Source organism: Sinohyriopsis cumingii, chromosome 19 (assembly GCF_028554795.1).
Source record: "Sinohyriopsis cumingii isolate HCF-2022 chromosome 19, ASM2855479v2, whole genome shotgun sequence".
Lineage (NCBI taxonomy): Eukaryota > Metazoa > Mollusca > Bivalvia > Unionida > Unionidae > Sinohyriopsis > Sinohyriopsis cumingii.
In genome coordinates this window covers 43,228,221-43,372,399 of record NC_142979.1, presented here as the reverse complement: position 1 = coordinate 43,372,399, position 144,179 = coordinate 43,228,221, and the positions used below count along the sequence as shown (strand labels likewise).

The 144,179-nt window shown below is 37.3% G+C and overlaps 2 protein-coding genes across 2 annotated transcripts; one reads left to right on the top strand and one right to left on the bottom strand.

Annotated features, from left to right (window-relative positions):
• Positions 1–31,544: 31,544 nt before the first annotated feature.
• On the top strand, positions 31,545–84,151 carry LOC149775584 (uncharacterized). The gene is made up of 7 exons (XM_089943027.1): positions 31,545–31,589; positions 43,481–43,562; positions 54,937–55,005; positions 60,518–60,649; positions 63,878–64,085; positions 71,084–71,237; positions 81,689–84,151. The coding sequence occupies exons 1-7, from the start codon at positions 31,564–31,566 to the stop codon at positions 82,365–82,367; spliced, it is 1,350 nt and encodes a 449-aa protein (XP_089799153.1). The 5' UTR covers positions 31,545–31,563; the 3' UTR covers positions 82,368–84,151.
• Positions 84,152–126,095: 41,944 nt separating this feature from the next.
• Positions 126,096–143,705, bottom strand: LOC149775583 (uncharacterized). Its single transcript, XM_089943266.1, has 4 exons — positions 143,521–143,705; positions 142,684–142,827; positions 130,285–130,507; positions 126,096–129,061 (listed from the first exon to the last, which is right to left on the bottom strand). The coding sequence occupies exons 2-4, from the start codon at positions 142,805–142,807 to the stop codon at positions 128,983–128,985; spliced, it is 426 nt and encodes a 141-aa protein (XP_089799392.1). The 5' UTR covers positions 142,808–142,827; positions 143,521–143,705; the 3' UTR covers positions 126,096–128,982.
• Between the last annotated feature and the right edge of the window lie 474 nt (positions 143,706–144,179).

The window sequence follows — 144,179 nt, the reverse complement described above, 5'->3', positions numbered from 1 at the left end:
TCGCTTGAGACTTTCCATACAACACGACGGTTTGAAATCCCCTGTTTGGATCGAGTTTAGCACCCCTGCAGAATTGACTGCTTCCAAAGTCATGGACAAGATTCAACACGTACAACAATCTAATGACCAGTTTGACATCACCGATGGAAAAGCCACACTAGACATGGGACAGGACGCAAAAAGATGTTATTGGTGAACGACCTTCGCAGCACCAAAAAGAGTCTCGTCCAAATTAACAACCCTCATGACCAGATGTGCTTAGCCCGAGCCATCGTGGTGGGACTAACCTATGCCAACAAGAACGACACGGCAGAATGGACAAGAGCCTGGAAAACTATTCGACAATCGGACCGAGCCAAACAACGAAACGAAGCAGAACTCCTGTTGCAACAAGCTGGCCTGTCCAAAGACACACCCTGTGGCATTCCTGAAATGCAAAAATTGCAAGATGCCCTAGCTCCACGCTACACCTTGAAAGTGCACCCTCAAGAAGTGCGCGGACCTCTGTTGTTTCGAGGCCAAGACTTTAAGGACGGAAAATACATTCATGTCTATTATCACGATGAACATTTCGATACCATTACCAGTATCACTGGATTCCTGGGATACAGTTATTACTATGAGAAATGTGACCATGGTTATAACAATCGAGAGCAACACAAGCATTGTGGATCGAAATGCACAGGATGTTTGGCCTCTTCACCCTGTCTGAGCGAAGAACCAGTGCCTTGTTCAACTTGTCTGCGCACGTTTGTCAGCCCTACCTGTTACCAACAACATCTGAAAACGCAAGGTTCACAGAAGAAATGCGCTTGTCAACTGCTGAGATTGTGCTCTACGTGTGAACAAGTCATACGTACCAATAATGCCAAGGCACACGTATGTTCAGGAAAGAAAAAATGTCACATTTGTCACCACATCGTGGACTTGGAACACCAATGTTACGTGCAAAAATACCAACCCCCACCAGAGAAAGAGGACGGTCACAAGAAGAAAGGCAATTTCATCTTTTTCGATTTCGAATGCATGCAAGAAACCGGCATTCACATTCCTAATTTCTGCGTGGCTCATCGAGCGTGCGAGAAGTGCATTCAAGAACCTATCTTCAGTCATTGCCCTCACTGCAGCAAGATTCCCGGAGGGCGTGAAAAAATCTTTCGGGGACCCAACACGTTAGCCGATTTTGCCCAATGGGTCTTAGACCCCGTCGACAAGACGTGGAGCCAAGAGGACATCGAACGTTACGGAGATTGTCATCGTCATGCCACGGTGATGGCTCACAATTTCTCCGGATACGATGGACAGTTTCTTCTCAGATACTATACGGAACAAGGCACCGAGCGTCCTAAAGTGACTTTGAACGGAGCCAAAATCATTTTCATGCAAGTGGGACAAGTACAGTTTAAAGATTCGATGAGCTATTTGGCCATGCCTTTGAGTCGAATGCCTAAAACGTTTGGAATGACAGAAATGGCTAAAGGGTACTTTCCACACTTTTTCAATACGGAAGCCAATCAACATGCCGTTCTACCCCATTTACCTGAGGCTCACTATTACGACCCCGACAACATGCGTACCGAACAACGAGAAGCTTTCTACGCTTGGTACCAGATTCACGCCTCGGACCCTTTCGACTTTCAGGAAGAAATGTTAAAGTATTGTCGTTCCGACGTGGACATTTTACGACGTTGCTGTGGAAAATTTCGAGAACTGTTCATGGAACACGGAGGGGTCGATCCTTTGAAAGAAGCTTGCACCATTGCCAAAGCGTGTTCCTTAGTGTATCGACAACGATTCATGCCTGAAAACACCGTGGCTGTCATCAGCCCTCAAACGACCCACTATGTCAAACGTCAATACTCGGTCAAAGCCCTACGTTGGTTACATTACTTGTGCGACAAGGAAGACAAGTGGATTCAGCATGCCCGCAACGGAGGGGGCGAAAAGACCATCGGAACGTATTCGGTCGATGGCTGGGACTTAAAAAACCCCAAGATCGTGTACGAGTTTAACGGTTGCTTATTTCACGGATGTCCCGTCTGTTACCCTGACCGTGGCACTAAAAATCAGTTTTTGCAACGAACCATGGAAGACTTGTACCAGGACACTTGTCAGCGACGCCTAAAGTTAGAACAGCAAGGATACCAAGTGGTGGAAATGTGGGAACACGAGTACGATCACCGTATGAAAACCGATCCCGAGTTTAAACGCCTCGTGGAAAGTTACCAGTTCATGGACCCGCTGAACCCGAGGGATAGTTTGTACGGAGGAAGGACCAATGCCACCTGTTTGCTGTACCAAGCCGACGAAGAGAAAGGAGAAGAAATCAAATACTTGGACGTGTGTTCGCTGTATCCCTACGTGTGCAAATATTGTCGCTTTCCCGTAGGGCACCCGCAATTGCTGACGGAACACATCGACCTGAAAAACATTCGACAATACGAAGGCTTGATCAAGTGTAAAGTTTTGCCTCCCACGAACCTATACCATCCCGTCTTACCTCACCATTGTCAAGGCAAACTGATGTTTCCCTTGTGCCGTACTTCTGCCGAAACGTGCAACCAAGACCAACCTTGCCATCACAGCCAGGAAGAACGGGCCTTGACGGGAACCTGGGTCAGCGTAGAATTGTTCAAAGCTCTGGACATGGGATACCAACTGTTAGAAGTGTACGAAATTTGCCACTTTCCCAAGACACAACAATACCACAAGGGTGACCCCACGCAGAAAGGCATTTTCGCCGACTACGTGGATGCCTTTTTGAAACTGAAGCAAGAAGCCAGCGGCTATCCTTCCTGGTGTCACACTCCCGAAGACCAAATAAAATTCAAAGAGAAATACTACGAACAAGAAGGCATCACTTTAGACCACATCGAGAAAAACGAAGGCAGGCGATCGTTTGCCAAAGTGATGTTAAATTGCTTGTGGGGTAAAATGGCACAACGACCGTGTTTACCCAAGACGGAATATTTGACAGAACCTTCCCGCTACTTCCAGATGATTCACGACAAAACCAAATACATGAAACACGTGGACGTCGTTCGAGAGAATTTGATCTTGGTCAATTACGAAGAAGATCTGGACTTTGTACAAGACGACCCTTTTGGAAATGTCATCATTGCGGCTTACGTGACAGCTCATGCTCGCTTAAAATTGTACGAAGCTTTAGAACTGTTAGGGGAACGCGTCCTGTACTTTGACACGGACAGTTGCATTTACATCCATCACCCGATTCAACATCACCCTAACATCGAAGGAGACCGTTTAGGAGCCTGGACAGACGAGCATCCCGACGACAAGATTCTAAGTTTCGTCAGTGGCGGTCCCACAAATTACGGCTACGAATACCGTGACAAACAAGGAGAAGTGCACACGACGTGCAAAGTGAAAGGACTGACTCTGAATTATCGTACCAGTCGTGTGGTCAACTTTGGGGTATTGAAAGAAGCCTTGCAATCGGGAGAGGATGGAAACTTTAAAGTGACCACCTATCAACCGAACAAGATTGTACGTTTACCCACTCACCACATCGTCAGTCGACCTTTGGAAAAAGTCTATCAAATTGTATACCAGAAGCGAGTGCGACTTCCCAATCATTTCACCTTACCGTACGGTCACGTCGGTATTGGTCTGTATATAAAAAAGGAACCCTAGGCAAGATCGATAGTTCATTGTGACTACCAAGACCGAGCGAACAAGATGAATACTTTGAAAGAGGCATCGTTCCAGTTTGGGGATTGTAAAAAAGTTGCATCTTCCTCTAGTGTGACTAATATTGGATGGATAAGACCCATGCATTGCGACGGAAAATGTCCGGAAGGAAACTGCGATTGTCCATGTGGTTACCATTGTAATTGCGTAACGGAGTTTGCAGACGAGTGCGATTGTGAGCCTTGCGATGGATACGATGCTGTACCTTGTGACCTGAGCGATGCCGTAAAGCATCATGGGAACTTTGTTCTCACTGCCCCTATCATGGAAAGGGATGCTGTGCGTGTCAAACCTGAGGGATGCGAAAGCGATGCCGCTCGTCCTCTTGGACATTTTACTGGGTTTCGTTTTAAAGGGGAATGTTCACCTTCACGTCTACCCCCCTACGGATGTCATCCAACCCTGAGCAAACTCCTACCCATGTCACTCAACCCTCATCGAAACGAACCTGTGAAAGACGAATATTCGTTTCCTGTGCGTTTGTCGGAATACTGCGACTTTGAAAATCGTCTTCAATCGTTCAAAGGAAAATGGCCTAAGTATCTGGGAGGACCGACCCCCGAAGAATTAGCCAGAGCCGGATTTTTCTACTTGGGCGAAGGAGATAAAGTCAAGTGCTTCAGTTGCGGTGTGTCACTTCACCACTGGGAATCGCAAGATTCGGCCTACGTAGAACATGCTCGATGGTCACCGAATTGTCATTACTTACCCTTAGTGGGACCGAGACATTGAAGTAACTTACCATGTCGTTGACGAAGAAGAAACCAGATTGGCTAGGAGTCAAATGTTGGACATCACCGAGACCAGTATTTAAACTTCATTTCAAAAACGATATTGAATCATTACCTAAAGAACTACAAGAGAAGATTTACAAGGAAGTTTGGCAGGGGTTTGCCAGAGTGAAATCTCAATGGGTCACTGTAGAACTTTTGTGTCGAGAAATTCATAAGAGGAAAGTGAAAAAAGTCAACCAGTGTGTTAGATTTCTTTGGGTCAAGGGTGCATTCCTCCTATTGTATCGCTTTAGACCGTTTACATCAAAAGAGTTCAGTGACATTCTTGGACGTTACCCTGAATGGCAGTGGTCAGAAATTACTCACTATGTGGATTACTTTTGTGAATTGTACGGACTGACCTATTCATGAATACTTTACAAGAGAACATTCGTGCTTTGCCTGTGGAGTTGAGAGAAAGGATTTACCGAGAGCTGGTCAAAATACAAGTGAAACGTAAAGAACAATTGCATCCGATACGTCACCAGATCTTTAACCACTGGTACCTGAATGGTATAAGAGAACTGATTCGTCAGAAATTCTTTCAATGGTCAGACATTGTTCAAAACTTTGAGGTCGCTAATGATCGACATGTTCATGATTATGGTTACTTCGAGATTCACCTAGTGCAACGCATTGAGGAAGACAAGTTAAAGGATTACCAACATTTGTTACGTGGAATCTACTTAGCGGAAGAGGAAACTTCTAAACGAACTCTGACGTTTCGGTTACAGTATGCAAGATTTAGATTCCCTACTGGAGAACGAAGATCTCTGGCTAGAAAGTACGTGTATTGCATCCGAAAAAAAGAGAATATAAAAACAGGCTGCCATGCCACGGTTTATGTCACATGTCATCAAACAGATTCCGTGGAAGGAACTCAATGACCATATTCAAACCGTGGATCATTACCATCAATTATTACAAGAACTGTATCCATTCAATTTGGGACGACAAGTGGTGTGTGTCTTAGTGACTTGTTTTCTGGGATTTCGTTTACCAGCCTATTCTTTGTGGACTCTTTACGATCAGTACTTACCACCTCCATGGCCTTAAATGGTCACGAAAAACTCCTTTTGCTCAAAGCCTTGCGGTTTCATCTGGATACTTCTCGACCTCAACAGGAAAAAAAGATTCGTCAACTTTTAGCTACCCAAGACGTGTATGACGATGTGTGTGTAGCTTGTGACTTACATCCCCATTGGACAGATGTCCGTGCCTGGAAAGAATGGGGTTTTGAGGCTTGGACCCAAGAAGTGGCCCAGTAGGCACGAGAGTTGTTCAAGGAAAAAAGTTACTTTTCAACCCGTGTTAGTGACGGTGTCAGAAGAACCCGTCACCCAGGACAGGACTGTCGTGGACAGGCCTGAAAGACCCTTTCGGGAGGACACTTGTGTGACCTTACCCCCTACTATAGAACTGGTTAGAACATTACCCAAAACATGTTGTACAGACACTTGTGTTTATTCCACGTTCATCGTTATCATGTGCCTTTTATCCCTGTACTTAAGCCTTTGGCTTTTATGTATTTTTGTCTTTCGTATTCATGTTTGAAAAAAACATTCAATAAACGTGTTCTGAAAAAGTATATAAACTCTTGTCTTGTTTGTTTTCGTGTCACAAGTGACATTTCTCACACCATGGCTACCTCTGCTGTCTCTGCTCCCTCTTCCTCTACTGTCAAAGTCATCGACGAACACTTAGATCGTGCCAGTTGGGAGGCTTTGTATCTTCGCCATCCCTTTAACATGCTCATTGCTGGACCTAGCGGTTCTGGCAAAACCGAATTCGTCAAACGTTTGATCGAACATAAACATCATTTGATCGATCGGCCCCCTCAACGGATCGTGTGGTGTTACAAAGAGTGGCAATCGGCGTACAACCTCTTGCGAGAAAGTCAAGGCGATTCCATCGTGTTTGTGGAAGGCATTCCTAAAGAAGATGACGGCATCGTCTCTGACTCCCGTCAAACCCATTTGGTCATTTTCGACGACATGTTAGGAGAAGACGAAGAAGAAATTAAATTGTGGTTTACGCGCAAAGGGCATCACCGTAATGCCAGTGTCGTTTACATCACCCAAAATTTGTTTCAACAAAGTAAAGCCCATCGCACCATCAGTCTCAATGCGCATTACGTGGTCTTGTTTAAAAGCCCTCGAGATAAATCGCAAGTGCAAGTCTTAGCCAAACAGTTAGGAACGCCTTGGCTGACTCAGGCGTACGACGATGCCACTCAAACTCCACACGCCTATTTACTCGTCGATTTGAAACCTACGACCCCCGAGGATTTGCGATTTCGTACCCACTTGTTTCACCACTGGTGCCAAGACGGAGGGCCTGTCCTGTACACGTCTCCGTCCTCGACTTCATTTCACTCCCAATGAAAAAATCTATAAAAACCTCAGACCCTTTTTCGTCTGTCTCACACAGTGTGAACATGGCGTCCCTTCAGTCGCATCTTCCCGTCAAATTGATTCGTGCCTTGTATGGCAGCAGTCGAGAAAAAGATCCACAAACACGAGCTCGTGTCTTAGAAGCTAGTCTCAAAGAAGTCTTACGATGGTTCACGGTGACGGCACGTCAATTACTCCAAGGAATCATTCAGATTCCTCATCAAACCAAACGCTTTTTCGATCGAAACAAAGTCGCTTTGGTCCAACTGGCCGATCCCCGCATCGACACTCAAACCAAAATCAAATCATTTTGAAACCTGGAGGGAGCGGTACTTTAGGAGGGGTCATCATTCGCTCACTCTTAAGATGGGATCCTAATGCCCCCAAAGTTATCCCCAAGACAAAAGTCCAACGAAGCCCCAAGAAGAAAAAGAAAAAGACCAGGTCCCCAAGAAGAATAACTTCTCCAGTGGCAGGACCCTCCTCTTACCAGACACCACCACCCCGGAAAAAGAAAAGAAGCCCCCAGAAAAAGAAACAGAGAAAAAGTCCTCAGAAAAAGAAAAGTCCACAGAAGAAAACTAGTCGCAAGAGAGGCACTTCGGCCAGGACGCAACCTTACACTCGCAAACCACGACCTGCCACAGCGGTGACTGTGTCTCCGGCAGCCTCACGTTTATCCACTTCTCCGTTGATGTCACCAGGAACTGAAGAGTACTTGGAGACGTTGATCACACCAAGAACTTCTCCGTTGATGACCCCCAAAAGAACTTCCCCAGTGGCAGGACCCTCCAATTTAGTGGCAGTGGCTGCTGCTCACAAAGTACCTTCTCCCAAAATCAAAGTCCATGAAAGATCGGGCATGTTACAAAGTTTACTGGATTTGTCCAAGCAAGAACTGGCTCGATTTAGTCCGTTACGTACCCCTGCACGACGTGTCATGCCTGTCCTCAAACTGATACGCCGTAAAGACAATCAGTGGCGACGCGTTCCAGTATAAAAAAGGCCTGTGACCGAGTAGGGTATCAGTGTTTTTTAGGTGCTCCTAAAGACTCAAAGATGTCACCCTCCAGAAAACCCCAAGGAAAGAAAAGGAAAGGACTGCCACCACGGTTAGCCAGACACGGGGACCTGTTATCTGTCCTGTCCAAAGCTTCTCCACCCCTACGAAAAAAACTCATTCAAACGGCCTCCAAAGAGGTCATCGATACCGTGTGCGAATGTTGTTTGAACGTTTTGAAAGGCACGATCCCTTTGTCCAAACACCAGAAACAATGCTTAAGCAAACATCGTCACGTTCTTCGCCAAATGGTTCGAAAGAAAATTCCCATTCGTCAAAAAAAGAAGATGTTAGTGCAACGTGGAGGCATTTTGCCTCTCTTGCTAGGCCCCATACTGAAAGGAGTCTTGGGAACCATGTTGGGAGGACTGGTGGGAGCAAGATAAAAAGGCATTCGAAAGTCCCAAGATCTCAGAATCGACCCCTGACAACCCCATGGAAGGACGAAAACTAGCTTTAGTGCCTTACAAACGATGGATGGAATACCATCGGTGGCAAGAACAACGCACCCCGCATTTACCTCCCAATCCCCATTTGAGCGAGATGTCCCAGTTACAACACGAATTGCAGTCCTTGATGGATCGCCAAGATTTGTCCGAAACAGAAAAATCGCAAAAGTACGGTCAACTCTTGCAACGACTGCAACTCTTTCACCAGAAAGCTTTAGACGAAACAGCTCTACCCACTCTGAAAGATTTTAAGACCTTGATGAAAAGTCCAGCACCATCACCAGTACCAGTACCAGTACCAGTACCACCAGTACCCGTGACCAAGACAGAAAAAGGAGAAGAAGAGGAAGGGTTTCAAACTCCACCAGAAAAAGTACGCAAGTTAACAACACCACCTACCTCCAGAATTGGATGGATTAAAAAGATGATGGCCACCCCTTCTTCCTCACAAGAGAAAAAGAAAGTGAAGACAGAAGTGAAGACAGAAGTGAAACAAGAACCGATATCCCCCGCTCAGACATCCTTCTCCTCTTCGACACCTATTGCTGGCCGCACACGCAAAGCCTTGCAATCCAAGAAAATACCCCAAGAGAAAAAGAGTAGCCTCTTCCAAGAGTGGGTGCCTTATTAACACATCAACCAACACAAAAAAATAAAAAATGGAAAAAGTCTTAGCCAGCATTTACTACGATCCCTCCCATCCTGCAGGTTACGCAGGAGTTCAAAAATTGTATCGTGCTGCCAAAACTCGACTGAAAAGTCTACGTTTACCTCAAGTGCAACGATGGTTACAAGAACAAGCTACCTACACTTTACACAAACCCATTCGACGCAAGTTTGCCAGTAGTCGCACCCGAATGGAAGGCATCGATCATCAATGGCAAGCCGATTTAGCCGATGTCTCTCATTTGGCCAGCTACAATCGTGGCTACAAATATTTGTTTTGTGTCATCGACGTCTTTTCCAAATTTGCCTGGGTCGTGCCCTTGACTTCCAAATCGATCAGCGAGTTAGTGCGAGCCCTGCAACGGGTGTTGAAACAAAGCGGTCGTCACCCTCTTCGATGGCAAACGGACAAAGGCACCGAATTTCTGAACCAAGCTTTCCGAAAAGAATTAAAGAAACGTGACATTCATTTTTTTACCACCGAGAATCCCGAAACCAAAGCCAGCATCGTGGAACGTTTTCAACGCACTTTGAAAGAACGCATGTGGAAATATTTTACGCATCACCACACTCTGAAGTACATCGACATCTTACCGCACCTGGTGCAAGCGTACAACCAATCTTACCATCGAAGCATCGGACGTGCCCCGCAAGACGTGACTCCCGACAACGAAGTGCTGGTGTTTGAGCGCCTGTTCGGTACGTCCCCGACGAGGGCTGTCCCCAAGAAAAGTGGAGTGTTGGCCGTAGGAGATTGGGTGCGCATTGGCAAAACCAAACGCACTTTCGACAAAGGTTACTTACCTAACTGGACGACCGAATTGTTTCGCGTCACTGGACGAGTGCATGTCCGTCATCCTGCCGTCTATAAATTGGAAGACATGAACGGAGAAGTGCTCAAAGGAACGTTTTATTTGCCCGAGTTACAACGTGTCACCAAAAAAGAAGACGACGTGTACGACATCGAAAGCATTCTCGAACGCAGAACCCGTAAAGTGGGCAAACGACGTGTCAAAGAAGTCAAAGTACGTTGGAAAGGATATCCACCCAGTTTCGATTATTGGATCGACGCTTCGCAAGTCATCGACTATAAAAAGAAGTGACCATCATGCCCTTTCACACAGCAGACGCAGTTACGTCGACCACTCCTTCATCCAGTTCTTCTCTGCAAGATTTACAAAAACAACCTTTGTGGGTGTGGTGCGGAGAACGTGTGCCTAAAACGCAAATCGTCTTTTTCTGCCAAATCTTCGTGGTGTATTGTGTCATCGGGGCAGCCATCGCCAATTTGAGTTTGCAACAAGGAGACAAACAATTGTGGACCATTTTATTGAGCAGTTGCATCGGTTACCTGCTTCCCAATCCCTCCCTGAAATTCTCCTCGAACGGGAACGTTGTGTCAAGTGCCAGTGCCAGTCACCACTCCAACCACAATCAGAACCCCATTTTGGGCGGAGACACGCCTCTGACGTACATTAATAACCCCTCGGACAGCCACAGAACTCTGGAATTATGAGTCACCAAAACCAATTTTACTTAACCTTACCCAGTGACAGTTCCATGGAGGTGTTTCCCCACAATACGTTGTGCTGTTACACGGCCAAATTACCTCAGACCATCCCCTTAGATCACGAAGCCCATTGGGAAGTGGCTTTAGTAGAAATGATTCACCCGACCCAAGTCCTCAATGTCCTTCCCAATCAAAATGTTTTTGATGTGGAAGTTCATGACGAACAATTGCAACAGTACTTGGATACCTATGGCAAATATGACAAGAAAACCCCTGGCACAAAAAATCAAAAGTACACCACCTATCACTTGTTCATTCCCCCAGGGTATTATTTTAGTGGTCAACATTTGGTGAGCACCATTACCTCCAGGTTTAATGTCGTGTTTCTGAAAGCTTTGGAAAGTGTCAAAAAAAGTGTCACCATGGAATACCACAAAGCAGCTCGTCGCTTCTTGATGAAATTTTACGGGAGTAAAATCCTGTCCATTTTATTTTGTCCTGAATTGTTTGACATGTTGGGCGGAGACATGGACATGAGAATGGCCATGATGAAGAAAAACGAATTACCCATCGTTTACGACAACGAGTCTTTTAGCAAGTTATTTCGTGCCCCGGTAGAACTGAACCAAGGACTGAATTTGATGTTTGTGTACTCCGATGTGGTGGAGTATAACGTGGCGGGACACACCTCCGTACCGTTACTGCGTGTCATTCCTTTCAAAGTAGATTCTGCCACGGGCGCTGACGAGGAAGGTGGAAACACTTACCACGTCCACCGCGAATTTGTCCATCCTCACTATTTGCCGGTCAGCAAGTCGTATTTGGACACGGTCAACATTACTATAAAAGGAGATCTGGGACAAAATATTCCATTCACCAAAGGAAAAGTCACGGTGAAACTCCATTTTCGAAAACGGTTCTCTCACGACTCGTAAGTAAGTCATGTATCCAGTGTACCGAGGGGTTGCACGACAGCGAGGACACGGTTTAGGAGATATGTTAAAATCGGCCTTTCGTTCGGTGGCCCCGGTGTTGAAACCGATGGTGACACGCGGATTGCACGCCTTGAAAGATGCGGCACTGAAGCAAGGCAAAGAATTTCTCCAAAATGTCATCATCGACAAACAAAACCCTAAAGAAGCCTTCATGAGGGCAGGCAAAAATGTCTTGCTGCAAACGGGCAAAGACATTTTGGGCCGACGAGACACACCTATAAATGCCCTGCACGCTACCGAATCAGGCATTCAGCAAGGACAAGGCAGAAAGAGACGAAGAAGAAAACACCCTTTCACCAGACTTCAAGCGAGAAAGGCCAAGAAAAGAAGAACCGTTCGAGACTTAGACGTTTTCGATTATTGAGAAAGAGAAAAAAAATGATGCACCCAGAGTCTTGCGCTTGTTCCAAGACGGAACTGGACCTGTTTGCCATGCCCCCCACCATGATGACCATGCAAGAATCCCAGTGGGTGGAATTTCATCCCGTCTCCTCTTTGACGGAATCAGCTCCCATCGAGTTTGAAATCAAAGGACAACCCGAAGATTACATCGATCTGAATAGCAGTTACCTGTATTTGAAAGTGAAAGTGATCAAAACGAACAACACCAATCCAGGAGGCGATGCTAGAGTAGCTCCTGTCAACAATTTCATGCATTCCTTATTTAGCGAAGTGGACTTGTACTTGAATAACAAACTGGTCAGCAGCAGCATGGATACTTACCCATATCGTGCCTACTTGGAAAATCTCTTGACGTACGGAAAAGAAGCCAAGAATACTCATCTGGATGCTTGCGTGGTATGGAAACCTGACACAGCAGGTGTAGGCACGTTTAGCGACACAGTCCTGACAGAAGATGACAATCCTCACAATGTGGGGTTTAACGACCGTCGTAAGAAAATTCTGCAAGGGCGAAGTTAGAACTGATGGATCGTTTGCATTTGGACATGTGGTTACAAGAAAAGTATTTGCTCAACGGGGTGGATATCCGTCTGAGACTGAATCGTAGCAGTGCCACTTTCCATTTGATGGCCCATGCCAACGAATACAAAACTATCATTCAAGAAGCCCGACTTTACGTGCGTCGTGTGGAAGTGTTACCTAAAGTGGGAAACGACGTCAGTCAGACGTTGAGCAGAACGACTGCCAAGTATCCGATACGACGCGTAGAAGTGAAAACGTTCACCATTCCTGCTGGACAGCGATCTATGATCGAAGATCATCTGTTCCAAGGACAGTTACCCAAACGTTTGATTGTTGGTATCGTCAGGAATTCAGCCTTCAACGGAACCAACGATCAAAATCCTTTTGAGTTTCAACATTACAATGTGTCCAAGATCGAAGTCAGTCGCGACGGCAAGACCTTGTGTACCCGACCCTTTGAGCCCAACTTTGGTGTCGCAAAGAATTATTTGAGATCGTACTTGTCCCTGTACGAAGCCACGGGACAGTTAGGAACCAACACCAGTCACGGTATTTCGTACGACGATTATGCAGGAGGCTATGCTTTGTGGGGTTTTGATTTCACTCCAGACCAAGGCAGCGACGAGGGACATTTCCACCCTATAAAATCAGGCCAGATTCGTGTGGAACTTCAGTTTGCAAATCCACCTCCAGATCACACAGTGAACGTCATCCTGTATGCAGAATTTGACAATACCATAGAAATCAACAGTTTGAGAGAAGTCATTCTAGATTACTAGAAGTCATGGAAGACTGTTATCCCTCTTTACCTAGTGGAGAAACTTTGGACATGAAATGTGAGGAGACTGTGGAAGAAGAAGAAGTGATCATAATGAAGTCGAGATGGCCAGAACAAGAAGCCCATTTAGTCTCCTGTTTTGCCAAACACTTGGTCGATAAAATGACGGAATTGATCAAGAAAAATTGCTATGGATGTCAAAACGATCATCCCAGTCAAATTCAACACGATAAATGCCTAATGTTAAGTCAAGAAGAAAAATTGGACGAGTATCTGGACGAAGCTTGGAGTCTCATCTCGAACAAAGACGTGTTGCACCAGTGGTATAAAGACTTGCGTGAACATTCTTGTCCACCATTAACCACTCAAGAGATCCATCGTATCGAAGCTCTCCTGAATCAGAGTGAGGAAACAGAACGAATAACCGTTTATTCGTCAGACATTTTCAAGCAAAAAGTCAGGATCGAATTGACGACTTATTATTACCTGTGAAGAAGAAAACAAAACAAATGGATACCTGGGAACTGTATTACCTTTTGAACCACAGTTCGTATACGGCTTCTTGGAATCCTGTCGTCTGTGCTAAAGATGAACTCCCTCATCGCAAACCTAAAGACCATCAAGCTTACGTGATCAACACGGACGACAGTCATCTCCCAGGAACCCACTGGGTAGCCGTCTACTTTCCTCAAGAAGGATGTGTGGAATATTTCGATTCGTACGGATTGCCCCCTTTGGAAGACGATATCATTGACTTTATGAGAAGAAATGCTCAAACCACCCGATTCAATAACGTGAAATTACAAGGCACAGATTCTTTGATGTGTGGACAGTACTGTGTGTATTTTCTGCATCATCGCAGCCTGGGCTATTCCTTAGAACATTTAGTGACTCATTTCGATCCTCGTTCTTCTGCTAGAAATGATGTGAAAGTAGATCGATGGTTTTGTGACCATTATGCTTATCTTTTGTCTCAAGCTAGGAAACGTAGTGTCCATCAATGGCCTAATGATTTCCAACAGTGGAAATCACAATTTCATTCACAACGTTGTCAGCCCTGTTTAAAGTAGATTGTCCATTGAGAAAAAATGTTTGTGATTTGAAAAAAAATTGTTTGATGTTATAGTGTTGGATTATTGTTAAAAATGTTAGAGTTGTTGTTTAGTGTTAAGTGATTTTTGAATAAAAAATGTTGTGTTTTGAAAAAAATGCCTTTGTGGTTTGTTTAGCTATAAGAATGTTGGATTGATGCTCTTTCATTTCTTACTATCCCTCTCATGACACTCACTAAACGTTGCGACTCGAAAACCGTGTGGGGGATGTTTTCCTTCACGTCCGCGCTTTGACTTTAAGAACCGGGGTTGTTTCCAGTCTAACCATCCATTGTCGACTCATCCTCCTACGAAGATGTGCTCCAAACTAGCTAAGCTCAACGAAGCCTACGTGAATTTGCATAGAGTCAGACACAGTCTGATACCGAAGCCAGAAGAAATAAAGAATGTGAGAATGTTAAAAATCACTGAAGACCTGATAGAAGAGCTCTTCAGAGAAGAAATGAACAGGGAAAAAGAAGAATGGACAGAGAAGTACAGACTTCAGAGACAGCAGCAACAGCAGCAACAACAGCAACAACAGCAGCAGCAACCTGAACCTGACAGAGGCTTTGTCGATTGCCGTATCGACACCAAAGAGTTCTTCTTCTCTTTCCGAAGAAGCAGACCTATCGCCAGAAAGTCTATCCTCAGAGGACATCGAATTCTTAGAAACTAAAAAAAGAATGCCATAGCAAAACAAAAAAAAACAGCCCTTTTCAGGGCTACCCAATACTCTAGAAAAGAAATAACGATCGATTTGCCAATGTGTGTAGGTAGAGTAGTGTGAAAATAAACACTAACTCTTTCTTAAAAAATGTGAGGGTATGTGTTTGTGTGTTTGTGTGTTTGTGTTTGTAAGTGATAAAGTAGGTTGGTGTGGATAGTAGATTAAAATGATGTTTGTTTTTTTTTGGCTGTTTGAGGTGTATATTTGGGGTTAGATTGGATTGCTTTGCGTATGTGGATAGTCTATTGAAGTGATTTATAAAAAATTTTACAATAGTGATGGGTAGCATAAAAAAGTGAGTGAGTGAGTGTTTCTTTTAGGTCCGCGCGTTGTTGTTTTTTTTTTGGTCATGATCTAGGTAAGATCAATTTTATGTTATTAGGGGGATGTTTTCCATCACGTCCGCGCTTTCACTATAAATTGAAACTCGCTGGGCAGTCTAGCTACCCTTGTTGATTGATCAACACAGCCAGAAGAATGAATAGCAGAATAGTGAAACTGTTAGAACTCCAGATGCACCTGGAATATGCCAGGCGCATAGTAAACGAACTATCAGCGGAGGCTATAGTAGAAGAAGCAAGAGTAAAGAAGGAAGAGGAGGAGCGAAGAGAGAGGGAAGAAGAGGAAAAGAAAAGAGAAGAGAGGATGTCGTTCAATATTCCCGAGACAGAGGATTGGGGTGTTGAAGCGAATCATCCTCCCTCTGCGCTCCCCAGAAGAAAGGTGAAAGAAGACTGGGGAAGAAGATGCGTGTGTGGCGCCAGGCCAGGAAGGTGCAACCATTAGATAGGTGCATCAGGAGTTCAAAAAACAGCCCTTTTCAGGGCTACCCAATACTCTAGAAAAGAAATAACGATCAATTTGCCAATGTGTGTAGGTAGAGTAGTGTGAAAATAAACACTAACTCTTTATTAAAAAATGTGAGGGTATGTGTTTGTGTTTGTAAGAGCTCAGGTATGTTTGTGTGAATAGTAGATTATGGGTTTCTTAGCGTATGTGAAGAGTATAGTTAGGGTTTTATTATATGAAATGAGAAAGTATGGGGATGTTTTCCTTCACGTACGCGCGTTGTTGTTTTTTTTTTTTTTTTTTTTGGTCATGATCTAGGTAAGATCAATTTTATGTTTTTTAGGGGATGTTTTCCTTCACGTTCGCGCTTTCACTATAAGAACCCACAGTGTTAGTTGTTCAAACCATTCTGCAAAGAATAAAAAGAAGATGGCGTCAAACCAAATGGACAAAATACAAACCTTACAAGACGTTTTAGACAACTTAGGAATAATGGAACAGATGCTAATAAGACTCGTTGAAGACCATTATTCCTATAGTCCCCATCGTGTAAAGATGGAAATTAACAACTTAAGAAAAGCAAAGGACAAGATTAGTGGTGTGATGAAGGAAATGAAGGATGAGAAGGAGGATGAAGAGGAAAAGATAAGAATAAGAACATGGAACGAAAAAATTGAAAAGAAGAAGAAAATGAGAAGAGGAAGAAAGAAGAAGAGGAGGAAGAGAAGAAAGAAGAAGAGGAGGAGATAAAAAAGAAAGAAAAGAAGAGAAAGAGTGTTGGAGATAAAATAAGAAGTTGGTGGAGGAAAAGAAGAAATTAGAAGCAGAAGAAGAAGAAAACCCAAAGGCCCTTTTCAGGGCCCCCATATTTCTCGAAAAGAGATAGCCTACCCCTTTTTAAAAAAAATTTAAAAAAAAAAAAATCCCATGTTCAATTCCCCTTGTACATATATTAACCCACAATTTATTCCCATGTTAAATTTCCATTGAGGCTAATCTGACCCACGATTTTTCTCCATGTTAATTTCCCTTGAGGCTAATCTGACCCACGATTTTTCTCCATGTTAATTTCCCTTGAGGCTAATCTGACCCACGATTTTTCTCCATGTTAAATTTCCATTGAGGCTAATCTGACGCAAGGGTGTTTTTAATGCTAATTCCCATTGAGGCTAAAGTGCCCCCCTTCACTACTAACGCTCGAGACTCTGGTGATTAGTAATATATAGCAATCCGGTGAAAAAGGACCCTCAGGCGACATTGGGAATTAACATTACGGCGACCGCCGTGAGAATCAATAGGTTTTAACATCGGATGACGGTCTGCCCACATGGGGAAACGTAATGTGAAAAACAGCAATAGGTTGAAGATGGTGAGCCAATTAGGGGAAAAGGGTGAATTTAACATTGTGGGTTACTCTGGGTACAAGTATTCACACCTAATCACCTAATCCCTAATACCCACACCAGCTGACCAGTAACCACTTTAACCGACCAGCAACTCTCTTACTGACCAGCACCCATCTGAACTGAACAGCATCCATTTTTGATGACCAGCACCCACACCAGCTAATCAGCACTCACACATACTAACCAACACCCATTCTGACTGAACAAAACCAACACATACTGATCAAAACGCCATCTTTTTGACCAGGACCAACATCTACTGAACAACACACTTCCACAGTAGAAATTTCCCATTAAGATGACAAAGTATTTTCAGAAGATGGTAATTGCCACCTAGGTCAAGTAGAGAGGTATGTAATCTCGTTTACCTAAGAATTATTAATTCTTGCCTTCAATGAGAAATCAGTCTGATTGTTGCGGTCAGTTTTAATTTGGGTGGCTTTACTTATTCATGGAATTACATATTGTTCAATAATTTTCGTGAACTAAACATTAATTTGGAAATATATAAAATTCAGATAAGGACATTTGGGATTATGTTATTGTGATACATCAAAATACTGTTAACACATAGCCATATTGGCATATCAGCGTATTTGAGACTGCAGACACATCAACACATTCGATATCGGAATTTATTTGGAATACCACTGGAATTCAATGAAGACCTCTTAAATTTGGACTTGTGATCGAACTTTTAGGACTTGTTGGGATTTAATTCACAATACTATAAGTTAATTATGTAAATTTTAACTTTGTATTTTAAGAAATAATATATTTGTTTAATTTTTAAAAACTTGTTGGTTTTCGCTCTTTTCTGTTACTTGGGTTGAGACCATAGAGTCGTTACACATTCTGAAGTAGATTTCTTACGTCAACATTAGCTGTGTACGATGTATGTTTTGCTGTGCTTAACGCATATTCGCACCGAAAATATTAATAGTAACTGAATTATCGTTCCTATCTCAAGGCAAAAATGTATACAGGCAGAATTGTTTTGAAAACAAAGTACATCAGGGCTTGGAATTTATAGCTCCTGCGTGACAGGTTACAATTCTTACCAACAGAGCAAGTAATTGACAGGATGGTAAGTTACTTACTTTGTTCATAATGTTGTCTATACCTACTGTATGAGGTTAAACAATACTATTGATATTTCACTGCAGGGACTGATCAACATGATTTATTGTGGCAGATCTACTAATTAACGGACTAGCCTAAAATTAAAGCTTTTCGTGTACCTTAAGGGAGTTGCATTGTCCGCTTCTTTTTAAACTGCCAACAACATACAAAACGTTATTCTCCTTAACTTGTTTATAGAAAGACCAAAACAATTTATTTTCTCTTACAGATGTACCGGACTTTTTTATTTGTCAAGAAGAAAATTTAAAAACAAAGAAGCTGATTATGTCATTAAAACTAATCAACGTTGTGCAAGAAAGAGATAAAGAATTTCGAACGACAGCACACATTTATACGTTCACACTGTCAGATGTAAGAGACGTGAAGTCTAATGTTCCTGTAGACATTCACTGCATTGATTTAATTGAGTCCACGATTGTTCGAATTAAAACGACAGGATGCAACAAAAGCGATTGGCAACTTTTTTGGTATGTTTTCCGACAAAATATTTAATTAGCAAATACATTGCTAAAAACAACAGTCAACATATAATTCGCTTCAAAGACAAAAGTTAGAAATAACAGTATTTAAATCAATAATTTTTCAAGTGAATATAGTCACAATAAAAGAAAGAAATTGATAAATACATGTTAGTTGCAATATATGTGAACTGTTACATTTTTAATACTTACACTTAAGAAATCTAAACAGAAAATTAATTTGGAAGAGCTTGTCGATGCTTTTTGTTGTTGTTATTAATTTTTTACAGTTCATAAAAGTTTGTATTTATTAAACGTTATTATTGGGTTATATGAAGTTTCTCGCTCGTAATATCACAAATGTACAACCGTATCATCAAAAGATATTAAAAGTAGCTCAAATATTAGTTTCTTGAAATGATGCATCTATCCCTAAGCGTTTTAATCATCGAAATATGCCAAGTGGCGAGCTTCCTTATGATTTTTATTTACGTATGCCCAAACCCCAGCCTCAAGCGTTCTAATCAACGAAGCGTGCTTGTTATTCGTCTAAGCCTTTTAACTCAAGGTCATAAATGTTCATAACTAAGACCTGGGGAATTTCGTTTATCTTTTTTTAAACGCTGAAATTTACTATAGGTTGACAAAAAAGTTGTTATTTATTTACTCGCTTAAAACCTAGTCACTAAACAAATTTTTTTTTAAATAAACTTGAATCCTGAGCCTGCGCGCATTTAGAACCTACCAGGTGATTCAGCACTGGATATGTAGAAAAATGAAAGGATAGATCCAAAGCAGGCAGTCTTGTCAGTAGAAATTTAATTAAGGGTACAAGTTATTACCGCTGACATATTTAAAGTGCTTCTTTAATAGTTGGATTTGCAGCAGTGGCAACCATTAAACCAAGAAGCACATAAACTCTATAAAAAAAAACACAATAATAACAGCAATGACGAACACATACAATTCAAAATAAACGTTAGTAAGCTTTAGTGCATGCACGCTAACCGTGAATTAATCAGCACTGCACTCATATTTCATTCGATTTGTGGTGCTTAGAACTATAACAACGTTTTTTCGGGATAGGGGCATTAATTACGTTTTTCTTGGTTGCTCTAAGTAGCTGTTTCTCACCCGCGAACAGCATCCATTTTATTTATTATGTTGATGTCATTGTGTCAAATAGAAATAACCTCACGAGCATTCGGTTTTGGTCTCCTTTTGTATCGAAGTGCGATGTTATGTGTGTGTGTGTGTGTGTGTTTTATTTCGTCGTTTTGTTTTGTTTTTAAACAGAAAAAAGAAAAACAGAAATACGTCGCTGTTGTGCATCACATATTGAGTGTATGTCATTGTTCATAAAATTATATTTTTGTCCATGATACGAAGAGTGAATGGAATCACATGAAACGAAAATGAAATGATACATAAGATTTTATGATGCAATATATTTAATTTTTTACCTTTACAACACTTGATCTGAAGCAATTAAAACATAAGGTTTTCTTTGACAAGCTTTTACACACACACACACACACACGGCTGTGATTGTTAACGCAATGGAGGTAAATCACACAACTCTATCACGCTCTCGCGATTGAAACCTGGCGAGATATTCATATGATTAGAACTAACCAATGTCAATACATACATACATACATACATACATACATACATACATACTGTAGTAAATTTGGAGTATGTGCACCTGGTTATAGCGCCCCGTTTTAAGCATTTCTTAGATTTGTGTGATTACTTGTTTGATTATTGGAATTCGGCGCCATGGAAATATTCCTGGCCCGAACTAATGAGCTAATTAATAGGAGCAAACGTCACGGAGTGAAGTGTAGTGTGTTTCCATGATGTCCTGGTTCACTTGTAGTGAATTCCGACCAAAACCGAATGAATGTCCCTTTCGTAAAATAGTACATATTAAAATCTAGTGGTATACATTGGTAGCGTGACTGCAAGGACAGTACTTACGGTATTAAACCGGTAAATTACACAAGGGAATAAAAAAAAAGGGACTTTGCAGACACCGTTTATGTCCTCATATTGATGAATATGGTGCAGTGATATTGGCGAAATGTGCCTGGAAAGCATACATTGACTGGCCTAAGGTGGCGGAGTTAAAATAGTTCCCATTGTTAGGGAGTACCCAGGTATGTTCTAAGGCGTGAACGGTTGGTGGTACGGAAACATAATGAAGCCAAAACACGCAGATGTACGGTTGATAGATAGTTGGCAGTTTGGTTTATCTGTGGTCTTGCATTAATTAGTGGAAATTTTAGGTATAGAATGGACACGTCGGGCTTTCTAATTTACAACTGAGGTTGTATGGAAGTCTTTGGAAAGTCGGGGTAAACTTTTGACTTCTAGCGAGAATCGCGCCAGGGTTTGACAACTGCTCGGTCAAGTATATACCCACATACATACATACATACATACATACATACATGATGTGTATTGAATGAATTTAAAACCATACATCCGAAGTACAGAAACACAGACTGGAACTTTGCTGTTTTTTTTTATTATAAAGAAAAGTAGTTGCCTAAAAGGAATGAGTTACATTTGATATGTTGAAAACTTACTTGAATGTGTCGCGACTGAAAAGGTCAGGGATCAAATTCTATGTTTAGATCATCCCGTGACGGCTACGATGGTTCGTTATGGCCATTTGTCTCAAATGATTTTAAACAACACATACTGATCATGGAGACTGATGGTCCTATGTACTTTACATGAGATAAACTTTTAACCTATACCGATTTGGGATTAAATATATTCGAAGCAATTCAAGACAGCAAATGGATTATTTTGTTAATGCCAGATCAGCTAAAGCATCATTGTCATTGTTCGATGCAAACATAATGGGATCAACATCTTTGATGGCAAAGTTTCTTCCGATTCATAATCTACACGAATTGCAAAAAGTGTTGAAAGGAGACTACTTAAGAACAAACGGAATTAAGTACTTTTGTGTGCTTTTATATTTTAGGTTTGGATTATCAACTTTAGCACTAATTACTAACTTCATCATTTTTAAAAGGAAAGGGAGCAAATCTTGGTTAAAGAGAATGAGGATTTCGTTGCGTAAGAAAATCAGTAACTTGAAACTAGCTTTAAAATAACATGAGATAAAATAAGTCGAAGATAATATCAAAAATAGTTGAAGGAAATATGAAAATAGCTTGATTATAACTTGAGCGTAATTTGAGTAATTTGTTGGAAAACTATAATTTCATTGAAAAATAAATTGAAGAAAGCGATAGGTTTTTTAAAAGTAAAACTAGAGACAATTTAAAGGTTCCTGGAAATATCAGAAAATGTACATTCATACAATTTAAAAGATCCTTATAAAGTTCAACTTCGTAAAAGAAATCTGAGAAAAATTCACACGAATTCGAAAAGCTAGAGCAGAACTATTTTAAACTAGTTTTGCTACAAATAGAACACAGTCACCCAAGCAGGACTAACTTCGTGTTAAAATTAGGTACAACAATTTATTACTTGGAAGCTGGCGTTGTTGTTAAATAAATCAACTTCATCTTCTGTCTGCATAGTTTCTTTCTACTCCATCTTTTCTAACAGTTTAGGACGAAGCAGACTCTAAACTTCTTTTAAAAGTCCAAGGAACTATATAAGCCTATTTTTAAGGCACATCAATGACACAAACTAAATATGTGTAACCATGGTTGTGCGCTGCCAGACAAGAGACATTAGCTAAATATGCTTGCCGTTAATGATGGATGCCAGCCACTTTGTTGATATCTCTTCTTTAACTCTTTCTTCCTTCTCTCTTTTAATCTGCTGTTGAAGAATGTGTCGACGTCATCTCTTTAACCCAAACTAAAATTTCACCTCGTTTGGAAGCAGGGGACGATGTCGTCAAGGAAGCTGCAATCGTACTAGGTATTGGAGTAGACAGAGTTTAAAACACTTCTCTCGTGTCTTCTTCTTTCATCCCGGTGGCTATGGCTGTCTTGGTACCTTTTCATTTTTCTTTGCTTTTCATGATAATCTTGAAGTTTCACAGAGCAGGTTTAGTTGTTTCTTCTAAAGATCTTTGGTGAAACAGTTGAAGAAGTTGCAATAATTGTTCATTGTGTTGTGATTGTTATGTGTCCGACAAATAGGCTTGATCCATCAACGACTGACATTCTAGATGTAACTGTGTTATCTCTGTTAAGAGGTAAATGAGATCAATGTCGCTTATATCAATGATTGAGTTCCAGCCATCGTCTTTTTTAATGGACTCGAGTTAGTTTTGCCGTTCTATACGATCCAACGGTGCAAGTGCGATGGCTTTCCAGAAAAAGGTGTTTATTATATCTTCTTTCACTCCTCCTAAAAGTGATCCGGCAATCTATCCTAACAAAGGAGCAGCCACTTTTTATAACGGTCATATCGGCATTGTAAGAAATCCTCATTACTGAATCAGCATATTTTTTGCTGCCAACAGCAATCGCGAAAGCATTAGAAGACATTGTAGTTGGAGAAGCTGAAGCGCCTTTAGGAATGAACTTCCATTTTTTCCCAATTTAGGAAACACTGATTTTACTTCATTTGCGACGAAGAAAAAACAAGTTGAAGCGAGTAGACAATGTCACCGAGCGGCATCGTTACCTGGAGCACCAGCGCGTCCTAGCTGCAATGCCTCCCTTTTTTTGCAGATGTTTTTTCTTGGTGCTTTACTCTTTCTTGTGGGAGTTTAAACTTGCTGCATCACTACCACCACTCTTATTTTTGTTCTGTCGTCTCTTTGGGGATTAGTTTATTGTTAGCTTCGGCATTATAATCTCATTTTAAAAGTGAACGAATAGCAATACCATCAAAAGAGCAACTCACACTGGGTATTAAAATTACTTGTCGCTTGGTTTGGGTTTTGATTCTTGGATCGGCCAGTTGTGACAACGCAACATGATGTTTTTCACACAAAAAAAAAAAACATTTGTTTGATGCATGATGCCTTGAGACTCCCTTCTAACAAATGTGACCACATTTGTTCATTTATTGATCAAAAGATGGCATAAAATGCAGGAATCAATTTGGCAACAGGATGAGATTGAAAAGATTGTCGTGTTGAATACTCAAAGAAAGAAGTGGAAGATGTTATTAAAGGTTTTTATTCAGACACACGCCAAAGGTGACGTGTAAATGCAGGACTTCTTTCGTGACACCATTTGTTAAACAAATTGGTACGAAATCTCAAATAATCTGGCTTGGTCGGCTTTAACTTGATGAGTAAATATGCATAGTGTGTATGAATGGGATCATCATTCACATAGTTCAGACAAGAAATTCCTAACCGTTTGGCTAACGTTTGTACTTGATATTTGTTTCTTGGACTTTAAACTGTACTACATAATGAACATTGCGACTTATGTTTTGAGCTTTACCTGAAATACATGCTGAGTAATGTAAACAGTGTTGCAGTACCATGATGTCCTTTACGTATAAACCAACATTTAATTTCTTCTTCGTCTTTTCCTAACATGTCATCGAAGATGACGAGATGTGTTTGACTAAAGCCAGATGACCCCATCGTCTTTTCGAGGAATGCCTTCAGCAAATGAAATGAATTTTCTTTGTCGTTCCTGGAGTAATGTAAAAACCGGGTGCCATTCTTTATAACATCACACGATATGCTGCGGTGGACGATTAAGCAATTGTGATTTGTGCTTGATCAAGCGCGTGACATTCGGTTTTGCCTGAACCTCTCGGTCCAGAAATCAGCTTGTAAAAAAGATGGCGATGATACAACGCCTCCAAACTTTTGGCGATCTAACTTTTCGTCAATCACTTTGAGGACAGATGATGAGGAGAAGGAGGATATGGACACTGCCATAACTATCGTGCTGAGAATTCTTAGATTACCATCAAGGACACAAGGAATTTTCTACATTTGATACACGTTTAATATTTTTCAAAATTTGTAGCAGCAAAAAACATTTACATTTCAGTGTAGAAGAATTTTAAGACATGAAAACAAACAAAATATAATCTATTCCGAACATTTAAAAGGCACAAATTAAAATCACTGAATGTGAAAATAAACATGCAAGTGTACAATATTCTCGATGTATTTGTGTTGCATGTATCATTTCCTCCTCTGCTTCTGGTTGTCCTGCCACTGATGTTTCTAAGTCCATTTTCTCTTCTGACTTTTCTTCTTCCACTGACTCTTTAACTTCCTATCTTGGAGTAGTGACACGATGTCTTTGGAATAATGAACCACCTTTTCCATCTAAGCATCGAAGCCAAGGCTTATCCAGTCATGTACATCTTTCCAACCGTCAATAAGTTGGTGTAACCAACTATCTATACACGCTTCTTGGTAAGAATGAAATATGAATAAAGTACGATTAATGTCTTCTTCATACGGTGGTACACAGCTTATCTTCAGCACTGTTCTCAAGATTTGTTGATTGTGCACATGTAAGTTTTGATTATCTCTTGCTGCATTACTGTTCATTAAAGATCCACATTGAATCTGTTAGTAGTCCGAGGAAATAGTCATCAACACACACTACACGTCGTCCAAACTTCTAAGGAATCTTATGCGGAAACAGTTCTTGTAAAAGCGTTTGATAAACCTCTAAGTCCTTAACACTGTCATTGTAACAAGATAACCGGGTGGGATATTTCGGATTGACAACAGAACACGTTTTGACAACACAGATATATATGGTTTAATGTGGTGACTTAAATGAGCAGTAGATTATGAAGATGTGTGCGTATTTATAATCCAAATATTGAATCTATTTAACATAAAAACGCACAGTTTCAAAGATGGAAAAAAATACAAATAAATTAGTTCAGTAACACTAAAACACAGGATAAATGATTCACAAATGATTCAATAATGGAAAGATGAATGTAGTTCACTCAAATAGTAAACGATGTAAGTTTTTTTTACACATAGTAAAAAATGTATTCGCTCAGGTAACGAGATTATGTCACTAAACACAAGAACGGATATACCGTATATCCTTCCAGTCCTGAATGATACACTGGGTCTTACTAACCCAAAATTAGCATATAGCTAATAAAATACATGTATGGAGATACACTCCGTTACCCGTGCACCATATCCGCTCCACAGCTCCTACGAATCAATTTCGCAACTGCTATAGACTCCGGACCCTCGAAATACTATGATCACTCGGAACATTAGACCCTCCGGACACTTGAAATATTAGACCCTCCAGACACCCTGGTCCTTTGACGGCTATACAGCTGGGTCACCTTAGTCACTCTTGACATTAGACACTCCGGGGGCTAGACATTAGACTCCGGCACCTTAAACGCTCCGGACAAACGGACGTTTCTACATTCGGACAACACCGGACACCCCGGATATTCCTACCCTCAGACAACACCGAACACCCCGGATATTCCTACCTTCAGACAACACCGGACACCCCGGATATTCCTACCCTCAGACAGCTGAAAATATACCCGATACAGTGTACTAAACTTGATACAGACATAATAACGTAAGGGTAAGTTATAAAGATTATATTATTATGGCAATTACAAAATGGTAAGTTCAATAGTAAACCTAACCCAGCTCGATAAGACTATAGTAAACAATTCTTTAAAAAAAAATGTAGCTTTACATTACCAATATAAATCCTATACTACGTTGCAACAAGAATAAAAGAAATGCACGCATGATGCTGTATAAAGAAAACTATAACAAACATGCAAAGGTAAATATGGTAATACACTAGTTATCACTTAAAACCGAAAAATTACCTACCCCTACAGCTGGAGTTGTGCGAATCCTTTAAGCAGGCCGCTTGCTGACAAAACCATTAGTATTGTAAAGACCCTTCACATGCAGTAACGTATTTATACATTTAGACTTTCCGTTTTTGCCGTATCGAAAGCACCTTGCACGTGTGGCATAGGACGAATCGTACTCACGATTTCGAAATATAATAGACCATATACATAATCACCCTCGGGTATCATTGTACAGCGAAAAAACGAAACCCGAGTACCAGTACATGTATTTAATGAATAACATTTACACCATTCCGTGACAGTCATTAACTTCTTTCCACAGAATGTGTTGCAACAATGAGGCCAAAAGTGGTGGCATTGTAAGCTTTTATATTAGTCATTAACAGGAAGATCTATTTTGTTGAGGAAATAATCATGGTTTTGCCAAACGGTAAGTGGCAATAAATTAGATTGAACCTGATCAAAAACCAACTCACACACTACACGCCGTGAAGAAGTCTCTTCTTGAGGAGATACTTATTTGAATTTTATTTGTAATCCTCTGACTCTTTCTCGTCTACAACTACGTGTACCACTACCACAGTATAACTAATAGTCGTGGCATTAAATTCTTTTTATTCCTGGTTAGTTCATCTATATCTAACCGTTTGAACACTATCAAAATAATCAGTCTTATTATTCATATAACACTGTTTAAAACGTCTATGTCCGCTATTGTTCTTTGCGTTTCACTTGCATCTGTACGATCTCTCTGCACATGTGTAGCCGTTGCTCAGGAAGAAAACTACGAATCTCTTATAAAGTATCCACGTAGATAATAATCATTTCTTACCAAAAGAAGGTGGTTAAAGCACGGAATCAAACTGGTATGTTCAACCGACATTATTCATCTGGCAATTTATAGCCCACATTGGGGCGTAATAGTTATCAAAGAGGTCTAGTTATGTCATGGTCCCAGTTAGGAATGCCAGTAGCCGCTAGAGAGACATTACATTTATATTAATAGGATTGTGTATCAGTATCAGGCTGTAAACTGACAATAGCTTAGTTATGTTTACTTAGTATTTATAGGTTACTGCATTTGTATGGGAAATATGAACGAGTTTTTCGAATGGAAATACTGCACAATCTTGGGAGAGCAATATATCCATCCGAAAAAAAATAGTTCATATTTTCCCATAGAAATGCAATACCTTTTTATTATATGCTCATTTACTTATTCTACCTAAGACTTAATTATATAAACAAAATACACTACAAGAAACAAAGAAAAGAAATCTATGCCGTTTTCCAAACTAAATACACAAGTGCAGATTCATCATCGCACAACAACATTATTAATGCGCACATAACTCTGCCCAGAAAGAAATGTGAACTTAGTCGCGCGCTAGATATCGTTGTTGTTGTTGTAGGATTTAACGCCATTTTCAGTACACGATAGGCTATACATGGCGGCCAGTATTAATGGTGGAGGAAGAACCCGGGAAAACCCGGAAAGAACCACCGACCCACGAGAAGCTACTGGCAAGCTTTCTCACATACCCACATTTTCTGAATCCGAGACTCGAACCTACGCAGACAGAGGTGAGATGGCAGTGATCCGTAACGGAGAGCGCTTTAAACCACTCGACCAATCGGGGCCCCCGCTAGATATCAGTTTCGAAAGAAAATGGCGTTTTTGTCTACTTAAAATTGAAATGTTGAGTAATATTGTGAATGAACAAGTTTCCCATTTGATCTGAAATGAATAGATTTTGGTATTTTTTGTCGATTCAACGAAATTTCTTGATTATGGACTGGATTTATATGTGACAATTCCACATAAAATATATCAGATTGAAGAAGCACGGAAGAAGCGTGTTGACATCTGCAAATGTGTTTCTGTTTCTGTCACTGAATGTTTGAAATCATAATGTGGGAAAAATATTAAGTCTTCAATTGCAATTATCAAAAAGAAGCTATGTAATTTAATGCTTATTTCATTTTGAGTGTAGTAAGGAGTATGTAATTGCATTTATATTCGAAATTACAGTACAATTTCGAAATGTGTTATCAAACTTTAGAACCTATGGCATGGCTCATGTAATTCGGATTTGCAGAACTAAGAAAGTACATTTTTAAGAAATTCAGGATGTAAAACTGTAAGCATATTTTTTGCCATTCTTATTACCAGCTAAAGAAGACAGCTTATGCCTTGCCACTTGTATGTTATTTGTAAGGACCCTGTCTGGCTTCTACTGTATATCTAGCCTAAATCCGAAACATTGTATCAAAAAAGTTTACGCGGAATGTGCCAAAGAAGCCTGTATGTGGCAGTCCACGAAACATTTTCTTTACTTCATTCAGAAACAAATTTCATCAACCAAAACGTAAAGCGCCTACTACGCGAGTGTGCATGATTTGTTTACAAATCAAAAGTGCTGGCGTCTGCGTCCATTGTTTGTTTACAATAGAAAGTAATCCCTTTATGCACGTGAATGCAATATGAAGGTGTGAAATATCGTAAAATACTGAACGATTCTGGCAATGTAAAGTTAACGGAGTAAACAAATTGAGCATATAACAAAAGGCGATATCTGACGTAAAAAGAGTGGGAATGGTGTTGAATCCCAGGAAAAGAAAAACCTGACAAATATTTAGGTTGCGTATTATATTTACTTTAATGGAAAAATAGCTCCATACCTGGGCACCACGTAGTGGGAAAAGACAGCAGACAGCCAAGTTACTGTTCATGAGCCGAAGGGGTTGGAGAGAGAGAGAGAGAGAGAGAGAGAATGAAAAGAAATATGGCAACACGGACATGTCACGAACAGTAATTTGGAAAGGACCGGAAGCAATTAGGTTATGCTGACATGCCGGCAATTTGAGTTTAATCAGTCATTCGATACTAAGATGAAATTTGTTTTATTGGTATAACAGAACGGCAAATTGCATTTCGCATAAACTGTGTAATTATATTTCTAAGAGATAGTGTATCATTGAAATGTCATGCAAATTTCCATTTTGTTTATGTAATTTATCAAATGTTTATATTAAATTTTTTATATTTTACATATGGTGACTCGTGTTGTCCTATTCTATATCTTTGCTCAAATCTCTGTTATTCCATCCATTAATTTCATAGTTTATGTTATTAATTACTCGATCCAGGCAATAAGACCGTGGTCGATCATTTCCTTGATAATGATAAGCAAAGAACTATCGCAGGTGGAGGATATAACATCTATCATCACCTATCACATATCTCCCTCCACGGTGAAACATGTTGATTGCCCTAGATGTTGGCTTGTGTCACTTAAACGTGGTTTTCTAGGGACTTTCCTCCCTTTAAATGACAGATTTAATAGTTACATTTTCTGGTGTATTAGCACTTATTACATGTGTGTGCTGTTGTATGTTTTGCATAGTCTTGTCTTTGTATATTTATGTGCATGTAAATGATATTTAATGGATGAATTGGTCGCTATTTAACCAGTATATATTTTAACACTGCATATAAGTGTGGAGTATGTTCTATTCCGGTAAAGTGACATTTCTACACTGAATTTTTAAACAGAAATAGTAAGGGGGTGGGGTGTAAGTGACTATTATCCAGCCATTAAGGGTATGTATTTTAACACTACATGTAACTAATGAGAGTATAATCTTTTCATGTAAATAATGTCAAGCATTGATTATTAAAATATGAATGATAAATGGGAGATGGGTACGCAGTTTTAGCAAAGAAGTATAACTTTATAACAAGAAAAATGTAGGATTGTAGGTATGTCTGATTGTTGAAGTAAATTGTTACATTATTGTTTACAGACTATACAATGGCCCCTACGAGCTAATATTTCATTATATGCAATGCAAAACCGACTCAACAAAATTGCCAATGTCTGTCAATACACGGTGCAATAATCAAAATATATACATAAACTTTAATCTTGTTAAAGCAGGCTCTTATATACAAGCACCCACATTTGTTTGTGTACCGGCTGCCAAACAAGTGGTCGATAGTTCGAAACTCACGGCGGCATCCCATTAAAAAAATACTTGTTTGGTATTATTATGTTCAAACGTTCTTTTGAATTCACTCATCCTATTTTTTTCTCCCTTATTTTTTTATCATTACCGTCCTTGGACGGACAATGAACATAGTGGTATATATAAACACCCTCATTTCTCTGTATCCTGGCTGCCAAACAAGAGGTTTGGGTGGCATCCCAAATTTTTAAAAAAATACTTTTTTGTATCTTTATGTTCAAAAGTTCTTTACAACTGTCTCTTTCCAATTTGTTTTATTATTTTTTTAAATTTGTTTTTGTTTTTAAATTTTTAAAATGTATAGCTCCCGTCCTAGGACGTACAATTGCTAGTAAGATGCATTTGACTTCTGATCCTTGCAAGGACCGCCTCATTCGAACCTGCGAACCACACGGTTCTTTTCGCTCGGCTCATCACAAATTTGAAATAAAAATTAATCTTACTATACTTGTTTTGTTTTTTTTAATAAGCTTAAATGTGTTGAATTATTTAAAGAGAAGACCTTCAGTAAGTTCTTAAGTAAATTACTTAAGCGTATGAATTAGTCAGTGCATAAAAAAATCTTAAACTTTACTCTTTCTTCAAAGATAAAAGCAATTTCCATGTCAGTCCAATGACAATTTGCTCAAAATAACCGGATGTAAAATCTGTCCTTTATATTTTGTTTATGCTCATGTACCTGATTTAATTAAAAAAAAGATTGCTCGACTGTTCTTAACTTGACATTAACATGTCATAAACTTGCAATTTTATATTGGAGAAAAATGTTCTAACCAATATTTTGATTGCTCAATTCCTGCCCCGTGGTGTCACAAGTGGGCGTTTGTTGTTTACAAACAAAACATGTATGCTGCCTATATTATCCAATCAGAATCATGATTCAATTTAGTGCTGGCAGCAAAAATGGTGGACACCAGCAAAAGCAAACAGTTTGCACATTTTGTATATTTTATTGGAAGAAGCACCTTAATATAATTGATACAGTTAATTGATAATTTGTTTAGTTTTAAATATGTGGCACACATCTAGCTTATTACTAATGCAGCTAACGCCGGAAACTTTAATATTTGATTAGTAGCTGCTCATGCTTTTGGTTATGCTTAGTCCTACAACGTAATTCGTCAGCCGTGATATTTATGTTGCTTGGGTCGACCCAAACAAGATAAATACCAGGGTGGTCGTATTACATGTAGGACTAGTGGATGACGTGCCCGTCTTATTGTCATGTCTTACCCACAACGTTGGGGTTTTCTTTCTTTATGCACCCACCACCCACCCCGTATTGGCATTGCGTACGTACAACGTCGTTGGGGTTTTCTTTCATTCATTCTTGTTCTTTTTCAGAGGTTAATTTAATAGAATTAAATTCTTTGCTCACCAAACTGACCAACCCATCAGATCAAATATTTGTATAATCATAGAACGTATTGCGTTAATAACATTAGTAACCCAATGTCCGTTGTTGATGTGGTACTAATTTTATCCAATATTTATGAAACAGCTGGGTGTGATTAAAACTTTTGCTTGTGTTCGTAACAATGCATACCTACTATTACATACGTAAGTCATCTTAGTTTATTAAATGTTATTTGTTATTGAAGAATAACTGCAGAATGCGTTCTATACTATTTATTAACTACAAGACATAAGTACAGTTAGGAAGGGGGGGGGGGAGAATACTGCCCTGAAAGTATTTTTTTCCCATGGCACATAAATCCTAGTGATCATATAACATAAACCAGCTGTTGGTGGTTATTAATGCTAATCCAGTGTGGGACATCTGATTAATTTTACTGTCAGGTGATATTTTAAAGCTAATTAGATAAAGGCTTACACTACATCTTTCCTCCTGAGAATGTTAACATTAAAATGAAATGTGATCTGATGACAGCATTTTTAAACAAGCTACCTCAGCTTCATTTTTACAAGTTAAGTCGCTCTGGTGGTTTTGACAATCTTCCAGAACTTTTGAAATATCTGTTTTGACTGGTTGGCACTGCTTTGCTTTCATCTGAGTCAGACAAAGTATCAGGGTTTGAAACAGTCACTCTGATAGTTTCCAATAATGTGGCAGACATGGAAATTAAATTTCTCCTATTAAGCCATATCTCTCCCTCGTCAGTTACCACCATGTATGAATGAGATGAAGATGCATCAGATTTAACAATGCCTAAGAAAAAAAAATGATCTTAAGCCATACTTTATTCCCTACCTGAAGTTTTTTCATATTTCGGGCACAATGTTGATGATCATGATTTCTCATTTGAGTTTGCTTTTGATAGTTTTCTGATTTCATTAAATCTGGCCATTTTGGTCGTAAGTTTTCTGGTGCCATTGGCAAAGTAGTTTGTAATTTTCTTCCCATCAGTAATTCAGTAGGGCTATATCCATTTGGTAATGGTGTTGTGCCATGTGTCAAAAGAGCTATGTAAGGATCGTTTGCTTTTTTAAGCATTCTTTTAATTGTTTGAACAGGTCTTTTTGCGAGACCATTGCTCAGTGGATATTTGTGACTACTTGTAATATGCCTGAATCCATAATTTGTCATAAATTCTTTGATTATTGTGGATGTGTATCACAAACCTTTATCTGAAACTAATACTTCTGGTATACTGTGTTATGCAAAGATTGATTTGAGATGGTCAGCAATTGATTTTGAACCTGTGCCTTGCAATTTTGCTAATTCAATGTATGGTGAAAAATAATCACCAAGAGATATGTTGGACCATTCAGTTCAAACAAGTCTGATGTAACTCGTTGCCAAGGTTGACTTGGAAATTCATTTGGTATCATTGGTTCTGCTTGATCTCTCGATTTTAAAATGCAGTTTTTGCAAGAATTTACCAAGTTTTCTAGCTGAGTACTTAGTCCTTTCTACCAAACTGAAGTTTTGTCATGTTCTTGGCATTTAACTTTGCCTTGGTGACCATCATGAATTCTCATCAATGATTTCTTTTTGAAGTGATTCTGCTACAACCAGGCATGTACATTTCATTAAGAAACAATTTTGAATTGTAAATTCACCTCCTTCTGCCCAGTAAAATTGAAGTTTTCCATCAATAGCGGATTTCTCTGGGCACCCTTTTCACAGAATTGTACAAGTTGTTTGCAAGTTTAATCATTTTGATATTCAGACTTTATTATTTAAAGTTGAGTATTTGATGTAGGCAAAATTACTACAAAATCAACATAGGCATTAGTTTCAGCTTGAAGTTCTATGTCACTTTCAGAGTGATAACTTAAATGTGCTCTGGATAGAGCATCAGCAGTTAATAAATTTTTGCCAGCAACATGAATTATACAAAAGTTGAATCTCATCAAATGCATTCTAAAGTGTTGAATTCTACGGGGTAAATATACCAAGATTTTTGTGCACAATAGTTGTACTAATGGCTTATGGTTAGTTTCAGGTTTGAATTGTGATTGAATTAAATAACTATTGAAGTGTTCACATGCTCAAGTGATTGCAAGGGCCTGTCTGTTATTTGAGTATAGCATTGTTCAGTTTTTGACATCCCTTGCTTTGTAAATGCCACCAGTCTCAGAGTGCTACTGTGCTTCTGCCGATAAACAGCACCTAGTCCAAATGAAGATGCATCAGCAGATACAGCTGTTTCTCTATTTGGATCATGTGCTAAAGTTGGTGAAGATATAATTTCTTGCTTGATATCTGTGAAAGCTTGTTCTTGATCTGGCCCCAGGTCGAGGAGTTTTTACCTTTCAAAAGCTCACATAATGGTTTTGATTTTTCTGCCAAATTTGGACTAAATTTGTCAAGCTGATCTGCCATACTGATAAATCACTGTATGTCTGTTATGCATTTCAGTGTTTCCATTTCAGTTATGGCTTTGACTTTGTCCATATCAGGTCAGCAACCAGTTTTGTCAACAACATGCCCAAGAAACCTGTATAATGGATGATCTAAAAAAATTCACACTTTTCAGTGTTTAAAGTGACACTGGCCTTTTGAATTGATTTCATGTCCATTTCTAGTCTTTCATCATGCTGTTTCTGCATTTCCCCAAAAACAAAAACATTATCCATATGACAGAGTGTTCCACCATGTTGCTCTTGAGTTTCTGACATTCTTTTCTGAATAAATTCAGATGCAGAACTGATTCCGAATGGAAGGCGATTAAAATAAAACCTACCATTACCAAATGGAGTAATGAATGTTGTAAGGTGACATGAATCTTCTGACAGGTTTATCTGCCAAAAGCCTGAGTTTGCATCAAGTTTGGGAAAAGTTATGCACCTGCTAGTTTTGCAAGGGACTCTTCAATTGATGGTAGTGAGTGGTTCTCTCTTTTAACTGATTAATTCAGTCTAGTGAGATCCACGCAAATTCTTACCATATCATTTGGTTTCAGAACGATAACCATTCCCATGCAACACTCAGTGGGCTCATCTACTTTTGATATAACACCTATTTTTTCCATTCTATCTAACTCCTCTTGAACTTTATTCATTAAAGGGATAGGAAGCTTTTTTGGGGTAGATAAGGCATAAGGTTTGGCATTTTTGTCCAGAATTGTCTTATAGAGCCATTTTGTTTTCCCTAGGCCTTTAAACAAATTTGGGAATTTCTCTTGATAATTCCTAACTAAATTTATGGATTTATTGTGAATTTTGCTTGCATTTTGCAAGTTTTGATCTGAGGCATTTACTGAGATGTATTTACCTGTTCAATAATCTTGAGAGTCTGAATCGTGAGCCTGCCCAAAAGTGCCTGATTCAGTCCCTTTACAACAAATATGTCTTGTACACTGAATGCATCGTTCGATTCCAGTTCACATGTAAATTTTCCTAGCATTTTAAGTTCAGAGTTTCCATGTCCATAGTTTTTTTAAAATCAGACTTTGATAGTTTTTGGTCTCCAGCCTTTTGTAAATCCATCCCAGGAAACAAAGTCACATCAGCTCCAGTATCAGTCTTGAATAAAAGTGAAGCGTTGTTCAATCTCACATGCGTTATCCACGGCTGACCCTTCTTTGTGCTAATAGTCCAAAGAAATCCAGGTTCCACTCTTGATTCTATTGTGCGAACTGCTGATTTTGACGTTCAGCATTTTGCATAGTGCCTCCTTTTCTTACACTTGTGGCATTCTGCTTCTTTTGCTGGACATTGGTCCTGAGAATGATTAACTTTGTTTCCACATCTCATACATCCTTTTCTGCTGACATTATTCTCTTGAACTTTTGAGAACTTATGTTTCTGCTTCCCATATTTCAATGAAGGCGATTTTACTGCATCCATTACAGTCATTCATTCTCCAGTTGCTCGTACAATTGATTGTTGCTTGTTTGCAGCCTCATTTTGTCGAGCTTGACTAATGGCAGACTCTAGAGTTAGATTTGCATCTAACTGCAATTCTTCTGACAGTTGATCTCTAATCATTTCATCATGTAGTTGCCCGAAATTACAATTATCTACAAACACATGAAGAACTGTAACAAAACTGTCCACTGTTTCTCCCTCTTCCTGTTTTCTTTGATTAAATTTTGCCCTTTCAAAAATTACATTCCTCTTTTGAATGAAATATCGCATGAATCTATCTGTCATGGTCTTCCATTTCTTTTGATCTTTCTCTGTCAGGTTGAACGAAGACAAAATGTCATCAGCCTCACTTCCCATGGAGTAAATCAAGGTATTCACTTCAATTTCTTCCGCTTTTTCACTAAGTCCAGACGCTGGACAAAAGTGTTCAAAGCACTGAAACCACTTTTTCCAAGTTTCAGGTTTCGAAAAGTCAAAATTGTCCGGATTTGTAAACTGAAATGAAGCCATTTTGAACTCTGATAATTTAAATCCTGTGTTTTACTGCTGCCACCATGTAATGTTATTTGTTATTAGAGAATAACTGCAGCAGGCATTCTGTACTGTTTATTAAATACAAGACATCAGTACAGCTAGGAAGGGGAGAAAAGACTGCCCTAAAAGTATTTTTCCCATGGCACTTAAACCCTAGTGAACATATAACATAAACCAGCTCTTGGTGTGTATCAGTTCTAATCCAGTGTGGAATATCTGATTAAGTTAACTGTCAAATGATATTTTAAAAATAATTAGATTAAGGCTTATACTACAGTTTATTCAACCAAAGAATAAAGAAACATCTGTCCAAAATTAAGCATAATTGCTCTCTAAACAGTCAAAGCGTAGTAGGATAGCTTGAGATTGGATGAGAACAACACATAGAAAAAGTTCCATGTCATATCGGCACTAGTGCTTTGTAAAAAGAAATACAAACTGTTTAGTATCTTGGACTACAATTTTATTGCTTCATTAACAACTGTAGGATCTTTTTTTGTAGCCTTGTTGAGGCAGCAGCATCATAACTAAACATCTTGATTCTTGATTCCACAGGTAATCACTGCATGATGTGTAGTCCGAGTTTCCTCTGACCTTTCCCAACCAGATTTGACATTTCCTTCACAGATTCAGATATCTGAACAGTTATGTTGGAGTGGATGGTACGAGGACTTTCTCTTTCAGACACAGAATTTGCAGAATCCACATGGTAGTGTCATAGAATAGAGAACATTACAGTCACTGATGATATTCTCTTTTTGAACAATACTTTACAAGATATAATCTTATAAGAATGAACATAAAATTCATTTACATGTTATGGGGAATTTTAATTGCTATAACACTGATTGGACAAACAGAACATGTAACCTGGGGAATATGCTTAGTAACTCGGACCTAATTTAATGGTTGATACTACAGGATTCAAAATTAGGAATTTCTCACTAACCCACAGGATCACCAAAATTAAATTTTTACAGATCCTACCTAAATTTTACTGATCTTGTTAAAATTAACCAGGTACCAGTTCAGTTTCTAATTCAGCGTTTATATTCATTAACATCTGCTCAGAAAAATAACTATAGTTTACAAACAAGATTCTTGAAAACTTTAAAGTTTACTTTCGTTTGCTGATCTAAATGTCACAACTTGCCCTGCTTCTGAAAAATCGACTTTCTATCTTGATTTTACATATTCTGCCATGAAGGAGCTTATATCGTTGGATTCAAAGACAATTTCTATAAATGTATATACATGTACCCATCAATGAATGAAGTACTCCATTCACTTTCATATTTCTCTGAATACGCAGAACAGAAGCATGCAACATCACAGCTTCTCCTGTGTCATACTTAATCCATTTGTGTTGATTATACCAGCATTTCTGGTACTTTCTTTGTCTTTTCTCTTGATATTTTTGTGGTCGCACTATATCTTGTCATCGTCAGATTTCTTCCATTTTGATGCTTTGCATGTGACTTGCAAATACTTCCACATGTTTACAGTTGTCACTGTAAAATATATTGAATGTTTATCAACAGCAATATAAATGTTAAAACACATTGTTCAGCATAATTCTGGATATTTGTATTTCAGCAAACATGACGTTTTGATTGCTTAAAACCTTATACCTTTTGTTATAATTAGTAATGAAGTCAGTGCGTGTGAGCAGTACAGAAGGCTGTTTCCATGGGCGTGAGGACTGTTTTGACAAAGTGTCTAATTTACTTGAGTGGTTTCAAACCTGTCCATTTATACCACAAGCATTTATTGTATCATGTCAGTTTCAGGACATTGTTAGTTACTCAGTGCAGTAAACAGTTGGGGCCCCGAGTGGCCGAGTGGTCTGAAGCGCTCACCGTTCCAGATCACTGCCATCTCATCTCTGTCTGTGTGGGTTCGAGTCCAAGGTTCGGCTAGTGTGGGTATGTGGGAAAGCCTACCAGTAGCTTCTCATGGGTCGGTGTTTCTTCCCTGAGTTTTCCAGGGTTCTTCCTCCACCATTTATACTTGTGCTGAAAAATGGTGTTAAACCCTAGAGCAACAACAACAATAAACAGTTAATTTAGCTGTTTGAGGAAATACTAACTCACAACCATTTCTTAAGTGTTACATTAGTGCCCAAGAGTTGTTTTCACTGCCTCAATGGACTAGTGACTGCTGTATTTAAAAGATTTTTATGCTGAGTCAGTAACAGATAGCGGATTAATGTTAATATCCTATCAACCCCATCTTCAAACATATTGCTCAAAATAAATATGCTTTCTACCCCATCTGCAGACACAGTATCAAATATCAATATTATGTCTGTCCCATCTTTAAACATTATACTGTAACAGCTGCCTCGCTAGGCGCTGGGCATTAAGAGGTTAGTGTTAGGACTGGTCAGCCTATTGTCAGGATAATGTGACTGCAGCATGATGACCCAGGGCTAGACATCATAGCGATATGACTGAAATGTTTTTAAAGCTAAGTTTAAATTCCAAATCACACACAAATATTGTACCCAAAAACAATATTCTGTCGAACTTACCAGCACTTTACTCAGTACCAATATTGTATCGACCCCATCTGCAAACTCAGTACTCCACACAAGGATGCTATCAACCCCATCTACAATCCGAACTAAAAACTCAGAACTCAGTATCAGTATTTCACCAGTCCCATCTGCAAACACAGTACTCATTATCAATAGGCTATCAACCCATTTACAAACAGTACATGATACCAATATTATATCAACCCCATTTACACAGTACTCAGTATCAATATGCTTTTGACCCCATCTACAAATGCAGTACTCAATTGTAACATGATAACCAGGTTGGGTTTAGGCTTTATAACAGAACACTTTTGATGGTGATATAAATGCAGTGTTTAATGATGAATGACTTGAATGAGAAGAATTATGATTAATACATGCGTGTATAAGATCCAAATATTGGACAAATTAACATAATCTGCATGAACCTAATAATGCATCAACTGAAAATACAAATAAATGACCTTACACAGTACAAGGACAAAGGTGAATGATTCACATTAATTCCACATGATGAAAAGAATGATGTATTTCACTCAAATAGTAAAAATGAATTCACTCATATAGTGACAAATGGGGTATTTTAATCAAATAGTAAAATGATGAAAACAAAAGGATAGATATCATACCAAATATCTTTACAATCCCAAAAACACTGCGTTTTACAAACTACAAAATTAGCCCACGGCTAAAAGATTACATGTATGGAGTTAAATACTCCATCACCAGTACACTTGGCTACCGGTCACACTGGTCAGTCAAGCAGTTGGTATTCCAGGTAGTCACCGACCACCATTCAATTCCTTGGTCAATCAAGCAATCAGCGCCCACCAATCGGTCAACAACACCCGATCACCTGCTACTTGAGCAGCAACACTGTTCACTCAGCTCTACGGCTGCGGTGGTTCAGCTTTACAGCTGCTTTGGTCAACTGTGGTTAGCTCTACAGCTGGTGCCACGTGGACTCCGATCAGCTTTACAGCTGCTTTGGTCAACTTCTCTGGTGAGCTCTACAGCTGGTACCATGTGGACTCTGTTCAGCTGAAAATACATCTAACACCATGTACTATGCATGACATGAGCATATACAGTAAAACATAACAATGTCATATACTGTAAGCTATACAGATTACGTTATTGGCACAATAATTACAAAACATTAACCAGGTTCAGAAGTGAACCTACCCGTGCCCAATCAGGACCCTAAAGTATTAAACATTTCTTAAAAATGCAACTTTACATTGTTAATATAAATCTCTTGCTAGGTCACAAACAAGAATATAAAATATTTGCATTATACTACGTAAGCCGAAGCTACAAAAATAAATGTGGTAGTACAATAGTTATAACTTATTCACTAGAAATTAATAAATAACTTACATACCTCTACAGCTGATGATGTGCAAATCCTTAAGAAGACCGCTTACTGACAAGACGTTCCGTATTGTGAAGATGCAGCCATACATCATCTGTGTGCTGGAAGTTATTGGTTTTTCCCACCAAATTCACATTGTATATGTTGCATAGGATGAACCAAACTCACCGTTTTGAAATATTATACAATATACATAAATCACCCTTGAGTATCATTGTACACAAAAAACGAAACCTGAGTACATGTATTTAATAAATAAAGGGATTTATACAATTCCGTGACATCAGTACCAATATGCAATCAATCCCATGTTCAAATAGTACTCAATATGGTATCAAACTCATCAATAGATTACTCAATAGTGTGACCCTGCTATAACACGGTAGTTGGGAGCCATAGAACTCGACCATGTTATAGACTGAACTGTGTTATAAGCAACCAGGTCAGTTAGCTGAAGAAAACAATGTATGTATCAAAAAATAATTGCGGGGGGAGGGTATGTAATAAATGCGGGCTGTAAAACATGTGCTTCATTGCCACAGTCGCCATCTTAAATCTATGCATATTATTGGGAAGTACACCATTAGTGAAAACAGAGAAGGCATATATAATATTTTACTTTATTTAGAGGACTACGGATTGGTACATTTACGTGTATATAATCATGTCTAATGTACAGCAGGAATAGAGTATCAACACCGTGTACTCACTTCAACATCAAACAATTATATCTCATGATTAAGACTGATTTTTTTCCATTTGCTTAGTACATTTTCATAGCAATTGGTGCTTCAGAAGTAATCTGTTTTCTTTGAAACTTCAGCAAACTATTTTATCAGGGTACATTTTTAAAAAAGGAATTGGTTGTCATTTGGTTGATTGTAGTTACTGTTCCTTCTTGCCTATTGAATAGACCAACAAGTAGGGTCTTGCTTTTTTTATTTTATTTTTTTATATACAATTTTGGTAGCAGAGTGATGCTGCCTTCCACGCATGCTTCAGAAATTTAAAAAAGGGTCAAGGAACGATAGAGACACAATGTTCTGGTCTGACGACAAGGATTACTACACAAAATGTGGGTGTTCTGAAGGATTTAATTCTGAGGGAAAAGAAGAGGAATTTTATTTACCATCCACGTACAAATGTAAATATATTAATTACTAGCAGGTGGCCGAAATTCTGATGAAAGATAGATTATGAGATAAAGCCTCGTCTGGTTGATCTCTGCTACCAGGAGTGTTTTTTAAAATACCGGATATCTCACAACATACAGTATTCATGCTAGATGTCAGCATAAGCTGATTATTATATAAATATGCACTGTTAAGATGTTTTGTCAGTATGGACAAAGAATTTGTTTACATAACAATAGATACATTTCAGTGCATTTTATATCAAGTTTTCTGCTTCCTTTCATGGGACCTCTGAATTTCTCTACTTCAGACCAATGGTTGTATATACAAGTTTAAACAGCCAACAACATCGGCAATAAAAAAAAATCAGCAGATTGTATATTTTGCCACCAATAAGGGGAAAAGAATTGCAATTTGCGACATTGGCGAAGCACCGCACAATCCCTGAATAAACTTTTTGCAAGTTATTTTTTGTACTTTTAAGAAGAAAAAACTATTTTTTAATGTACGAGAAAAATACATACAAAGTTTCAGGAGCCACGCCACAATCGTCTTGTATTATTCACGCACGATCTCTTCCCCAAAATGATAATAAACTTTTTATGTTATTTTTCATACTTTTAAGAAAGATTTTTTTTGGTACCAGTATTCTGTTAATCCCATCAACAAACAATACTCAGTACCAGTATGTTGGCCAGTAGCTTCTCGTGGGTCGGTGGTTCTTCCCGGGGTTTTCCTGGGTTCTTCTTCCACCATTAATACTGGCCGCCATGTATAGCCTATCGTGTGCTGAATAATGGCGTTAAACCCCACAATAACAATAACAAAACCAGTACGTTGTCCTCCACAGTAGGCATGAGCAACTTCCTCTGCGGCATGATAGGTGATTTTTAAATCCATACCCTATGATGTAAATTAACAGAAAACAGCATGGGCCAGATGTGGCCCATGGGTCATATTAATCCTACCCCTGACCTCCAGATAAACATATATATATATATTTTGAGCACACTGTATACCTTACAACAATTTGTTTATGTGTGCACTGTATACAGACTTTATAAACAGTGTGTTTATGTGCACATTGGATAAAGACCTTATGGCTGTGTTTATGTGTTCACTGTATATGGACTTTATAAGCAGTGTGTTTATGTGTACACTGTATACTGGCCTTATAAACAATGTGTTTATGTGTACACTGTATACAGACCTTTTAAGCAATGTGTTTATGTGTACACTGTATACAGACCTTTTAAGCAGTGTGTTTATGTGTACACTGTATACAGACCTTTTAAGCAGTGTGTTTATGTGTACACTGTATACACGCCTTATAAACAATGTGTTTATGTGTACACTGTATACTGGCCTTATAAACAATGTGTTTATGTGTACACTGTATACAAGCCTTTTAAGCAGTGTGTTTATGTGTACACTGTATACAGACCTTTTAAGCAGTGTGTTTATGTGTACACTGTATACATGCCTTATAAACAGTGTGTTTATGTGTACACTATACACGCCTTATAAACAATGTGTTTATGTGTACACTATATACTGGCCTTTTAAAGAATGTGTTTATGTGTACACTGTATACTGGCCTTCTAAAGAATGTGTTTATGTGTACACTGTATACAGACCTTTTAAGCAATGTGTTTATGTGTACACTGTATACATGCCTTATAAACAATGTTTATGTGTACACTGTATACTGGCCTTATAAAGAATGTGTTTATGTGTATACTGTATACTGGCCTTATAAAGAATGTGTTTATGTGTACACTGTATACAGACCTTTTAAGCAATGTGTTCACAGTATACTAGCCAACTTACAAAGAATGTATTTATGTGCATACTGACCTTATAAACAGTGTATTTTTTATATACACTGTATACCGACTTTATAAATAACGTGTTTTTGTGTACACTGTATATTGACCTATAAAACTTTTGTATTTTTAGGTATGGGTTATTCATACCTAGGAAGCTGCAACAGAAGAAATTAGTCCAGACTACCAATGTATTTGGAAATGAAAGTGATGAGGTAAGTAGAAATTAGTCCAGTTTACCAATGTATTTGGAAATGAATATGGTGAGGTAGGTAGATATTAGTCCAATCTACGAATGTACACCTCTCCCTCAATAACTCGTGCACAACGGGGTCCACAAACATAGACTGCACAATAGATGAGAGCGCAGGTTACCTCCCAAAAATCCACTTGACAGAGGAAACCATGGGTGGTGGTAGGGAACTGGTCTGTTTAATGACTGAATCCTTGTTTTACAATCACATCAATAAGTCAGTAATAATTGCTAATAATGCACTTTTTGTAATGAAGTTGTTCGTGATTCTGTATAAATTACATATATTTTCAAAATGTCCCCCATGTGAAAGATCATTAACATTGATACAACTGGTTTTAACAACCATCACAAAAACACGTATTACATTGCTGCTTTTTGTTTTGTTGATTAGTCTAATTCCCGGAGTGGTACTTAATAGTATAGTGCCAAGTAGGGAGTCAGTGTAGCAGGGAACACGACTAATTGTTGATGCAACCACCAAATAAAATTCCATTTTTTTCAAAAACAGGTGGTATTTATTTCATGAGACAATTGTCTTTGTCAAAGCTCAATTTTTGCATTGTTCAGTTAGTTCAATATTGATTTCATGGTTTCATTGGAAGTAATACTGAAACTTCTTATCATCCACAATGGTCCATATCTGTGAAACCAAGCTCATTATTTTATGATCGTTTTGCTTGGTTGCCTTGCTATCTTTGACCACAGTTATGAATGAGGCAGTTAATTTAAGGTAGTTTAATTAGATTACATACACAATAACATTCATAACAGTGTTTGATTAATCAAATGAAATATGTTCACCCAACATATGACCGGGGCCACAAGATCTTAAGCATGTAGGATTTGCATGATTTGTAGCTTTTTCTTTTATTCCACCTTTAGTTGATTCAAAAGACACAATTAACATGATAATACAAAGGAGGCCAGCTTTTAATTCAGTGCAACAATACAACAAATACTTCCTCAAGTCAGTTATCAAAACACAGTCAGTACTTAATTAGGTTCTCAAAGAAACGCTTGCCAACGTAGCTGTTACGGTCGGTAGACACATTTTACGTTTAAATACACATTGTATTTATGATGATTACGTTTAAGAGGAACTAAAAGATAGAACTAAAACACAAATTTTGCTTAATAAAAATTATTTAATTGGTATTATAATATTAATGTACTAATATTAATGTACTGCCTACACCAGGCGTAAGTGACATTTTCATTGATCAAAATTTCCTTGCATATCTTTGATTATGGTGTACTAAGAATGTCGTTTGGAAAGAACATGTAACAAAATGTATGACTTCTTATTAAAAGTTGATAATTTAATACTGTTGATTAAAGTTTCCAGGTCCTATCTACCTTTTCGACCATAAAACGAGTGATATATCTGCATTTCATTTACCAATTTTGATCGCGATTTTCTTCGAGTTCAACAAACAGGGACCAATTTGTGGTATTTCTGGTTTTAAAAAATGGGATCTATGCCTGACCCCACATTATTAGTGGTTTCGCGAGTTATCAAGGGAGTGGTGTAGTTGGCAGTGAAAGTGATGAGGTAGGTAGAAATGTGCCCCTTTTTATAACCCACTGTGACAGTGGTAGAGGCATATAGTGTCATCAGTGTCTCTCCATATGTCATACCTTGGTAAAGGTTTACATTTAGGTCATTTCAGATATTGGTGTGTTACGTCCACTTTTACTATGAACACATTTCTAGTTTATAAATTATAACTTCAGATAATGTTTGATTATACATTGTCATTGTAAGATCTTTGCAGTGTATTATTAATCTTTTTTATGTCTTTTACCTGTAGCTAGAAGTTCTAGTATGTCCCTTTTTAATATGGACTGCAGTACAGTATCAGTAAAGTGTTAGCTATTCAGTCTGTTTAAAGTTTCATTCAGTCTGTTCATCCCGATTTTTTAGATTGGCCATGTTAAAAGCCCCCTTGTAGTCCATTCAGAGTCTCTTTGCAACTGTACTTACAGAGGTCTCACTAGGATTTTAAAACTAGGAGTACAGGACTCCTATTGTGGGGAAAATAGGAGTCCCACCAGCAAAAGTTGCAGTCCCCACCCCGAAGCATATTGGGCATACCTGAAGTGGCTAAATTTGCAGATGAGAAGAACCAGTGGTAGCCATTGTATTTAATTTTCTAACTTCTTTAAGCCACTGACATACAGCTCTTATTTGTCCATTAAGGTGAGACTAATCATGTCAGGCTGAGGAAAGGTCGTATTCCATGTACAAAGCTAGGCATCACACACCCTCTTACATCTGGCTACTGTTCCATGTGAACTATCATTTCTAGCAACTTTACTACTCTTTTGAATCTCATTACAATCTTCATCAGTTTGCTGTTTAAGCTCAAAATACTTATCCAGATTTGCAATGGCAGTTTGTTGAAGGCTCAGTGTATCTTGATTACGAGTCCATGTGTACTGCTTATTCGACTACACTTGGGGAAATGAACACAATAATGAAAGCTAAAGTTGTTCATTTGATGTACTCTTATAATGACCTCATGTACATAACTGGGTCTTTCAGCCTCTGAATTCAGTTATTGTAAATATCAGCACATTTTCCCACCACTCAGCAGCTAGTCAAAGTCTTTGATCCTGCCACCCAGCTATTGCATCATGTTCTGCTGATGTACTCTTACAACAACATGTACATCTGGGTGCCATTCAGCCACTGAATTTTCTCATTGTAAATATCAGAACAGCAATAATGATCCATTGATCAACAGTGATCCATTGATCAACATAATTTCCCACTCTGCAGGTGGTTGAAGCATGACTGGCATGCCTTTGAAATCGTCCTCAAGCTATTGCATATGGAGGACTCCTGTGTAAGTGATTTTCTGAATCCCAGATAAAAATTGGATCCAAATACGCTTGATTAAGCGTTTCCAAGACCACTGTACTAAGATTAAATCCAGTTGTTTCTGCAGTCCATTAACAAATGCCAGATATGTATGTGTATCATCATTCCCATGAAGTCTGATGCTGATTCACAATCAAGGAGCTGCAAAATATCCGAATAGTGATACAGTTGTCACTGGTTCGATACCCACCTAGACACACCCTGGTCAGCTGCCATGGTTTTCCCACAACAAGTTAATAGACCTACCTTGTAAATGCATTTCAACATCAGCATGCTTAGTCAACCTTTCTTCACCAAAAATGTTTTGTAGTGATCCCTTACAATAAAGCACCTCAGTATATAGCATGGTCCCAAACACAACACAGATCTGGTCATTGGTCCTATTATACTGTTTTAATTTTATTTTTCCATTTAACGAATCTGAGTAAAAGACAACCTCACATATTACATGGTAAACTTTCATAGTTCCCAATAACAGAATTAGAAATAGTGACTACTGTATGTGCTTTCTTGCAATACAACATTTGTCACTGTCATGACATATATACTATATTTACTTTCTTTCAAGACAGCTAGACATCTATACACTATGTGCTTACTTTCAAGACAGCTTTCATCACTGTCAGTATCTATACACTATGTGCCTACTTTCAAGACATCTTTCGTCACTGTCAGTATCTATACACTATTTGCTTTCTTTTAAGACAGCTTTCGTCACTGTCATCTGTACACTATGTACTTTCTTTCAAGGCAGCTTTCATCACTGTCAGTATCTATACACTATGTGCTTACTTTCAAGACAGCTTTCATCACTGTTAGTATCTATACACTATGTGCTTACTTTCAAGACAGCTTTCATTGCTGTCAGTATCTATACACTATGTGCTTACTTTCAGGACAGCTTTCATCACTGTCAGTATCAATATACTATGTTCTTACTTTCAAGACAGCTTTCATCACTGTCAGTATCTATACACTGTGTGCCTACTTTCAAGACAGCTTTCTTCACTATCAGTATCTATATAATATGTACTTACTTTCAAGAAAGTTTTTGTCACTGTCAGTATTAATAATAATAATAATAAGAATAATAATGACTTTATTTAAAGAGGGTAACACAATTAGCTAAGAACTAATCTACCTTGAGACCCTCATACGAAGGAATTTATTTATTTTAGCTGCATCTCAGAAGCCACTGGATATAATGGGTTTGGAAGAAGGAAATAGATTGGGCATTTCTAATCTCAACTGAAATACTATTCCAGAGTATTGGAAACTTTTTTTAAAATAATTCCTTATTTGGTTTGGGAATTTTATACTGTTTGGTAGACATAGATCACAGGGAGTATTGCCAGGTAGCCTATACTGGAATAGTGATTGTAAATATTCAGGAGCACTATTGTTGGATATCCTGTACATTAATTTGGCTTTTCTCAAACGGATTCGGTCTGTAATAGGTAATATTTTTAACTTACCAGCTAAATTTTCCTTGCTTTCTTTCTGGATTGATATTAGCCCAAATGCTCTTTTATCATTTGAATTACCCCATACTGCATTACAGTAGTCTAAATAGGGTTGTATGTGACTGTTATAAAATAGTTTTCTGTGTCTTATTCTACTGAAAAGCCATAAACTTGAATTGACTTTTTTCTGATATGTTTGATATGTTCAGTCCATGATAGGTTATTATCTGCCAGAACACCAAGTAGTCTATCATAACAGACCATTTGCAAATTTGTATCCTTCCATATCAGACATAGTTCATCACTATCAAGATTTGTCCTTTTTTGCTGTGTTGAGATAAATACTATTTTAGTTTTACCAGTATTTACCACCATGCCATTGCATGTGCACCAGTTTTCCAGTTTGTTTAGGGCATTCTGTGAAGAAATTTTGTTTTCTTGTTTTGCGTTTTGGATGTCAGACAATGTTATGTCATCTGCATAGAGATCTGTAGATGATATTGAGTCTCTTAGTAAAAGTGGTAGGTCATTAATAAATAAAATGAATATTAATGGACCTAGAATTGAGCCTTGTGGTACTCCACATCTAATTGTTCCAGGTTCAGACCAAATATTATTTATATAAACATGTTGTGTTCTCTCACTTAAGTATGAAGTAAACCATCTAACTGTGCTTTCATCACATTGGTAGACTTTCAGTTTCTTCAAAAGGATTTCATGATCCACCATGTCAGAAGCTTTCCTGAAATCTACAAATACAGATCCTACTATTCTACCTTGGTCAGGTGCTTGAAGCCATTTATCAGTTAGGGAGATCAAGGCAGTATCACATGAATCTTTCTGCCTAAAGCCTGATTGATTAGGGTGTAACAGCAAGTGTTTGGTTAAATATGACACAAATGAGTCGTGGACATGTTTTTCAATCAATTTTGACAATGGTAGTATTGAGATTGGATGGTAGATATCAGCATCATCCTAAGAATCAGATTTATGAATAGGAGTTACTTTTACAGTTTTCCATATTTTTTAGACAGATGAGGTTGCATTATTGCAATTGATTATCATTCATAAGAGCAACACAGGACTTGATTAGACTGGTCCATGACTCATTAAATCTTCTGCCTATACTATTTAGATAGCATAAATTTCTTATGCTATCTAAAATAGTATGGGCAGAACATTTAATGAGCCATGGACCAGTCTAATCAAGTCCTGTAGCTTGTCGGTATCAAGTTCACATTTTTTAACAAAGTTTTTTGATACTGATGGAATAGAGAAACATACCTCCTTAGAGATTTTGCTGCTGCAGAACTTTTTCAGTTCATTAAAGTTGTTTTCTTTTACTGGTTCTTTTAATTTTGTGGTAATGTTGGTGAAAAAATTATTGAAAACATTTGCATAGTCAATGTCTTTAGTGACTATGGTGTCATTTACCAGAAGTGAGTGAATTTTCTCTGATCTTTGTGTGTTCCTCCAGTGAGTTCGTTGAAGACTTCCAAATGGAGTTTGTGTTGCTCTTTTTGTTTTTGAGCAATGATTGATAATAAGGTTTTTTTTATAGCTTTTTTAATCATATTTGTTATTTTATTTCTCCATACTTTATACTGTGCATGTTTTCCCATAGCCTTGAATTGGTCTCGTGTTTTCATAGCATCTTGGATTTCAATTGTAAGCCAGTTAGGTTGGATTTCATTCTTTACTCAATGTACTTTCAGTGATGCATGCTTAGAGACTACATTAATAAATCAGTCAGTCCACACCCTCAGAGCTTCATCTATGTAATCCAAATTTTGGATCATATTCCATGAAACTTTATATAGGTCATTGAGAAATTGTTTTTCCTTAAAAAAATTTAACGATCTGTAAGTGATTGTTTTGTGTGTATTTTTCTTATTTCTCTTGCAATTAACATTTCTTGTCAAAAAAGTATGATAGTGGTCACTAAGACCAACATTCGGTACATTAACACAAGCCACATTGTCTGGTAGGTTGGTATAAATGTGATCAATAAGAGTGCTTGATTTTTCTGTTATCCTTGTGGGCTCATTTACCAGCTGAACTAGGCCTAATGATTCAATAAATTCCATGATCCATCCAGTTGTTCCTTATTTTTAGTATTGAGAATGCCCTTATTTATATCACTGAGTACATATGTTTCTTCTGTGCAAGAACATTTTTCATTTGTTTCAAAAAAGTTATCATTCCAAATTGCTTTGGAGAAAGGTGGCCTATAAATGAAACCAACTAGGAATGATTTTGCATTATTTTGAGAAATTTCCACTCAGATACTCTTTAGTTTCATGTAACTCCAAGTCAGGTTGCCTTTCTGCATTTACATCTTCCTTAATGTATACAACAAGACCTCCCCCTGCTGTCTCTCTGTCCCTGTGTAATGGATTATTGTAGCCTTGACGGTGAAATAGATTATCATTGTGGTTAACATTTAATTTGGTTTCAGTGAGTCCTAAACATGCATATTATTTTCCTTGGAAGTCAACATTAACTTAATCTGGTCCATTTTTCCCACTATACCTTGTACATTTAAGTGACCTATGTTAAAACATTTTGTATTTAGTTTCATATCAATTAGATGCATGTCATCGTGTGGTGGGGTACTACCGAGATTGTCTCCATACTACTTTTATCATTCTTACATCCTATTTCCACATTTAAATGTTCATATATATTAGCATCTTCAAAGTCACATACAGACCCTGAAAATCTGTTCACTTTTGCATTTACAATAGAGTCCATTAAATAGTCAAGAGTCTCACTAGGTACATTTAGATTTGTTATAAATGAAGTACTAGCATTCTCCTCTTTGCCAGCTTTCTAGTATGTATAATACATTGATTGACAGAGTCTTTGTGTCCAAATTTATGGCATCTGAAGCACTTAATCTCTTTGCCATGATGGCATTCCAGTGTCACATGCCCAGTTTCTCCACAGTAGAGACAGTTTTTATCATTATAGTGCCTGAAAAGGGGGCATACATGTTAATATTTCTCAGTAGTTGAGAGGTTCCTTTTCTGCTTACATGAATTTTGTCTCTGTGGTAGAAGCTTAGGTTGACATCCTGGTTCTGAAGAAAGAAAGATGTGTATTGTGGAATGTACTGTCGGTTGAAGTCTTCACATAGGTCAATTATCAGATCATTGATTTCTTTCACCCTGGTGTCCACATGAGGAGGTAGGAGGATATCATTATTTTACATGTATTTGGGCTGCAGTACCTAGTAGCATACAGTAAACTTCCAAAATCTATTCTAATTTGATAGTGACCTTCCATCACTGGCATCATTTCCACCTACTAAAATAATAATTTGGATGTATTTGGTTAGGTGAGTATTCATTTTTCTGTCCATGATGTTGTCAATTTTTGCACCTCTTAGAGTCTGCACATCTGTTTTAAGAAGTCTCCTTGGTATTATAGTTTTAAATATTTAGGAACCAATTATTAGAGTCCTATCTTTTCTGGCTTGTGATTTCATGTGTTGGACTGTGGTTTGTATTTCAGACACATATCTTGGAGGAAGGACTGCTGAAATTGGTGTCTCATTTGTGTAAGCTAATCGAGCTGATGACACAATTGTCTGAGCACTGAGAAATGCAGTTGTTGGTGCAGGCAATAGACTTGTATGAGCTGAGGGCCAGGGGTGTAACACTTATTGCTTTTGCAGGTGTGACACATGACTGAGAGGGCGGGTACTGTTGTTTGCAAAGCAGGATTACTTTGGGTATCAGTTGTTACTTGCATGGTCATTTTACATTTTTTTTTAGGCTGGTATTGGGATTGTCTGTGTCTGAGCATCTGACATTGTTTCTATTTGGGAGTCTGTCTGAATTGCTGTTTAGAATTGGGGTTATTTGCTCATTAATTCTTCCCTGTGCTGACCTAATAGCATGTAACTGTAGTTTTAATTCTTCAGTTTGGGCCTCCAAGTTCCTAATTGTTTTTTGGAGTACACATATGGAGAAATCATTATGGTTTAAGCCATCACTGTAATGGTCATGGAATATGTAATTGCCTGACACTCTGTAGGGGTGTTAATTAGTCATTTAGGTCAAAGACTTTAGGATCTGTTTCATGTTTGGTACTACATCTAGTTACTGGTGTAGATGTCAGCATATAACTGCCTTTAGCATGGGTAATTTCGTCCTGTCCACATTTACAGATAATATGCTCTAACCTTGTGAAACAGTTCAGCCCCGGTATGTGTAGGACACGTGTTGTATTATACAATGTGGCTGTCACAGTGTTTTTCTCTTGTGTATGACTGCTCCGTTGGCCTAGTGGTTAGAGCATCCACCTCGGATGTGGGAGGTCGTGGGTTCGATTCCTGGCCAAGTCATGCCAAAAACATACAAAAATGGTATTAACAGCTACCTTGCTTAGCACTCAGCATTAAGAGGTTAGTGTTAGGACTGGTCGGCCTGGTGTCAGGATAATGTGACTGGGTGGGACATCACGCTACATGTCTTTGGCATGATGCCTCAGTTCTGACATCACTATAAAACTGTCACACTGCAGACATCGTAGCGATATGACTGAAAAATTGTTAAGCTACATTAAAAATCCAAATCACACACACACACACTATCATGTGTATTGTAGACAGTATCATTTTGAACACTTGAACTGCATGAAGTCATGCAAGGTTCTGAATTCAATATCTGTTCTACAAACTCAAACTTTTGTGGATCTATATGCACAGTGACCCTGTATTTCTTCTTTGACCCTCATGAATTCAAATCATCATCTGTACCATTGTTTTCATTTTCACTCTGTACGTGACTTTCCTGCGTGGGATTATCTGTGTGGCTCTGATCTTCAGGTATATCAGACATATTAAAGCCAGAGAATGATGCAGAAAAGGTTGAGCTAAGTGTGCTGAGTAAGAAACCTACAAGGCTTGTATTTAAATATGTTTCCATGATTCTGATATTTTCGGCTTGTTCATAACAGTGATAGAAAGTATAATATGAAATCCTTATGTATAACTAGCACATATCCATAAACTTTTGAAAGAAACTTGCATAATGTGTTTGAGTTGGTATCATCTAAAGTTCAGATATGGTAGATGTAGTTCAATTTCAAATTAATCCACTTCGGTAGCCATCTTGGGTAACCTAAAATTCTTTGTTTTGAACAGATTTCCAAATTCACTTGAATAAATGAAATACATTTCACTTACACTAACCTAATATTGTCATAAATCCACAGTATAAATTATGGCAATAGGTATTAGCATATTTAACACCAGTTTTTACACCAAGTTCATTGAATATTGAGTGGAGCTGTGTTAGAACCATCCATTCATAGCAGAAAGCAGATGCAGTTCATCGACTAAATTAAATGCCATATCAACATGGAGTGTACACCTGAAGATTAATTATGATATCTAGTTGGTCCTCAACGAAACTGGTGCCAATAGACCTCAAATATGGCTATTACAATAAACATGTTGAAAATTTTGTCACAAATTCTCCTACATGGACAGTCATATTAGCATGCGGTTTTCACCAAAAGTCTTCAAATGGTGTCAAGTTTGAAATGAAAATGGTGGTGATCAGTGGTTAATTTAAAAATCTTGTTGCTCAGGAATATCAGAAATGGTCTTAACAAAACTCAGCAGTTTAAGTAAAGAAATGGTTTTACAGTGGTCCCCCTCTTATGCAGACAACCTTTCAGCCCCGGAAAGTAAGCTTATAAAACGGGTGGCATTTCGAGAGGGGGACTAAATTTTGTGAGAAGTATATTTATCGTATGTAGTAAGAAAGCTACACACTTAAAAGCATTTAATACCTTCATTTAAAAGTAACATTAATTGTTAAAAGGTTCTTTTTGTTATAATAATAAACTTATTTCAACTGAATATACATTAATAGTTCTTATTCTGGGCGTAAGCATGATATGCAAGTGGGTATTGTTGTCATGCACATTGCAAAACCATTCAAAAACATCATTTAAATCTTGGTACATACATAATTCTCTTTCATTTGCTCCATTTTCCCTCTGCTGCTGAATAACCTACTTATCAGTTACGGCGTTTACTCGAGTCTTTTCAACATAAAATTGTTTTATTCGAGTCTTTTCTACATTAAATTGTTTGGCAAGTCCCCCTTCCCACCTCACCTGATGTTGTGGAGTAGAATAGCCGACTTTCCTCGAAAATAATATGTCTCCGTTTACATGATGACATGTTAATGTTTGGTAATGATTTATTCAGATGTTGCTAACTGTATGTGATTTAATTATGCAAATGAAACATTTGTCGAGTGGACAAAATGCCTTCTTCAAAAAGGAAGTGATAAATACGTTGTCACATGATTTTTTGGTCTTCGTCGGGTACCCTGATATGTTCAAAGTTAATTTCTGTGTGTGTGTGTGTGTTAATGCACAAAATCTATTTTAGCCATGCTGACCCTGTTGATCTTGACAATTACGTATGGTTATAATCATCAAAGAGAAGAACTCAACAGATATGTGAACCCCAAAACTCTTATCATAACATTGTTGAGCCCATCTCCTGTAAACGTTGGCTTTTGTAGACAATGCTATAATATTAATCTCAGTGTTACATGTACTTTAGTCAACACTTCTTTCAGTAATTGAAGCTTGACATTGGGAGACATGTATAGCGACGATAGAGGTAATCTGATTACCTACCTTCCATCGCGATATGAATTAGTTATTGGTTCTGAATACATTTGAAAAGAAAACTGGCCACTCATGAGGGGAACATTTTCCGTTTTTGTACTGATATGCTGGTCACGTTGGGTGACCGTTGTTGAGTGGTACTTTTGAATACAAACTCGTTGGTGCCAAGGGATTCTGGCCATAAGAACTGGGTGGCCACTGGTAAGGGGGACGTTCAAGAGGGGGACTACTGTATATTGAATACCTGGAAATTCCTTTCAGACAGTAGAGTATCAGTTCCTTCGAGGAACTTTTGTTTGATTAAACTCAGTTTCCTTCTCTTTTAGGATGCTGGTCAGTCAGGAGTTAATGCCACGCTTCAAAAGGAGGCCCTCAAGTCCAAGGTGAAAAGACAGGTAATATTTTCTCTTTTATGACATCTGGCCAATGATTGTGATTGCAAACCTTAAACCCCAGTGAGCAATTGATCTTACCAACATAACAGTGGGTATTTTTTTCAGTTATATTCAGACTGATTTTTCTCCATTTTAAAGCGAAATTCCACTTTTTTCCTGACTTGAATCAGATTTTTCTTGATATAGTCCATTTTTTATATCATCTCCAATCCAGTTTTTTTTTTAAACGGTCTGTCCGATCCCATTCTGCAACGACCCTTGTAAATTATTTGTTCCATATATTAGTTAGCACACGACTCTTGTAAAGAGTATTATGATTGGTCAAAGGTTTAAATTCATCCAATGAATCTTCATACATGTATAATGGAAAATGATGGCAATGGAAAGAAGAAGCATGCTTGCAAAACATGGCATCCTGAGTTGTTGAGAGAGACCATGACACAAAAAGTTTAGATAAAGGTTTTAAAAATGTATGGGAATGGCTGGAGTGAAAAGTTGACAGAAATTTAGTTGCTTAGTTTATGTGACCTCTGCAAGAAAGATCTGAATTACGATAATCATGGTTAGAAGAGTTTGAAACAGGACCTACAAAAGAAGCTGCATTTGAAAAAATTGAAGCTCAGAATGCATCTGGAAACAGTGCAGTTGATTACTATAAAAAGAAAGATTTCTTGGATAAGAGAGCAGATGTAGCCCACTGTCAGAATATGTGCACTGCATGTCACCAATACCTGCTTGAAAGGAAAAAGGCTCTCAATGAGAAGGAAAAGAAACAATTGCACATTGAGCCAAAAAGGTCAGTGGTGACAAAAAGGAAGGCTAAAGAAATCTTTGCCAAAGCCGCAAAAAGAACTAGACTGGCATATCAACAGGTTGTGTCCATTAGAGAAAAAGATAAGTGAAAGTATGGGATTATTTGTATATAGTTGATGTACTTGGGTGTTTATTTAACAGATTTGTTATGAAAAGAGAGAAGTATAAAATATTTGTTGCAAAAATTGACAAATTATTGACTTAATTACAGTGGAACCCTGCTATAACGCAATAATTGGGGTCCATAAAATTGGGTCGCGCTAATGCGCGGTATTACAGTATTTTACTTTTTTGAGAGAACAACTCATTGGCACATATACGTGTATTCATGTCTAATGTATATGATGAATAGGGTATCAACACCGTTTACTATCGTACCGTCGTAGCATTCAGTTCATCTATAATGCATGTAATTCCATTGAAAAATTACACACAGATTTACAATATTCAATATTTTTTTCTCTGATCATTGTATCTGAATTCAACGTCTAATATATAGCATGAACAGAGTATCAACACCGTTTACTTGCCGGCTCATATTGTACTGTCGTGGCTTGAAATTAGTCAATAAAATATGTAATTCCATCACAAAAATTCCAAACATATTTAAACTATTCAATAATTTTGTCACACATCATTATGTGTCTGAATTCAATGGGAAAAATTAACAGCAGAATTAGATTAAGAAAGACGAAGCACATGTACAGTTCATTGCGTTCCAGGGTCTATGAACAGTTTCTATACAAATTCCGTACTGCTAAAATGTTCTCATATGCGTTTCCATGTACACTTATCCATTGCAAATTGTACGCTTGTACACCTATTCAGTTGAACAACTACAACAAGAATAATTACCAATCAACACATGCTTTCAGCATGCATATAACTTTTACTTCAGATTTTGTGAATATCAAAAGAAACGTGTGAAAACTACTATACTAATCATGGCACAAAGTGCAATGAACGATTTGCGTTTGTGAACTTGCTTTTCCAGAACGGTATATTTTTATAAAAAATAGGATATTAATAACGAGTTCATAAACAAACACCATACCCATGTAAAACCCGAGAACTAAGTGCAGTAGACCTGCAATGGTCACGAGTCACTTTTAAAACAAAATGTAAAGATGAATGCATGTACAATTTCGTACCTTTCAATTTCCAGCTAATAAAGCTGGTCAACTGATTGCGTCTAATAACATCGCCAAGCCCAGAAAACATGTCGGCAGCTTTTGTTTTTTGATGTTTATTAAATTATGAGAATCTTTTATCAACAACCGCATTGTCTGCTACTTTTTTGTGTATGCAGTTAAAGAAACACATGTCGGCTATTGTTTGAGCAACGATGGTATACAGAATTAATTGAAGACAATCACTAAGACAACTTACTGGCTTTACTCATGGATCAGTAATAAGTAACATTTCCGATAATGTTTATTTTGGCATAACACTTCAAGAATCTGGTGAAATTGTTAAATTTCAGAAGCCAAGCCACGATCATATTATATTCGAATTCATACTCGAACTCTTCCCTAAAATGATAATAAACGTTTGACACACTATTTCTCGTACTTTTAAAAAGTATTTTTCCAGGTACGAGAAAAATACACATACATGTATTAAAAATTTCAGGAAAAACGCCACGATTGTATTGTATATCATATTATACTTGAATTCATACACAATCTCTTCCCCAAACTGATAATATTTTCTTTTTGCGCAAAGTGCAGAGAACGAATTGTGTTACCATAACGGTAAAATAATTTTATTAAAAAAAATAGGAAATCAATACCGGGTTCATAAGTAAACCCCATACACATGTAAAACCCAAGAACTAAGTGCAGTTGGCCTGCAATGGTCACGCATCACTTTTATAAAAAATAAAAAAAATTATTTTGGCATAACACTTAAAGAACCTGGTGATATTGTTCAATTTTAGATGCTACGCCACGATCATATTATATTAAAATTCATATGCAGACTCTTCCCTGAAATGATAATAAACATTTTACACACTATATTTCTCGTACTTAAAAAAATGTAATTTTTCCCGGTACGAGAAATATACACATTTATGTATTTAAAATTTAAGGAACCACACCATGATCATATTGAATTCGAATTCATACACGATATCTTCCCCATAATGATACTAAATTTTTTATTCACTATTTCATGTACTTTGAACAAAAAATATTTTTTCATGTGCGAATAAATATACATAATTTCAGGAGCCACGCCACAACCGCGTTATGTCCAATTTTGCGTTATAGCGGGGTTGCACTGTATGATGTGAACACTGACATGGACATGAAATAACTTCAGCATTAATAGTATGGAGAACAAATTCATGTGACTATAAATATTGTGAAATTATTGAAGTCAAGTTGAAAATTTTGGTAAGTTTAGTATTTCAAATCATTTTATTTTTTTTTATGATCATAAGTTGCACCAGGAGCAGTTTTTTATGAGTGTAAAATGCATTTTTGCCTGTTGGACTTCGGCCCCCTTAACCCCCAGGTCAGGGGTACTGCCCCTTGATGCCCCGTGGGGGAAGGACCCACAAACCCCTCCTTAACCTTTTTCAATTTTTTTTTATTGAAGACCAAATTCATGTCTGTAAGTGGTAACTTGCGATTAAACCCAAGGATGTAAAACAAATTTTGAGCAGGCTGTCTGTGAGCCTGTTTTCCTACAGACTTGTACCTAGAACATTGTGACCTCATTATGCAGAGTTATTGTATCATTTATTCAGAGAGTATGGTATATTACACCATTTATTCAGACTCTTTAGTGCTTTACATTGCAGTGTATAGGGTACAGTACAGCATTATTTGTTTGCACTCATAGTGCTCTACACTGTTGTGTATGATGCATTCACATTTACAGTGCTCTACACCAGTTTAGGCCCATTGCATACCCCTGCATGCCATGGAAGTCAGCAAATGATGTCTACACTAGAGTGCATTGTGGGCAAAATACATGCCCGTGACTATTAATGTACATCATATGGTGCGACTTTAAAAATCACTTCTCCAGCCCATGCCCTGGAGGAAGTTGCCTATATCTGTGATAGTGTTTAGTACAGTGATCAGTTATTCACACTTACAGAATTCTACACTGCAGTGTATTGTATAGTATATGTTTGTTCACACTTAAAATACTCCATACTACATTGTATAGTATAACATGTGAGTTATTCACATTTTTAGTATTTGTCACTACAGTGTGTATTACTACCTCAGTTGTTCATACATAAAGTAAACAACACTACCGTGTATATAGTATCGCATATCAGATATTCACTCTTACAGTTCTCTGCACTCCAAGATCAGTTATCATCACTTATTGGAAGACTGACTTGATGCGTATATTGGAAGACTGACTTGATGTGTATATTGGATGACTGACTTGATGTGTATATTGGAAGACTGACTTCATGTGTATATTGGAAGACTGACTTCATGTGTATATTCAGCTGTCTAAAGAATCATTCTTATTTTATGATGATAAACAATTTGTTTATTTGGCTAATGTTTTATTGGGCCTGGATGATGAAAGTTCAGTGAATTGTCATCTAAAGAGTTGACAGAGTCGACATTTGATTGAATGAGCTAATGAGAAATCCATTTGTAAATTTTCTGTCCAATTTATTGAATTTTTTGTCTAGGTTTCATAAAGATTTGTTTTGTAACCTGATTTAAGTGACGGTGTTCAAGCAGAAATCAGATTTAATACAAATATTTCAGAGCTATCATAACTGGCAAAAAGTCATATTCATCAATGATCAGCTGTACCTTGTTATAATATGCTTCATAGTCATGTGCTTTCTGAATGTAGCGTGATGCTGCTGTGGATTCCAGGTCCAAAATGAAACCATTTTATTTTATTGGTCTGTTAAATGTATGACAATGTGGATGGAAGACAAACATGAAGCTTAATATTATAGTTTTATTTCAATAAAAATATTATTTGACATATTTCGGTCATTCCTGCTATACCGCAGTTGAGCACATATCCAGTTAAGACAATTCCATAGTTCAGTACATAATGCTTTTCTTAATATACCACAGTTTGATACGCAATGCACTCGGCAGTTGACCACATGGGTGGCATAGTGGTTAGAGCGTCTGTCTTGGATGTAAGAGGTCACATGTTAGAACCCCGGCCGAGTCATACCAAAGACTTATAAAAATGGTACTTACAGCTGCCTCGCTTGGCACTTGGCATTAAGAAGTTAGTGTTAGGACTGGTCAGCCTGGTGTCAGAATAATGTGACTGGGTGAGACATTATTCTACGTCAATGGCATGATGCCCCAATGCTAGACATCACTTTAAACTGCCCCACTGCAGACATCCTAGTGATATGACTGATTTTTTTTAAAACTATATTAAGTATCCAAATCACAGTCACAGACACACACACACACACACACACAGAGCAGTTATGGACCTGAACTATGGTGTTATACCGAAAGCAAGCTGTATATTGATCTCTTGATCCATGCAGGGCTGATAACCTCATTTGATAAAGCAACTTTCATAAACCATATTTTTTATCATTTCTATATAAAAAAAAGGTGGAAGGAATTGTAAAAAATATTTTGTTGGACATGTCAACCCATCAAAGGGTGAATTTGACGCAGCAGCTACCATATTGTCATGATTTTCATCAAGAACTTTCACATGTTTCTTCTAGACCCAATTGGAAATAGACAAAGCTCTGGGAGATGATCCAACAGTATATGACTATGACGGTGTCTACGATAAAATACAGGAGGAAAAGGCAAAAAATGACAACAGAGTGAGCACATCAAGATCAGAGAACAAGGTATTTAATTTGGCTTTAGCATATACAATGGCCTGTATATTGCCACAGATATACAGTAGCTTACAATAGTTACACATATTTTTAAGCTCCGCTGGTGATGGTTATGATAGGGTTTGCCAGCCCATTAGCACAAGGCTGTTATTGCTACTTCTTCCAAACAACCTCATGCATGTGACAGAACACATAGATAAGCTTAAAACAGTTCAGGAGATTTGCAAATTTCATCAGGAGTTTTCACTTCAAATCAAATTTTCGTCAGTCCAGCATGTAATATGCTAATAGACAAAAATGATAAATATTAAACAAATTTTCTTTTTCAGCATTAAAATACACATGTATCATCTCATCAGACATTTCACAGCGAATTGCTCATTTCATACTGACCTTATTTTCTGCCTTTCTTAGCAGATGATTTCCTGGGTATTTTTTATGGCAGTCCTTATCATTGTAACAGTTGATCTCAATTTTAAGCTGATGATGTATTGTTTCTGAATTCATGCTCTGTCAATTAGCCCGAATTCTCCTCAGAACTGAAATATCCTTTCAGTGTCTGCATTGGAATATGGCACTGTTAGTGCAGCTGTACTAAGTCGACCAAGAAGTTTAAATTGTTTCCTGTCTAGGGGTAGAATGATGTAGGTTACAGATTGCCTGCCAGAGCTGATGTAGATTGGTGCTATCTAGGTCAAGTTTGAGAAGTTCTTAGTAAAAGTCAACTTTACATGAATGGCCGAAGGCATATTCATGCCCCTTTGAACTTTGAACCAACCACAGGAATTACTATTTCCACCCATAATTATATTCCTAGTTGTCTAGAGTTTGGCCTTTTTAGCATTGGGAGATGATGCATGATATGATATCTTGACAAACTTTAAATACCTTAGCCAGACCCATTTGTTTCATGCTGCTTGAGCTCTTTTGTACTGACAAAGGTAACCATAATCCATTAACATTTTTAATCTTTCCGGAATTACTTCTGATCACAAATAGTATAATCCAGCTTGATAAACATTAAAGCATGAAAGGCAAACCAACCCTACTGAAGGAATCCCCATAATGTTGTTTTATGCTGCTTGAGCCCTTCACTACTTCCAGACATAATCCATTAATGCCTTTACTCATCTATGAAATTTTGCTGATCACAGAAAGTATAATTCAGTGATTAATTTTAGGTTATTGTCTGTTGAGTTAGCAATTGAAGTGTCATACGGAGGGTAAGCCATTTCAAAGTTACATTATCGCATGGAGTCTTTACTGTAAATATACTATATTGGGAACAAGGTGTGAAAAGAAACCAGTGAAAATTTCTGTTTGGGACACTTAAAATTTTTTTAATAATTTTGAGTATGTAGGATATTTACTGAGTGACTGGAGGAATCAGAGACACCACAAATCTCCAGTCAAAAACCCTCTTTGTTGTAAGGTTCACATTGAAACCTTACACAAATGTCCATCCCATTGTTCTAAATGAAAAATTTCCCTGAGATGCCCATTATCCCGAATTTGCTGTGAATGTCCAGAGTTGCTGAGCCTGTTCATGAATCATACCGCAATACACAAAAATCATGATTTTTTGTAAAAAAATAAATGAAATAAAATTTGGCGGAAGTTGAAGCCATATGAGAGTCCTCTCAAGTCTTAGCTGGTAATTTGTAAGGTATCAGTTTCTGGCATACAACTAGAGTGTTTTCAGTCCTTTCCTGTCATATTTTATGGTAATTCATATATGATCAGTTTCATGCCATTATTTGGAATGTTTCATTTCGCTTGATTGTGTTTTCTTCATGGTGTACTGTGTTTTTTGGTTGGTTTATTTTTGCGAACTATAATAGTTGTTGTCTATAAACCTTTCTTGTGTGCCTTGACTTTAAAATGTTGGAAATTGATTTTAAGCCCACCCTGAAGGCTATGTGTAATCAAATTTAATTCAATTCATCATTTTCAAGTTTTAAAAATATGTCCTTCATGTTTTAAAGATATAAAAAAATCCATAAAATTTAGAGAGCTGAGAATGGAGCCATGTGGTGTTATAAACAGGGATCTGACCTTTGCCATGAAAAAAAATGTTGGAAAAGGATCTTTTTGGCAAAACTGAAAAGAGCCAGTAGCAGTTTGGAGGACAGTTAAAAGAATACACATCTGTGTAATGTAAATAGTGTTATAAAACTGCACATAGATGTGAAGTACAACATTAAGATGGAAATAAAGTAGCTCATAGTGTACACAATAAGGTGCCATGTTAGTATGGAAAGTTTGTTAAGCATGAAAGGTGCAAGGGATTCCAGTATTACTGCCATTCTGGTCACATTCAGGTTATAAATTATAAATCAATGATTCAGTTGACTTAGTTCTGTGCACTTTTTATCACATTAAACGTTTTTGTTATTGAAATCGGTAGGGGACACAAAGAAATGGGGATGTATAGTCAGACTGTAGTATAGAGTTTTCCTGGTTTCTTTCTTTTGATGACCCATTCAGTTTCATTGCCACCACAATAACAAACAAGCATTTGTTTGGCCAACCAAAGTTGGAAGCGACTTTAATAACACATGCACTCTTCATCAAAACGAGCCGGCTGCACCCTTCATCAAAGGAAATCAGTTCATAGCTATTTTCAGCATGTTTTTCGTTTTCTAATTTCATGGTGTTTGTTTTCAAAATCATATCATTATATATATGTTGAGGTGTTATCTAGTGTAAATTGCTTAGAGCTTCTAAAGATTAGGTGCTATACAAAGTCATGATTATTATTATTATTATTATTATTATTATTATTATTATTATAATCACAAATAAAATTGCCTAATGTCATTAGATGATTGAAGAGAAAAAACAGCAACTATAATAATGCATTAAAGCATGTTGATGCCTGTTAAGAGAACAATTTATTTTGTATTAAATCTGATGCATAAGTTACATATTTCTAAATAACAATGAATGTTAACCTATCTTCCAGATCATTATAAAGCAATTTTAGGAAATTAATTATTGTTTGAATTTCATCATTAAACAATATTGTAGTATTTTGCATTCTTTGTTTTCTCATATAACATAACGTATACAAAATGTTAGCGAAAATAGGTCTTGGAAATCTTTGTTTGTGATCTTTGAAAGTGTGGAAAAAGTCTTTGAATTTATCATTTAGAGTCCAGTATGAACCCTGAGGCAGATAAATGGCTGATTTTTTTTCGGCACTGTTTTTGATTGGCAATGCTGTTCTTTCTCTAGCCCCGCTACATTGAGGGTCTACTAAAGGCAGCTGAAAAGCATAAGCGTGAGGAGGAACGGAGACAGGAGAAGAAGGTGCAGAAGGAGAGAGAGAAAGAGGGAGAAGAATTTCAAGACAAGGATGTATTTGTTACCACAGCCTACAAGAAAAAGATGCAGGAGATGCAGGAACTAGAGGAACAAGAAAGAAGAGAAGCAGAAATGGAAGGTGAATTACATGTATATTTAGTGATAACCTGTATTATAGTGTACTATACAGTTCAGACAACAATCAAACAACTTTTAACATCAATGTTATCTTATTATCCCATAGCAAACTAAAGTTTGTGGAGTGCTTGCATTTTGAATATGAAAGAGACCTATTAAGTTATGGGCTCAAAGGTCAAGGTCATCATGGCGCAAATCAAAATGGTTTTCAGAATAACTTTTGTTCTGGTGTAAGTTCCTTAACCAAACTTGGATGGATTATATTTTGGGTGATAAAGAATCTCAGTTCCAGAGTCCAGAAACCATGGTCATGGTAAGTCCATACCTGCCATATTCCCAGACAATGTTGAGGGTTGTTTGAGACTCATAGAATGTGTTTTGAGGTCCCAAGGGGGTCAGTTTGCATGACCAAAAAAGCAAGGTAATCAAATTGAGAATAAGCATTTTTTTCATTTAAGCTTAAAGAAAATAATTGGAAATTCAGATCTAAACAAAAAATTAATTTTCTGCTTATTTCAAACCCTTTAATACAATTACAAAGAAGGTATAATTGGTGGACTTAGCATCATTAAATATCATGCCATATACATACTGAGATGCCTTGAGTGTCTGAGTGGTCTAAAGTGCTCACCTTTAAAGATGAGTGCCATCTGGTCTGGTGATTTGGTGCCTCATTGTCTGAGGAGATAAGTCACCACCACAGAGTTGTCAGACCTAATAAGGACTGTTTTTGCCTCAGAGTTGATCTTTTCACAAGAGAAAGGCATTGACGACAGCCTTCATGGATGCTGATGTGTAGAGGTCGTTCTCCTGGCTCCCAAGTGTCGCTGACGGTAGTTAAGGTCAGCAACAGGTAGGTGCCCCAACCATGTGCACTGGCATCAGTACTTACCATTATTTCTGCCTGTGACTTCTTCAGTGGGATTCCAATGGTCAGCCAACCTTGGTTGCACCATTGATGCAGGAATAATTGAATCTCAGCTGTGATTATGACTATTTGATCAAGGGGGCTTGAAAAGTGGTACCATTGTGCTCACAATGTCTGCATCAAAAAGATGGCCAAGTGGGCTCAAAGCTCTGCCCAGGAAAATTCCAGTCAACCCGAATCTTCTCCAGCAACCACTCATAGGTGTTCCTTCACTGCCTGCATGATCCTCTTCTTCTAAAGTCTTGGCTGTTATCATGACAGCCTTGTGAGACAACAATTCAAACCTTTAATTGTTGAGAGAATCTCAAGGGCACAAAGTGTTTTCAGGGACTGGTGCCATATCAACAACATCGTCTCTCTGCGTGCCTCTGTCACTCAACTGGCTTACCTTTTTCTCTCGTTCTCAGAGAAGAAACAGTTGGCCCAGTCTCTCTCAAAGGCTACTGCACAGTGATATTGGACACATTCTGGCATCATGGCAGTCATGATTTTGGGCATGATATAGACCTATTAGTTCTTTTTAGACCTTTTTGGTCTCAATTGACAACAACCCCTCACTCTGTTTCCAAATGGAACCAATCCTGGGTTTTAACATGGCTCTATTTGAATCCATCTGGATCTCTAGCCCACACTTCGCTAAAGACACTGTCATACAGGTTATGTTTCCTGATAGCTTTAGCTTCCGCATGCAGGGTAAGAGAGCTGCATGCCTTTTATGTCAACCCAAACTCTCTTCAGTTCAGATAGGAGGGTTCAGTGGTTCTTGTGACACAACCAGGCTTTGTAGCCTAAAATAGGTTACCATCTGTTGATAACCAAAGATCCATCACTTACTCACTCTTTTTCAAAGATAGATCAAGAACAGCAACCATGCAAGATCCTGTTCATGCTCTCAAGCACCACTTGAAATGCACAGAGACAAGTCATGGCATGCACAAATACCTCTTCCTTCAGGTGTGAGCCGGAACACAGGATATAATAGCTGAAGTGGGTTCTACATTTGTTGTACTCTGAAATCTCACTAGATCAGACTTGCCTTATGTAGATTACTGCTAAGAAGCTTTGAGCCATCTCTGTGAGCCTCGTATTCAGATGCAACATTTTGATCTGAGATATAATAGAAACTGTTGGTTGGCATGCAGAGTCAACCTTCTTGAGACTTGATCTCAGAGATTTGGTACATCAGAGACAAACCTTGACTCCAGTAAGTCTTGTAGCAGCAGCACAGATGGCCACTTGAACCTTCTGAATCATTCAACACAGCCTGTTAGCTTCGCTAGATTCGCCATTGAAATTTTATAGATACGAAGATTTCAATCTTCGTCTTCTTAAGAGAAGGTAAGGGTCACAGATCAAGTGACTCCAGGCTGTGCTGCTTACGTAATTAGGAGAATGGGTCGGGTCATCATTCACATGGAGAATCCAGCTAGAAGGATACCCTAGGTAGAGGTCGGATGTGTAGCATCCCCTCCTCCTATTACTTATTCTCCTAACATAATGTGTTTGGGAACATATTCTTCGGAGAGGAATACTTACCTAATAACACAACATAAAATCCCTCCCAACCACCCCACCATGCAAGTATCTTCATTAGTATCTCTCGCAGCTAAGAACTAATGACACCTGTCACTGCCAAGGGGAGGTAATGATTAGGAGTTATTGCCCTTTGTTTATTGGAATTAGACTGGAAAAGACAATTTTCTTCTTTTAGTAGGGCTGGATTCACAAGGTAGCAGGCCAATATTCCTAGCATTATGTGATTAGATAAGTATTCATGGAGAAACATAATTTACTTAAACTTTTGTTTTCAGTGGGGGAAGGGGGAGAACCTGTTTTCAACTTTCCAGGGGACCTTGTAGGTAATAAAGCAGTAATAAATGCCTCTGTCCATTACGGGTGGTTACACTTGATTAACACAAATCACCTGTGCAAACACTAGTGTGAGCTTATTATTGTCTTTCAATCCATCTATTTCATGGATAAAATATCCTGAAAAGCAAGGATCAATTAATAGCTTGTATTTTAAAAAGATAAAGATAACAAATAATAATAAAGCGAACTTTATAATCTGAATGTTTAATTCATCATGTTGAATATGCTACATAGAGGTGGTGCTCCTAATTCAACTGACTTGTATACTTCCTGTCAGTATGATGTTTGAGATGTGTACAAAGGATTAAATGATCTCCCATGCTGCTGGACTTGACAGTGTCAATCTCCATCAACCTGGAGTTTTGAAATTTATTTTTGCTGGGCTTTGCTGATAGTGTATTGCTTCCTGAATCACAGTATTCTTAAAAAAATGAATCACACCTGAACACTATTCCAACAAATGAAATAATCACGCTTTGCATTATATATATAACAAATAAGATTCTGACTTCAAAGAAATGTTGCTGATCACAAACTTTATTAAGGTGGGCTTCAACATTTCTCATTCTGACAGTGAAATGATGTGTAATAACATCTGTTAATCTCACTGCATGTATAGTCATGTAATTAGGTCCACTTATACTTTATATCATTGTAGAGAGTACCGTATTTTCCCGCATATATCCCGCAGACGCAGATAATCCGCACCCTCATATAGCCCGCGGGTTTTGGGGTTTTGTGTAAAAAATCGCTGGCATAACCCGCACCTTTGTACAACCCGCAACCATAGATTGATGAACTTTTTTGTGTATGTTCACATTGTCTACCATTACTGTTTTTAGAAGGACCGAATTCGTCAATGCTCACACGTGGATGATGAACGATACTACAACTACTACATTTTCACTCACCCGCCCAACATGCAACTTTGTATTTACGCTATCAAGTCAGTCGGCCCTGGTCCATATTCATCCCTCTGCATCAGTTCAAGTTAGTCACCCTGCCTCCACTATATTCCGGCTGGCAGCCGGCAGATTTGAATTTTGAAGCCAGGTACTTGTGAGCCAGATATGCAGTGGTGTGAGGTCCTGAGGCTGAATGCCACAATTGCCAATTTCGAATGTAGCTCACATGACGTCAATTAACTACCGGTATTCAGGCTCGGTACACAGTGCTTGTGCGCGTAGGCTGTCAATAGGAGCTGTGCCTCAACTACAGGCTACATAAACGCGGACATTTCTAAATAATCTTGTATTCTTTTTAATTGTAGATTCGAGTTTAAATAATTTCTTTCTGTTTAATTTAAAAAATGCCGAAACGAAAGTCTTACACAGCCGACTTCAAGCTAACTGCAATTGCGTATGCTGAAGTGCATGGCAATAGAGCCACAGGCAGAAAATTTGATATTGATGAGAGTGTAATCCGAGGTTGGAGAAAAGAAAAAGGAACGTTGGAGAAGATGAATCCACGAAAAAGTGCTCGTCACGGACCTAAAGCAAAATGGCCTCACCTTGAAGCTGACCTGAAGCAGTGGATCGTGGCCCAGTGGGAAAACAACCGACCAGTCTCGACAGTTGCCATCAAACTGAAGGCCAAACTCATGGCGGCAGAGAAGCACATTGATGATTTTAAAGGAGGAGTGCATTGGGTATATAAATTATGAAGAGGAACCAATTGTCAGTCAGAACACGAACGACCGTTGGCCAACGTCTACCCGAGAATTGGGAGAAGAAGATGGATGATTTTGGTGAATTCGTCGCCAGGGAAATATATTGAAATATTATTACGTGTAAAAAATTTGTGATATAGCCCGCACCCTTATATAACAACCCCCCCCCCCCCCCCCCCCCCCCCCCCCGGGGTTTGTAAAATCTGGTATAACCTGCGGGATATATGCAGGAAAATATGGTATTTGATGGTAACATTTGTGTCAGCCAATACATCAAGTAGAGTATATAACACTTGACAAAAGTACATGTTCACAACAAGATGGTGCCACATCATGCTATGAATCTGTTAGTGGCACATCAGTGCTATGTGCCTATAAGTGCCACATCAGTGCCATGAGCATGTATGTGCCACATCAGTGCTGTAAGCCTATCAGTGCTATGAATCTGTAAGCCTGTGTCATATCAGTGCTGTGAGCCTATAAGCCTGTGCCACATCAGTGCTATGAGCCTGTAAGTGCCACATCATTGCTATGAGTATGTAAGCCTGTATCATATCAATGCTATGAGCCTGTAAGCCTGTCACATCAGTGTTATGAGCCTGTGTGCCTGTCAGTGTCACATCATTGCTAAGAGCATGTAAGTGTCACATCAGTGCTATGAGCATGTGAGCTAAGTTCCACATCAGTGCTATAAGCCTGTAAGTGTCACATCAGTGCTTTGAGCCTATGTCACTTCAGTGCTTTGAGCCTGTAAGCCTGCATCACATCAGTGCTGAGTCTGTAAGTGTCACATCAGTGCTATGAACCTATAAGCCCATGTCACATCAGTGCTATGAGCCTGTGAGCTGTTAAATGCCACATGAGTGATATAAGCCTGTAAGTGTCACATCAGTGAGCCTACATCACATCAGCACTATGAACCTGTAAGCCTGTGTCACATCAGTGCTATGAGCCTGTAAGTGTCACATCAGTGCTATGGTTCTTTTTTTGCCACAGCAGCAATATGTTCCTATAAGTGACACAGTGCTATGAATCTGTAAGTAGCAAACTCATATTTTGACTACCCCAGGAACATATTTTTTTTATTAAGATGAATTTAACATTATACCAACAAGTTGTTTATAAAAAAACTGATCCTAAAGTGCTTTATATATGCTTTTTATCATAGGATTTGTTTTGCCCTTTAAGAACAAAAATATCAGTGAATTGATATATCTGTTATATGTACATGTATCCTTCCAAACAATGTATTTTCAGAGACCCATTCTGATTCCATTCCAAACATTTCTGTTTACCATATATATATGTGTATAATGCCCACATAACTGTGAATCACTTTACTCGGCTCATAAACATAATGACTGTCTTGAAAACTAAAGATGTTGCTGCATAAACTGTGAGAGATGACCAAAACTCTTGAAACAGTAAATAATAATCTTGCTGATACTGCAATATTCAGCATCCCACATCACCACTTTGTATATCTCTCCATATCACCACCTTGCTTATCTCCCCAGCCTACCCTGAAAAATATTTGATCTTTGCCAGTTCAATAATATCCTTGACAAATATTCTCATTTTTCAAGGTAAATGAAATCAGTGCCTCCTATCAGACAATATGACATTTTATACAGATGGTTCTATAGAGACTAAGTTGCAGGTACTATTATACCAATATAATTCTTTTTCAAAGTAGTGAGTATGTATTAGTCTCATGCAATTGTAAGATAAACAACAGATCATAAACACTGCCTATGTGTATTTTGTCTTCAGTACATTGATCACACTTGGAACAAAATCCTTTTGGTGGTTAATCATTAGAGATAAGTGCCTTCTATTTTCTAACATACCTGTCAGAGAAATCTCACTGATTATATCATTACCAATTAACAACTTAATACATTAAAATCTGTAACATGCATCAAAACAATCTTTGAAAAGCCTATTGCTAAGAAACTGTTCAGTGCTATATTCGAGTCTGAAAATCTGTGAATCCCTGATACATACAGAGATGATTAAAATATAACAAAAAAATATAAATAAATATTCGTTTTTTGTCAAAACTTGCTTTAACTAGTAAAAATTCACATTATATTTGCACAGTTAAAAACAATACTTACCTTGACATTGACTATAAGATGAAAATGATATGTGATGAAAGAAACTGTGGCCAGTTATGTAATAGAAGAATGCATTACATACAAACACGAAACAGTAGTGCTGATATATGTACTGTGGCAAGATCACAGGGTATAAAACTTGCAGAACATAAAGCATTATGAATGAAACATGGCCCTTTTCTCTCTCTCTCCTCCATCTCTCTCTCTCTCTAAATTGTTTTGACTTGCCTGAGGTTGAGTACTTTAGAAACTGCTTAAAGTTCTTCTTCTCTGCAATTGTATATTTCTTTACATGTTTAGAACTTAACTTTAAATTGACACTATGTTGTTGTCTTGTTCAGACATTCCATTAGGACCTTACATATGCATAAAATTTGAAAATATATGTATTTGCACTTTTCTTACTGCAGCCATGTTGGATGTCACCAAACAGAAAGATCTTAGTGGCTTCTACAGATACATCCTGAATGAAACGGTAGGGGAGAAAAATACCCAGGAGAACACAGTGCCAGTAAAGCAAGAGGAGAAAAATACCCAGGAGGACACAGTGCCAGTAAAGCAAGAGTAAGCGGTTATGTTTCTGGCTTTTGCCATCTCCTCTTCAGACAGAAGTGTACAACTTTTGATTTCATTCAGTCCTGTCAGTCTGTTATCTATATATCCTTAAATCCAGCCATCCCAGAAAGCTTGTTTGCATGATTACACTAAAATATTTAAACATATACAAATGAGACTTGTTTCCATCATATCTTTTGGCTAAGATTGTTTCAGTGCAGACCTTGTTTTGCAGTTATGTATAAATGATATGATTGCAACTTTACATAATATAAATGATTTATATATTCAGAGATTCTGCCAGGCCAGGGGATTTTGGGTTTCTCACAACAAAGATCATTAGTCACACAACTTCTCAAAACCAATGGGGGTTAGGTCACACAAAAAATTATATGTCGTTCTTGCAGTTTGTCGTACCCAGGTTTTCTGAGAATTTTTTTTAAAGATAACGGTTTGTCAAATTAAGTCATGGTTGTCCATTTTGTAGGGGATATCAGTCAAGCAATACTGAGGTCAATTTAGTGTTTGAATACAAGTATCTATGTGACTGAGATCTGCTGCAGTTTTTGCAGAAACTCCAGGGTTCCAATTTAATTGTCTCTGAGGGGTATAACAAACTGATCCATTAACCAGCCATAACATATCTGTATAGAGCATAAGAAGCAGCGAGTGAATGACAGAATTGAAGATAACTAATCTCTTTATGATAAGATCATCTGCTGCAGTCAATTCTTTCAAGTGAAAGTTCTCAAGTTCTGACATGAACTAAAGTCGTTGCACAAGCCGCCAACACGGAAATAGTACACACCTCCTCCACAGCATGTGGAACCAGAGGAAAAAGAGAAGGAAAGGAACTAAAATTCCAAGGCACATGACTGATTACCTATAACTGGTTAAGGGAAAGAACCAAAAAGGAGGTATGTTTCTTTGTCAAGAGTAAAAGGAAGATAATCCTTTTACTAATGAAAATAGTTGCACAGGTTAATATATGTTCATCAGAAGATGCAGCCTTGGTTGAATACAGCCTTGCAACAAATGTAATCCTATAACAGAAATATCCTAGAGACAACATGATCATGTTGCAGATAATTATCCTTGAATATCGTGATGAGCATCTCCTTGGATTGCAGTGGTGCGCCCATTAGATACAGCAGATTGTAAATGGGGATTTAGTTCACAAAATAGAATTTAAACTGATCTTAACAACAGTGAATAAACTGATGATTACTGGGGTACAAGGGGGTCGTATAGACCATTTCCAGTTTTCAGAGGCTTTAAAGAAGTGGGGTGATAAGAAGAATGTTTACCAGCTTAGCAACTAAATTGGGTATGCAGATACTATACATATTTGTTGTCAGAGAAGTCATTAAAGGTCATTAAATACTCGTCTTAAATTGGGAATGCATATACCTTGTAATAATGTGGTCACCCATCAGCTGCCATTTTGTCCCCTCTGTAGGTAGGTGTGGAAGACTTCCTCATCTTAAGAAGACTCCTGGAAGCATTCTCTTTTCATTTTTTTGATAAGTTTTGTTTTGCTTTTTGGAAGTGGACTCTTTTAGTGCAAAACCTTGTTAGTATGCTTATGCAAACACCACGTGACCTAAGGAAGTTAGATTCTGTATTCATATTTCTATAAATATGTAGCTGACCTACACAGACTTTCAGTTTCTCTGACCTATGAATTTGTTTTGGGTGAAACCTTATTAACTTGATGAGGCAGAAGCCATTTGGCAAAGGAGGTTTATTTTGCATATGTAAATGACTGATAAGATTTATTTTGCTATTTAAAATGATTTTTGTTCCCTACCTTATGCTGGTATAAACACATTTTTCTATTGGATAATGCTGATGTGCCATCTGATACAGATGAATATATATAAAATAAAAAGAGAAACATTGAAAAAATATGCAGTCACTGACTTGAGAAGATATTGCTACACAAAATATCCTATTGACTAAAATTTCTTAGCCATCTGCTCTTGAAAATCAGCACTTAGGCAGATGTCAGCAGACAAGTCTCAGGCTCAGCGTCACTTGGGCCTTTTGTTTATGGCATTACCATTGACTTTGTTAGTTAACATTCACCCTTATATATTATTTTGGATTACACTGTAAAAGATCAAAATGTGAGAATATATGTAGTATATATGTATTATGTTTAGCCATACACTAATGCTGCTGAGTAAAGGTAAATTAAAAAAATGTAAAAATAAATAATTTTGCAGAAAATACTTTAGATGTTGTTGTTGTTGTTCTAGGGTTTAACGCCATTTTTCAGCACAAGATAGGCTATACATGGCGGCCAGTATAATTGGTGGAGGAAGAACCCTGGAAAACCCAGGGAAGAACCACCGACCCACGAGAAGCTACTGGCAGGCCTTCCCACGTACCCATGCTAGCCGAGCCTTGGACTCGAACCCACGCAGACAGAGGTGAGATGGCAGTGATCCGGAACGGCAAGCGCTTTAGACCACTCGGCTAGAAAATACTTTAGAAAGATAAACTCTTTAACTTAAACATGAGCATGACATTCTACAAGTTTAAAGATAAAGGTAAAAATGTGAATTTTAAAACTTGCAGAAAAATTAAGGAAGACAAACACTTCCAGAAAAATCTAAGAATCTAAGCATGATCAGCTACTAGATAAATATAAAATTGTTCTTTGAAATGTATTTAATATAATGGTCCAAAATATAAAATCCTTAAAATATATGGTCATTTTTTTATATGAAATGTATCTTCACAAAGAGTCCAATAGTTTTATCAGAAAGTTTCATTGAGTTCATATCATAAGTCAGTACACACAACAACAATGTATGAGCTGTTTTGAGTGGTGGTAGAGAGGACTTTTAGGTTTTGTATGCCCATCTCCAGCTAAGGAAAAAAAATACTAAGTAAACTAAATTCCATTTTAATGTAAACACTTGTTTTGATGTTTAATGTGTATATAATATTTGATAATTCCATGCAAATGCAACTAGTCCCATGGCTTTTGATTAATTGTTCTTAAACTTTGCAAACACATGAGGTTAATATGCACATATCATTCCATTGTAACCACTCTGGTGGCCTTGTGGTTAGAGCATCTGCCTTAGAAACGGGAGATTGTGGGTTCGATCATCGGCTGAGTCATACCAAAGACTTACAGAAATGGTACTAACAACTGCCTTGCTAGGTGCTCAGCATTAAGAGGTTAATGTTAGGACTGGTCAGCCTGGTGTCAGGATAATGTGACTGGGTGGTACATCATGCTACATGTCTGTGGCATGATGCCCCAGTGCTAGACATCACTATAGACTGCCACACTGCAGACATTGTAGCGATATGTCTGATTTTTTTTTAAAGCTACGTTAAAAATCCAAATCACACACACTCATTCCATTGTCTGATGCAGTTTTTCAGAGTTATGTCGCTTTTTGGTGATTGCTCTGTTGGCCTAGTGGTTAGAGCATCTGTCTTGGATGCTGGAGGTTGTGGGTGTGAACTAAACACTTATAAAAATGGTACTAACAGCTGCCTCACTAAGCGCTCAGTATTAAGATATTAGAGTTAGGACTGATCAACTTAGTGTCAGGATAATGTGACTGGGTGGGACTTCATGTTACATGTATGCGACATGATGACCGGTACTAAATATCAATATAAAGTGCCACAAAGCAGACATCATAGCGATATGACTGAAAAATTGTTAAAGCTGCATCAAAAATCCAAATCACACAGTCACTTTTTGGGATTGAATTGTATACACAATTTATGCAACTGGTTCTACAGCTTATGATGAAATGCAGTGAAGTTTAGTAGACATATTGACTTGTGGTCAGCATGGCATAACATAATGTAAATATAATATTAATGATAATTTTGTGTGTGTAACAAGACATTGACACCAGGTGAAGATATGCACATGCTAAAGTTGTCATACTTATTGTTACTCAAGAGTTATGGCCCTTTTTTGTTTTTAGCTGCACAGGCCATAGACCAGAATGTCATCCATCTGACTGTCCATCTGTCCATTGGCATAAGTTTATTGTTGAAACTCGTCATAAGCTACTTACTTGTAGGATTGCACACACATTCTTTGCACAGTTGTGTTGGTCCTAATTGAAAATGTGTTGCTTTGACAGCCAATATGGCCATCGCAGTAGCCATCTTGAAAATCTTATTATCAATACTCCATCAGAAATGAAAGTCATATTGATGTAGGGTTTTCACCTGAATGAAAATGCAGCTGATTTGATGTCCAGGAGGGCCACCAGAGAAGCCATCTTGAAAATCTTGTTATTGTTACTTCTGAATGGATGGTGATATTAAAATAGGGTTTCCACTGAAAGATATTTTATGATCTTCTTGGCATCCGTCCGTCTACGAGAGACGATGGCATAGCTCCAAAGTACGCTTTTGCTTATCCTTCTTTTTAGCTCTCTTCAGCTTGCTTTATTCTTCTCTTTTCCTCTGCGTTTTGAACTCCCTGCCTGACAGCTAGACGCCAGCTGGAACGGTTGTTTGCACAGCTCTCCCAGTCGTTGACATTGATGTTTGCTGTCTTCATATCCTTCTTGCAAACATCTTTGTAGCGCAGATGTGGTCGTCCAGTTGGTCGTGCACCTTCTGCTAACTCCCCATATAACAGGTCCTTGGGAATGCGACCTGGGTCCATTCTCTTGACATGGCCGAGCCAGCGAAGGCGCCTCTCGCTGAGTATGGAGAACATGCTGTTCATGTTGGCGCGTTCTAGAACCTCTGTGTTGGGTACTTTGTCCTGCCACTGGATGTGCAGAATGCGCCGCAGACATCTCAGGTGGAAGCTGTTGAGTTTCCTCTCGTGTCTTGCATAGGTGGTCCATGTTTCGCTGCTGTAGAGAAGTGAGCTGAGCACGCACGCTTGGTAGACACGCAGTTTGGTCTTCTCTGTGAGGTTGGGGTTGTTCCAGACTCTCTGGTTAAGTCTGGCCATCACTGCTGCTGCCTTGGCAATCCTGCCGCCCACCTCAGAATCAATGGAGAGTGAGCTGGAGATGTTAGACCCGAGGTATGTGAAGTTCTCGACAACTTCCAAATTGTACCCATCGATTGAGACAGAGGGAGGGGAGTCTGTGTCCTGTGCCATGACATTTGTTTTCTTCAAACTGATGGTCAGTCCAAATTCCTTACATGCATGGGAGAGGCAGCATACCAGCTGCTGAAGTCCATCTTCCGTGTGTGATGTCAAGGCTGCATCGTCGGCAAAGAGCAATTCACGGATGAGTACCTCTGTGACTTTAGTCTTAGCACGGAGACGGGCGATGTTGAACAGCTTGCCGTCAGCCCTGGTATGGATGTACACTCCCTCGCTGCAGTCCTTGAATGCGTACTGGAGAAGCATGGAGAAGAAGATGGCAAAGAGCGTCGGTGCAAGGACACAGCCTTGTTTGACTCCGCTAACGACTGGGAATGCTTCAGATGTTGCGCCATTGAAGCACACTGTGCTGTGCATGTTCTCGTGGAACGACATAATGACAGCAAGCAGACGTGGGGGGCAGCCGATCTTCTGCAGGAGTCTGAAGAGTCCACTCCGACTAACCATGTCAAACGCCTTCGTCAGGTCTATGAAGGCAATGTAGAGGGGCATCCGCTGCTCGCGACACTTCTCCTGCAGCTGACGTAGTGAGAAGATCATGTCTACAGTTGACCTGCCGGCTCAAAATCCACACAGGGATTCTGGGTAGACGCGGGAGGCTAGGATCTGCAAGCGTGCCAAGGCAACACGGGCGAAGGCCTTTCTGACGATGCTGAGGAGGGAGATGCCCCGATAGTTGTTACAGTCGCTACGGTCTCCTTTGTTTTTGTACAAAGTGACGATGTTGGCATCACGCATGTCCTGTGGGATGTATCCCTGTTCCCAGCAAAGGCAGAGGAGTGTGTGTAGGGGCTGGAGCAGTGCTGGTTTTCCGCTCTTGCGGACTTCAGGCGGAATGCCGTCGCTTCCAGGAGCCTTCCCACAGGCAAGGCAATCGATGGCTTTTCTGAGCTCTTCCAGGGTGGGCTGTGTGTCTAGCTCCTCCATGACAGGCAGGTCTGGAATGGCGTCCAGGGCAGTTCCAGTGACATTGTTTTGGGTTGCATATAGCTCAAGATAGTGCTCAACCCATCGCTGCAGTTGTTTCCCCTGGTCTGTGATGACTTCGCCCGTCTTGGACTTGAGGGGGGCGGTCTTGTAGCTGGGGGGGCCTGTCGCTTTTTTGATACCCTCATACATTCCTCTTGTATCCCCGGTGTCAGCAGCTGTCTGTATACTGTTGCAAAGGTTCAGCCAGTAGGTGTTGGCACAGCGGCGGGCGGTCTTCTGGGCATTATTCCTTGCAATCCTGAGGGCTTGTAGTGTTCTGGGGCTAGGTGCAGCCTTGTATGCCAGAAGGGCTTTCCTGTTTGCCTCAGTCACGGGCTCCATCTCCTCCCAGTTTGCTTCATACCAGTCGACATTCTTTCGCTCCCTCTTCCCGTAAGCTGTGATGGCTGAATTGTACACAGAGTCACGGATATGGGACCACTTGGAATCAATGGTGTCATCAGGTGTCACTTTGGTGAGGGCTTCCTTCAGTTTGCTGATGAACTGCTGTGTTTTCTCTGGGTTGCTTGCACAGTAGGTGTTGATACGTGGGTGACCCTTCTTCTTGGCGTGGTGCAGCTTCTTGGGTAATATTCGCACCTTGCTGGCCACGAGGGAATGGTCCGTGTCACAATTGGCACTGTGGTAGCTGCGGGTAAGGAGGACACTGGCCAGTTCTGCACGCCTGGTGATGACGAGGTCTAGCTGGTGCCAGTGGCGTGAACATGGGTGTCTCCACGACACCTGGTGGATCTCCTTGCATTTGAAGAAAGTGTTTGTCACACATAGGCTGTGGGAGCAGCACATCTCCAGCAGTCGCTGACCATTCTCGTTGATCTTGCCCCTTCCGTAAAAGCTGAGACAGGTGGACCAGGCCTCATGGTCAGTTCCCACTCTAGCATTGAAGTCTCCTAGTAAGTAAAGGCTTTCATTGTTGGGGATACTGGATATTGCCTGATCCAGAGCCTCATAAAACTTGTCTTTCTCCTCGTAGGTGGAGTAGAGGGTTGGGGCGTACACACTGAAGATGTTGACCGGGCCTAAGGATGTTGACAGCCGGAGGGCAAGGATTCTCTCAGTACCTGATGATGGAGGTTCAATGAAGGCGATTAGCATGTTCTTGACGGCAAAGCCTACACCATGCTGCCTAGGTTCATCCAAGGGCTTCCCCTGCCAAAAGAATGTGTAATTGGCTTCCCTGATGGTGCCGCTGTCAGCCAGTCGGGTCTCCTGGAGGCAGGCAATGTTGATGTTCAGTCGGGAGAGTTCTGTCAATGACGGCAGTCTTCCATGCATCGTCGATCTGCTGTAGGTCAGTGGTCAATCCAGGACACATGGTCCTGATGTTCCAGGTTGCAAAACGAAGAGTTGGAGTCTTTTTATTTCTTCTTTTAGTCTTTCCTGGTGCAGAGTTTTGTGGCCCACTTGTCGAGATGGTTCTCTAAGCTCCACGCACCCAGTGAAGCAGGCAGGCCATGGCGGGCAGCACCTTACTGACTGGGGGCTGCCCAGCTTGAGGCGGGCGGTAGCTGTCCAGTGAGACCTGATGATCTCTCCCACCGTCAGAAGTAACCCCTGGCGCCAAGCTCTACGCCAATCGAGCTTTGACTTAGAACCGGTAAACTGCTACTTCTCGTGTTGTGCCAACGCCATACGACGACGCTGGAGTGTCCTCTCCAGTGGAGCTATGAAGCCTGGGCAGGGTGGTATGGAGAATCAGCTGTTGCCCATGCAGCAGATCCCCCCTCTCCACGCAGCTGGTGTGCCCAAGGGAACGACGAATGCCGATACAGCTTGGCACCAACGGCGTCGCAGGAGTTGCCAGAATGACGTTGAAGTCAATGTCATACCGCCTTAGGGACTCCATCTCCGGATTTTCTGTCAGGGTTTACTCCCTTAGCCTTTCCCATGAGTGGGTATAGCCACAAGGCAGCAGAGGTTTGGAATCGGAGTTTTCCTTCTCCTAGATGAGCTACCATCCAAGGTTTACGAGTCCCATCTACCCGAAGCAACTGGTTTTAAGGCGCCAGTGGGCCGCCTTCACCCCTTCTCCTGTTAGTAGAAAACATGGTCTGCCGGGCTTCAAATCTAAGCCACTCGCGAAGGCCAGGAGCTGGATTTTAGTTGACAGAGGCAGTAAGAGACGCAGGCCGTATGGGGCATTTTGGAGGATTGGGGCGCTTGTCTCCCACTCCCACCCCGGGCAGTGTCAAACTTAGACCACTTTATGATCTAATTGATCCTAAATGAAAATAGTGTCAGTTTGACATTCAATATGGCCACCATAGCAGCCATCTTTAAAATTGTAGGATAGCTACTCATCATGAAACTAAAGTAATATTGCCATGGAGTTTCACCAGAAAACTTCTTATGATGTCTAGTTGGCCCTTAATGAAAAGGTGCATCTTGTTCATCCAATATAGCTATTACAATGGCCATCTTGAAAATCTAATACTGCTACTCCTGAAGGGATGGTCATATCAACTTGTATTTTACTAAATGAATTCTTATGATATCTGCTTGGTCCTAAATGAAAATGGTAATGCTCAGATATTCAGTATGACCACCACAGTGGCCATTTTGAAAATCCTTTCATCCTTCTCCTGAATAAATATTCCAAGTAGCAAGGATTTTGCACCGATTCAGAACTTCTTATGATATCTGGTGTGTCATAATGAAAATTATACCAATCAAAATTAAGGTATGGCTACCACAATGGCCATCTTGAAAATCTTGTTATGGCTACTTCTAGATGGCTGGTCATATCAGTATTGTGCTTTCACCAGAAGACTTCATCATGGCATCATATGATGTCTAGTTGGTACTTAATTGAAATGGTGCCAATATGATATCCAATATGCCCACCTGTCAGCCATCTTGAATTTGTTATTGTTACGTCTCCAAAACTAAAAACACAGAAGCATGAGGTTTCAATGGAAGACTTGTTGATCCTAAATGAAAACACAGAAGCATGAGGTTTCACTGGAAGACTTGTTGATCCTAAGTGAAAACACAGAAGCATGAGGTTTCAATGGAAGACTTGTTGATCCTAATGAAAACACAGAAGTGTGATGTTTCAATGGAAGACTTGTTTATCCTAAGTGAAAACACAGAAGCATGAGGTTTCACTGGAAGACTTGTTGATCCTAAGTGAAAACACAGAAGCATGAGGTTTCACTGGAAGACTTGTTGATCCTAAGTGAAAACACAGAAGCATGAGGTTTCACTGGAAGACTTGTTGATCCTAAATGAAAACACAGAAGCATGAGGTTTCACTGGAAGACTTGTTGATCCTAAGTGAAAACACAGAAGCATGAGGTTTCAATGGAAGACTTGTTGATCCTAATGAAAACACAGAAGTGTGATGTTTCAATGGAAGACTTGTTTATCCTAAGTGAAAACACAGAAGCATGAGGTTTCACTGGAAGACTTGTTGATCCTAAGTGAAAACACAGAAGCATGAGGTTTCACTGGAAGACTTGTTGATCCTAAGTGAAAACACAGAAGCATGAGGTTTCACTGGAAGACTTGTTGATCCTAAGTGAAAACACAGAAGCATGGGGTTTCAATGGAAGACTTGTTGATCCTAATGAAAACACAGAAGTGTGATGTTTCAATGAAAGACTTGTTTATCCTAAGTGAAAACACAGAAGCATGAGGTTTCAATGGAAGACTTGTTGATCCTAAATGAAAACACAGAAGCATGAGGTTTCACTGGAAGACTTGTTTATCCTAAGTGAAAACACAGAAGCATGAGGTTTCACTGGAAGACTTGTTGATGCTAAGTTAAAACACAGAAGCATGAGGTTTCACTGGAAGACTTGTTTATCCTAAGTGAAAACACAGAAGCATGAGGTTTCACTTGAAGACTTGTTTATCCTAAGTGAAAACACAGAAGCATGATGTTTCAATGGAAAACTTGTTGATCCTAAATGAAAACACAGAAGCTTGAGGTTTCACTGGAGGATTTGTTGATCCTAAATGAAAACAGTGACAATCTGACATACCGAGCAGCTAATTTGAAAATCTTATTATTGATGAAGAAAATCAGAGATGGTTTCAACAGTCAGCAGTTAAAAGGAAGAAATGGTCTTATCTTGATATCCTTGAAATACCTTTTGGCCCATATTCCCTTCAAGGCTTTTGATAAATTGCTTCAAGTCTGGGCAGAAACAAACTGACATCAGATGAAAATGCTTTGCTGATGAGCTCTGATGAATTTGTAAGAGTTATTCCATTATGTTTCCAATTGATTTTAAATGTTTTTTTTTTTCATGTTTGAATATATTTGCCATCATTCTGCCAGAGTTACTGTTCTTGATTTGCATCATTATAGAGGCATGTTTTTTTAAATGTATCATTTCTTTTTCAGAAAACTATCTCCACCACCAGAAGACAAAAACAAGCAGCACAAATCGAGTGGATCAGGGTCAGAAGAAAGAAAACATAAATCAAGATCCAAGTCACAAGAGAGACAATCGGATGAAAGACATACAGATGTTACAATGAATAAACAGAAGGAAAGACACTCTGATGATAAAAAGGAAAGACGTTCTGATGATAAAAAAGAAAGAAGGCAGTCAAGATCAAGATCTCGAGAGAGGCAAAAAATATCAGATTCTAGGGAAAGGTACAGAAGGTCAAGGTCTAGAGAAAGACATAGGTCAGGGTCAAGAGACAGGTTAAAAAATTCAGGGTCGAAGGAAACAGTAAAACATTCAAAACAAAGTTCTAAAGAGAGACAACGGTCAAGGTCTGAGGAACGATCTAGGAATAAATCTTCATCACCATTACCATTGAAATCAAATAATTCCAGTAAGAAACGTAAAGATGAAGAAGTAATTGAAACCAGAGACAGGAAACAGGTAAAGTCCAAGGAAACTGAAGAAAAAGATGATGAAGAGATGAAAAAACAAGAGGAAGAGCAACAGCAATCTAAGTATGCACGTCATACTACTCAAGGTGAAATCAAAGATGCTAGAGCAAGATACCTGGCCAGAAAGATTGCTAGAGAGAGGGCAAAACCTGTTGTGGAGGACGAAGATGATTGATGCAGTAGTTTGTGTCGATGTCATGGGTTATGTTGGGTTTAAGAGCTGTATTGGTGTTGTATTGAACTGTAAATTACTATATATACTCACCCGAAAGTCAGCTCCTTATAGAAACTGCATACTTCCAGACCAGCTTTTGCATAATATTCTGGCAGATCTCAGTCGATACAGTTTGTTAGGATTAATAAGTGGAGCAAACAGCATAGACCCTGATCTGCCAGAGCATTATGAGACAGCAGATCATGGTCTATTGTGCTTGCAATTGGACCTAATTTGTAGTTGAGTATATATGGCATGTAGATTGTGACATTTTCATCATACCGGTATGCAGGGGCCATTCTCTTCAGAATTATAAATATTTTCTTGGAACAGAAATGTCAGTCGTGGTAATCTCACCTCCGGGTCCACCCAGATTGTTTAGTATGGTCAGTTGTTTAATTGGTTTGGTGAGGTTATATTGTACTGAGGCCGTTGGAAGAATGTACCTTGCCCATGATAGCTAACCTTCACTAATCCTTTGGTAGGATTCAAACCTGCACCATTTCAATCATGTGTCTGACACTAACCACTGAGTTTGCATGGTACCTGACTCCTTTAGTTGCCCCTTGCAACATGCTGGAGAGTGCAACAGGCCTTTTCTACATTCCTTAATTGGAATTCTATATTTTATTAATTAATAGTGAAAAACATTAAATAAAAGTACTGAAGGCTCTGTAAGATTTATTTATGAATAGGCTGCCATACATTTTGTTATGTTATTAGTGGCTGTCTGAATATACCAATGTTGGTACATTCAAACCATATTAAAACCATATTTTGTATTAATCACAAGTAATTTTTGTTTGCTGATTGTTGGGAATGGTTTACTTTTTTTGATAATCCCATTTTCAAGTGAAAATATTGGTAAGTGATGGTAAAATTGTTTTTTGATTGATAAGTGATGGTTAAAAATATTGATTGGTAAATAATGATAAAATTGTTTTGATTGGTAAATAATTGTAAAATTGTTTTGATTGGTAAGTGATTCTAAAATGGCTTTGATTTCATTAGTGATGGTGAAATGGTTTTGATTTGTAAGTGATGGTAAAATGATTTTGATTGGTAATTTATGGTTAAAGTGGTTTCATTGTATCTAAACTCACTGCTGTCTATAATAAGAATGTGAAAGAAATTTTATGATCCATCCTTTTCATTTCTGCAGAGATAATTGTATCTTAATTGATGACATGATTGTTACAGTTATAATTTCTCATATATTTTAGAACATTTCTTTTTCCTAATCCACAAACAAGGTATACATTTTTTTTCTCAAAAACCGTATACTGTATTTACTTATAAAAGAAGTCCATGAGCAAACCACAGACCCAGATCTGCAGGTGCATTATGAGGTTTTTTATGAATAGCCTGTAGAACAGGGAATATAGATCCTGATCTATTGGCACGTTAAGCAACAGCAGATCAAGTTCAGTGTTATTTTGCAATTTGACTTGACTTGTATTCAAGTACATATGGTAAGCACATTTAACAAGACTCACTAGGTACATGAAGCTTGATAGTCATTTTTTATTAATATTTAGATTAGCTGACAAGATTTTCAAGCCATATCCACATTTTTTCTTCATGTTTTTTAAATTCCTAGATTCAACTTTATTCCGAAAACACTTGTTTAGCAAAATTAAATAAAAATCACTTCGGATAAACAGATGAAGGTTGGTATCCATTTTTGTCAGCACATGTAGAGGACTCAATTAAATTGTCATACCATTAAAGCAGTTTTTCCACAGTTTGAATATTTTATTTTTAAACTTAGATTTATCTGGTCTTTAGTGCATTTACAAACACCAATCAATTTCTTTTGTCTTTATGTACACAATTTTAGCTGCCTAGCTCCTTTTTTTGGGTGACAAATGTGAAACTTGCCTAAACGTTTGCAGATCTGAAGCTTTCTGTAAGTTATTTAAATTGACAAAACAATTTTGAGCAAATGACAGGACAACTAAAAATCTGGACTTTTAAATCAGGAACTTTCTGTATAAACACTCTGACAAAGTCTTTATCACTGAACAACTAAAATCTGGACTTTTAAATCAGGAACTTTCTGTATCATACTCTGACAAAGTCTTTATCACAGGACAAGTAAAATCTGGACTTTAAAACCAACGACTTACATAGTCTGAGTTTTCTCTGACACTTGCCACCCCATTTTTGATATTTGGACATCTATGTTGGGGTATAGTGTCAGAGTCCATTCCCTATCGAAAAGTTGGAATTCGCCAACACCATCTGGTGTTGGCATGGGGTAGCCACTAACAAGCCAGCCCAGCAAACTTGAATGACCTTTCATCGAGATAAACCTGCATGAAATTGATAGGAATATGATTTATTTTCTCAGAAGTTGTGATCAGACCATTCACTATGTCTTTAATCTGCTGACAGACAAGATGAAAGTACATCATTGCTGAAATGTGACCTGGATCCGGCCATTTGTATTCCTAGTCACGTGACTACGCAACTTTCACAACCTACATATCAATGACATCAGAGGTCATACAGTCACATGATATCAACAATACATCATTTCTAGTGTTGTTGTAGGAAACAGATCAAACATATAAATGAAGGTCACGTAATCTTTATTAAAACTACAGAAAAAAAACAAAACTTCTCAAAGTATTTTTTTATGAAAATAATGACTGAAAATCTGAAAATGATGCAGCATTTTGAAGAAAACCAGATTCAATATGCAGAGAACATATGTCAGTGGTGCAGTCACGTGGCACCAACAAAAAATCGCTGACACATGCTCAGTACTACTTCAAAATGGTTTTCTCCACCCTGCTGCAATACCAACAGGTTGGTTGTTCTCAGAATAAAGATGTTGAGAATTGAGTGTGCATTATATTTATTTACAAAGATTAAGTGACTTCTGTATAATATTTTCAAATACAACAACTTTGGAAATTTGTTTATTGTGATATATCACATGACTATATGACCTCTGATATCATTGACACGTAGCTTGCGAGATTTGTATAGTCATTTGACTCGGAATGCAAATGGCCATATCCAGGTCAAATTTCAGTAACGAAATACTTTCATCTCGTCTATCAGCGGATCAAAGACATGATGAATGCTATGCTCACGATTTTTGAGAAAATAAATCATATTCCAATCAATTTCATGCAGGTGTATCTCGATGAAAGGTCTTACACGTTTGCTGAGCCAGCTAGTAAGCAGCTACCCCATGCCAACACCAAATGATGTCAGCGAATTCCAACGTTCCGATAGGGAATGGCCTCTGACCCTAGACCCCAACATAAATGTCCAAATATCAAAAATGGGGCGGCAAGGGTCAGAAGAAACTTGGACTATAACTTACAGTATCACACTGACAAAATCTATATCACAGGACAACTAAAATATGGACTTTAAAATCAACAACTTGCAGTATCACACTCTGAGAAAGTCTTTATAACAGGACAAATAAAATCTGGACTTTAAAATCAACAACTTACAGTATCACACTGACAATGTTTTTATCACAGGACAACTAAAATCTGGACTTTAAAATCAGGGATTTTTTCTTCACTTTGCAGGATATTTCCTTTTCTAAAGTACCATTGTCACAGAATGGCATTATTTGTCATTGTGGTGAGGGGGGGGTGCATTCAAAGCAAATCCCTTCTGGTTTTATATTTGTAGAGTGTTATGAATGATTGTACATCATCTGTGTAATATAAAATCTTTCCTGAAGAATAGGCAGATGTGTACATTCATCCTGTGGGGCCCCGAGTGGCCAAGTGGTCTAAAGCGCTCTCCATTACGGATCACTGCCATCTCACCTCTGTCTGTGTAGGTTCGAGTCTCGGATTTGGCCAATGTGGGTATGTGAGAAAGCTTGCCAGTAGCTTCTCGAGGGTCGGTGGTTCTTTCCGTGGTTTTCCCAGGTTCTTCCTCCACCATTAATACTGGCCGCCATGTATAGCCTATCGTGTGCTGAAAAATGGTGTTAAACCCTACAACAACAACAACATTCATCCTGTAAGGGGAGAACACACAGAAAGTAACATACAGTATACCTTTTATTGGACTTATATAAGCAACCATGGCCGTGTGTAGCTGAGGGGTCTAAAGTGCTCACCTTCACTGATCACTACCATCTCACCTGTGTCTGCATGAGTTTGAGTCTCAGGCTTTGGCCAATGTAGGCAAGTGAGAGAGCTTACCATTAGTTTCCCATGGGTCAGTGGTTCTCATTGGGTGTTTTCCTGTATCTCCTTCCTCCAATTATACTGGCCACCATGTGTAGCCTATCTTGCACTGAGAAATGGCGCTAAACCCCAAAACAACAAAATTATTAGTGATCATCATCCTTTTCATTATATGTATTTGCCAAGGTAATATGCTGTTCCTTAAATTACTTCACAGGTTTTGTTTTACTTATCAAGTACTTACTCTTCTCCATTCCATGGACCCAACATGTGGTTAATGAGGGACTCGTTATCACTTTCTGCACACAGTCTCCTGTGTCCAAGGTTCACTCAGCTACGAATGATACGTTTGTCACCCAGTCATCAATGTAAGCATACTCATTTGCCACATTTGTACTGTTCTATATAAACATAAATTTAATAGTTTCATCGACTTCTCTGCTGACTTGATTATTGATAGTATATCAGTTACTTTTGTTAGTAAATATATATTGATTATTGTCTTTGTGTCTTTAATTAAATAAATGTTACACTGTTGTTTCAAAAGATGATAGCTCTGTATGTTGCTTACATGTTTTTTAATATTGTTCTCATTGGCTACTTTCATGTTGTCTGAGTGGATCTCCATTAAATAAAAACTTTTTGTTTTGTTTTTAGCCTAGAATCAAATAATACATGCCTTCACTTTGTTGTAACTGTAAACATGTCAGCAGTCTGTGTTTCTTTATCATGTTTGGAATCTCTGTAATTGACATTTTGTAAATCTAAAAGCAATATTTCACTGTGATTTATCTTGTTCCTTTTGAAATTTGTTGTATCTGAAATTGGATTGTCTTTTGGGAATAGCAGCTTCAGTGACCTTTAAGTTGAAAAAAAGTACATTTGTATGTCCAGAGTTGGTTCAGATAGATTTTTATTGTTTGGTTGGCATGAGTAATCTCAAACAACTTTAGATATATTGTGCACTCTCTGCATTGTTGTGTTTTGTGCGGGTTTTAGTACAGTAAGGATTATGAAACAGAAATCAGTCTGGTTTATATGGAAACTACAGTATACAAGTATGGGACTGTAAATCATTGAAGTTTGAAAATGTTGGAAATTCGATGCACTTGGAAGTAACTCAAATCATATGGAAGCCAAATAAGTTGTAATTTAACCATGCTGCATTTTCAGTTTTATTCCCTATGTAGTGAAATAACTGCATATTAAATGATTAAAGGACTACAAACAGTGCATTGCATTTTATATTTGGGATTGTTATGTTCACTGTACTTTCATATTTGTTAGAATCCCAGTCCACAAGCCTTTTCTACCCACTCATCTTCTTTGGTCCATTTTGCCCCAAAATCTGTTTTAGAGTTGCTGAGATAAGTTCATGCAGTGTATTTGTATGGTCACCTTGGTTACCAGTGGTATATATTTAATGATTCACATTTAAATGCCCACCATAAGGAAGAGTATATCATTTTATACTGTCCATTTGTCTGTCAATTATTCCATCTATCTGTTCACTATTTCATTGTGCACATTCTCTTGAATTCGCCTCCATTTAAGCCATTAGCATAGTACATAGCTTGTATTTGGGGAATGAAAGAAGGCTTTTAATTTGGAATTTTAAAAGTTCAGTGGTCAAGATCACTGTGATGGAAAGAAGATAAATGGTCTCTGCGTAATAACACAAGTTCCACATCATGGACCCAGACCTTGACCAAGCTTTATGGTTAGCTTGCATTTTGGATTACATAAAAACTAACAGGTGTGGTTTCAGAGGTAAGAATGAAGGTCATTGTGACAGAAAGAAGAAAAATGGTGTCTGCACTTCAGCTTTAGTTCTGCAACACAGACCTAGCTCAAAGAAAAATGGGCTGTACACATAAATGTATAACTGTTCTAGAGTAAGTTCCCTGAATAAACTTTGTGGATGGATTGCATGTAGGGTGATACAGAAACCTTTAAATTTGGGGTCGTTAAAGGTCACAGTCATGCTAACTTAGAAGCAGATGGGGGGCTGGGGTGGAACCTATGCATGCCCCTATAAAAATAAGTGCAAACCAGCTGGTATGTTTTCTCTGGTAAGATTTTTATTTTACAGTTTGATGGATAAAATTATGCCCTGGAAATAAATGCAATAACTTTTCTCACTGGGCCCTTACTCAGGGTTCCATTGCCATAGACCTCTTACCTACATGTATATGACCCAATGCTGTTACTGGATACACCCCTGGAAATAATGGTTTGGGCACAGCAAATTTATTTCCAGGCTGCATAACTGGTTGACTAATGATCTCCAGAGTCAAACATGTCTTACCAATCCCTATACTGTAGTATAAAGAGGACTATAAAAAATGGGCAGGTATGGCAGTACTGTTTTTCACAGTGGGGCAGGTATGGAAGTACTGTTTTTCACAGTGGGACAAGTATGGCAGTACTGTTTTTCACAGTGGGGGTATGGCAGTACTGTTTTTCACAGTGGGGCAGGTATGGAAGTACTGTTTTTCACAGTGGGGTAAGTATGGCAGTACTGTTTTTCACAGTGGGGCAGGTATGGCAGTACTGTTTTTCACAGTGGGGCAGGTGTGGAAATACTGTTTTTCACAGAGGGGTAGGTGTAGAAGTACTGCTTTTAACTGGGGGGTATGTGTAGAATGTACTTTTTCACAGTGGGGCAGGTGTAGAAGTACTGTTTTAAACATTGGAGCAGGTGCAGATGTACTGTTTTTCACAGGGGCCCCGAGTGGTCAAGTGGAAAAAAGCGCTCACCATTCTGGATCACTGCCATCTCACCTCAGTCTTTGTGAGTTTAAGTCTCGGGTTTGGCTAATGTGGGTATGTGAGAAAGCTTGCCAGTAGATTCTCGTGGGTCTGTGGTTCTTCTCATGGTTTTCCAGGGTTCTTCCTCCACCATTTATACTGGCTGCCATGTATAGCCTATCTTGTGCTGAAAAATGGCATTAAACCCTACAACAACAACAACAACAACAACAACAGCTGTTTTTCACAGTGGGGCAGGTGTAGAAGTACTGTTGTTCACAGTTGGGCAGGTGTAGAATGTACTTTTTCACATTGTGCAGGTGTAGAAGTACTGTTGTTTACAGTGGGGCATGTGTAGAGTGTACTTTTTCACAGTGGGGCAGGTGTAGAAGTACTGTTCACTGTGGGGCAGGTGTAGAACATACCTTTTTACAGTGGGGCAGGTGCAGACTGTACTTTTTTTCACTGGGGCAGGTGTAGAATGTACTGTTTTTCACAGTGGGGCAGGTGAAGAAAGTACTGTTTTTCACAGTGGGGCAGGTGTAGAACATACTTTTTTTCATAGTGGGGCAAGTGTAGAATGTTCTGTTTTTCACAGTGGCACAGGTGTACAAGTACTGTTTTTCAAAGACAAAGTGAGGCAGGTGTCGAATGTGCTTTTTTCACTGTAGTACAGGTGTAGAATGTAAGTTTTCACAGTGGGACAGTAGTAGAAAGGACTTTTTGGCAGTACTCTTGTTTTATAAGCACTACTTGTTCTCTAGCTTTTAAATAGGTGGGGATTCTCAGTCATTACTGGACTCTCATATTAAGAAAGTCCTGATGATATAATATTCTGGTCCAAAGCAGCTAGTTCTCTCTGACTGAAACTTGCGATTCATTATGGCTGAGATGTGGACTCTACTCGGAGCTTCCGATGAACATTTGGTCCAAGGTTGGGTATTAACTGAGATTATTCTTGCACTTGAAATCTTTGGCTCAAACGTTAACATTTATTTAGCCCAGATATGACACATTATGGCCATGAATAGACTCAGATGTAAAGCATTTAAGCCCAGACATAACGCTACCAGAATTCTTGTGATATTTAGTTGGTCTTAAATAAAAATGGTGCCTCTGTTACATACAAAATGGCCACCACAGTGTCCAACTTGAAACTCTGTACTCCACCAGAATGGATGAACTTGGAGTTTTTACCAAAAGATTTTTAATGATGCATACATGGTCCTGCAAGAAAATGGTGCTCAACTAATATATATTATTGCCCCCACAACACCAGATTTGAAGTTGTTATTATGAATCAAGAATACCAGAAATGTTTTAAACACTCTGCAGTGAGAGAAAAAAAACTTGCCTTATAATGAATTCACAGGCCTTATATTGAATTCCTGTGAATTCATTTCGCTTTGTAGAATGTGAGTTACTTCAACATTCTCCAGTTAATAACCAAATGAACGTTGTTGTAGGATTAACGCCATTATTCAGCACAAGATAGGTGGCTATACTTGGCAGCCAGTATAAATGGCGAAGGAAGAACCCGGCAAAACCACCGGACAGAACCACCAACCCACAAGAAGCTACTGACAAGCTTTCTCACATACCCACATTGGCCGAACCTTAGACTCGAATCCATGCAGACAGAGGTGAGATGGCAATGATCCATAATGGTGAGCGCTCTTGACCACTATGCCCCTCCAAATGAAGGTAGTGTTTGTCTCGAACTTGTAACCACTCTTTAGGTATTTTTGGTCTGTCCAAACATTTTGCAGGAAGACAAGGGATACAAAAATAATGGACTATCCTTTTAATTCTTCAATACTTAAATCTGCACATTCCTCTGTCCAACCATCCATACCAGGTTTGTCTACTGACAACTCCTAATTACTATTTGATATAAGTTTAAAAAATTGCGTAACTTTATATTTCAAGATTTACAGATGAGTTGGTTTGTCAGCTTTTGGTGGTGCTCTTCAGTTTCATATTTTGCATAGGGTTAGAATTTTAAAGAAAAAGAATTTCCTAGGCTTTTCATCACTGATTATACTGGCAATTTAGAAAAGACCTTGTATGTCTTAGGTTTAGTTCAAAGAGCCTTTAATTCCCTTTATTTAGGTGTATGATTGATGGGTGTAATATGGGTTATAGAGTATACAACTTGGCCTTACTCCAGATGTTCACCTTTCAAAAAAATGCTAGCACCACTGTCATTTTGACTTCCTGAACTTCAGAGGTAAATTGTATAAAAAAAGAGTCAATAACTATTTTTTTACATTTTATATATTTTTTAATTCATTCATTGCACTTTCAGAAGCTGGTATTATCTAATCTGGCAAAATTCATTTTCCCTATTTGAATAGCTGATACAGAAAGTGTACTTTAGACTAATTCAGGCTGATATTTTTAGCACAAAGGAGCAATTATTTTAGTTAGTGTGCTTAGATCATGTACAATTTCCAAAAGTACAATATTCAAAGAAATGTCAGTCACAATACATTAAAGTAGCATAAAGGTATGCCAACATTCTCTCCACTGTGCATGTTTTAAATGCAAACACCTTCACCTTGCTGCATGCATCAATCTCTCAAAAGTACATAATAACTGGCGAGTGCCCCCATAAAGAGAACATATATATTATTGTTGTATGATTTAATTTTGATTGTATTGCTGAAACATTTAAGTCACAAGCATCAAAACAGTCCTATTGAATAATTCTCCTGTATTCCCCCCCCCCCAACAGAACAGTATTTATCAGTGTCTCTAACAGTCCAGCCCCCCACCATGTTAAAAAGTGAGCTATTTTAAAAGTGCACATTACAGTTTGTAAACATAGCAACCAATATTGTGCTAAAAGACAGAAACATGAAACTAGCCATAATTATTCCTGAGATGACAGCAATAAATTTTAAGGTTTGAAAAGGAATGCAACAGATGAGGTTTCTAAAGGTCAAAGGGTAAACTATTTGCCTATTGTTTCATTTGGAAGAAGCCAATTTGCTTTGTCAGCATTTACTTTTTAATTTTATTGCAAATAAATGAAAAGAAACCTTTTCATTATATATTTCTTTTACTTAATGCAACAATTTTAAATTTAAATGGACTTTATTTCTATATTCTAAGACTTCCAATTTACAAAACAAAATGAGCATAATTAGCTTATTTTCATGCTTAACATCAATACAAAATGATATAAAAAATAAGAAAAATAATTGCATACTATTTATATTTATTTTAAGGTGGCGCTCTACAGTTGCATATTTTGCATAGGGTTAGCATTTTTTTTAAAAAAAAAGAATTTTCCGGGCTTTTCCTCACTGGTTATACTGGCTATTTAGAAAGGACCATGTATATCTTAGGTATAGTTCAAACAACCTTTAATTCTCTTTATTTTGGTGTGTGATTGATGGGTGTAATATGGGTTATAGAGTATTTAGCTTGGCCTTACTCCAGATGTGCACCTTTCAAAAAGTGCTAACTCCACTTGGTCATTTTCACTTCCTGAACTTGAGGTAAATTGTATATAAAAAAAGCGATAACTTCTGGTTACATTTTATATATTTGACAATTAATTCATCGCACTTTCAGAAGCTGGTATTATCTAGTCTGGCAAAATTCATTTTCTCTATTTGAATAGCTGCTACAGATAGTGTACTTTAGACTAATAAATGCTGATTCTGTTTTAGATAGTGTACTTTAGACTAATCTTAGGACACAGCTCTCCCAGTCGTTGACATTGATGTTTGCTGTCTTCATATCCTTCTTGCAAACATCTTTGTAGCGCAGATGTGGTCGTCCAGTTGGTCGTGCACCTTCTGCTAACTCCCCATATAACAGGTCCTTGGGAATGCGACCTGGGTCCATTCTCTTGACATGGCCGAGCCAGCGAAGGCGCAAACAACCGTTCCAGCTGGCGTCTAGCTGTCAGGCAGGGAGTTCAAAACGCAGAGGAAAAGAGAAGAATAAAGCAAGCTGAAAAGAGAGCTTAAAAGAAGGATAAGCAAAAGCGTACTTTGGAGCTATGCCATCGTCTCTCGTAGACGGACGGATGCCAAGAGACAAGAGACTTTAGACTAATAAATGCTGATTCTGTTTTAGCGCAAGGGAGCAGTCATTTTAATTAGCAGTGTGCTTAGAGTGTGTACAATTTCCAAAACTACAAGAACCAAAGAAATGTCAGCCACATTATATTAAAGTAGCACAGATGTATGCCAACATTCTCTCCACTGTGCATGTTTTAAATACAAAAAACTTCACGTTACATACGTCACTCTCTCAAAAGTACATAATAACTGGAGAGCGCCCCCTTTATGGTATCATTGGTGGAGTTATCGCCTCTCATTGTTTGATGCAACCACTTCCTGTACCCTGCCCAACAAAACATGCGGGGAATATCAGCAGAAACACGGGGGTTCGTTACAAAGAAAATTAGGAGTATCCGTCCATGAATCAGGGGATGGGGGTTCTAACCTGTTATATTGTTACAGGTTAGAACCCACATCCCTTGATTCATGGACGGATACTCCAAATTTTCTTTGTAACGAACCCCTGTGAGCAGAAACGGAGTCCGACCATCTGTAATTTCGTTCATCTCTTCGTCGTGGTTTTGTTTCAGGAACATACATCGAGAGCTGTTCGAGATGTTTGTATGAAACCTGGGTATTTTTATCAAATTATTTGCCTAGAAGTTCCCTGATTTTTTATAGCATATTGGTCAAAGACGAAGAGATTATGCAATTATCCTGCATCTGGCGCCTGTTATAGTACAAGTCACATCGATCATTTAGGCATTCAACACCGACTATTTCAGTAATGGGTGTCATTATTTTAGAATTTGATTCTCTTTAAGTGGCAAGTATTCACTTCATTTGGATTCGTATACATCCATATTCCTTTAAAATGTCATTATTTAAACTCCCCGAGAGGTGCATACGGCAAAATCAATGTTAAAGGACGTAGACATTTTTGGACGATATGCACCTAAAGGTGTGATCCAGTACAATCCGGATTGAATGTCTCGCGCTGTGATGTCACAATCAAAGTTACGGATATTGATAAACAAATTCGTACTACCTTCGATTGTGATTATTCCACTTATCGCGCTCTTGTTTTGACCCAAGTTTAGTACATAGCCACCATTGTAAAAGTCCACAGCGATATATAATTTTCGCCTGGAAGTTTCTTGGCGACAGTTAAGGTACAGAGCATTCAGTAGTCAGGATTGAATAGATTTTGGTTAAAGAAAATTAGTGTTGAACTTTCAAAGAACAATTTGTATATAATTTTAAAACTAGTAAATGCGAATGCATGACCCATGTGACTTGTACTATAGCAGTTGTTTGTTACCTCTATTCTTCCGAAATTTCATTGAAAAAAGTAATGCATGAAATTTGGGACACAGTTTCGTTCCGCTGTTTGGTTGGTCCTAAACAAAAAGGTGTGTGCCCTGGCATTCGATATGACCATATTATTCATCTTCATAATCTTATGTATCGAAACTCCTCCAGAGCGTAGATTGTTATCGGCATGTGGTTTTCACTTAAAAATGTCTATGGTATATGATGCAGATAATTCAAATTTGACATCCAACGTGGTCGTCATAGCAGATGGATATGTGGTTTTCATTTAAAGACTTGGATGTATTTGGTGCCAATATGACAATTTCACTACTTGTCACTTTTGCAATATGTATTTGGTTCTTTATTAAAATAATGCTGAACTAACCTTCATGGCAGCCATCCTTACAGTTATGCGACTACTCCAAAATGGGGGGTGGTATTGACCCTAAAAGACCTCCAACATGGCAACCGTACCAGTTCGAAAAAAATAGTATTTCTACTCCTTTGGAACGATTTATTAGACTGATATCGGGTTTTCTCCATTTAAAAATAAAAAATAAAAAAATCATGCAATATTTAATTTGGTCCTAGGTGAGAATGGTGCACATCTGTGCATCTGTGAACAGGTGTGAAACTAGATCTGATTGAAGTTGGGGTCAAGTCAAAGGTTACTTCATGCATTTTTATACTTCACTAAGCTTATGAACACATTTAAATTTTGCACATACAAATGAGATATAACCCGACTTTGTATTTCTTTATTTTAGCGCTACCATGCACGGACCATAAGAGCTTATACGATGGTTCGACGTCTGTCCGTCCGTTAGTACAAGTTTATTATCGCTACTCCTCCAAAACTACTTGGAAGATTGCCATGAAACTCTAAGCATATTGATCCCAGAGCTTCGATGGTACTCGTTGAAAATTGTGCCACGGCGTCATCATGAAAATCATGTTATATTTCTCCTAAATGGAAGGTCACATCAGCATGAAATTTTTCACTTACAGACTTTTTTGTATCACTTTTATCTGAACGGGTTTTTTTTCACCAAAAGACTTCTTATGATGTGAAGTTGGTCCGAAATGAAAATGGTTCCTCACGTACATTCAATAAGCCAGCACAGCAGCTATTTTGAAAAATATTTTGGACTCCTCCAGAATTGATGGTCATATCGAGTTAAGGATTTACCAAAATACTTCTTATGAATATCTAGCTGATCCTCTATGGAAATGGTGCCTCGCAAACATATATGGCTGCCACAGTGATCATATTGGAAATCGTTTTGCTTATTCTAGGACCGTTCTGGTGGCCTGTTGGTTAGAGCGTCCACCTCGGATGCGAGAGGTCGTGGGTTTGATCCCCTGTCGAGTCCTACCAAAGACTTATAAAAATGGTACTAAAAGGTGCCTCGCTTGGCGCTCAGCATTAAGAGGTTAGTGTTAGGACTGGTCGGCCTGGAGTCAGGATAATGTGACTGGATGGGGCTCATGCTACATGTCTGCGGCATGTTGCCCCAGTGCTAGACATTACTATAAACTGCCACACTGCAAACATCGTAGCGGTATGACTGAAAAATTGTTAAAGCTACGTTAAAACCCAAATCATACACACGCACAAACTCACGTATTCTAGGGTTACTGTATCTGAGGACACTCCTTAGAGTGAGTGTATCTGTATCAGCATCTGTATAGAGATTTAAGGACCGAAAACATAGACATGTCTGGAAAAAAGAGGACGCATGGCAACCCTACTTTGTATTCTTGTTCTGAATAATCTAAACGACATGGGGTTTTGCCAAAAGTCCTAAACGAAAATGATGCCGATATCACATCCATTATGTCTGCCACATTGACTAATTTGAAAATCTTATTGCTCACGAATATCAAAGATGGTTTCTAAACATGGCAGTTAATAGGAATAAATGACCTTATCTTGAATGCCTCGACATATTTTCGGGCACTAGAGAGTCAGTCCCATCGAGAGACTCTTGGTCAACCAATCAAATGATGGCATTCGGACTCTGTTTTTGAGAATTTATCTGTGATAGTTTGTGAAAGTGATAACCCACATCAGTATGAATGGATTTATGTGAAACGTAGTTTGTGGATACATTTAAAAATTCCTTGAATTGTGCCATTTTCACGGTATGGGTTTTTCCAACAATACTAACTATGGATCCCACGAAACATTGCACGTTCGTATTAGTTGACAGTATCTGAGACGAGTTCAGTATTCATTCCATGGTGTCAGGTTCGAGATCAAAGACCATGTTAAAGATTTGTGTATAGCACGTATCTATTACATCTGTTTATTCAAAGAGATAAGAAATTGTTTTTGTTTCTACGTTTGTTATATTGGAATTTCTCCATGATATTTGAGAGGGTTTCAGTACTCTGCAATTTAAATGACTATATAAAAAAAGCGAGAAAGAGGCTTCTCGTGAATTCCTACATACTGTTTTTGAACAATAGAGCGTCTGCCTTTGGAGGGACTCTTGTCTTATTTTTGACGTTATCCAGATGTGATCGTTTCCAAAGCGTGACTCTGAAATGTAGGTCAAGGTATGTTTATGAAAGATGGTACGCAAGACTTGCGATAGGCGGAAAAGGATTATGACGCCTTTCGTAATAATGATGGAAATATTGTGGGATAACTAATCGTTACAGTTCTTACATAAGTGTTAAGTACTACTTTACTTAACTGTTAGTGCGTTTGTTGTCATCGCTGCCATCACCGCCAGCGAAAGATTGACTATGTACGGACGAAAGGAGAGAAAAATGGGCTGATTCCCAGAAGGAAAAGATAGTCCATTACTCACCTTTGATGTATAAGCAAATGCGACTGCAATCGTAAATGAAGTATTGGCTATCAGCTGCCAGGTATATCTGGAATATTATATTTCCCTTACGTAAACATGCTATGGTTATCATATTTTTCATTAAAGATAGCTTCAGGCGATTTGAATAATTGGAACTCAGCCGAGGAGGAAAGCTGTATAACACAGTTAAAACCAGTTATTGTGATTAAATGGATACGTCAGATTTCCAGACCCCATATCTCCACCAAAGTACGACGTAGTGTTACGGATCTAAGTCTTAATTTATGTAACAGAAACAGGAGAAACCAACAACTTGTGTACAGTCAACAAATAATTTCATTAATTCACAAAATGAAAATTTAAGAGACGTTGAATTAAATTCCATTTAATCCTACATGTCCTATCACAGGTCAAAAAGTATTGAATGTTCCGAATGAATTCCAATAGTCTTCAGTGTACTGATGTCGCACAATTATACAATCCACAATGCTGAATGAGTTCCCGATAATCCTAAAGTAGTGTTTTAGTCCAAAAGGTGAATGAGTACTTTGTAATTCCAATGAATAATTTAAATAATTATGTCAAACTCTGTCCTCAAGCCTCAATCACAATCATGACAAAAGTCAGGTACACATTATAGATTAATTATACATAACAGTAGAAACCAGCTCATCCTTCAAGCCCTCTAAGATATTGTTACCACACAGCTACACACCATGTCTGGTTAAAATCCAAAATGGAACTTTCCGCCCTCCCCATGTATTTTTAGGTGTTAGAAGGAGTCCTCAGTTTTTGCATGTATGCGAAGAATATGAAGAAACGTTCAGAAAAACAAATGTCCCATAAACACCGTCCATACTCAAGTATAAGTCCAGCCCAATTGCAACACCATAGACCCTGATCTACCGATATTATGCAACGGAAAATCTGGATATTGGTTAATTGAAGTTTGACCTGACGTACACGAATACATACGGTAATTTGACTACCCATTATTCATGACATTTATGAATAACATCAACTGAATATGAACATTTTAGAAACAAAATCACGAAATGTTCTGAATGCCTTTATAATTGGTATAGTTGGTTTGAAGTGTGACATCAACCACTTGATCGGATACCTACAGTTTTGGTCAGGAGGTTCAGGGATGAAAGATAAACAGGGGTCATAATGTTGTAGGACACCGCTATACTGTCATGATGCTCAAATCGGGACTATATTTTGCAATGTTACAATTTAGTTTAAACGCATTAAGTGTTGGTAAAGTTGTATGCCCAGAAACCTAATCTCAAGTAAGGTTTGTCTGTGGCTTTTAATGGCACCTTTAACGTTCCGTATCTTTTCACAAAAACACAATATCAAAACCCGAGAACTTGATTTACGTGTCAAACTCTCTACAGATTGAGCCACAACAAGTCCCTTCAAATAATGCCTATTGGCAACTTCTTTTCAACGACAACATAAAAAATACTAAACTTGCGAAATATTTATAGCAGACGGCATCCCCAGACCACAAGTTCATTCATAAATATATATCGAAATGGATTTTCAAATGTGTACAGTCTACGACTTATTTCCATAGAAACGTAAACAAAGTAACATGGAAACATACTGCATAACAAGAGGCGTATCCTGGCTACTAACATTTGTACGAGTCCATGTGCACTGGGTGTCTTAATATGTGGAACATGAGATTTGTGACGGAAAATGTCCTTTCAGTTGGGTCTGAGATTACGTTCAGATCATTTATTATGGGCGGCTCTGCAGCAGAAGCTAACTCCACACGAGCACGAGCACCTGAGAGGTGAGTTTCAAATTAAGTAAGTTTGCGGGAAAACAGTCCTTTCATTGTCCACTTTTAAAATGAGTTGTATATTGTTCGGTCTCGCTTGATAAGCCGTTACAGGTGTCATTTTCTACACACGTGTTCATGAATGCTTTGTAATGTTTCTTACTTGGAGTATCATCAGATATGGCTGATGCATACACAGGGACCTAGCTGTTTCGTGTTACAAAGGTTTTTATTAAAGCTTTCACATTTTCTTATATTTTCCAAACAATCAATTCTCAGAATACTTGGCCTGACTCATTAAAAAGCTTTGGCGTCAAGGCGACACGTTTTATAGCAATGTGTTGATCGTGGTCCCAACACGACCTTCTTGTTTGTATTACATCCGTATTATCTCAAAGTTGGAGATATGTGATTCACCTTTGTAACCATTTTAGACTTGGTGGTCAAGGTCACGGTCATAGAAATCGTACGTTACAGTTGCATTTAAAGATTTTTAATTTCTTTTATTTTGTAAACCCCTTAATGGATTTCATCATACTGTGATGAATCATTATGAAGCTATAACGATCCATTCTACGACATGCTCGTTCAAGCATTTGACCTTGCGGTCAAGGTCACATGTTTTTTTCAGTAATGTTCTAATCGTGGGTTCGACCTTCTTGTTCTTGTGGAGCCCACATTAGTGGGAAACGAGACAATGAAGTCACTTTTTCGATGGTGGAGGCGTCTACGACTTCGAGGTACCGGTTAAAGCTGCTCGTCTGCAACATTTCCTAAGCCACTTGATATATTCTCTCATACTGGAAATGAATCATTATAAAGCTACGATAATTCATTCTACAACATGTTGGTTCACATCTTTACTTTGGGGGTCAAGGTTCTGGTTTTTAAAAAAATAAATTATTTGCTTATGTTTCCTAAACCACTTGATGCCTTTTCAGTATATTTGGGATGAATCGTTATCAAGCTCAGACAATTCATTCAGTCAAATCTCTAGCTCATTTCAGCTTTCTGTTAAGGTCATATTCATATAAAATTTGCGTTAAGGTTTTGTTTTTTATTTTTTCGCGTATAGTTTCTAAACACATTAAGAACTTTTCTTCACGTTTGGGATGCAGCGTCATGAAGCAAAGACAATGCATTATGCGACCTTAAATTGTCGTCAAGCGTCACGGTTACAGTCTAATAAAATGTTACGGTTTTGATTTTTTATTTAAGTTTTTGTTTGGGTTTTTTCTTTCATTTGCGTATACAACCTAAACTCCTCTATATTTTCTTCATACTTTGGATGAATTATTATTAAGCAACAAAAATAGTTTATTAGCTGATTATGTCCTCTTGTCCGTTTGGCCTAGTCATACAACATTTACTAAAAAGGCGTTCGATTAAAGTTTTTCATTTACTTATATTTGATATGTCCCTTGCTTGCTGTTTGGGGTGATATTTCGGGGTTCGGGGGGGGGGGTATATTTGGGATGAATCATTATGCATGCAGATGGTATAGAGTGAATGTATTAGATAAGTGGACATTGGTTACACGTTTTACAGGAATGAGCTTGCTTCTCAAATTTAAAGGCATACTTGATTTATTTTATTATAAATGTTAGTCCATACCATTTTAAATTCTCACGGTCTGGGCTATTAATCCGTTGATACTACAAGTTACCTTTAACTTTTATAACACAACATATATTTACCTCAAACATCATTATATGTGCTTCTTAGAACGAACGTCTATTGCACACCAAAATAGGGCCAGTGGCCTACTTTCAAGATTATTTTCTTAAAACATTGTTGAAAAAATATCATGGACCTAGTTCCTATACTTTTTCACCTATTTCCCCCCAACGACAAAGCGGGTCTATCAATGAATAAACGTGTGTAGCGCGCCAACATTGGGTCACTGTTACCTATATTTAGGATTTTTTAAAATTATATCAAGATTTTGACCCTGTTCCCTATCCGCTCTATAACGTCTGTATTACTTTACCTATTAACATTAACTATACAATATGTATGCACCTTAGACAAACGTGATCGTGCACAAAATGTGGTCAATGTGACCTATTTTCCATGATCATTTTGACATTTTGTTCTAAAATGTAGTTTTATTTTTTTATAAATTTGCATCTATTGCCACCCAACTCAGATTAATGAAGACTGTTTGAATAAAACTGTGTTTCACGTTAAACTATAACACTGGGAAACTGCAACCTACTTTTCAGCGTTCATTAAACATTTCATACAAATCATATCTGAACTCTAATTTCAATGCCTTGTACCTATTGCCACCAATCTTAGAATCTACATATCTGCATCATGGGCTGAAGATGTATCACACACCAAATTGTACTGAACTTTGCCTAAAACTTGTGTCCGGACTCGATATATCATCCTTGTACCTATAGCCTGCCACCAAACCTACAATGAGGAAGCATCTTGGGTAAAACACGTGTCACATACCAAACAACACGTTCTACTGAATATTGCTTAAAGCTCGTGTCCAGACTCTAAATGTCATTTCCTTTCACCTATTGCCTTCCACCAAAGCTACATCTTGAGGCGTCTTGCAGCGCACGTGGTCTCATGCCCACTGACTACTCTAGTTATTGTTATTTGTTTTGTACAATTACACTCATTGAAAGCCATTATATTGGACTATTTAATTAACTACAAGTCAACATTTTTATCGGATTCGTCCTATGCAATTTTATATGGTGTTGACACAAGTAAAACAGAAGCACACCAGAGAATTAGAATTTATTCAATAAAAACAATTACTGACATCTGATTTCAATTGATACTTGGCTTTAAAACCCATGCCTTCCCGCCCGCCGCAAAAAAAGATCTACACATCAGCATGCGATCTTCGTGAATATCACTGTCCTGAGTCTGACAGAGTCTCTAATTATTTTACTTTTCACATTGTTTTGTTAAATTTATTGAAATTTTGCTAAACCTTGTGTTATTATATCTCCGTTTTAGAGTCTTATCTCGCATTGGCTAAAAGCTGTTATTATATCTCAGTTTAGCGTCCTATCTCGCTCTAGCTGAAACGCTTTATTATATCTCCGTTTTAGAGTCCTGTCTCGCATTAGCTAAAACGTGAGCTATTATGTCACTGTTTTAGTATGGTATAGTGTGGCTATTGTAGTAGATAACGGGTGGTAGCCTTTCAAACAGCATGCAGATGGTATAGAGTGAATGTATTAGATAAGTGGACATTTGTCACTCCAAGGGCGTATTGTTGGGTTTTGGATTGTAGATAATTGGTTTTTGGTCACACAAAACGGAGTGTTAGATAGTATGTATGGGGTGTTGAATAGTTGATAACTGTGTATTGGTCACTCCATGTTTTTGTTGACTGTATAGTGCTGGTTTTGGATAGTATACAGCTGGATATATGTTCCTCCAACTCCAACTGCATATTGATGTTATAACGTGGGTGGGTGTTGGATAGTAACCAATAATGTAAAACCCGTGGACAAGTTTAACATTACATTTCACCTTGCCCTTATAAATTTCAACATGACGGCCCAATGTTCAATTCAATCATCCATGTAAACACCTATAATGTTAAATCTATCAACTTTATATTTCCCTGTCAGTGGTTAAGAAAAACGTCAGAGACTGTATTGTATCGTGGGCGACAAAATGTAAATTTGTTTCCGACTAAAGAACCAAATCTTCCTCTCTTGACATAGCACAACTTTCTGCCATTTTTATCAAGCAATAGTAGGTAACCGTTTAGTCAGCGAATTAAATTTGGGACGATAAAATAGAAAAACCACATTATAATTATAAACCCCACTCCACACAACTTTTGACAACGGATTTGATTTAGCACACTATTTGGATTGTGAACGCAAGCCAATTCATGTCCTCAAGTGTGTTTGTTCTTCTCCATATCCCATATAATATATATAGAATGTTATCTTTGTGTATGCGTGTAAGTACTAATACTCTTTCCAATTCTTTCACTCCATGTGTGATGGTGTATATGTATGTGTGCATGTGTATATTATATCTTTTTTTCTCTTCTTGCACTTCACTGGAAGGGTTATGGGGACTACAGGGGGCTTTAGTTTGGATTATAAGGGAATGCTAGAAATGTTATAGGAAATTTTAAGTCTCGTCTCAACAAGTCATTGGTAACATTATACATAAGGAAATCCAATGTCAGTGTACTAAATCTAGAGTGCTGCAGGGTTTACGTTTTACAAGGTATATGCTATAGCGCTGGTTGCGCCCCAGTGCAACTGAACTCCACTTATACACACAAAGTTATTCAACTGGTTAAAGTTTCTTGTAGCCTTCGTTTTATCTCCCTTTGTGCGTACAGTAGTATGTTGGTCATGTTGCGAGGCGGAGAGATTTGTACATCGCGACTGCTCTGATGGCCTAAGTCATACCAAAGACTTATAAAAATGGCACTAGCAGTTGCCTCGGTTGGCGTTTAACATTAAGAGGTTAGTGTAAGAACTGGTCAGAATGATGTCAGGATAATGTGACTGGGTTGGACATGATGCTGCATGTCTGCGGCATGATGCACCAGTGCTAGACATCATTATAGACTGCCACACTGCAGATATCCTTGCGATATGACTGAATTCTTTTTACACGTATGTTAAAAATCTCAATCACGAAAATCACACTTGTCCATCTTGTGTTACGGTAATTCGAAATTGTAAATATCATTTTTGTAAATAAACAGGTTTGTTCTTTACAGGATCGTTATAAAATTGATTGCAAACCTGGATATAATATCCATCATGTCGGTCTCGCCCCAAACGAGATCAAGTAATTCATCAATGGGTATTGCAATCAACTCAAACACGGCAAAACTTCGAATGTTTGTATCCAACAAAATCAAATATCCCGGAGTGCTTGTATATCTCAGACATGGTTTTCGCTTCAGTGGGCGTAGAAGCGGCTTCGGAGAATTTCTCCCGTTGACTGCACTGCTTCGTTTCTTCTGCATTGTACATCAGTTTCTATGCTTCATGAAAGTCGAGTTTAGATGCAATTGCTAATATTATTTTCAAGATCAGCTCACTGTCGTCATGGATGGATTAGCTTGTCGTCAGCACCTAAACTTTTCTTCCACAATATCATACAGCGGTTTTTCACTCTTAGTATATGCTTCAATCGATGAAGCCTTCGATATTGTGCATATATCCTCTATAATTGTTTACTAAAGTCATCTCACAAAAGTTAGTTCGAGACGTGATTGCGGACAGTATTTCTTGAAGAAGAAGCTGCCTTAAACTGCTGTACACTTATATATTACAGTCAAAAGACGTATACTAGTTAATGTGGATTGCTACGGGGTAAATTTGCAATTGAAGATGAGTCCCTAGAGTGTCAAACAACATCCCAGAAGACTCAGAGGTTGTTTCAGATCAAAGAATTGTTCGTAGTTATGAATGGCATTAATAGTATATAAGCAGAGTTTACTTTCATTTTCGTGTCCAATCCAACCTGAGCTCAAAGATTCTTCAATTTATGAAAAAAAATATTATATTCAGTAAGTGTGGTTCAGACCTGGAATGTCTTGATCAAGAATAAGAGATGCTAACCGAATAGGCCATCTAGAACTCTTTACATATAAAAGAAACAAAATTCATATATAAACTTAATAGCGTTGGAGAAAAACAACGCGATGCACCCTTCCATATTAGTCATTGTAAAAACAAAACAAGATCCATTTCATAAGTACACTACAATTGTTTATTATTTTCGATAGCATACATACATGGCTCCACGCGTTTGATCAATGTTACGGATGGCGTACATAGCCCATTAGTCTTATGGTGATAATTATATGTCTGAGATTGCGAAAAGCACTTCCACCAAAAATGCTTTGATTCATTTGTTATATCGACGGTGGTCAATACAGATTAAGTTGATAAATCTTTTGAGGTTTCCTCTTTAGAATGAAACTCTCCATTTCTCGACTTAAACTGTCTAGACAATGATTCAATACTGCAGACAACATTTGCTCTATAGTGCATGTTGTAAATGCAAACAACGTCAACTTACGCATGTCACTCTCTCAGATGTTAATAATATATGAAGAGCGCCCCCTGGGTCTATAAATCAGGCCCGCTCCCGTGATGATATAGATTTTCGGTTTAGGGGCTGATATCACCAATTCATTAAAACCTGCCAATCTCCGCAGCCAATTTTGGCTGCACACATAGGTGCACATTTGATATACTTCCCGGTAAGTCTCGCGGCTGTGGAGCTACCGTCGGCTGAACGATTCTTTTGGTGACATGTAAATTAAATTTCCGGAGCAAATCCGATGTTTGGTGACTTGTAAATCCACGTGGATCGCACAACCGTCTGTCATGTGACCATTTTGAATTTCGCGCTACATATGGCTGTTACCAATTACCGGTAAGTATCTTACGTGTACGAAGGTTTGTTCCGGAAAGTTTTGCATGAAAAATGTTAATGAACAGGTGATATCAGACCCACATATCGTCCATCAGTATCAAACGGATTTTGGGGGGAGGGTGATTTATCGGACTAGAGCGCCCCCTTATGACCTACGAACAAAATAAATCTGCCGAATGATCTGTATATAGAGTTTCTTGCATGGATGCTTATGTGAAATGAAATTTGTAAAACTTGTCAAGTAATTATATTATTTTTTTTTCAGTTTTCGCCAACAGGGCATTTCAATTATTCGAGAAGTTTCACAAATTTCATTTGATGTCAGTCGCAAAGCGGAACGGAATCAACTTGTTTCGTGTATACTTTGTAGGTTCCGAGCTTTAGTTTGTTATAACTCTAAACTGTTTAATAGGAGTGATTATGGACTTAGTACTCTTTGCTGATCATAAATTACACTCTAATTTTGTACTCTTTCAACGTTGGTGTATGTGTTTGCGTGCTTTTGTGCGCGCCTGTGTGTGTTTGCACAGGTGGCTGACGCGATCTTGATGTTGAAAAATGCAAAACCCTCCACATTTTTTCTGAATCGAAACTGTATGTATTACAATAATTATTACATTATATAGCAACGTTTGAGGCAATAATTTTGCTCTCCTGAGTTATGTGGGTCACAAAAGCGATCTTCACTCAAGACGTTGAGAATTTGGTATTTCAGGATTTAAAATTGAATGGATGTTTGCAAACGCATGTTTAATTATTTAAAGAAACAGGATTCTAAGAGTTAAATCTAGTGAATGGTAAGTATAAACTTACTTTTGCACCTACCACTGTTCTCACATTATGAAATAATGTATTATAAAGTCGCAAACACTGTAACTCTTAGTAAGTATCGTAAATTCAAGTAGAGCTTAAGTTTGTTCCGGCAGGCAAAATCGCGCAATTCATAAGCTTCGGCATGGCCGACAAGAGGGGAGGGGACAACCGGGTATATCCCCGGGGCCGGGCCTGTAAGGGGGCCCGGACCGAGCAACAATTTTTAATTTTATGAAAGAAACACTTTGTTTTAACAAGAAATAGGAGAGACCCGGGTGTTTCTTACCACAGGGCCCGTGATCGTTCTCTACAGCTCTGAGCTTCGTTTCCGGTACATTCACATTAGTGCAACGCAGAAATGGCTTGATGAATTGAGAATAAAATATCTTAGAAGTAAAACATGCCATAGATTGTGATCTAGTGTTTTCATAGACGGAAATAGTACCAGAAGATCGAGGGTCAGGTGTGAACGATGTTTTTGGAAGTTACCTACCTTGTCTCTTTGACAGTATGATAGACTGGCTCCTAGGTCAAAAGAGGACGTGATGGTAATCTGAGGTAATTTTATCACTTGGTATGATTCTTTTTCCCTTCAGGTTATCACTTTTTTTCACCATCAAAGTTGTGTCAGTCACTTGTGTGTGCTTGTGCGCGCGCGTGTCTTAAAGAAATAAAGGTGCCGTCGACATTCATTTCATTTTTAGTAAGATTCGAAATAACTTAAACATGTAGCTTTATATACAGAATGTATATGTGCTCAGCTTGCATACCTACTTAATATTAAGTATGTTTAAAGATAATTTGAACCAGTCCTGGCTCCGGAAAAAAAATCACTGTATGGTATCCGTACCCATTCATTTATACCGAATTTTAAGCAGATATTGACGACAACATGGCATCAGTGGTCGGTTTTAATTTAATTTAAAAGGAAATAAAAGAAATCACACATTCAGAGTTGAATAAAATGAGGAAAAGAAAATCCGTTTACAACAATAGAACACCAGCTGAGACCGAATCTTATTTAAAGGAGAAAGATATTCTTTTTTATAAGAAGAGTACACAAGAGGACAAATCGTGCAAGAACAAGGATCGTCTTAATTCGATAGGATTCTGTGTTCATCTAGAATTTTGTGTTGATGATTGAACAAATACAGATAGCTACATTTGCAGCAAGGTCAGTGCGTGATTAATTAATAATCAGCTGAACATACGATCATAAAACGTTTGAGCTGATGATTTATGCCAACCAATCACTTTTGACGAATTGTACTTGATTTATCGCTGAATAAAAGCTGAATATCAAACTCAAGATCCGAGTTTCATTATTGCCCAGACAGATATAGCCATCTGTTCATTTGCACCTCTAAACGAAGTATATAATCATGGCAACTACTGCATCGCTTCATAAATACAAGAGTGGTTATGTGATTATATCACTGTATGTTAACTAGTCCACTGGGATTATGTCGAAATTGGGATACAATTTCTGATTTCTCCCTTGATGATATCAAGGAAGTCCAGGAACACAACGTTTCATTTTCTGTCAAGCTTTGCGGCGGAACACAGGAAAACAAATAGAGATAACATTGTAGTATATATTGTAAAACAAGCGAGATAAAATGCACATGTAATGGATGAGCATCATTAATATGCGAGCTGAATTGTATCATCCTCTGTCCCTGAAATTCCACTCATCCAAATTTATTACAAAATTGAGATGTATCATTACAAGATTTATCTATGATCAGTTTGAAACTTAGAAAGCTGCTCACAGACATTATGTAATTGACTGGAACGTTCTTCAGTACACGTCAAGTGACTGCACAATCACTATTATACTCAATTAGCTCTTCAATTAAAATATAAATTAGCCATTCAAGTTCGAAAACGAATTGTTATATTAATGAGAAAATTGAACAAATTCTCCTGAATATTTTTTTTTAATTTAAAAAAAAATTCTATTCATTTATTTTTGCAATTCAATATCTTTGCGTGTGTTGAATAACATTTTTTTCAGTGTACACAGTTGTTCGCGTTGGAGGTAATATTCAAATGTGGAGGCTGTTCGGTACAACATGAATGGTCAATAATTACCAAGAGAAGGGGAAGGAGGTAATTTGAAGTTAGCGATGATTTTTATTGATATGCTTCCTTGTAAAATGTTGTATTACAAAATAGCATGAAGAGAATAAGAGAACTGGTTTGTAGATTTGAAGCATAAAAAGAGATATCCGGTAATGTTTTAGAAATTATCAAGATTTTCAGGTTTGTGTAATGATGATTGCATGGAAATAATCGGCATCAGCCTTCATAGGTAAATGGTCAAGCCAGTGCATTACAAAAAGAATAAATTATGCGCCTGATTTTGATAAATACACAAAATTATACCCATCTAAATGTACGGTATATCTTAAAGAGCCAGTTTATGTAACATACACGGTCTACAAGGATTTAGCACAAACAGAGATAACATTTATGTAAAACAATGTTAGATTCAACTCAGCGCGTGGTGATTTAGTACTTAAAATAGCTTGATTATAATCACCTACAAAAATGATACAAATTTACATCAATTTGAAACCATTCACATGTTTGAAACTGTTGAAGAAACGTTCAACTTGTGGGGAAAAAGATAAACGTGTAAAAAAAAACAACAACATGCCCTTGATAGATGGACGTCCTGTTGGCTTGTTAATAACACTAGCCAAAATATATCAAGCGTAAAATACCCTCTGGATTTTTTTTATACTTTTGAAAATGGCTGACGAAAAGGTGTTTACAACATCTTTACTGAGATCCCGAAAGTCTAGGTGCTTACATAAACATTAATCTAATGCTGGAACAAAGGAAGCGGAACAGAAATAGAATATAATATACGTTTAATTGATAGACTGGTTCACTGAATAATGTGCCTGCAAGTTTCATAAGAAAGGTAAAACAGATTTGCGTACAGATGAGTCTAGGTCATTGCATGACCAAATGCAAGCAGCCATTGTTGACAATGACGCATATAAAAAATTTGGCAAACGGATTTAAACTCGTATATAAATTAATAACGGTGTAATTTTTATAAAAAAAGTTTTCTTTTTGGAGAGGGGTAACAACTTATGTATAAACAACAAACACTGTTAACACAAAATTTAGGAAAAATTATATATATATATATATATATATATATATATATATATATATATATATATATATATATATATATATATATATATATATTGGAATGCTGAATCTCGTAGAGGAATGCTGAATCTCGTAGAGGATTATGCTTTGTTATGACTTGAAGAAACGTTTTGAGGAATTTGGATATATTTTACCTGATGTTGATTTGCTTCGTACTGACACCTACATGAATGATGCTCATCGTACGGTATCGTGGTTTGATTTGTGTGTATCTACGAATGATGCTCATCGTACGGTATCGATGTTTGATTTGTGTGCATCTACGAATGTACGGTATCGTGGTTTGATTTATATATATCTACGAATGATGGTCATGGTGTATAAAAGATATGCAAATTCTACACGAAACAGTAAGCTCAGATTCACTGTTATTTACTGTTTCTGTTGAAATTCGGCCAAGAAATGTTCATGAGAGTTTTGGTCAATGGTGAAAATATTATTAACGGGTGTGACTTGATTGTTGATGAGAAGAGGAGTTACACCTAAATGACTGATATGCTGATTTTTGCATATATCATCTCTGTATGTTTTTGATTCAATTTATGAAGTATCAGGCTTGCTTGGTATATAAATAAAGTGATACAAGTTGCATACAACTCGTGCTACAATCTTAAAGCATACAACTTGGAGTTACAAGTTTAAATTTAATAAACGAGTCCAGAATTTTTCAATGACCAACCATTATAATGACAAAGCAAAAGAATGAATTGCCACCTGTAACCACGTAAATCACTTTATTATTCGTAAGAGATTTAGAATACCATGAAGTTCTAATAAGTCCAAGAATAGCAACGCTTCCACCAACAGTATTGCAATTGGGCATTCCCAGTGGGTATCAGATTTTATCTGTTTGTACTGAAAGTTACACAGAATATTAATCTCTCTCAGCATCTGGACATCTGATATCAAAAACTGTCAACAGGCACACTTCTTTTATTTTTCTTTACACTGCTAGCTGAGCCTGGAGCAATTGTACTCGCTACAATAAAGTACACATGCTAAAAACATTATTGAAATCTCTTATCCCTGGCCTCTTCAATAAAATGTATAGAGTCGGAAAAGAATCAATTTAGACGGCTGACTATTACTGCAAGCCACATTGGATACAGATTGTAGTTTATTAAGTTTTACTTATATTGAAAGATTTAGGACTCGTTCTTCTTGGTTGTCAGAATGTAAGAGAAGACCGGTGTGGAAACAGTTTCAGCTTATTTTGGCGTTTCTACATTTTGATTGGATTTGGCAGCCTTATTTGTTAATTTGGCTTTCTAACACTGGTAGATATACACTGGTAGATATTGCTGCTAAAAGTATTAAGTAAAAACTGATTTATAATAAAGCTTTAAAAATGAGGAACAAATTGAAAAGTATTGATTATATGATAAACAAAACAGTAATTTACTGAGTTCTTTTTTATCGCCAAGAACATTAAATATATTTATACACTAACAGAAATATGAAGGAAGAGAAGAAATTTAATGAGAAATATATCTTTGAGAAACTTAAAGGATATAGATTGAAATCAAAGACTCGAATGATTTGAAGAACTATTTTTTACTATATAAGTGGATGGTTGTATTACAATCTATGCCCTACCCGAGAAATAAATGTGTTATAAATTTACTTAACAAATGAAATGATAAGCTGTTCATTTCATTACAGAAAAACTGATTTTGTCATTAGTTATTAGAATAATCACTATGAACTAAAACATAACACCTTCTACTACATCAATGACAATAACAATATAAGGACTGTTTTCATTTATGAGCATCACATATGAAGAGTACAGTGACAGAATTTTACAATATGCTTGTAGCGTGTGTTTTCCAAGTTAAGTAAATATCATAGATTCTGTATGGAATGATTAAAAGAATACGTTCCCTTGTGACTATCTTTCGTAGATACTATACAATTCTCTTTGAACATTAAGACAAAAAAATGCGAGCAAGAGGGGTCACAATGTTAATCAATTAACAGCAAATAATATATCTAAAACTGCAATAGCAAATGAGGAATAAAATTGATCACGTTAATAAAAAATTTTTTGCGCAAAATTGAGTTGATTCTCAGATACGTAAGAGTTGGATATGGAACATTTGAAATACATCAAATCATGGCGGGGGGAAATGTAGATAATACATTAACTGCTACTGAACCTGAGGGAAATGAAAGAGCTACCTAATCTATCTGCAAAACCAATTATTCAAAACAGAAGAAAAAAATATTGGAAACACACTGATCAAACAGAGATTAAATACCATAACATATATTTGTCACTTTTGTAAAACCAGTAGAAAGCAAGATAAACAGTGCGATAGAAGCTTTGAAGAGTAAGAGTGAGAACGTTTTAGAAATCTATGGACAACTTTGGCCCCTTACAATCCCAAATGAAAAGCTAGAGAGAGACCTGACTAATGCGATCAAGCAAAACAGAATCAAGTGGCTAAGAAGCTGATCGATCGCAAGACTTACTGACCTGGACAATAAGATAAAGGCTAACTCTATAATAGATTGTCAGAGTTGCATAAGCATTAACCAAAGTAATTAAAATGTAAGAACAAAATGAATATGAATAAAAACAGTGAAAACAAACTGCAATCGATCCATCGTATGTTTTTGCGATAACATCAAAACGATACAATATTATCTGTCACCGAATGTTACATACTGAAGTCAAGAAACGTTGAGAACCTTCTCAAAAGTGTAGGTCAGTCTTACAGCATGGTTAATGACAAGTAAGGGAATGGAGTTTCTTTTACGACTGCATCACTATGGAACAAATTATTGATATAGCAGTCAATACAACTTGAACGAAGCTAAGCCTTCATTCAACTGGGCTGCTCTGATACTGTACAAAAAGTGTAGAGACAATGATCGAGAATAGTTTTTAATCCCAACGATATAAAATAATAATAATAATAATAATAATAATAATAATAATAATGAGGACTTTGCATAGCGCCTAATCTTTAGAAGCTCTAAGCGCTTTTTTAATCCCAACGATATAAAATAATAATAATAATAATAATAATAATAATAATAATAATAATAATAATAATAATGAGGACTTTGCATAGCGCCTAATCTTTAGAAGCTCAAAGCGCTTTACAACCGTTAGACAACACCTATAAGATAAAAAAAAAACATATATAATGATGATTACATACACAAACACCATGAAGTTAGAAAACATAAAAAAACATGCTGAAAATATTTAAGGTAGGAAACATTATTAGGTCTTTAAGTTTGTTCTTTCAGTCGAAATAAGTGAGTTTTGAGAGCACTCTTGAATGGGATCACTGTGTCTTTGTGTCTAAGTTCAGTGGGCAATTCATTCCACATTGCTGGGACCTGGTATGCAAAAGAACGTTGTCCATATGACTTTGTTTTCATAGTGGGAATAATGAGTACACGATTGTCAGAAGAAAAGCGTAAGTATCTTGCTGGTGTGTACACATGGGTGAGGTCGGAATGGTATGTTGGACTGGAGTCCGTCAGTGAAACATAGCACAGAGAACAAATTTTGTGTTTGAAATGGATCGAATGGATAGCCAGTGTATGGTACAGAGCAGCAGGGAGGTGTGCTCTGATCGTGGTACTCTAAGTATGATCCGAGCAGCTGTGTTTTGAACTTTTTGAAGTTTCTAGAGTAGATATTGAGATGAACCAGACATAATTGAGTTACAATAGTCCAGTCTTGAAAGTACTAATGAACACACAAGTGTTTTAGTGGCATCAACTGAAAGATATTTGCGAATGGAGCTGATGCGTCTCAGCTCAAGATATGCAGCCTTGCATATGTTTATGACATGTTGGTGCAATGTGAGAGTACTGTCCAGAGTAACACCTAGGCTTCGTACTGGTTGTGTGAATTTAATGTTGGTGTTGCTGATATTTATTATTTGAGGCAAACGATGTGAATGAGAAAGTCTTTATGTTGTGACCAGAATGGCCTCAGTTTTATCATCATTCATCTGCAGCTTAATTGGTGAGACACTCGATGATGATATATGACACTTGAGAGCAGCTAAATGTATAGAATGAAGAGAACAGGTACAAGAACAGACCCCTGTTGAACACCACAACATAGATCAACTGGGCTGGAGTGTATTCCATTTGCAGACACAATTTGTGTCCTGTTGACCAAGTAGGACTTGAACCACAGTAAGGCTGTATCATGAATGCCAAATACATGCTGGAATGGTCTATTGTGTCAAATGCTGCATACAAATCAAGGAGGGTGAGGACTGTAATCCTTCCGCTATCCAAAGCAGAGAGAATGTCATTAACTACTTTTAGAAGAGTAGTTTCAGTACTGTGGCACGGGCGATATGCAGACTGTTTGAATTCAGATGAGATACAGGCTGGTATAGAACAACCTTTTCTAAGATTCTTTTATATGAATGGGAGATTAGAAACTGGGCGGTAGTTCTTTAAATCGTTTAGGTCTGGTGTTGGTTTCTTCAGCAGATGCTTTACAGTGGCAGTTTTGAAAAATGATGGGAATTCCCCTGATGAGAGAGAGGTATTAATAACATCAGTTCGTGAAGGCAATACTGGATCTAAGCACTCAAGCAGCAGTGATGTTGGAAATGGATCAAGTTCACATGACTTTGGTGCACTCTTCATCAGGATTGTACGTACAAAATCCATGAAGACAGGTTCAAATGCTGCTAATGCCGCTCAAATTCTGCATCCCAACTGTATGGTGACGGCGAGTCAATTTAAATTGTGGTGTCAAGCTTGTCTCTAATTGTTTGTACTTTGTCACGGAAGAAATTTGCAAACATGTCCAGAAGGTCGACTGGAGAGGAAGTAGTTGGAAGTGGTGTAGATTTGTTCCTTGATATTAGCTTGTTAGTAATCTCGAAGAGCTCTTTGCAGCTGGAATTTTCCATGATCTTAGTAGTGTCGTGGGCTGATTTCGCTGCATGGACTATATTTCTGACAGTCTTCTTAGCGGCTTCATAGATTTGCTTATGAATAGTGAGTCTGGTGGAAAGCCAAAGCCTCTCAGCTTTACGGCGGTCTCTTTTAGCAGTGCGAAGTTGGTCCCTAACATTGCTATACCATGGAGAACACTGAAATAAAACAATTACTAAGGCCTGCTAAATACTGTATATTACCAATGGTTTTCAATTTGATACAACCGATTGAAGAAGTCACTTAGCATTTATTCGATGAACAAGAAAAGCTCACATAAATTAGAAATTTAAGTGCTTTAAGTGTTTACATGGGCAATTAGTAAAAGTCATTAAACCGTTTTTTCTCCCTTGATCGTTATCATTAGCTTTACAACTTCTTCAAATAAAAATCATTCATCAACCACTAGACTTCATCTCCAAAGCTGCAAATCAGCCAAAACATTTATTTTGTTAATATCTCTTTCTCTTGTATTGGATCGACTAGAAACACATCTGTATCCGTTATGTCCATGACATATTGCATACTTTCAGCTGTTTAAATGTTATTCATATGGACATAATTTTATTGTTACACCATTTCTTAAACTCTCCAATATCAGATACTGCATTATATATGATCTTTTGCAAAGTCTTTTATTTAAATCATTAAGGATGTGCTTTGTTTTCTTCTCCCAAACGAGTGCTATATCGGATTTACGCCACGTTGTAACAAGACATCTCTATTTATATGTTTTACAGTTTTAGACCTAACTGCATGTATATCTTTACAAGTTTTGCCATGCTGTTGTATACTGAAATCTTCCATGGCAGTATGTACATACTAGTAATCGTCATGGTTGAATATTTTAGTTGAATATAACTTTTCTTTGGTGACATATCGATTCATTCAATCTTTCAAACTGTCTACCTCAAATATTTGGATTCCGCGCAACTCTGGTACAAATCTGGTTACTTCGCAATAAGGTCATGTCTCCAAAATGTTGACATTTCTCTATAAAAAAAGAAACATTTTACCACAATTGTTTTGCACGCTGTCTTGTAATAAATAGTAAACCTCTTTAATGAGTGCGTTACCAGTATTGCTATAGGATATACTAAAGTGTTTCACAATTATTGCGATGCTATAACAAAGAAACTCAAAGATTACGTGTCAGTAATATTGCCCGAATGCACCAAGTTCGAAAGTCTACCCATTTAAAATTAATTTAGATGTCTTCAACGCTTGTAAATCTAATGATCATAAAAGATCCTACTATCCTAAAAAGAATAAATGCAATAGTTTAGAAAAGAAATTTGTGGTGACCATATCCATCAAAGAATTACCTATATTATGACTTATGCTATCAAAACTAATTCTTCTTCATGCCATTGGAAATGTGCAAAACTCACCCCCGTCTTCAAACAAGATCGAAATATAAACCGATTTCAGTATCGCACACTGTCAATGCTATTCGAACTGTATGTCCATACCCAATTTCATTTTATCAACACATAATATGTTATCTAAAATCAATAATATTTAAGAAAATTCAATTTCTGTCAAACGACTTTTTGAAACATTAAAATTATATTCGTATCGAGAATCAGAGATAAATGGAATCTGACTGATGTATTTCTATTAGACTAAAAAACATTTAACCTGGTAAATCACAAAATTCTTTCGAAGAAAGGGACATTTTTTTATGTTCAATCTTATACATTTGTTCCTTATTTACCGTTCATTTTAATGGTGTTAGAGTTATCCATTTCATGTTAGTCTAGGAGTTCCCCAATTGTTAATATTTGGACCACTTTTTTATTTTTGCTCGTATGCAATGACCCCTCTTTGGTATCTTAAACGTTTATGTGTGTGGACGACGAATCTTCGCTAGCCATGGTTTCGATATGATAACCCTATCTACACCTTGGCGGACTGAACAGATATATTTGTGCTTTATCCTAGCGACATATATTGGATTTCATGAGTTGTCTCCCTTAGTAATGCCAACTAACCAATAGCGAGGTGCATTGTAAATCGGGCGAAAAAGGTGGAGGCAATCGACCTGAGGAGGATACTTTGTAAATTTAACATCGAACGTATGACTATGTTCCAGAGGGAAGCCATTACAGGTCTATTTGAGTGAAAGGTATTTGTGCAATCACAGACGAGCAGTGGAAAATTAAATTGTTTATTTATCAGTCCATTCGAGTTGTGTGGTCCCCTTGTCTCGATCATGTAGGAATAGTGTTGAAATTTGAACAACTCAATTTTGATTGGATGCGGTGCCTTGCCGCCGCATCCAATGAAATTCACAGATCCGAAGCACTGAAATATCTGCTCGATACGCCAAGGTGTACATGGTCGACGACGCATCTTCTCAAGCATTAAATTCAGATCTCATTGAAATTAAGGGGACAATAAAATCTGACATATCAAACTTGTAAACTTGTTGTACCAACCATGCTATATGCATTATGTATATATTCTCAAAAGAACCGAACTTTTACTAACGACATCACTCATACGAAAAGAAGAATGCACAAGGTTATTTCCGCATCCTTTCGACATTACAAGCTTGAATGTGGCACTCATGAAAAACGTTTTGTAGTCCCGTGTTAACGACTTTATCATGGAATAAACAGATCACCTCTGTGTGTATAAAAATTTACTTCAAGGTATTTCATCTGAAAGGAGTTAAACATTTCAAAGACCAAAATAAATTGCTTTTTGCAAAACGCAAAATGTTTCACATTAACTCCTTTTTATTATTCATCCAATATTTGGGGATATTGCTTATCTTATTTTTCAACAGGCATTGAACTTACGAAACAAGAAGGTGGTCATAACTCGTGCAGATTCTCCAACGAACACTAAACATTACATGGTTGCCTTTAAAACGCGCAATAAAATAAAATGAACCAGCTCTCGTGTATAACCTCAAAAACAAATTAGTAATATATTATCTTAATACTTTGACCTCAGTCTCCGAAGATCGTTGTCGAATCACTGCTCTTCCACCAAAAGATCACATAAGTATCCCGAAACACAACATTGAAATGCTATAAAGGATATTGATTATACAACGGTATTTTAATACTGAACATGTCACCTACTCTTATTATAATGATAAACAATCCGTGTTGCATGTAAGCACAGATGTTAAAAAAATATAACTTTGTATTGTGTGTTGGATTTTGTCCATTGTTATTTATTTCAGCCGCTGGTATTTTAATTTCAGATGTTTGAGAAATATTTTGTGAAACCAACAAATGTTCGCAGTGTCATCTATTAAATCCTACCCAGGAAGGGTTAGAGTCCTGAAAAGGATTAATTGTTTCAGCTTGCCAGAAAATAAATTAGCTCTCCGACGCAAAGGCTTCATTGACGAAGCAAGAAACAAAATGATTGGAAACAATATCTAGTAGAAACATTTTGGGATAAAAGTGTTTTTTTGAGTTTTATTAGTAAGTATCTGTCTGGCTCTGAAATGAAATTAATAGATTTAAAATTAAAAACCAGACGGAAATTGAGTTAAGCAAGATTCAGCTTTAAAACTAAATGAAAGAAATGAGAAAAAGGACAGACATATGCAACGGCATAAATAAGGGAGAGAGATAGAGAAAGATAGAGAGAGATGATAAACAAATGCAAATGCAAAGGGAAAATTAGAGACGGAAAAAGAGGAAAGGGAAATTTAAATATTAGAACTAGCTAGTGGAAAACACTCTGCCCCCTTTTAAGTTCAGGTTTTGATGTCACCATATATATTAGGGCTTATAGATAGAGTAGTAGATAAATATTTTCCTCGTTTTGGGAAAATTGCTGAATATTTGCAATGGATAATAGAGAATTCGACTTTATTCTTACAAAGCGTACCTACCGGAAAATCTCGTGAATTCTACCCTTCAATGTCGGTACAACAAAGTGCTAATTGTGAAGTGGTTAAGGTATGTATTTTGAAGGATCATGAGTTGGTACATGAGACATATCGACAAAGCTTTAAGAACTGCATGCAGGAAACTGAACAGTTCTATGTCGAATTTGCAAAGACAAAAGAGAACATTTATTTGATAGGTGGTGCTCAGTCAAGAAGATTTATCAAGATTACGATAACCTCAGACAATTCATATTAGGTGAAGAGTTTAAGAATTACGTCCATAGTGACGGCAAGATCTACCCAAATGAGCTAAGTCGAAACCTTTGACAATGCTGCTCGTATAACTAATGACTACTCCTTGACTCACAAAGTTTAATTTATCAATAAGTCTTTCTCTCAGCAATTTGTTGGTTTAAAAAAAAAACAATCTCAGTCTCAAACAAACACTTTCAAATCTCAATCTGGCACGACTTTAAAGAATCAAACTTCTGACTTCTTATAGTAGAAAAAGGGCGCTTTATGTCTGATTGCTACAGATTGAAAAATAAGCAAGATGATAAAGACAGGGATATTCCAAATGTTCTTATTTCTAATAGGTCAAGATCACGGTTATTTATTGAAAGCTGGAAGCGGTACATTTTGTTGGGTCAAACAAACCTGAGTCTGATTTTATTAAAGAGAATTATGAATCATTCATATCGAATGATTCTATATCACTTGTTGGAGATTCTGTCAAGCTTATGCTTATTAAAACGTTAAAGAAACATGGTTCTTTTATTATCAACTACTTTGTCTTTATATGAGAGGTCTTCTGGTATTCTTATTCAGGGAGCAGAGTGCGACTTTGTTAATGTTCCTCTCCATTGTGTAAAGTAGTCTTCAGACTTAATATTCGGATCTATTACAGTCGGAACAGTATTGTCTTCACCCATCTGAGGTATTCACTTATTACAAGGGAATGACTTAGCTGGAGATATGGCTGTGGTTGATCCACTTGTAACTGACAAGCCTTGTTTGGATCAGAAAGTCGATTCTATTGAAAACGAAATCCATTATATACATACACAGCTTGTGCAGTTGCTAGACCTATATCAAAAAGACCTCTTTCTAGATAGTGTAGATCCTGTCACACTCGTCAAATGTTAAGAAAACCAAACAAACGTTACCTAAGACTCATTAGCAACCCATCCCCGCATTTGACGAACCATTTAGCACAATAATGGTAGACTCTGTTAGGCCCCTCCCTAAGACCAAGTCAGGCAACCAATACTTCTTTACCGTAATGTGTGCGTTCACACTATTTCTAGAGGTAAATCTTTAAATAATATTAAAAGTAAAACCTTTCAAAAGCTTTGATAAATTTTCTAGACGTTTTTGACCTTCTCAAATCTGTCCATTTTAATCAAGAGTCAAATTTTATGTCTGTAATTTGCAAATTATGCATGAATTAGGTATGCAAAGTTTATGTCTTCTGCCTATCAGCCTGAAAGTCAAGGGTCTTTAGAAAGATTCAAACTGTAAATAATATGATTAAGTCATATTGTTTTCAGCAGGAAAAGGTTGAGACGAGGGTGTTCTTTATCTGTTTTTTGTTCTTAGGGAAAGAGTTCAAAAACTAGTTCACTATTTTTATTCCTTTGAATTAGTTTTTGGACATAGTGAAGTAAGTAAACGAGAAACTTCTTTCAACCGAAGATTAAGAGAATAATCTTGACTATGTACCTGATTTCAAACATAAATTGGCAATGGCTTGGGAAGTAGCAAAACCTGATCTTGAATCTACTCAGTCAAAACTGAAATTAAGGTAAGACAGAAATACAAAGGAAAGGAGTTTTCACCATGGTGTTAGAACTCTGGCTTTCCTATCCATACCTAAAGATCCTCTTCAGACTGAATAATATGGTCATTATACAGTTGAAAGAATGTAAGTGACAAAAAGTATATTATTAATATGGGAGGGAAAACAGAAACAACTTTGCCATATAAATACGTTAAAGGAGTATGTTAATAGAGACAGCTATGTTAATCATTCAGTCAGTTTAGTTGTATATGTCACACTCATTGAGGATTTAAATGATGGCGTGCAATCAGACTGTAGTGACTTTGGATTAACCAACCTTCGAATGGAATTCAAAAATATTGAATAATCTGGACCAGAAACTTTCAATCTCCTGCTACAAGAAAACAGTTAACTAAAACAGATAATATATGAATATGAGCACTTGTTTCCAGACGTTCCAACATACACAAATAAAATTTAGCATGACGTTGAAACTGTCCATTCAACACATGTGAAACAACTTTCTTACATGATGAATCATCTTAAACAGGAATGATTGAGAAAAGAATTTCAATATTTGCTGGAGAATGACTTCATAGAACCAAGTAAACGTAAGTAGAGTTCACCGTGTATTCTAGTGCCGAAATACAATAATACATTTTTATGTCTTGCTAGTTTGTAAAAACAAATAATATTACATTGCTAATATTTGTCTATGGTTTTAGTATACGTTTTAAGATCAGTATTACCTGGAGGTAAACATGTTTACTGATGTTGAGTTCAAGACCTATCTTTGTTATACAAATTATGAATGTTCTATATAACCAAGCTGTTTGATGGGAAAATTACCGTCATTCTGGTTCTGTTATTCTGCCTTAGCTTTTTGTATTGATGTTGTTTACTTCAGAATAATTCATTCATCTCTTAACATCAGTCTTAGTGGAATCAATTTAAGTTGCTTTTCAGTTAATATTTGAGAGGATTTATTTATTTATATTATTCATTGGAATTATAAAGTGCTGAATAATATTTTCAGACTCAGTCTTTATCTTGGAATTATTGTAAATTAGTTCAATGACATTTTAGATTATATCATTATTAAAGTATCAGACTGCTAACACATCAACATTATTCCATGTTATTGGCATATCAGCATGTTCAAATTTTGGAATTATTTCCGAATAACGCTGGAATTCATTCGGAATGCTCTATACATTTGGACTATTGATAAAACTTTTAGGGCTATTTGGGATTTAATGAACAATACTATAATCTGTTTTTTAAATTTTCGCTTTGTGTTCTTGAGAAATAAATTATTTGTGGAATTTTACAAAACTTGTTGGTTTTCGCTCTTTTCGGTTACTTTGTTTAAGACCATATAATAATAACAGCATCCAGTCTGTTATAGTGCTTATCTTATGTGATTCGTGTATTTTATTATATATACAGCATCCAGTCTGTTATAGTGCTTATCTTTTGTGATTCGTGTATTTTATTATATATACAGCATCCAGTCTGTTATAGTGCTTATCTTATGTGATTCGTGTATTTTATTATATATACAGCATCCAGTCTTGTATAGTGCTTATCTTATGTAATTCGTGTATTTTATTCTATATAGTGCATCTAGTCTGTGATAATACATGTCTTACACAGTTCATGTATTTTATTGTACAGAGTGCATCTAATCTGTGATAACTCCTGTTATCTAGTTTATGTATTTTATTTTACATAGTGCATCTAATCTGTGATAACTCCTGTTATCTAGTTTATGTATTTTATTTTACATAGTGCATCTAATCTGTGATAATTCCAATCTTACGTACTTCATGTATTTTATTGTACAGAGTGCATCTAATCTGTGATAACTCCTGTTATCTAGTTTATGTATTTTATTTTACATAGTGCATCTAATCTGTGATAACTCCTGTTATCTAGTTTATGTATTTTATTTTACATAGTACATCTAATCTGTGATAATTCCAATCTTACGTACTTCATGTATTTTATTGTACAGAGTGCATCTAATCTGTGATAACTCCTGTTATCTAGTTTATGTATTTTATTTTACATAGTGCATCTAATCTGTGATAATTCCTATCTTACGTAGCTCGTGTATTTTATTGTACAGAGTTCATCTAATCTGTGATAATTCCAATCTTACGTACTTCATGTATTTTATTGTACAGAGTGCATCTAATCTGTGATAACTCGTATGTTATGTAGTTCATGTATTTCATTGTGCATATTAATCTAATCTGTGATTATTCCTATCTTATGTAATTCATGTATTATATTGTACAGAGTACATCTAATCTGTGATAACTCGTATGTTATGTAGTTCATGTATTTTATTGTGCATATTAATCTAATCTGTGATTATTCCTATCTTATGTCATTTATGTATTGTATTGTACAGAGTGCATCTAATCTGTGATAACTCATATGTTATGTAGTTCATGTATTTTATTGTACAGAGTGCATCTAATCTGTGATAACTCATATGTTATATAGTTCATGTATTTTATTGTACAGAGTGCATCTAATCTGTGATAACTCGTATGTTATGTAGTTCATGTATTTTATTGTTCATATTAATCTAATCTGTGATTATTCCTATCTTATGTAATTCATGTATTGTATTGTACAAGATGTGAATGCTGTACATTTTAATACATCTGCACCAAGTGTTAACTATGACTTTGGCTTTGTAGCCCATTGCAAATAACTAAAGTTGTTTATTATTATTATTATTATTATTATTATTACAGTCATTATTATTTGCCCTTTCTCTGCATTCCAGTGAACTTTTTCTTTAAATATTTTTTCTCTCATAGACATAACACACGTTAGTCGAATTTAAATGTTTCTCATTTTCGTCTGCGAATAATTTAGACTTTGCCTTTGTCAGTCTTCGTCCACTCTATTTTTTCTATCCAAAGAAAGGAGTTAAACAAAATACATGAGAACAACCAGCACCTAACAGACGATAAACCTGTGGCATGCATGAACTATAAAGAAAACTATTAGGAGGAGGGTTTTCGCTATTTTCATTCCCCTGGATATTGATTGTAGTTTTTCGATGTTGCGATTCTGTGTTTATGGAACGCTGATACTTACCGTCAAAATAAATAGCATACGGAACATTTAATTGATTCTGACAGTTTCAAACTTTGTAGTGAATTAATAAACATTCAAATATGTTTACACATATATTTCTGTCTATAATGTCCATTTATCTGTAGCGAAAACAACTTTGACAAATCTTGCACTATAACATAATTGTACCTTTAATTTCTGTCGTTGTCTCTGGATAGGGCCTATCATCTGTTTAACAGAGATCACTACATTGCAACTGCATCGCTTGACGTGAATACGATAAAGATGTCAACCTGTCTAACTTTCTCAGTATCTCTCACCAGCCTGTCCTAGTTTCTCTCCATGCTAGTGTCTTTCCCTTCCAAGATTTCATGCAAATTTAAATATAAAATTAATTCTGTATCTATCTAACTTGTATTTTGATGGTCTCTGACTACTTTATTTTGGAATATTGAAAATTTATTCCACAGCACAGAGAAGGGAAAAACAAGACTTTATTTTCGAAGTTGATGTAAAGTGTTTTGTTGTTTCTAATCACAGTTAGGCAAACGAATTTCCACATTGATTGATATATGTCTACGTACAAGGTTAAATACTAAGGTTCGATCATTCATCTTCTATTTTCGCTTATTTGGTACGCACAGTTCTAATAAACGTTCACTGACATTAACCTCTTAACCTCTGCTGATTATATTTATAGGCTTTGTTCCTTTTAAAACGTTCTTTATTCAGCTTTGTCTACTTCATTCGTTAGTCGTTTTATATTTTTTTTATAATGAAGTCTTGAAGAAGGCTTACGCATTTGTATTCTTTCCGCCTTGAAATCTTTTAAGTGAACTTCCAAGTCTTTTCAGGGATAATCTTAGTTATATATTTTGCATACTGAAGCGACTTAGTTATTTTCTAGTTTTGACAATATGTTAACGTTGGTTGAATTTCTTTTTGTTGTGAATTTTATTTTTATTTTCGTCGAATTTGCTTTGGAATCGGTTAATCGATCATAAAAGGTTTTATTCTCTTTCAGAGATAAACGTGGTTTTGATTTATTTAAATAGCAATATTTCAATGCATATTTCACTACTATTTAGTTATGTGAAAATAATTTCATATATTCATCTTCAGTATTTTCTTTATTGCAGGATGCCTACTTCGTTGATAATAGATAATGCCTTTGTTGTAGCCAAATCGGAACTTAACCACTTTCCGACCCGTAGTTGTGTGTGACGTCAGTTCTCTATATCAGTTCTTTTTCTATGCTCCTGGGTCATATTTTCTGCTCCGTTTGTTGCATATCGTTGAGAGTGTTGCATACTTCTTGTATCTTAGCCATGCAATGAATATTGCTTGAATCTTTATGTGCCTCGTTTGTTTTTCTATGCTTCAGATGCATTGGAGACCGTCACGCTACTTGTATGTGAGTCGTACAGAGTATTTTTATATATTTATTGGCATGCCTATTTTCCGTATAGTTTGAAAATTCTCAGAGACAAAAAGTCAGACTGTCAATGTTTGGTTTTGAAATCCAATGATTTTAGATTTAGACCATATATTTTTTTAACATGACATACTAGCAGACATTATCTGGTGATATGCTTTACACAGGCTGTGCGGTCCGCTCCACCACGCTAGAGCTACCGTGTGTCTGTCTGTCTCTATTTGTTTCTGCTAATGTGTGTGTGTGTGTGTGTGTGTGTGTGTGCGTGTTCAACGATTTGAGTAATATCGCTACGATGTTTGCAATGTGGCAGTTTATAGTGATGTGTAGAACTGGGACACCAGTCCTAACATTAACCTCTTAAAGCTGAGTGGAAAGCGAGGCAGCTGCTATTACCATTTTTATAAGTCTTTGATATGACTCGGCCGTGGTTCTAAGAAACGACCTCACGCATGCGTGGTGTTTCTGCTAATGTACGTCTGCGCGTCAAGAACTACATTTATTGTAAGTGGTATTAATTTAATATGTCAAGGTTATAATACAGTGTGTATAAGGAGTATCGGAATTCATTTCTCAGTGTCATCGTTTAGACCGCTCAGGTGGCTTAGTGGTTAGAGGGTCTGCCTCAGATGCGGAATGCCGTCGGATTGAACCACGGCCGAGTCCTACCAAAGACTTACAAAAATGGTACTAACAGCGGCCTCACTTGGTGCTCAGCATTAAGAAGTTAGTGTTAGGACTGGTCGGCCTAGTGTCAGGATAATGTGACTGGGTGGGACATCATGCTACATGTCTGCGGCATGATGTCCCAGTGCTAGACATCACTATAAACTGTCGCACTGCAGACATCGTAGCGATTTGACTGAGAAAAAATTAAAGCTACGTTAAAAATCTAAATCACACACACACAGTGTAATCATTTTGTTTTAATTTACTGTGCATGTGAAGAAAAACTGCCTTTGAGAAAAATGTATAATTTTCATTGTAAAATAAAAAAAAGACACTGTTGGTCCAGGTAATTACATTACATTAGTCTGTAATATGGCTGGTATAATTGATGGGTCACGGGACCCAATCACTAAGCTATAAGTGCTCAAGCCATGCATCATCTATCGATTTTCGCTCTTTGAGTGCTTCTGTAACAGCCGTATGTATTACTTTGCGCTAGCACAGTAAATGTTTTAAAAAGACAGATATAGATGAAAGTAATACTGGAGTTTTTACGTGCATCGTGTTTCGTTTAATGAGAAGAAGATCGTAATAATTTTAATTTACAAGTGTGTTAGCTCACAAACTTTCATAGAATATACACATATAGGTCAAAACCGAATTTATTACTGATAATTTATTGGGCATTATACAAGAGCGCGCTAATTTAAATTCCACTAGTGCGATAACGCAATTTTCGTGCTCGAGTAGTTAACATGTTGAGAGAAATGGGTTGAGGGAGGTAGCTTATTGTGAGGTGGCGAAGCCAGCACAAGAAAATATCGTCCTAATTTACATTTACAAGTTCACTTTAACTTATATGAACTATCGATCCATCACATTTAACGGCGACTGTTCTAAATATTTAACTCTTAAATGGTCCAAAGTCGAAATCTTCTTCAACAAGTCGCTAGATCAACTTTTCGAATTGACATAATCGTCTCGCTTTAACTTTTTTATGTACAAGTCAAACTTCTAGATTTGGTAAATTGTTTAGTCTAACATCTAAAGTCATGGTACGTTAACCACTAAAGACCTTGTAACCCAATCCATATCTAATAGAACATCTCTGAAATGGCGACAAGAAAAGGAATTTCTTTTTTAATTCAAATAAAACCACGAATTAATAAAACCTTGGATCTTTGCAATAATTTAGTTCTATAAAGTTTCCTGGGGACATAGATAGCTTCGTTTCCCTGAAACACGCTTCTGGAGTTAAATTTTCCTTGTCCAGACTATTTAATGCCAAAGAGTCTATAGAGAAGAAACATCGAAATTCATGTTTTAACTCAATTAGAAAATAACTTCTAGTGAAAGGATAGAGAAGACAAATTTCAACGTCCTCTAGTCATCTATTGAGCAAATTTCCAGCTCTCCAATGGAATGGCAACTTCTCCAGAACACACCTTATCCTTATGGTGTAAAAAAATGGCCAATTGTTACCAATTTCTGCACGTCTTGCTTTATTCTTATTTCTGCATCAAACAACGACACACAATTCCAAGCAACGAAAATTTGGATCAGAAGAATTTTATTGTATAGCTTAGCGAAAAGAATCTCTTTTACATTGCTTAGAATCCATAGAATCAATGTTGTCATGAGCAGAAGCAGAACTCAATATGCAGAAAGTAAAACCGCCGATCATTTTACTATCTCAAAGATACCTAATAATAATAATTTATAAATTACTATATCGCATTATCGATTTGATATATGTTCATTACAGTTCGCATTTAACTGGCAAATTACTTGCCATATATATATATATATATATATATATATATATATATATATATATATATATATATATATATATATATATATGTATGTATGTATGCATGCATGTATGCGTGTGTCCTTAATTTTCTTGTTACTATCTCAAACATAGTAAATAATTTCTAAGTTACCATATCGCATTATCGGTTTGATATAAGTTCATTATCATAGTTCACATTTAACTGGCAAAGTGCTTCATATACATATATATATATATATATATATATATATATATATATATATATATATATATATATATATATATATATATATATATATATATATATATATATATATATATATGCATGTGTGTGTGTGGTGTACTTAATTTTCAAAATATGATGCTTCTTGCGAGCTGGACATGGACATCAAATCTTTTCTTTTTCCCATATATAGTGGATCCCCATCTATAGTCTGAACAATATACCTATTTAGTCAATCCCCATATATAGTCTGAACAATATACCTCTTTAGTCGTTCCCCATCTATAGTCTGAACAATATATATGTTTAGTCGATCCCCATCTATAGTCTGAACAATATACCTCTTTAGTCGATCCCCATCTATATTCTGAATAATATACCTGTTGAGTCGATCCCCATCTATGTCCGAACAATATACCTGTTTAGTCGATTCCCATCTATAGTCCGAACAATATACCTGTTGGGTCGATCCATATATATAGTCCGAACAATATGCCTGTTTAGTCGATTCCCATCTTTAATCTGGACAATTTTATTAAGTTGTTTAATTATTGTACATTTCGTTTGTCACATATTTAGTCTTGACCGGGTTACATAAAATTGTATACACAACCAGGAAACCATTAAATCAGAGATGTATATTTTCATATCTAATGCCACTTTCCTCTGACCTTTCACGTCCATTGTTAACTATGTAAAAAGTTAAGATGGGGTAGGAGTGTGCATCACCTATTGAAAATAGAACTCGGCGAATAGCAGAGCCATAAGGGGTTATACAAATTATGCGACTTTTTTAGCAAACCCTAAATGCCTCAAATAAAAGAGTAGAATATTTATTTTGTTGTGTATAATGGCTATTTCAGAATATGTAGTACTTGCAAACAAATCCTACTCTCTCTGCTTAGCCATATGATCGCAAAATCATGCGGCTTCCCTAATCGAACCCAACTGAATTATCATCGGCAATGCATGAATCAGCATTTCGACCGCGATTACAGTAAAATTTGCTTTTTAGCCACTGAGGAGCGTCAAAAGTCAGAGGTCATTCGGGTTGACACAATCTATATTTAGAAGTTTGGGGAATGGTTTGTAAACTGTAATTTTATATGCAAAATGAGACTAAATACTTGACTATACTAGGCAGGTATACTTTTCATGATGATTATGAATGATTAGCCCGTATAGTGACATGCAGTTTTGCTCCAAATGAACGCTGACACATTGCAAACTAAGTAACTTGCACGTCACCTCTAAGAATTCGTATACCGGTTTATAGCTGAGTGTCAGTTCCAGTACAGTTGGATTTGATTAAACTCCTTATATTTAAGAAAATCAAACTTTCAAAGTGCCGTTTGTTTGGACAAGCAGGCTTCTCCACGTGACAGGCGTTCTGTAGCTACTATTGCATTTAAACATAATGTAAAAATAGGTATTTCTATAAACAAAGTTTCATTTGAAGGAATGTTTCCTGGAATGCGTGGCGGAACCGTTGTACGCGGCAGGGATCAGGTGGTCAATAGTTGTTGTACACATCACCATCAGAGACTGGAAAAGGCACGGTGTCCATTGACTGAGGCAGTAGATCGGGTAACCTAGCGAATAATAATAATAATAATAATAACAATAATAATTTGAACATATTACAAGGGATTATATTTGTACTGGCGAATTATTATAATCTTTAAGTATCAAAATTCAGCAAGACAAATTCGTTCTCATATATATATATATATATATATATATATATATATATATATATATATATATATATATATATATGTGTGTGTGTGTGTGTGTGTGTGTGTGTGTCTTTCTCTCAGTCTGTATATCTGTCTACCTACCTAACTATCAATCTATCTACCTATCTTCCTACCTACCTACCTAATTACTATCTATCTATCTATCGTATATCCATTCATCCAGCTAGATATAATCAGTAGATCGATATGCATAGGTTTACCATCTTATAAATGTCTCCTGGCACTAACATCTCATTACTAAAAGAATGTGTCAATAAATCAATATCATAAACCACTTAAATATATTATTTTGGTCTATCATGGTGAAAAAGTCGTCACTTCATTTCATGTGAAGGGGTTTGTTCCTGTTTACTGTGCTACATAAATATGTATGAAGACAAGTAATAGAAACGGCATAAAATCTCGATACTTAATACTCTCGTGAGATTTTCAGAGAGCATTTGATCTCTCACAATTTCTTGAGATATACAGGAAGGATTTTGTCTCGTAAAATTGATTGAATCCAGCGATAACTACGGACTTCATCATGTGACAGTTGCATGCGCACGATTTTGTGAAGGCATAAAATGACCTTAAGATGAATGATATTATAACCCATTCTGGCTGTCTTGGTTCCCACTTATGGTACACAGTGCAGCCATTTTCTGCTTGATTAATATAATTTTGTACAAGTACCACGAGAGGAAAGATACACACGTAGAACAAAGGTGATGTGTATAGATTACTTTCACGTTTACTACAATAAGAAATTCTGACGGTGCTGTAAATCTTACAAAGGAAGTATCGTAATGGTTTTAATCAACCATACATACTATCGTATTTAATGTTTCCTTGATAAAGAGGCAAGAACACCGAATAAAAATGTGAAATTCTTGAAAAAGGAAGAAATAAATTAGGATACATAGATAATTTTAAATATGGGCTAAAGTCATTTATATATATATATATATATATATATATATATATATATATATATATATATATATATATATATATATATATATATATATATATATATATATTCAGTTAACAAACACTACAAGCTGCATGCTTGCCTTGATTTGAATAATTTCAATAAGCTAAGCCGATCCTCTCTGGCAGGATGTTCGTTCGTTTCTATCAATATTTCATTTGGATACGATGGAACAGATCGCTTAAAATATCCTGTATCCACCATTTTCATGCAGTTTGTATATCTCCGGAAGTCTCTTTCTAACTCTCGGAAAGCCCCATCATCGAATGTCCTCAGAATGCTTAATATTTCGGTAGGGTCGCGACCTGGAACGCAAAAGAATTGTAAGTAAGATCCATTATAGCAGGTCCTACTTTTCATCAATGCGTCTTCAGTTTTCAGTTTACATTCAAAACATTTCATAAGTCAACGGTAAGTCATATTTCAATTCTATCCAAGCGGATTGCATCATATTTTGACGTCATTTTAAGCCCAGCTTTAGTATAGCCAGTTGCTGTACTTTATGCCAGATGTCGAAAACAACGACAGGGGCTTTTCAGACTAATACCTTTCTTCATGTACTTCGTCGATTTAGAAACCAATATCAGTTTGCAGTCTCATTCGAACTTCCTACTCCAGAAATATCAGTAAGGATATGAAATAATTCAGAAAGTTTAGCACGAGTGTGAAATTATTCAGATCTGATCGTAATTCAATATATATATAAATTATTCAGACCTGATCGTAATTCAATATATATATATATATATATATATATATATATATATATATATATATATATATATATATATATATATAATTCTCCAAGTTTATACTAGCTTTCTAGAGTGTACTTAAACATGGATGAAAAATCGACTCTTGAACATCTTCTCTGGTAGCTGATTTTCGTTTAAGAATAAATATGTTTTCGGGACAATGGGGGTAACTATGACAATGGGGTAACTGTGACACTGGGGTAAATGTGACACTGGGGTTAATGTAACACTGGGGTAAACGTGACACTGGGGTTAATGTGACACTGGGGTAACTCACACTGGGCTTAATGTGACACTGGGGTAACTGTCACACGGGGGTTAATGTGACACTGGGGTAAAGGTGACACTGGGGTTAATGAAACGCCTTTAATATCTGTATTGCTTCGAAGAACCTAAATGCATGTCATTTGAAAAAAAGTTCAAATAAACTACAAAAGATTTTGTCCCCGTATTATCAATATAATCTCGCCTCATTATATAACAAAACTAAATTATGATGTCAAAATAATTGTAGGGCATTATGTGGGGGACATATGTGAGAGCAGGAACATAACAAGAACTGCTTGAATTCTGTTGAACTGAATATATATTTGCTCTATTTTTTAAATGTAAATTTTTAAATAACAGCGTGCTGTATTTACAATAGGTCATTAAATAAACTAAAGAATTTCCATCTAACCGTATTGCAACCTATTGTGATTTATATTAAAATTAATTTTCAGCCAAAATCCAATATAAACACATTGAGCCGTTAATTACGGCGTCACGTGAACGTCGATATGAAAATACGATCATAAACGAGTGTGCAACTGCACTGGCAAACTGTTATTTGCGAGTGATAATTGCTCTATGAAATGCGATTACGCTGTTGTTTCAGGGGGTTTGGGTTTGTACAAATTAAGACCAAACTAATCGCTAAGAAAACCATTCATTGGTTTCAACTCGTACGAAAAATGTATTCAATATTATGTCATATCATTTGAATTAGTATATTTTAACAGATTACAAAAGTAAATACTGTATAGAAAAAGAAAAAGGTGTTCTCTTGCACGTCAAAAAGTAATTGTGTTGTATCAGCACAGCAGAATAGCAATTCATTACAATTCGACTAACCCTAACGAATTCGAGTCACTAATATGAATTCATTACAATTCGACTAACCCTAACGAATTCGAGTCTCTAATAGGAATTCTTTACAATTCGACTAACCCTAACGAATTCGAGTTGCTAGGACATTGCTTTCCTTAAAACTGCCGTCGTCTGTTTCTTGTGTAAGCGGTTCATATTTATCCTCATCCACCTCCGTCAGTTTACATAAAGATGTGATGATGCGACGCGTCATGTTCGTTCACCTGTACTAGCCTGCTTGTATGTATGTTCTATGTGTATGTGTTGGTGTATATTTAAACAAGGACTTAGGGCTTCAATCGCACGCACACACACACGCACACACACACACACACACACACACACACACACACACATATATATATATATATATATATATATATATATATATATATATATATATATATATATATATATATATATATATATATATATATAAAGAGTGAGAGAAAGACAGACAGACAGAGACAGATAGACATACAGACAGACAGGGACAGACAGAGATTGCATATTCATTCTTTCAACTGAGTTTATATAATTTAGAGTTGACGATTGTTTTAAAGTTGCGAGCGGTTGTAACTGAAACAAAAGTTGCATATGCTGCTTTGCTGCATACCTTGCAGTTCGAGCTACTACGTTACATATGCAAATTTTCAAAGGACTACAACTACAGTAACACAACCACCGTAACATCACCACAGCCCATACCACCACCACCACCACCAATAATAATAATAATAATAATAATGTCATGAGCAGTAAAGCAGCAACAATCCAACAACATTATTAAAATTATAATGTTACCAATTTCAACAAAGAATACTTTCACGGATTCAAGTGGGAAATTCCCACACGTTTTTTATGTATATATCGAACAATATTCCCTGGACATTTCAACCCACACCCATCCACTCCTAGGAATCCCGGAAAAGGAAGCCAAGAATTATAGGCCAACTATTCTCTTGTACACTGAAACAACGGGACAGGATAAGTACTAACTTTCATTACCTTCCACCCAGCAGTCCAGAAAGAGAGGAGGTAATGGACAAGTAGATGGGCGAACAGACAGACTGAGGATATTATTAAATCCCAGTGCTGATGGGAGGAGATATTAAATATTTATAATGGGAACAAGCTCTGACATCCTCGTTATTTTCATGGGATATCAATTGTCTATCTTCTCACTGTTATTTGTGTTGTTATTTAGAGGGAATATACCCATGCAAAGGTATTGAATGACCCTATATGTATGTGAAATTTTACATGGGAATGTATATCAGGAATGATTTTCTTTTTGTGTGGACAACTCTCAAAAGTGTCAGTATGATAGGTCTTGGTCCCTTCTCTTGCCTTCCATTCGTACAAGACCGCTTTTTATAAATGTTAATTTAAACACAAACGTTTTAACGTGCCATGCAGACGAAAGGCGAGTGATTACGCATTGATTGCTATTTAATTTCCTATGAATGTCAACCTATGAAATTGATAAGAGTTTCAAATGAAAACAGAGCTCTAAAAACGTACTTTTAGGCTAAAATCGAGGCTTAAATACGTCAGTCTTTGACCACTTTTATAGTTATTGCAATCAATCCCCGGAGGACTAGATACAACCTCACCATCCTACGTCAAAGACATTTGAATCACTCCTGCTTTTCGGAGTTAGTTTTAAACAAGTGGTCGAATTATTTCAAAACAATCAGAGTTACTAAAAGAAGAAAACCAAACAAGATGAAAAACTGCGATTTTAGTATATACTGATGCGTCTGTCTTTGGAACGCTACACCCTTCGGGCAAACACGCTTTTAGCAAAATTAAAAGCAAAAGTTTACCTAGTATCAAGCGTGTTTTCAACATGGCGGCATCCAGTGCGAATTAAGTTTTAGCTCGAATTTTGTTCTAAACAACGGTTCGCTAAATACGATGTGGTGTACCAAAGGCGCAAAAGTATTAGTCATTTATTTCTGTTGATTTTCTCGTCTGGACAACTCTGATATTTTCAAATACTTCAACTAGTTTATGTGATTGGCTGAGACATAAAGACACTGCCATAAACCTCTGAATAGTCCGCATGCTTGTGACGTTCGTTGGTGAGATTGGGACACGTGGGTTTGATAAACTCTATTTAACATGGCATCTTCGTCTCAAATACCTGTTTATACGGTGTCAGGATAGACCTGTTTATACGGTGTCAGGATAGCTTTCCTGATCAAAGTCAACAGCCTGCTCAATGGTAAAGCTTTTGATGTCCTCATTTTGTTTAAAATTACATATCATTGAAAGTGGATTTCTACATTGAATGTTAGGAGCCTCTGAAAATAAGCACCAACCAAACATGGCTTTGAAAGTACTACAAAATTTCGTATTATGAAAATAGCATATTTGCATTTCAGACTAACGTTTTCTGCTGCTAATTCTATTCAGATGAAACGACAGCAATAACTGGTCACGCATTCGCAAAACATCTTAGTGTTGGAGGGTATTAGATAACAGTCATTGAATTGTCATACTATTGCCCTTCATACTTAAAAGCAATTTTCAATTTAATAAATTGGAACTTTTACATCTCATGTAGTAAGTTCAGTTGTTCTTTATTGAACTTTAACTTCAGATTTCTCGAGCTTAAGGATAGATTTTTTGAATCCGGGACCCGATCCAGTTCTCGTAAAACTTTTCAAGTTTGATTAAAAATCCGGTAAATTTTCTCATGCTAATTAGTTGTAAGCAGTTATGAGATGACTAAATTAAACCTACATTTCCAACCCTTACTGGTTATTGTGGGTTTTAACACTGATTCACTGACCTTCAATGAATTATTGTAAATAGAGTACAGGGAACATAATAATGAGTTGAAAACAATACTCAGGTTGTGAGAAACAAAATTCTATGAAAGCTGAACACAGTCTTTATCCTCCAACCCCATAGGTCTTACCAGAGACCTGGTATCTTCATAAAATCTTAGCTGCGGATCCAGAGGAAGTAACCTAGTGGGAATGGGTATTTAGGACTGAAACCCAGAGAGAGTGAGAGAGAGAGAAAGAGAGAGAGAGAGATTGCATATTCATTCTTTCGACTGAGTTTATATAATTTAGAGTTGACGGTTGTTTTAAAGTTGCGAGCGGTTGTAACTGAAACAAAAGTTGCATATGCTGCTTTGCTGCATACCTTGCAGTTCGAGCTACTACGTTACATATGCAAATTTTCAAAGGACTACAACTACAGTAACACAACCACCGTAACATCACCACAACCCATACCACCACCAATAATAATAATGATAATAATAATAATGACATGAGCAGTAAAGCAGCAACAATCCAACAACATTGCTACAATTATAATGTTACACCAATTTCAACAAAGAATACTTTCTTGGATTAAATGGGGAAATACCCACATATTTTTTAAAATGTATATATCGAACAATATGCCCTGGACATTTCAACCCACACCCATCCACTCCTAGGAATCCAGGAGAAGGAAGTCAAGAATTATAAGCCAACTATTCTCTTCTACACTGAAACCGCATGGACAGGATAAGTAACAACTTTCATTACATGCCACCCAGCAGTCCAGAAAGAGCGGAAGTAAATGGACAAGTAGATGGGCGAACAGACAGACTAAGGATATTATTATATCCCCGCGCTGATGGGAGGAGATATTAAATATTTATAATGAGAACAATCTCTGATATCCTCGTTGTTTTCACGGGATATCAATTGTCTATCTTTTCACTGTTATTTGTGTTGTTATTTAGAGGGAATATACCCATGCAAAGGTATTGAATGACCCTATATTTATGTGAAATTTTACATGGGAATGTATATCAGGAATGGTTTTCTTTTTGTTGTGGACAACTCTCAAAAGTGTCAGTATGATAGGTCTTGGTCCCTTCTCTTGCCTTCCATTCGTACAAGACCACTTTTAATAAATGTTAATTTAAACACAAAAATAATTTTTGGGGACCCATAAACTTAAAATTACATTAAGAAAGTATGCAACGCAGCTGCTCAGAATGTATTTTATATTAGTTTTGTAAATATCCAAGTTGCTCTAATACGCGATTTATAGCAGAATTGCGGGTATCCAAGATACTCCAAAATATATTCCAATAGCATCGAGTAAACTCGAACGCTAGATATAGTTTACTGAGATTTTGTTAGAATGCAAAAGTGAAATTATTGATCATTTAGCTCTCCAAGAAGAAAACGCTTAGGTAGATAGATAAAGTAACATTACATGGAAAAACACAACTGGTTTTATGCGGACACTGTCACGGATTCATTGCTTATGTATCCAAACTACTACCCACTTTTTTCTTTCTTTTTTTCATTTTCACTTCAAGTGTATCTCATTTGCTTGCGTGTAAAATGTAAAAATATTCGACGACAGATCCGAGTCGACTCTTCGCAAAAAGTGTGTTTAATAGAAAGGTACATGTAAGAGTTTCCATCGCTGTGCTAAAAGTTAATCATTGTAGCTTGTTTAACACTGCTAATTGATTCAATGGTCTTTATTTCGTTGCCTTCACTTATATGTACAGCAACCAAGTACAATTTTTTTTAACGTGCCATGCAGACGAAAGGCGAGTGATTCCGCATTGATTGCTATTTAATTTCCGACGAATGTCATCCTTTGAAATTGATAAAGGTTTCAAACGAAAACAGAGCTCTAAAAACGTACTTTTAGGCTAAAATCGAGGCTTAAATACGTCAGTCTTTGACCACTTTTACAGTTATTGCAATAAATTCCCGGAGGACTGGATACAACCTCACGATCCTACGTAAACGACATTTGAATCACTCCTGCTTTTCGGAGTTAGTTTTCAACAAGTGGTCGAGTTATTTCAAAACAATCAGAGTTACTAAAAGAAGAAAACCAAGCAAGATGAAATGCTACACCCTTCAGGCAAACACGCTTGTAGCAAAATTAAAAGCAAACGTTTACCTAGTATCGAGCGTGTTTTCAACATGGCGGCATCCAGTGCGAATTCAGTTTTAGCCCGAATTTTGTTCTAAACAACGGTTCGCTAAATACGATGTAGTGTACCAAAACCGCAAAAGTAGTAGTTATTTATTTCTGCTGATTTTCTCGTCTGGACAACTCTGATATTTTCAAATACTTCAACTAGTTTATGTGATTGGCTGAGACATAAAGACACTGCCATAAACCTCTGAATGCTTGTGACGTACGTTGGTGAGACTGGGACACGCGGGTTTGATAAACTCTATTTAACATGGCATCTTCGTCTCAAATACCTGTTTATATGGTGTCAGGATAGCTTTCCTGATCAAAGTCAACAGCCTGCTCAGTGGTAAAGCTTTTGATATCCTCATTTTGTTTAAAATTACGTATCATTGAAAGAGGATTTCTACATTGAATGTTAGGAGCCTCTGAAAATAAGCACCAACCAAACATGGCTTTAAATGTACTACACAATTTCGTATTATGAAAATAGAATATTTACGTTCAGACTAACGTTTTCTGCTGCTAAGTCTATTCAGATGAAACGACAGCAATAACTGGTACGCATTCGCAAAATATCTTATTGTTGTAGGGTATTAGATAACAGTCACTGAATTGTCATATTATTGCCCTTAATGCTTAAAAGCAATCTTCAATTTAATAAATTGGAGCGTTTACATCTCTTGTAGCAAGCTCAGTTGTTCTTCATTAAAATTTAACTTTTTCAGTTTCCACTCGAACTTAGAGGTTAGGTTTTTTTGAATCCGTGACCCAATCCAGTTCTCGTAAAACGTCTCAAGTTTGATTAAAAATCCGGTACATTTTCTCATGCGTATTATTTGTAAATATGTGTGATATGACTAAATTAAACCTGCATTTAAAACCCTTTCTGGTTATTGTCGGTTTTAACACTGAAATACTGAGTTGAGAACAATACTCAGGTTGTGAAAAACAAAATTTTATGAAAGCTGAACTTAGTCTTTATCCTCCAACCCCATATGTCTTACCAGAGACCTGGACTCTTCATAAGATCTCAGCTGCGGATCCAGAGGACGTAACCTAGTGGGCGTGGATATCTAGGACTGAAACCCGGTGGGCGCCCAGGGGTCAAAGCCCCAGAAGCTTCTGGATTTTAAACGTTTCCGGAGCGTGATCATAACCATCTAAATATACAGAAAGCTTACTCTATGAAACGTTTAGTTCTTTCTTTATTGCACGCTCCTACCTTCCGACAGAAATTAAGAAATATTATTCGGATGCTTGCAATACACAAATAAAAATTCTCTTAAGATTCTCGTTGCCGTCTCTGATGGTTAGTTCTTACCCATCTGTCACTGAAAGTTGTGGCGGGTTTTCTAAGCTTTTCGTTCAAAAGAGTTTTTGACGTCAGCCATCCGATGATGAGGACGGGTAATGTCTGACCACTGATGAAGACGGGTAACAGCTGACGCAAGAAGACGACATGGAATGCTCTTACCGATGATGAAGATGGATTAGCCTGGCCTTTGAAGACGGCAGATAACGTCTGAGCTAGTTTCCGATTGAAACTTCTAAATGCATCAGTCACACATAGGGTGCGTTTCTATGTGTATATTTGGCAACTTATGCTCTATGGAAATGTGTTTATTTGCACATGTCGATGGCATATTTTCTTCCTTTCAATTCATTACGTGTTACCTCTTTCATTTAGTCTCATTGTGATGATCCACCTCCCGACCACTTTTGTCTCCTGTTTTTTGAGACAACAGTGTTTTGAAAAATTAAAGTCGTTTTGTAAAACTACATGAGAGGAGTTACGCTTAATAATGACTTGGCGTAACGATAAATAAAAATTTAAGTATATCTACGTAGCCTTTATCACGAAACAATAAACAGCTAACTCATCCCCGTTTATGGCGTGAAATTGTTTTTACCTTTTGTACTAGCCTTGACGTCATGCTACGTAATGAAATAAAACGTCATGGGCGGTATTAAATCACAGACTCTGACTAATTGAAGACCTACCTACGTCGTACAACCTAGATGTACTGGACCCTCCGTCATAAGTCTTTTTTATATTCCAAATCTTACTCGAAAGTATTCCGACCAATCAAAAAGGCGGCATTTATCTATTACGAACAAACTTGCTATGTCTGGGTTAAAATTTAGTACTCGAAATGCTGGGCAAAATTGTGTAACAGCGGATACTGAATATCAAATACCATTCATCAAATATACATCTGTGTGTTTTTTTGTCTATGATTGACATTGTATAATCATTACGGTATCTATTTAAAATTTAATTGCCTTTCTATACTACAAAAGTAACCTTCATTAAATTTAAAATGCACCATAGGACAGTGAAAAACGTTGCTTGCTTTAAAAATAAATACGCAAGGAATGCAAAAGTAATGGATTTACGCTTGTTTCCTATGCATCATATACACCGCAAAAGTACAACATGTGCAAAACATATTTTGAATTACATAAGCAAAACATCGTTTTAAATGTATGCCTCACATATGCACGTTCCTGCACATGCCAGACTAATGTGGTGTCACCAGTTTGTTAAACATACGTTAAACGTGTTTGATTAACATAGGTTTGTCCTAGAGATATGTGGCACATGTGAATCGAGTGATGTACGTATGTACATGAATTACTTATTTTTACATATATGTGCTGAAAATTTCAGTTAAGCGAAATAATTAGCTTTTATATGTGATAAGTCAAGCAATGGAAATTATTTTGAACTTTTTATTTCTTTGTGAATATTATGTGATTATGCTTTGGGGCTGTCTGATGATTACGTTGTCAGCAGGATATTTGAGTTTAATATCCGTTGTTAGTGACGTGATCCTATAAAAGTATTTATTACTGTTTAATATGGAAAAATCAACATTCCCCCAGGATAGTATTATGTTTTCACTCTGCATAACGGAAAAAGCTCATGCTACTGTTATAAGTAAATATCTGGATGGACACAAACCGTTACATGGAGAAATTATGCTCTACTCCTGCCGCCCGCCTTTCCCGTCTGTACATTTGATCCTAGGGAACTCCATCACTTGTTATAAACCGACGACATGCAACGCCTTTTGTAGCGACCACGTGAATTTCTGTCTTAATCGTCAAACAAGTGAGAAGCATACTACAAAGGACTTCACACGGCAATATAATTCATTTAGGTTTTATTTCGTTTGTTTTGGTTGCCAAGGTAATTTTAAATAAGTGCCTTACCCAATATACACAATGGTAGCCGTGCCCGGGTGATCCAATAATAGGATTCAAACACGCGTTTTTTAGTCACTTGTCTGACACACTAACCACTTAGCAGCCGCGGCTCCTGCCTCTATTAATCGCATCTTACTACATGCAGTCTATACTACAACCAGAGCGCGCAGTGAGGAGGTTGTCAGATTTGGAAAAGTTAAACAATTTTCATGCATTTTCATCGCAAACTCAATTTCACAAAGAAAAAGATGACTAAATATTACTGAGTCTTGTCGAAACAGATTTAGTTATTCTCCTTTATAGTTTCATGAATAAAAGATATAGTCAAGAGAGATATCGCCGACCCACCCACCCCCAAAGTCACGACTTATGCAGCAGATTGTTACTAAGTTCCTACGTTATTGAAAGTGGTGTGCTGTGTAAGAGAAAAACCGTAATTATGTACATAGAACGGTTTCAACAATTATTTACGTTACGCTACAAAGGAACGCCCTTTTACAATCAAAGAATCTGTTTTTGTAGGTTTTAATGGCACTTTTAACACGTTATTGACCATGTCATGCTGAGGAAATGGGATCTAACCCCGGACATTTGGAATGCGAGTCTAACGAGCTACCAAATGAGCTCCATGGCAATCTTAGCATGTGTCGAGCAAAATAAAATAAAACACCCTACGCCTATCACACACACACACACACACACACACACACACACAAGAAAAGTACGAAGACAGTCAAATCGTCCATAAAATGTTTATCAAGGAATTGCAGCTCTGACTTTGACAGACATCTTACAAAACTACAAGAGGAGTATTAACAAATGTTTTAAATAACTATCAAGCAAATTATATTAACTAAAACCAAAATAAAATGGTGTATGTCACAAAGAAATAAACGATCTATTAGCTTTATTTGAACTCGATGAAATCAAATATCCTATGTGATTTTGATACAATCAATGAAACCAATACATTAGCAAACAATTAAACGTAAAATATAACGAAAGTATGTTAACGGTTTTACAACTGTAGTTCCTGTCATCAAACTTGGACAGTCCAGGGACAACGAATCATGATCATGTCTAAAAGTTAAATTCTAGAAAATCGCGATAACAACCTTGCAAATCCTTACAACTTTCATAATTCGATTAACGTCACATAATTATATTCCATTCCACGTTAACTCAGTACAAGCAATCCAGTTGTCGAAATGTTTTTGCCCCGCAATGTTTCGTACTTTGCAATGACACTCATCACTTGAACAATGTTTTAGGTATGATTTGAAAATGACAAATAAATATTGATATAGCATGAATAACTATAAACACCTGATTCAATATCTTTATAAGCATTCATTATAAAATATATATATATATATATATATATATATATATATATATATATATATATATATATATATATATATATATATATATATATATATATATGTGTGTGTGTGTGTGTGTGTGTGTGTGTGCGCGCGCGCGCGTGCGTGCGTGCGTGCGTGCGCGTGTGTGTGTGTGTTTATGTGTGTGTATTTGGCTTGACTAGGTCTTTTATTCGTGAAACTATTATGGAGAATAACTAAATCTGTTTCGACAAGACTCAGTAATATTTAGTCATCTTTTTCTTTGTGAAATTGAGTTTGCGATGAAAATGCATGAAAATTGTTTAACCTTTCAAAATAAGACAACCTCCTCACTGCGGGCTCTGGTTGTACAATAGACTGCGTGTAGTGCGAAACGATTAATAGAGACACGAGCCGCGGCTGCTAAGTGGTTAGTGTGTCAGATAAGTGACTAAAAAAACACGTTGGAATCCTATTATTGATCACCCCGGCACGGCTACCATGGTGTGTTTTGGGTAAGGTACTTGTTTAAAATTACCTTGGCTACCAAAACAAATTAAATAAAACCTAAATGAATTATGTTGCCGGGTGACGTTTATTATTATTATGCTTCTCACCTATTTGTCGATTTGTCGAGCAAGACATAAATTATTATATTATTTTATTAATGTATGTGTTGTTTGTTTGTTTGGTTTTTTTGTTGTTGTTGTTGTTTTGGTGTTTTCTTTTCTTATTCGGAAGAAAAGTACGTTAATAATGCTTACAGAACATAATTCAACGAATCCCCCTCTGACGTAACTAGCACTTATTAATAGTTACTGCTCACAATGACACGTTTAGTTCATTTAAAGTTTATTTAATTTAGTTCATTAAAATATACTAACAATAACAGGTATATGCTTCCCATTTCATACTTTATTCGTGTGCAATTTTGGGTATCTAATTCTGTTTGTATAAAAACAAAATCTAGATTGTTAGCAGAATAAACTATAAAAGATTAAATACGCTCTCAAAAGTATTAATATCAACAAAAATTAATCCATAAGTAAATGAAATAACATAAAATGAAAAACTTACCTGAAGTTTTGGAAAAATTGACAAGTTTTCGAATTGGATTATCACCACAGGGGTTGGCGGGGCACACGTGAAAGATACATGTATAAATAAAGAGCACTTTCATTAGATCGCTGTGGCGGATCATTCTCCTGTTTTTGAATGTTTCTGCAATCAAGAAGAGAACACAGGGTAAAGAGTACGTTATGGTAATATATTATGTATGATGACATCACGCTGAACATAATGAATCACGATGCTAGACTCTTGGCTGGAAATGGTACGTCTCTGTTCGTATCAGTTTCCTGCTTACAGAGAAAACAGAAGCGGTAACTATTACATATGAGAATAATTATTTCGGACAATGCAATAAAATGTTTCTAACACGCCATTGTGTTGTCCTAGTCCCTCTACATATAAGAGTTTACTTAAACAAGTCTGTATTACTCGTGCCTTTCGAAACAGGTACCGAAATGCATTGTGGGAATTTGAAATTATTTATACGATGGAAAAAAAGAAAGAAGCATGAGTTGAGTGTCAGTATGATTATAAAAAGATAATTTGATCAGAAAACGGTTAAATTAATAAATAACTCATAATTTAGTGAGAACAATAACTCGTGAATCCGATAAATCAGCCGATCAATTTTAGCAGGAAATAAACATTCTCAAATAAATCTTGAAAATCCGTCAGATAGACCTATATGAAATATACGATTGTATAACCATAATCAAATTAAAGAATTTTGAATTGAAGTAAACAGCAAATTAGGTTAGCAAAATATTCGAACGAACGTGATACAGAGATATTAGTAAATAACCATTGTATCATTTTTTTTACAAATCCCAAAACATATATTACCTTTGTGAAGTATTTATTGTTTCCAAATTTCACACCAGTTCTTTCTTTCTGATAAAAGCAGAAAACAACTTCAAGAAAAATTACTTCCACCCATAACCTGTACTTTAGCAAACATCATTTGGCAGCTGCGGCATTCTCCTACCTGACAATTTACCTGCATAACCTGGTATAGACTGGGTTCACCTTATATAAACAGCGAGGATATTTCAATATTCATAAGGCGCAGGGAGCAGTAAGGACTTGTTATGACGTATTCTAGAGGGCTCTGCGGCTGTTTCACTGCTTAACATTTTTTTTACAGTACGTTATGAGCAGTATGAATTTGTTAGAGGCTGATCAAATCAGACACCGTAGTTAGTCATATGTACGCGACTCAAACTTATGTATCTTCTACAGAAAGACGGAAACAGACAGACAGACAAGTCATGCGCAGTCAATACTAGTTCAGGGTCAGACTTAACATTTTACTAATAATTAATCCTGCTTTAACTGAACCTCTTTTTCTTTTAATTTACAGGGTTTAACACGGAAGTTATGAAGAGCAACTGTTTACGTGTAACTATATTTCAGATGTTAAGGATTATTAGACTCAAGTATTTCGATGCTCTTTCAATATCGTACAGATGTTTCTTTTGTTTTCTTTTAGTTTGGTTTGGTTT

Bases quoted from the DNA above. Each gene is read 5' to 3' on its own strand.
- LOC149775584 (XM_089943027.1), top strand. From the start codon at position 31,564: ATGGTGGACACCAGCAAAAGCAAACA. The intron at 60,650-63,877 runs GTATTTAATTTG...TTCTTTCTCTAG, and splicing joins CATCAAGATCAGAGAACAAG to CCCCGCTACATTGAGGGTCT. The intron at 71,238-81,688 runs GTAAGCGGTTAT...TTTCTTTTTCAG, and splicing joins ACAGTGCCAGTAAAGCAAGA to AAAACTATCTCCACCACCAG.
- LOC149775583 (XM_089943266.1), bottom strand. From the start codon at position 142,807: ATGATCCGCCACAGCGATCTAATGAAAGTGCTCTTTATTTATACATGT. The intron at 130,508-142,683 runs GTAAGTTTTTCA...TTTGCGTTCCAG, and splicing joins CAATTTTTCCAAAACTTCAG to GTCGCGACCCTACCGAAATA. The intron at 129,062-130,284 runs GCAAGCATGCAG...ATTATTCGCTAG, and splicing joins TTGAAATTATTCAAATCAAG to GTTACCCGATCTACTGCCTC.